This window comes from Oncorhynchus kisutch, linkage group LG19 (genome assembly GCF_002021735.2).
Source record: "Oncorhynchus kisutch isolate 150728-3 linkage group LG19, Okis_V2, whole genome shotgun sequence".
In the NCBI taxonomy this organism is placed as follows: Eukaryota; Metazoa; Chordata; class Actinopteri; order Salmoniformes; family Salmonidae; genus Oncorhynchus; species Oncorhynchus kisutch.
The window spans coordinates 49,085,202-49,229,380 of NC_034192.2; the positions used below are offsets into that span (position 1 = coordinate 49,085,202).

The window sequence follows — 144,179 nt, forward strand, 5'->3', positions numbered from 1 at the left end:
TGGGTAATAGATCTGATGGTCTTTAGTTTGGAGGTCAAGCAGGCCTGGGTAATAGATCTGATGGTCTTTAGTTTGGAGGTCAAGCAGGCCTGGGTAATAGATCTGATGGTCTTTAGTTTGGAGGTCAAGCAGGCCTGGGTAATAGATCTGATGGTCTTTAGTTTGGAGGTCAAGCAGGCCTGGGTAATAGATCTGATGGTCTTTAGTTTGGAGGTCAAGCAGGCCTGGGTAATAGATCTGATGGTCTTTAGTTTGGAGGTCAAGCAGGCCTGGGTAATAGATCTGATGGTCTTTAGTTTGGAGGTCAAGCAGGCCTGGGTAATAGATCTGATGGTCTTTAGTTTGGAGGTCAAGCAGGCCTGGGTAATAGATCTGATGGTCTTTAGTTTGGAGGTCAAGCAGGCCTGGGTAATAGATCTGATGGTCTTTAGTTTGGAGGTCAAGCAGGCCTGGGTAATAGATCTGATGGTCTTTAGTTTGGAGGTCAAGCAGGCCTGGGTAATAGATCTGATGGTCTTTAGTTTGGAGGTCAAGCAGGCCTGGGTAATAGATCTGATGGTCTTTAGTTTGGAGGTCAAGCAGGCCTGGGTAATAGATCTGATGGTCTTTAGTTTGGAGGTCAAGCAGGCCTGGGTAATAGATCTGATGGTCTTTAGTTTGGAGGTCAAGCAGGCCTGGGTAATAGATCTGATGGTCTTTAGTTTGGAGGTCAAGCAGGCCTGGGTAATAGATCTGATGGTCTTTAGTTTGGAGGTCAAGCAGGCCTGGGTAATAGATCTGATGGTCTTTAGTTTGGAGGTCAAGCAGGCCTGGGTAATAGATCTGATGGTCTTTAGTTTGGAGGTCAAGCAGGCCTGGGTAATAGATCTGATGGTCTTTAGTTTGGAGGTCAAGCAGGCCTGGGTAATAGATCTGATGGTCTTTAGTTTGGAGGTCAAGCAGGCCTGGGTAATAGATCTGATGGTCTTTAGTTTGGAGGTCAAGCAGGCCTGGGTAATAGATCTGATGGTCTTTAGTTTGGAGGTCAAGCAGGCCTGGGTAATAGATCTGATGGTCTTTAGTTTGGAGGTCAAGCAGGCCTGGGTAATAGATCTGCTGTTCTTAAACATTATATAAAATAGCAGTGTTTTTTTAGCTTATTTATATCAGGGTTATTTTGGCACATAACTTAATAAAGAACCTAAATAACTTGCTGTAAATGTTTGAATCACACCTTCTCAAATTTGCAGGCTCAGGTTGGAGGGTATGTCTTGTCAATGCACATGTGTCTGGCTGTTCTTTTAAGTGCGACCTCAACTGCAGGTCAGTCATCCTGTGTGGGTCTCACTCTCTCACTCGGTCGAGTGGAAAATTACAGGGTGATTATCGTCACACACAAAGCTGGTCACTAACAGCAGCCCATTACCTCTACAAATTAACATTGTGCAAAGCTGCCATCATGGCAAAGGGTGGCCACTTTGAAGAATCTCAAATATAAAATATATTTTGATTTATTTAACACCTTTTTGGTAACTACGTGATTCCATATGTGTTATTTCATAGTTTTGATGTCTTCACTATTATTCTACAATGTATAAAATAGTAAAAATAAAGAAAATCCTTGGAATGAGTAGGTGTATTCAAATTTTTGACTGGTACTGTATATACAGGACATACAGTAACACCTAGTCAATGTATACACAGGACATATGGTACCACCTAGTTAATGTATACACAGGACATATGGTACCACCTAGTTAATGTATACACAGGACATATGGTACCACCTAGTTAATGTATACACAGGACATATGGTACCACCTAGTTAATGTATACACAGGACATATGGTACCACCTAGTTAATGTATACACAGGACATATGGTACCACCTAGTTAATGTATACACAGGACATATGGTACCACCTAGTTAATGTATACACAGGACATATGGTACCACCTAGTTAATGTATACACAGGACATATGGTACCACCTAGTTAATGTATACACAGGACATATGGTACCACCTAGTTAATGTATACACAGGACATATGGTACCACCTAGTTATATACAGGGCATACTACCACAGGAGGTTGGTGGCAACTTCATTGTGGAGGACGGGCTCGTGGTAATGGCTGGAGTAGAATGAGTTGAATGGTATCAAATACATCAAATACATGGTTCCAGGTTTCCATGTGTTTGATGCCATTCCACTCACTCCGTTCCAGCCATTATTATTAGCCATCCTCCCCTCAGCAGCCTCCTGTGGAAACACTGCATGTGATGTTGTCTTTGTGGCCTCAGATACAAACTCTTTATTTAAACAACTTATTCACATTTGAATCAATATTGTAAGCTACCTGTGTGTATTACCAGATAAGTACTAGGCATATCTTGAACTACAGCAGAAGAGTTTAACAATAGCTAGTAACAAAAACCCACTCCATCATGTTGGGACTAATACTACTTGTTCTACTGACTACTGTAACGGCGTTCTTCGTTTGTCGAAAGAGAGTCGGACCGAAATGCAGCGTGGTGGTTAATCATGACTTTAATGAAAAAAAATGACGATACATGAAATAACTTTAGAAGACAAAACAACAAACGGAACGTGAAACCTAATTACAGCCTATCTGGTGAAACTACACAGAGACAGGAACAATCACCCACGAAATATAAAGTGAAACTCAGGCTACCTAAATACGGTTCCCAATCAGAGACAACGAGAATCACCTGACTCCGATCGAGAACCGCCTCAGGCAGCCAAGCCTACACTAGACACACTCCTAATCAACCACAATCCCAATGCCTACAAAAAAACCCAATACGACAACACAATAACCCATGTCACACCCTGGCCTGAACAAATAATTAAAGAAAACACAAAATACTAAGACCAAGGCGTGACAACTACAATGAACATTTTATGTTTTAGCTGTTAAATGTTTTATTGCCCATACAAATTAAGTATTCATATTCAGATAAAACCTGAGAACAATCTCTCTGTACGGCAGATGACTGACTGACCAGTCTATTTTTTGCTACACTAGTTTGGAGCATTACTGGTACCTCCTCCCCTTGATGGGCGGAGCTAAAGGCTATGACATTAATAACACTTTGCTATCTTCATTTAGGGGTGGGTCAGGACTCTCTCACTCCGTTTGTAACTGACTATCAGTATGGATTCTTTCTTGTATACTGTAACCCTTTTCCATTCCCCTACTCTGAGGGGAGGTGATTGAGTTGAGGCTAGTTCGAGGTTGAGGCTCTGTGAAACAAAGGCAGGGCTTTAGTGTTTTGACCTAGTTGGTTATTTATTTTTTAAATTCACAAAAAAATATATAATTATTATATGTTTTGATAAATATACCAATATATTCCCTTCTTTTAACCTCTTTTATACATATTGGTTTAATACCAGTTGTGTTTCATATTGGGTTAATATACCAGTTGTGTTTCATATTGGGTTAATATACCAGTTGTATTTCATATTGGGTTAATATACCAGTTGTGTTTCACATTGGGTTAATACCAGTTGTGTTTCACGTTGGGTTAATACCAGTTGTGTTTCATGTTGGGTTAATACCAGTTGTGTTTCATATTGGGTTAATATACCAGTTGTGTTTCACATTGGGTTAATACCAGTTGTGTTTCACGTTGGGTTAATACCAGTTGTGTTTCACGTTGGGTTAACACAAGATGTGTTTCATTGTGGAACAAAGGGCATCAGTCTAATCTATGTATCTGGGAAGGCTCTTTTGATGTTGTCAACAGGATGCATCAATAATGAAAGGGCTGTGCTATTACACTGGTTCCTTCTCCTCCACATCTGTTTCACTAAAACAGCCACCCACATAACTCTACAGCACCGGCCCTTAGCTGTACAACCATTTACTTTCTAATCCAAACAGCAAGAATGAAAAAAGAGCTTCAGCAGAACACAATATGTTTGTCTTGTACCACGTGGTCTGGATCCCAGGGTCTCTAGTCTTAAATCATGAGTTTGACAAAAGTAGAGCACTTTAGGTACAAAGCTAAACGTGTGATGATGATGGTGTTGACGATGATGATGAGGATGATGATGATGATGATGATTCATCTCGTGATTCAAAACAAATCACCATCAAACTTTTAGATGTTTACTGAAACTGCTCTATTTTGTTAACTGCTGACATCCACAATTGTTTGGGACTGTATCCAGCGGACTAACAAAACATTTAACATTTTTGGGGAGAAACATATCCCTTTAAGAAAAACTATAGCTTTTCTTCCATTGAGTGAATTAATGTTCTGCTTGATCATGATTTTTATACATGTTTTATTAAATGTGTGATATTCTCATATTTTCAAATTCTCTGTGTAGAAGTGGCACTGACTTACAAATGTAAGTCTTATTAATGTTACATTTTAGAATGATGATGCTAAGTTCACTGGCTAAGTTCCTCTGCACATAGATGACGTTCACTCCCAGTCTGAGTACCTGACATCCGAGTACACACTCTCCTGTGGTGTCTCTCTTCTTTCTTCCTCTTTTAGTTTTCAATGCAGCATAATTGACATATCTCCATCTTGATCCTAAGGAGGAACATGTTTTAGAAAACACATACATACTTTTCAGTTTAATGTTTTTCATATTACATTTTTAAACCATTAAAGGTTATGCTCACAGAAATACTAAAAGTTTCTATGAGACAGCAGGCCACATATTGGTTGGAAAATACTTAATACGAATTACTGTCACATTATTAATCACATAGACTCATTTTCAAGGGTTATCATGAGCTATGTAGCAGAGTCATTGACGAATTTCACCCTCAAATTGGAATTGATCCATTTCACAATGTAAATATACCTGTTCTCCCCTTAATCCACCATGGCTTCCTCCCCGACAGGCATCTACTGCTTCAATAGAAAACAAACAATAAATCAACGCTGTTGAAACTCCAAAAGCTGAAAGCTGGACGAGAGAGCTTGGTTTAATGTTTTTGTAAAGCTGTGTGGCTTTATATACTTTTTCTACTTTTTTCAAGTAGCAAACCTACACAAGCTACTGGGGAATCCATGCCTGCTAACTTTTTATTTTCCTTCCACTCCAGTAGCCGGACACCGCTCTGGTCTGGTGGAAGTGTTGCTGCCTTGTCGGCTCTCCATTGCCGACTGGCCAGTGCTCAGCAGTGTTCCATCCGTATTATTTATTTACCCGTTATTTTACCAGGTAAGTTGACTGAGAACACGTTCTCATTTGCAGCAACGGCCTGGGGAATAGTTACAGGGGAGAGGAGGGGGATGAATGAGCCAATTGTAAACTGGGGATTATTAGATGACCGTGATGGTTTGAGGGCCAGATTGGGAATTTTGCCAGGACACCGGGGTTAACACCCCTACTCTTACGATAAGTGCCATGGGATCTTTAATGACCTCAGAGAGTCAGGACACATGTTTAACGTCCCGTTTAAGGGGTCTCCCCCTTCTCTGGAGATCGGAGCTGTTCTCGACCCAACCAACCAGCCATGGAGATACGTCACTCGCCGCGGAAGTCGAAAAAAGCGTTCTCTGGCAACGGGAGTCTCCTTGGAGATGTTGAGGCTGGACCTGACACAGACCAGAAACGGCTTTGCTACCCTGGATCCAGAGGTTCCGGCGCCTTCTTCCTTGGGGGCTTCCGATTCAAGATCGGATCCGGAGGTACCTGTGTCTTCGTCCTCTGTTCTGTCTGCCTCTCCAGTGGCTTGTACCTCAGGTTCAGATCAATCAATCAATAAATCAATCAAATGTATTTGTAAAGCCCTTCTTAAATCAGCTGATGTCACAAAGTGCTGTACAGAAACCCAGCCTAAAACCCCAAACAGCAAGCAATACAGTGTAGAAGCACGGTGGCTAGGAAAAACTCCCTAGAAAGGCCAGAACCTAGGAAGAAACCTAGAGAGGAACCAGGCTATGTGGGGTGGCCCTTCCTCTTCTGGCTGTGTCGGGTGGAGATTATAACAGAACATGGCCAAGATGTTAAAAATGTTAATAGATGACCAGCACGGTCAAATAATAATAATCAAAGTTGTTGTTGAGGGTGCAACAGGTCAGCACCTCAGGAGTAAATGCCGATCATAGCCGATCTTTCAGAGTATCTCTAAAGCTCCTGCTGTCTCTAGAGAGTTGAAAACAGCAGGTCTGGGACAGGTGCACGTCCGGTGAACAGGTCAGGGTTCCGTAGCCGCAGGCAGAACAGTTGAAACTGGAGCAGCAGCACGGCCAGGTGGACTGGGGACAGCAAGGAGTCATCAGGCCAGGTAGTCCTGAGGCATGGTCCTCCTCCTCCGAGAGAAAGAAAGATCCTCAGAGCTTTTACCTTCATCAGACCATGAGGCTGCCTGAGAGACCGGCCCATTCAACATCACCAGCTGACATCATAGGCAATTCTATGGTGAGAAACATCTCCGTTCCCAAGGCAAAAACCCTGTGCTACCCAGGAGCACGAGTATAGGACGTCACAAGGCTGCTTCCAACTGTGCTACGACAATTGACGGGAGCTGACACTGTCGTAGTCCATGTGGTGTCATACGATATCAGGAAGGCTAGCTCAGAACATCTGAAAATGGAATATAAAAAACTGATTTTATCATTAAAAGACAATAATTTCAGGTACCATCATTGGGCCACGGGTGTGAAAGATTCAGCAGGCTACTGGCATTACACATCTGGCTACAAGATTACTGTACCTCTTCTGGAGTCACTTTTATAGATAACTTTGACACCTTCTGGAAACAGAAGATACTCTACAGGACTGACAAATCATCTTGGCTCCTGGACTCTGTTCACGCATTTCAGGGCTGCGTTGAAACAATGACTTATCAATGACCCAAGACCAGCTCAGTTAATCCCTACCATTGTGACAATTAGTCATCATAATGTTGCATCAAATGTATATTATCCTAGGGGCGTTGGCAGACACAATGTAAGTAGCTTAATTTATGCCCTCCATATTGCCCTTAATTCCTTTGATCCTTCAGCTATTGTATGCAGTAATCATGAGTAATCATGAGCCTATGAACCAGAGTTACACTGTTAACACCGAGATGGTGTGTAGGAAGACCACTTTGTGCAGCTCACCCTGTACTATCAGCTCCAATACAAATAACATGAGCAAGTCTACTTCTGATAAGCTTCCCAGTAAAGCATTAAAAACAATCAAGCAACCCAAAAAGTGCTAAAAAACAGCCATATTAACATATGCAGCCTGAGAGATAAAGTCCACGAAGTCAATAACTAGCATGTAACAGATGACATTCATATTCTGACTATCTCTGAAACTCACTTAGATAATACCTTTGATACAGTGGTAGCAATACATGGTTTTAACGTCTACCGAAAAGACAGAAACGCCAACGGGGTGGTGTTGTGGTCTATATTCAGAACCACATTCCTGTAAAGCTTAGAGTCAATCTAATGTTAAATACTGTTGAAGTAATGTGGCTACAGGTTCATCTGCCTCACCTAAAGCCCATTTTTGTGGGAAGCTACTACATACCACCAAGTGTTGACAGTCAGTATCTGGATAATATGTGTGAAATGCTTGATAATGTATGTGATATCAACATAGAAGTATATTTTCTGGATATATTTTCTCATCAAGCTGCCCACTCAAGAAAAAACTTCAAATTGTAACCAGTGCCTGCAACCTGGTTCAGGTTGTCAGTTAACCTACCAGGGTATTTACAAACAGCACAGGAATGAAATCATCGACATGTATTGATCACATCTTTACTAATGCTGCAGAAATTTGCTTTAAAGCAGTATCCAAATCCATAGGATGTAGTGATCACAATATAATTGCCATATCTAGAAAAACAAAAGTTTCAAAGGTTGGGCCTAATATACTGTAAAAAAGGTCATACAATACGTTTTGTAGTGAATATTTTGATTCATATGTTGATGATGTAGAGAATATTTGCTGGTCTGTGGTGAGTAATGAGGAGCAACCAGATGCAGCACTTTACACATTTATGACATTGCTTATTCCAGTTATTAATAAGCAGAAACCCATTAAGAAAATGACTGTGAAAACTGTTAAATCTCATTGTACTGATAAGGATTTTAAAAATTGCATGGTTGAGAGGGATGGGGCAAAAGGTATGGCAAATATGTCTGGCAGCCCAACTGATTGGCAAACGTAGAGCAAATGAAGAAATCATGTGACTAAACTAAATAAAAACAAAGAGAAACTACGAAACAAAGATAAAGGACATAAAGAATGATAGTAAGACGCTTTGGAGCATCATAAATGACATTTTCGGCTCCATCATTCATTGAATCAGATGGCTCATTCATCACAAAACCAACAGGGTGCATTACCCAACTACTTTGATGACTTTTTCATTGGCAAGATAAGCAAACTTAGGGATGTCATGCCAGCAACAAACGCTGACACCACATCCAAGTATATCTGACCAAATTATGAAAGACAAGAATTGTGCTTATGAATTCCGTAAAGTTAGTGTGGAAGAGGTGAAAAAAAAATATTGTTGTCTATCAACAATGACAAGCCACCGGGGTCTGACAATCTGGATGGAAAATTACTGAAGATTCAGTTTAAGCCTACTAGAAAGTGTGTGCCCTCAGGCCTGGAGGGAAGCTAAAGTAATTTAGCTACCCAAGAATATTAAAGTCCCATTTACTGGCTCAAATAGCCGACCAATCAGCCTGTTACCAACCCTTAGTAAACTTCTGGGGAAAAATGGTGTTTGACCAGATACAATGCTATTTCACAGTTAACAAATTGACAACAGACTTTCAGCACGCTTATAGGGAAGGACACTCAACATGCACAGTACGTACACAAATGACTGATGATTGGCTGAGAGAAATTAATGATAAAATGATTGTGGGGGCTATTCTTGTTAGACTTCAGTGCAGCTTTTGACATTATCATTCAGTCTGCTACTGGAAAAACGTATGTGTTATCGCGTGACACCCCCTGCTACAATGTGGATAAATAGTTACAGAACACAGAGGGTGTTCTTTAATGGAAGCCTCCGAAAAAACATTCCAGGTAGAATCAGGAATTCCCCAGGGTAGCTATTTAGGCCACTTACTTTTTTCAATCTTTACTAACAAAATTCCACTGGCTATGAGTAAAGCCACTGTGCCTATGTATGTGGATGACTCAACACTATACATGTCAGCTACTACAGCGAATGAAATGACTGCAACACTTAACAAAGAGCTGCAGTTAGTTTCAGAATGGGTAGCAAGGAATAAGCTAGTCTTCAATATTTCCAAAAATAAAAGCATTGTATTTGGGACAAATCGTTCACTAAACCCTAAACCTCAACTATGTCTCGTAATGAATAATGTGGAAATTGAGCAAGTTGAGGTGTCCCACAGTCTCCCCCCGAGAAAAAAATACAATTAATTCCATTCCTCAAGAACCCTCCACATGCACCAACAACCAAGAGAATGAACTAAAGAGAAATAAGAAAAAGACAGAAGAAAACAGCAAACAACAATTCAAAAAAGAAAAATGAACAAAGGACATCAAGGACAACTACAATCATAGCAGCAATGCCAACTGTATATGTTACATCATTACTTGTTTTTCTAAGTGATGTTGACAAGCGGAATGTACCAAGCTGTCTGTTTAAAATACTACCACACAGCTCGGACACTCATGCATACCCCACAAGACATGCCACCAGAGGTCTCTTCACAGTCCCCAAGTCCAGAACAGACTATGGGAGGCCCACAGTACTACATAGATCCATGACTACATGGAACTCTATTCCACATCAGGTAACTGATGCAAGCAGTAGAATCAGAATTTAAAAAAACAGGTAAAAATACACCTTATGGAACAATGTCGACTGTGAAGAGACACACACAAAGGTACAGACACATGCATACTCACACATTGTGATAATGTTGTATGGTGGAATTTAACATGTTGGCTGTGGATATGTGGTGGTGTAGGGATGTTATATGATGTACTGTTTAATCTTTAGCTCACTTAGTACAAACATAGTTCACTGTTTCATATTTTGTTTTATATGTAATATGGGTGCTTTGGTGTGTTAGACCCCAGGAAGTGTAGCTGCTGCCTTGGTAGCAGCGTATGGGGATCCCTAATAAATAGAAATGGAAATACAAACATAAGAGACAACATCTCTTACATAGCAGGAAACTGAAAAGATTTGGCATGGGCCCTCAGATCCTCAAAAAGTTCTACAACTGCACCATTGAGAACATCTTGACTGGCTGCATCACTGCTTGGTATGGCAGCTGCTTAGCATCCGACTGCAAGGCTACCCCAACCCCGGTCAACAGCTCCGCACCCCTTGCAGCTACTTGCCCAAGCCTCCCCGACTATTCCTTCACCCAATTTCAGATAGCAGATGTTCTGAAAGAGTTGCAAAACCTGGACCCATACAAATCAGCTGGGCTAGACAATCTGGACCCTCTCTTTCTAAAATGATCCCCCGTAATTGTTGCAACCCCTATTACCAGTCTGTTCAACCTCTCTTTCGTATCTTCCGAGATCCCTCTTCGAAGGGGGTGACACTCTAGACCCAAACTGTTATAGACCTATATCCATCCTGCCCTGCCTTTCTAAAGTCTTCTAAAGCCAAGTTAATAAACAGATCACTGACCATTTCGAATCCCAACGTACCATTTCGAAACCCAATCTGTTTTCCGAGCTGGTCGCGGGTGAACCTCAGCCACACTCAAGGTACTAAACGATATAATAACTGCCATCGATAAAAAAAAGTACTGTGCAGCCGTCTTCATCGACCTGGCCAAGTCTTTCAACTTTGTCAATCACTGTATTCTTATCGGCAGACTCAACAGCCCTAGTTTCTCAAATAACTGCCTCGCCTGGTTCACCAACTACTTCTCAGACATAGTTCAGTCTGTCAAATCGGAGGGCCTGTTGTCTGGACCTTGCCAGAGTCTTTAGGGTGTCTTTAGCTAGGTTTCCATCCAATTAGTGACAGATGTTCATGTGAATATTTTACAATCTTCATAAAAACAATATGCCTTAAGAGAAATTTAATGGACATCCATATGCAATCAGATCCAACCTGGCACAGCCAGCGTCATCAATAAATGAGGGATGTTGGCCATATGAGCCACATTTACGTGTCCTTAAAAACAGCCTATAACAAATTACAAAACACTATTCCTTGTGTCCACCTCATTGTTCAGTTGTCAGAGATTTGAGCACTAAATGTATCAGGGCATTGTGTACAAAGGCTTAGGTGTCCACCATGATATTCATATTTTAAATATATACAGTTCAAGTCGGAAGTTTACATTCACTTAGGTTGGAGTCATTAAAACTCGTTTTTCATCCACTCCATAAATTTCTTGTTAACAAACTCTAGATTTGGCAAGTTGATTAAGACATTTACATTGTGCATTACACAAGTAATTTTTCCAACAATTGTTTACAGACAGATTATTTCACTTTTTTTATTTCATAATTCACTGTATCATAATTCCAGTAGGTCAGAAGTTAACATATACTAAGTTGACTGTGCCTTTAAACAGTACACCTCCAATTGACTCAAAGGATGTCAATTATCCTATCAGAAGCTTCAAAAAGCATGACATAATTTTCAGGAATTTTCCAAGCTGTTTAAAGGCACAGTCAACTTAGTGTAGTTTGTCTGTAAACAATTGTTGGAAAAATTACTTGTGTCATGCAAAATGTAGATATCCTAACCGACTTGCCAAAACTATAGTTTGTTAACAAGACATTTGTGGAGTGGTTGAACCTAAATGTATGTAAACTTCTGACTTCAATTGTACGAAAAAACTAAAAACAGACTATTTTCACGGGATAAGACAAACACACATCCGACTGCTACGCCATCTTGTATTGTGTGTTGAAAGCATGGGGTGCTTCCACACTGGAAGTTCCAGACACTTGTAGAATCCATGCCAAGGCGCATTGAAGCTGTTCTGGTGACTCGTGGTAGCCCAATGCCCTATTAAGACACTTGGTTGGTGTTTCCTTTATTTTGGCAGCTACTTGTGGCATCTGGTTACATGAACACTGGAACAGCTGGTTAGGGGAAATATCTCGAGTCACACAAAAGGGAATATAACATTGTGGATAAAGTTCGTAATTACACAATCTCATGTGTACAACATCTTAGGACCTGCATCCCTACACTGAGAGCTTTGACGTTTCTAAAATGACATATTTGGGTGTTTTTGGAGCCTTTGTTTGTGTTTTTTCAGGGCCTCTGTACCACACAATAATGAGGAAGTGATTTGCTATTTGGGGTAAGTTTCTAAAAATTTGAAATGACAAAAAGGTGTCTGGACCCTTCTATAACATGCCATTTACATCAAAAATAGACATTTGGTTGTAAAAAATAAATATCAAATCAAATCAAATTGTATAGGTCACAAACACATATTTAACAAATGTTGTTGTGGGTGTAGCGCAATGCTTGTAAATACTTGTATCCTTTAAGACGTTGGGTTCCTGAGTGGTCCACTGGTTACTGCCTGTTTAGCCTGACACTTGAGAGCTTTCAGGTAATCAACCCAGTCTACCTTAAATGATCCCAAACCACTTCGATATAGGACTTCACAGTGTTGTAGTCAAAACACCTACAAGGGAAACAAGTGCATTTTCAGTCAGATGTTTTCATGATAAAAACAATTCAATGAAACAGGACAAGTTAAAAGGCTGGAAATATATAGCAAATGTATTGTGCAGACAGACAGAAAAAATAAGAAATTAATTGATATAGTTAGTTAGACAAATGTATATAAGTTTTAAACCACAATGATAGAATTATACAAAATGCTGATATTTTTAAACCACATTGAGACCACATTTGAGACACTAAAAACAATCACGGTCAGAAATGGTACAGGCATCACCAAAATACAGGACATAATCTATACACATGTATCCATACAACAACAAAAAGTAATGTGGATAGGACAATTAGGCACTTAAAAATAAACTATATATGAGACACCATAGTATACAGTAACATGTAAGCTACGGTGGGGACCTTATGACATAACAGGCTTGTCAGGTTCACAGAAGAAATGGGTCACGGGTTGGACAACTTTACAGGAAGTATTGAACACTATGTTCCAGCCAATGAGGTATGTTTTCAAGATTGAATATTTGATCTTTGGTTGTCATTTAAGCACCGACCAAACAAACACCACCTCCCCAGAGGTTACATACCACGATGGTCAGATTAGGGGTTGCTGTGATTATTCTCAGTGCAGTGTGTAAGTACAATTTCATCACTGGTAGAATATTAAAAATAGTTTTGTTGTGGTGCCGTGCAATTCAATATAGTTCAAGCTTCTTGAAGGGTAGGATAAATGGACATTTAGAACGTTCAACCACACACATACCATCTAAAAATAAATTATAACTTGAGTCAGTGCTAAGAAACAAAGAAAGAAAAATAAATGTATTTCATCTGGAATGATTTTCACAGACTACTGTTTTCTCTTGTTTAACATTTGTCCTTGTCTGTGTGATAACTACAGTATGCTTATGTTTCTGTTTCCATTTGATTTAGATGTAGACCATGTTAACCTGCTAAGTCCAGTGATCACTGTTCAACTTGGTGATCCTGTAACCCTGCTATGTGTTTTCCCAGAAGAGGAATTCAACGATGAGCAAATGCACTGGTACAAGCAAACTATGGGAGGTATTCCACAACTTGTCGCATGAATGCAGAAATATTTAACAGAGCCTGTGTTTCACTCTGGATTTAATAATTCACACTTCAATGTAAAATTGGATCAGATCATGTTTTGCCTTACTATCATGAAGATGATCCCAGAAGATGAAACCATGTACTATTGTGCAATTGGAAGACAGATGACTGTGGAATTTAGAGATGGCACATATCTGTCTTTGAAAGGTAACATCATTTTAATATAAATGTATAAGTTATGTTAATTGGACAATAATTTGTTCAGTAATTAAACAAAATATTTGCTCAGTACATTTGTAATTTCTCAGCCTATGGAAAGATTGCAGTCAAATATGTTTATCTTATACTATTTTAAAGTCTGATAATTACTCATTATGTTCTGATTAATTTAGGAAATGGTTAGAAGTCTGACTACAAGACAGTGGACCAGCAGCCAGAGTCTGACCCAGTCCATCCAGGAGACTCTTATTTCAATGTTTATCACAACAGTTTTGTTTGTTAAGTTATCCATAGTTATAGATGCTGAGAGTGCTACATACATATGATTCTAGAGAGCCAAACTGCAATAATTTTGTATTCACGTGACACTGACATTTCTTTCATAAAAACAACCCCAATTAGGTGTCAGTTAGAAAAGGTCACACTACCAGATTGTAGAGCAACAGCCAGTGTCTGACCCAGTCCAACCAGAAGTTTCTGTGACTCTGCAGTGTACTGTACTCTCTGAGACCTGTACAGGAGAACACAGTGTGTACTGGTTCAGAGCCAGATCAGGAGAATCCCATCCAGGATTCATTTACACCCCTGGGAACAGGAGGGATGCGTGTAAGAAGAACCCTGAGACTCCATCTCCAACACAAAGCTGTGTCTACAGCCTCTCCAAGAACAACCTCAGTCTCTCTGATGCTGGGACTTACTACTGTGCTGTGGTCACATGCGGGGAGATCCTGTTTGGCAATGGAACAAAACTTAACATCATTAAAGGTACAACTTTTTATTAAATTGATAAAGCAAACATTCAAGCATATTTTATAGATACCATTATTTAGTTTAAATGGGTCAAAGTGAAATAAATTGTGTTATCAACTATGCAAGCTTAACATAAAACATAAAAAAAACATGTTAAATGTATTTTCATCCCAGGAAGCACAGTGGATCCCATTGTCCTCAGCTTGGGAGCAGCAGTGGCTGTGTGTGTGATTGTAATCTTTAGTCTTGCTTGTACCAAAAACAAGAGACAAACATGTTATCATTGTAAAGGTAAGTCATTTTAGAGATACATATTTATTTGTTAATTTCAAATGTGTTAGCTATGATCATTTAAATGTAAAGTCTCACCTCATTTTCTGATTCAGCGTTGAATGTTATACTGTACATTCCGTCTCCATTTTCATGCTTGGGTTTCTATCTGTTGATACAGCAAGTGTCTCTCAGCATATTCACCATGATGATAACCTCTCATCAGAGCAGTCAAGTGGTCAGGTATGTAACATCTGTATTATCCAGTGTGTGAAAACAAGAGGTACATTACCTGTTACACATGAGTGTGCATATGTAACCGATGTGAAATGGCTAGCTAGTTAGCGGTGGTGCGCGCTAATAGCGTTTCAATCGGTGACGTCACTCAATTTGAGACCTTGAAATAGTGGTTCCCCTTGCTCTGCAAGGGCTGTGGCTTTTGTGGAGCGATGGGTAAAGATGCTTCGAGGGTGACTGTTGATGTGTGCAGAGGATCCCTGGTTCGAGCCCAGGTTGGGGGCGAGGAGAGGGACGGAAGTTATACCGTTACACATATTAGTGTATATGTGTATATTTGTGAATAAATGACAAAGTACAGCAGTAACCAATGAGATGTTGCAGCAGTGTTGTGGGGCTTTAAGACGTTAAATTACCCTCATATTCAATAGCTTATTCATTGTCCAGAAATCTGTAGTGTAACTTCAAATATTTTCTTGAACAATGTCAACATGCTGAAAACATCAGTTTAGTTTTTGGGTTTACAAAGTAAAGGCTTTAGAAACGTTTTTTGTTTGATTAAAACATTGGTTTTGCATAGCCATAGCTTGTCATTAACTAGTAGGAAAAAATATGTCACTAAGACCGGGGTTCAATCTGATACACATTCGATCTGTGTTATAGCACAGCTGACAAAAACGCTGCATTGTCGGTGTTCCAGCGCCCTGTGCTAATAATTGAATCCTAGACTCAGAATGCACATTTCCCTTGACCATGTTATTGTTATTGTTAATGTTATTATTTAACTTTTCTGTTGTTGTGCACAAGGGAGTTATTATTTACTGTACTCTATTCCTTAATTGCCAAAGACATCTCTGTTAAATTACCCTGCATTGCATTTCTCTGAGAAGAAGACTAAAAGAGGAAGAAAGAAGAGAGAGACACCACAGGAGAGTGTGTACTCTGATGTCAGGTACTCGAACTGGGAATGAACTTTGTTTCAGATACAGCATGGACAAAATTATGTCAGTCAAGCATCAATAAAAAAGCAGTTAAAGCATTTCTGTATGGTTCTCGCTTTGGTCATGGGGGCATTGTCATGCTGAAACAGGAAAGGGACTTCCCCAAACAAAGTTGAAGGACAGAATCATCTGGAATGTCATTGTATTCAGTAATGTTAAGATTTCCCTTCACTGGAACTAAGAGTGCTAGTCCGAACCATGAAAAACAGCCCCATACCATTATTTCTCCTCCACCAAACTTTACAGTTTGCACTATGCATTGGGGCAGGTAGCGTTCTCCTGGCATCCGCCAAACCCAGATTCGTCTGTTGGATGGCCAGATGTTGAAGCGTGATTCATCACTCCAGAGAATGTGTTTCCACTGCTCTAGAGTCCAATGGTGGAGAGCTTTACACCACTCCAGCCGATGCATGGCATTGTGCTTGGTGATCTTAGGCTTGTTTGTGGCTGCTCTGCCATGGAAACCCATTTCATTAAGCTCCCGTTGAACAGTTCTTGTGCTGACTTTGCTTCCAGAGGCAGTTTGGAACTCAGAGGTGAGTGTTGCAACCAAGGACAGACGATTTTTACGCGCTATGCTTTTCAGTATTCGGCAGTCCCGTTCTATGACCTTGTGTAGCCTATCACTTTGCAGGCTGAGCCGTTGTTGCTCCTAGATGTTTCCACTTCACAATAACAGCGCTTACACTTGCCCGGGGCAGCTCTAGCATGGCGGAAACTTGATGAACTGACTTGTTGGAAAGGTGGCATTCTATGACAGTGCCACGTTGAATGTGACTGAGCTCTTCATTAAAGCCATTCTGCTGCCAATGTTTGTCTATGGAGATTGCATGGCAGTGTGTCAAATTATAGGTAAAACCATTTTATTCGAATCATTTTTATGCCACCAAATAAATTCATATTTAAAAAAAATAATATCTCTTTAAGGCAATAATGTCACTTAAATAAGTTAATTTAAATAAGAGATTATGCTAAGATCTTACGGAGGAGAGGCAATTAAGATAGGTGGGCTAAGAGGTTGACCTAGTAAACCATGCAAAAGGCATTATGGTCAAATAGAGATAGATGACATAGCTATGGTATCAATTAGTAAGCCTAAAGCATTCAGCCAACAGATTACAGTAAGAGAAGCATTATAGAACTATAGTCCCAGATACATATCACTGGTCTTTTGATTACACTAACTGCTTATTGGTTGGGAATGGAACAGGAAATGTTGAACTTTATTTTTTTTCAACCAATCAGGTAATTCTTAGAATTGAAACCAGCCTATATTTCGCTTTACATTAGTCATTTCACTTGGGGACTGTAGACCAACTGTTGTTACAACACATCAAGATGATCAGAATCAACCTTGTTTGGATGTTAGTCAGTCAAATCTGTAAGTACCAGTTTTTAACCAACGGTTCCATACTGTACAGTCTTACTGGAGAGAAACATTTAAAACTGATCATATAATGATGTCTGATTGAAAAGTTATGTCTTCAGATTCAATATGATGCAATTACGATGGCAATATATTTGTGGGCAATTCAAGTGCAAAGATTAGATCACAATATTTATAATGTATATATATATATATATATATATATATATATATATGATATATATATATTTTAAACTAATTGTCTGAATGAATGGATAACATAGCTAAAAAAATGATTTCTTTCAATTTTTGTGTAGTCCTGATTCACTCTGAAGAAGTTCCTCTGCAAATTCCACTGACCACAGCTCAGCTCGGAGAGTCTGTATCTCTTCCATGTTTCTTCTCAGAGACAATTGATTATTTCCAATGGCTGTACTGGTACAAGCAAACTGCTGGTCAAATGCCCCAAGTTGTGGCAACTGTAGAAAAGAGAAAATCAGCTGATTTTGTTCTTAATGGAGAGTTTAATGACATACGTTTCACAATGGAGAAAGTAAAAGTTGGATATCTTCTCATCATCAGCAATATCAGCAGATCAGATGAGGCAGTATACTTCTGTGGAATAGGATCAATGTATGAGATGAAGTTTAGAAATGGAACATTTTTGGCTGTAAAAGGTAACTTGATTTCAGTAATATGATTTATCTCAATGTTTATCACCACAGTTTTGTTAAGTTATCCATAGTTACAGATGCTGAGGTTGCTGCATACATATGATTCTAGAAAGCCAAACTGCAATAATTGTGTATTCACGTGACACTGACATTTCTTTCATGAAAACAACATCAATTAGGTGTCAGTCAGAAAAGGTCACACTACCAGACTGTAGAGCAACAGCCAGTGTCTGACCCAGTCCATCCAGAAGACTCTGTGACTCTACAGTGTACAGTACTCTCTGAGACCTGTACAGGAGAACACAGTGTGTACTGGTTCAGAGCCGGATCAGGAGAATCCAATCCAGGAGTAATTTACACCCCTGGGAAAAGGAGTGATGAGTGTAAGAAGAGCCCTGAGACTCCCTCTCCTACACAGAGCTGTGTCTACAGCCTCTCCAAGAACAACCCCAGTCTCTCTGATGCTGGGACTTACTACTGTGCTGTGGTCACATGCGGGGAGATCCTGTTTGGCAATGGAACTAACCTAAATATTGGTGGGTAATGAATATTATGAGTTGTAGTGTAGAAAGTAGGACTATTTAAGTGGTGCATATAGCACAGGGGTTGAAGTACATTTTGCTATGACAATATTCTCATCATTGACCAGAAAATAATGTTATATAAAAATATATTTAAAAAATGCTAAAAACAAAATACAATCTATTGATATCTAAACTTAACTTTAAACACAAGCTATGTAATCAAATATCTCCTTCAATATGTGGCTTCAGTCAATCAATGTATTTAATATGCTAATAATAATAAGTTATTTAGCTTGCAATCAAACAAACATTAAACACAACACATTTAAATTGAGATGATGGGGATGGAGATTGAATGTCTATAGTTAGCTGGGGAGGATGGAATGGGAGTTGAGTCAATTTGGGTTGGAAAGGCAGTATAGTTTGAGCAGAGGGGGCATCGATGGTACAGAAAGAGAGAGACATAGACAGTCTGACAAACAGGCCAGTAGCTCTTCATCGGAGCACCACACCTGCTTCTCCTGCATTCAGTTCCTCCATAGAAGCCGCTCCTTTCTGTCGGTACTGGTTCTCCATTACAAAAAAATGTAGCAACCAAATCAAATCAAATCAAATTTATTTGTCACATACACATGGTTAGCAGATGTTAATGCGAGTGTAGCGAAATGCTTCTAGTTCCGACAATGCAGTAATAACGAACAAGTAATCTAACTAACAATTCCAAAAAAAACTACTGTCTTATACACAGTGTAAGGGGATAAAGAATATGTACATAAGGATATATGAATGAGTGATGGTACAGAGCAGCATAGGCAAGATACAGTAGATGATATCGAGTACAGTATATACATATGAGATGAGTATGTAAACCAAGTGGCATAGTTAAAGTGGCTAGTGATACATGTATTACATAAGGATGCAGTCGATGATATAGAGTACAGTATCTACGTATGCATATGAGATGAATAATGTAGGGTAAGTAACATTATATAAGGTAGCATTGTTTAAAGTGGCTAGTGATATATTTACATCATTTCCCATCAATTCCCATGATTAAAGTGGCTGGAGTAGAGTCAGTGGCATTGACAGTGTGTTGGCAGTAGCCACTCAATGTTAGTGGTGGCTGTTTAACAGTCTGATGGCCTTGAGATAGAAGCTGTTTTTCAGTCTCTCGGTCCCAGCTTTGATGCACCTGTACTGACCTCGCCTTCTGGATGACAGCGGGGTGAACAGGCAGTTGCTCGGGTGGTTGATGTCCTTGATGATCTTTATGGCCTTCCTGTAGCATCGGGTGGTGTAGGTGTCCTGGAGGGCAGGTAGTTTGCCCCCGGTGATGCGTTGTGCAGACCTCACTACCCTCTGGAGAGCCTTACGGTTGAGGGCGGTGCAGTTGCCATACCAGGCGGTGATACAGCCCGCCAGGATGCTCTCGATTGTGCATCTGTAGAAGTTTCTGAGTGCTTTTGGTGACAAGCCGATCACCTGGGTGATGCCATGGCTGCTGAAAAGTGCTGGAAATGCCACCACACATCAACAGTGGTTAGGAACAGTCCCTGATCCTCTTCTGCCATCTCCAGACACGGATTTCAGTCTTTGTTCTCTTTTGGTAGGCCGTCATTGTAAATAAGAATTTGTTCTTAACTGACTTACTAAATAAAAGGTTAAAAAAATAAAAAAATAATAACAGAACATTCAAAACCAAAACATTAATTTAAAAAAATACAACAAGAAAACACTTTAAAATAAAGAAAATATGTACAATATTTACAGAGCTCTATGCCTAGACGACCTCATGACGCCATAGTCGATATGGAGGAGACTAATTTTGAGTATGCTATATATATCGTACTAACTATTTTACTTTAATATATGGGTGCTATATGTCTCTTACTCTGTATGTTAATATAAGGTTGGTATATATATATCTTACTATTTTATTTTGTATACAAGGTTGGTATATATATCTTACTATTTTTTTTAAATATAAAGGGTGGTATATATCTCTCTTACTATTTTATTTTAATATAAAGGGTGGTATATATCTATCTTACTATTTTATTTTAATAGAAGGGTGGTATGTATCTCTCTTACTATTTTAGTCTAATATAAATCTCCTAATGTTTTACTTTAACATAAGGGTATATATTTGTATCTATTTATTACATTTTTTCTTCCTTTTAGGAAGATCTCTGGATCATGTTGTCATTGGACTGGGAGTGACATCAGTTTTCTGTGTGATTGTAATCATTATCCTCATCTTCACCAGAAATACAAAGACATTTTGTGAACATTATCAAGGTGAATTCTTTGTTATTACAAACTGTAGATGAACACCTAAAACATTTAAAGATTAATACCTAATACTTGTCACCAACTATTGTGCCTCTGTCTTCTATCAATCTTGACTTTTGTCATGTTGATGCTGTTTTTATTCACGTTAACAGTGAGTGTTGCACAGCATATTGGACATGACAACACAACCACCGAATGTGATCAGGTATATAAATGCAATTGTTATAATTTTGGCCTGTTTGTAGAAGATGTTTAATATGATACTAGACACTCCAGTTACCTGACAAGTATTATTATTATGACTACATTTATGAATAAAAAACATTATGATGATTCACAGGATCAAGATGGAGTTACGTTGAATTATGCTGCATTGCATTTCTCTGAGAGGAAAACTAAAAGGGGAAGAAAGAAGAGAGAGACACCACAGGAGAGTGTGTACTCTGATGGCAGGTGTTCAGACTGGGACTGAACATTGTTTATGTGCAGAGGAATGGATGTAGTTTGGTCAAGAAACTCTTGTTAATATGTTTATAATGTATTCAGACAGTCATGACATTTGATACACTATAATGTATCATAGAATAAGCTTGTTCTTCTAGGAGTGTTCTCTATCAGAGCACCACTGTTATGGAATGGCTTGTCCTGTGAGGTAAAGGGCCAGAAAATCTACCTTTTTTGCTTTGCCTTTAATCTTAGTCTTTGATTGTATTGTTATTTTAGACTTCCTTGGTGATTCTATATTCTTCTCTTGTATCATATCTCTTGTATGTCAGCCTTTTGTTTAGACATACTGTTTAACCATGAGCCAACTCAGTGGCCTTGTGTTTATTGTCTACCGTGAGATTAGAAGGTTGAGGGTTTGATCCCTGGTCAAGTCACACCAATTACTCTAAAAATGGGAATGAATGCCTCTCTGCTTGGCACTCAGTATAAAGGAGATGGATTGGGTTAAGTATCCTGTCCAGGAGGTATACTTGTACATCAAGCTGCATTCCATTATTGAATATTGAACCTATGAGCAGTTCTGGCTCGGATGACGATTTCTTACTTAATTACTTTTCTACAGCAAAGTTTGTTGCAATTGAACTGTATTTCAAATACAATTAGAGTTGATCAGCCCCCATTTTAAGTAATTTTTCTCTATTTGAAATCATGTATAAATGTATTATGGTTCTATTTGGATTGTTTTAATCCTTTTTCCAAAATGTATAATTGTTGTGATATTTACTGTAACCCATGAAACAAACAATAAGATAGCATACCTTCTTAAACATTGTATATAATGTAGGTTAATTACATTTTACTGTATTTCTTGAGTTCCAACAGCATGTTTATGTCACGTTGGAATGAAGAGATTCGGGAGACAGGCGCAGGAATACATAATAGTTTTTTAAAATCAGAGGTGTGGACTCGAGTCACATGACTTGGACCCGAGTCAGACTCGAGTCACAAATATGATGATTTGCAACTCGACTTTGACTTTAACACCAATGATTCGTGACTTAACTTGGACTTGAGCCCTTTGACTTGGACTGACTTGATACCCTCCACAAGCCCAACTATAAAAAATTATGCTAATAAAAAAAGTGTGCAGCCCATCAACTCTTCATTTAACGGATAACAGTTTGAATCGGACAGCAGCCAATCAAATTGTGCAAGCTGAGAAAAAGTTGCGCGTGGCAATGCAAAGGAATGTCAGTGGGTGAATTCAGTCGGAAATTATTATTTTCGGATATGAAGACTATACTATAGTCAACAAAAAACAAATTGCAACTAGCAAAACATGTGGGAAGAAAATTAGACGGAGACACAACATCTTCCAACTTGGTTCGACATTTGAAGCTGCACAAAGAACGGTAAGTCGTGGCTAATATAGCCGACAGCTATATATAACTTTGCTTGTATAGCATGTAGGCTAAGTAACATTAAGTCAATGAGCCTCCACACAGTCAGTCAGCCCGGGAACGTGATCATTACACCCAAGATTGAGCTACCACTGGCTAGGCAGTTTGTAGCCTAAATCCTGCCTGATGTTACTGCTGATGCTACTGCGAAAGTCAATCGCTATGGTGCAGTCTTTCTCATGGCTACCCATGTATTTCCATGGAAATATGTTTATTTGTAAAGTAATAAATATATTTTTTAAGCATTCATGATTTGCGTAAATGTAGTATACTACTATACTATTAAAAATATTAAATGGTATTACATTGTGTTTGAGTGCATTATGACTTGCTTAGGACTCGAAACTCAATGTTTCGAGTCTTGCCTGTCTTGACTTGGGACTTGAGTGCTAAGACTTGATACTTACTTGTGACTTGTAAAACAATGACTTGGTCCCACCTCTGGTTTTTATTGTACCCAAATTACGGCATACCGTGTAAAGGCATGGGGACGAAGACTAAACAAACAATAAAGAAAACAAAGGGTAGAAACCCAAACAAAAAAGCGAGGAGTACCTCGAGTAAATAACCCAAGCGCACAACGATTAACACACAGGACGAGACCCGTAATCATCTGCGCAATCCACCGTGGCACGAAAGCCAAAACACACATAGAACAGGTACTCACAAGAAACAACGGACATTTGAACAATAATTGACCTCCCAATGGAAACCAAAGACACACTTATGCAAGCACTAATCAGTGGGAATAGGGGACAGGTGTGCGTAATGAAGGTTCCGGAGAGATCCGTGACAGTTTATAGCTATAATGTACCAGAATTTAGGTACCTGTAGGTCTATATCGAATCATCTAACCAACTTTATCGTCTGATTCATCATCTAACCACCGTCTGATTCATCACATTATTTAGAATGGAGCTTTTAATAATGGTACAAAGGTTGATTTACACAACTGTCATCAAAGATCTTCTCTTTGAAATGGATTACTAATTAAACATACTTGCATTTACACTTAATTTCTGAAATAATCAAAGAAACAAAATAGCACAACTCTGTGAATTACACTCCTTTAAACTATAGAAAACAAACTGTGATCGATGTCTGTAAAAAAATATTTGCTTGTTTCTGTGATGTTGCAACTTCCAATAGTGGAACAACAGGATACTCCCCAATTCTTTCATTTATTTCTCCTGGTTCCAGTTGTCTTGGTGGTAAAGGTCACTCCAGTGTATTGTAGCCGGTCACCACTGAATCCCTGGGCAGAAACATGGAGAAAAAAACAATTCCTAAGATAAGTGAATAATGTCCAAAAGACTTGATGTTGATCATTAAGTAAGATAGTTGTCACATACTTTTTTGTAAGCTAGTATTTGTACCTGTTGACCCAACTGGTCAGCACTGAGAATGGCATCACAGATTTGTTGAGATGTGCCATCTGTTTCCATTGCAGAGTTAATTGATTTTTATTTTTTTTTTATCATAAAATTAACAACATAGTGTGATTTATCCAGACACAGCTGGATTAGTAAAAGTGCACATGAGAGAAAAAAGTACCAAGAATGGAGTCTGCATAACAGTATGGTACCTGCATAACGGTATGGTGCCTGCATACCACTATGGTGCCTGCATACCACCAATTTGAACCCCCTGAACTTGAATATGCCGCTGAACATTGTTGCATTTTGACACACCTGAAAATGCAAAACAGATAGAAAAGTGTAGGTCAATCAGAAGAACTAGGACAATGACTAACGAAAGCTCAACAGTATCAGAAACCCCATAAAAACTATTTCCCCCTCTAATTCTTACATTGTCAACTAAACAGAATCACATTACGGTTAGACAAATCAAGGAGGAATTGCAAAACTTACATATTGTACTGAATATTACCACAACAACCCCGAATCTGATCATCATGGTGTGTAGCTCCAACTTCAGGTTAGTCCTCTGACCGGATAAACACTTGAAATAAGTATGTACCAATATGCAGGTCTGAAGTCAAAGACCAACCTGATAGGTTGGTGTAAAAAACACAACACTTCCTGTTACATTTCCGAACTAGCAACAGTATTTTTGATTACACAAACACCTACAGTGTTTCATTTGGGCCGTTATTCTGGTATTTGCTAAAGTATCTGCACTTTTCAATGTATCTACATATAGAGGCCTGCAACTCTTTCCTGAATTGCTTTACAAGAGGGTAATGTCAAATAGGCTTCATTGCTATTTGTACAGCTGTTAGATAATGTTATGCCAAAAGTAGTCAATGCTTGTCACGGTTTTCTTCCTGTGAAGGAGAGGCGGACCAAAACGCAGCATGGTAAGTGTTCATGGTTTTAATAGGAAAATGCAAACATGAACACAACTACAAAACAAGAAACGTGAAAACCCAAAACAGTCCCATGTGGCACAAACACTGACATAGGAAACAATCACCCACAAAAACCCCAAAGAATATGGCTGCCTAAATATGGTTCCCAATCAGAGACAACAATAAACACCTGGCTCTGATTGAGTACCAATCTAGGCAACCATAGACTTACCTAGACACCTAAACTGAACACAACCCCATAAATCTACAAAAAACCCTAGACAAGTCAAAACACATAAATCACCCATATCACACCCTGGCCTAACCAAAATAATAAAGAAAACAAAGATAACTACGGCCAGGGCGTGACAGTGCTGATAGTTTTGTGAAGGGGAATAGCCAACAAAAAGTTCTCAAAGTTCTGAGCTCATTGTACCTTTATTGTACAGGTAATATAATAATCATGATGGCACAACATCAACTCTAATATTATCTTTTGTCATAAATTACACCTAGTTAAAGGTAATTGTCTTCCAACGATACCTATGTATTAACCTGGTGGTTACATAGACAGGTAGAGTGTAAGTACAGCAATGGTACACGTGTTACAGAGATCCTACCCGACAAACTGGATAGCATAGGACAGTGCTCCAGGCCTTTATGGTCAAGGAATAGCTGCTTTAGCTGCTTTAGGACGAGGTCAAGGAAAGATCAAGGCCACAATTAAATTAACATATAAAAGGGCCTCACTCAGAATATTTATCAATAACTTCCAATGGTGCAGTATATACTGAGGATATGGTGGCCCAACAATATAACATACCAAGACCTGAGAATGAAGAAGAAATAGGTCATCATCAGTATGAGGAGAAGAAAATGGAGATCACTCAGGATCACTCAGGAAAGACACAATATACATAACAAGACAAGCGCTGGGCTACAACCCACAAGGAGAAGGCCAAAAAACAACTAGAGATGCTCCACTCTACAGGAACTGAGTAAAGCATGGATGACCTGGAAAGAGGCAAAAGCCTTCGCACAGAAAAGAGGGAGGGAGCCATCTTCCCTCCCAACCCTGTACTGGGTTCACATGGAAACAAAAATGTATAGGTGAAATGTGTTTTAATATGCAAGGGTACATTTTGTAATGTAATGAAGCAAAATGTACTGCACATTAACAGATTAATAAATGCCAATTTGAACTCAAGAAATGCTGTAGTATGCAATGATACTATCTATAGTAAATAAGAATTACATTTATTTCACAAGTTTCTCAGCTCGTTACCTGTATAAAAGACATCTTTCTGATTGAGAGGGGGTCAAATACTTATTTCTCTCATTAAAATGCAAATCAATTTATAACATTTTTGACATGCGTTTTTCTGGATTTTTGTTTTGTTATTCTGTCTCTCACTGTTCAAATAAACCTACCATTAAAATTATAGACTGATCATTTCATTGTTAGTGGGCAAACATACAAAATCAGCAGTGGATCAAATACTTTTTTCCCTCACTGTATGTAGTATAGTCATTGAGGTATTTCACCCTAAAATTGCAATTGAACCATTTCTCAATGTAAAAATACCTGTTCTCCCCTTAATCCATCATGTCTGCCTCCCCAACAGGCACCTACTGCTTCAATTTAAAAAATAATACTAATCTAACAAAGCATCGCTGTCTGATGAAAATCACTTATCTCCAAAGCAGAAACTTGTCAGGAAATTGGAAACATGGGCATGTTTCAATAAATGTAAAAACAATTTAGTTGTAAGGTTTTCATCATGTAATTTGAAGGTAGCAAAAATTATCTAGCATATTTTCACAATTGTATTGCTTACCATGCCAATTTTTACAGACTTGCTCTTTACTTCTGGTGCAGGCAAGGAAGATGATCCCAAAATCACACAACACCAACGTGACTACCAAACCAACAACAACCACTACAAGAGCCTTTTCTGAAACAAACATAAAAATGAATGTCATGAAGTATCTATCACAATTTTTACCCAAGAAAATGTAAAAATAGGTTGGCAGATTTAGGTTCATTATATTGGTACAAGACAACAATGATGTGCTATAAATCATTAGGCCTACAGATGTAAGATCTTAATTTGATCACTATTATGTTGTTGAAAAATGTCCAGCACAGCAGGAAATGCAAACTTCTATTGCATTTGACGTTATTAAAAGCTTCTAAAATTTGTAATTTCCACTTTGAAATGTCAGACTTAATTTGCCCTAACAAAAAATGTATCAACCCCTACAAAAAAGTCCATTAATTAAAATCCACATAATAAGTCACAATTCCTGTTGCTGTAGGAAAATGTTCCTGCTATAGCAAATTGGCTCCAAATAAGATCCTACATCTGCACACTTCAAGCATCAGAGAGAGGGGCTGAGGTTGTTCTTGGAGAGGCTGTAGACACAGCTCATTGTAGGAGAGGGAGTCTCAGGGCTCTTCTCACACTCATCACTCCTGTTCCCAGGGGTGTAAATGACTCCTGGATAGGATTCTCTTGATCCAGTACGTACTGTGTTCTCATGTACAGGTCCCAGAGAGCACTGTACACTGCAGAGTCACATTTTCTCCTGGGTGGAATGGGCCAGACATTGGCAGCTGTACCACGGTCTTGTAATCAGACCTCTGGGGATTCTTACCTAAATGGTACATTTATGGTTTCATATAAATCAATCTGAAACAACACTTTCTTAAATGCACATAAATGTATAAAACCAGACAGACACATAAAAAACATATGAAGATGTAAGATCCCTGAACTAAAGGCCATTAATTAACTCATTACCTTCTAATACATACAACTCTCCTTCCGTGGCCTCCAACTGCTCTTAAACGCAAGTAAAACTAAATGCATGCTATTCAATCGATCACTGCCCGCACCTGCTCGCCCGTCCAGCATCACTACTATGGATAGCTCTGACTTAAAATTCGTGGACAACTACAAATACCTGGGTGTCTGGTTAGACTCCTGTGTCTAGGGCTCCTGTGCTACCACCGAAGCATGGTAGCAATATCGGCCTGCTAGCTACCTAGAGCTACTTGGAACCCTACTAATTACACGACTGGTCTATCGATGTCACTGCACGAAGAGGCAAAAACAGACTTACCCCCATCGCGACGTCCCCCCAAAGGCTAACTTTCTAGCCCCCGCTATCTGCTTGCTTGCTAACCCGGTCTGCTAACTGCTACACTGCCGGGCCCTGGTCTGCTAACTGCTAGCTTGCCTGCCCGGTCTGCTAACTGCTAGCCCTTGCTAACTGCTTGCTTGCTAACCCGGTCTGCTAACTGCTAGCCCATGCTAACTGCTTGCTTGCTAACCTGGCCTGCTAACTGCTAGCTTGCCCTGGTTAACTAGCTGCTAGCTTGTTTAGCTCCGGCCTACTAACTGTTAGGTTGTTAGCCTGCTAACTGTCTGAATCGCCGTGTCCCCAGCCAGCCTAACCACTCATTGAACCCATATGTTCACTTGGCTACGCATGCCTCTCTCTAATATCAATATGCCTTGTCCATTACTGTTCTGGTTAGTGATTTTATAAAAAAATGTCACCCCTTTTCCTCCCCAATTTCGTGGTATCCAATTGTTTTAGTAGCTACTATCTTGTCTCATTGCCACAACTCCCGTACGGGCTAGGGAGAGACAAAGGTTGAAAGTCATGCGTCTCACCCTTACAACTATAAGCCATTACCCAGGGGTCGTAAATCCCTAGTTAACCTCCTATTTCATGTTGCCTCATAGGACTTTTAAAGTACACCGATATCTTGTCTCACTTCGCTATATTAGGCTTCCCTCCCTCCTGGAACCTCTTGTCTATAGATTTGGCTTTTATCCCATTCCTCTAGATTTTGGTTTCCCTCTCCTCCTCATTTGGACTGCATGTCCTGTCTTAATAACACCTCTGGCCTACAAGGCACCCGGATCTATCAAGCTAGTTTATTTATGGTGTGCACGGTACCCCAGGTTATCTTGAACCTGCCAGGGTTATAAAAAACCCAGTGTATATTGGTCATACACAACTCATTGGATCTGTTTGGAACAGAAAGCTCCTATTCTTGATAAATTCGAAACCTTTTAGAACATCAAATCAAAGATAACTTAAATCATTCCCCCCAGAATCGAAAATATAGGCTACTGACCTTGTCGCCGACTGGGAAAATCAATGTTCGTTGGATCTAGTCACCGTCCCTGTCGGTCTGGGGTGTACACCGGTCTGGTCTTTAACCTCAACTCAGAGGCCAGGTCTTAAATAACGGGACCAGACCCGCATGTGCACGTGCACGATTTTCGGCGTACGACCTTCAGATGACAGAGACGGGTATTTTAGATCCCGGTTTCGAAGGACCAATTGTTACTGGAATTAAATTCCTACATGTTTTAATACCCAATTAAATGCAACACTCTGTCCACTCCTAAGAACTTGTAAGACTCTTATTTGCATAAAATGGACAGAGACCAGTCTCAAAATCAATCAGCAGCGTTTATTCTCGAGAGTACTGAACATGAAACATTTTACCATAGGTTATAAACTGAAAATGACGTCATTCGTTTTCGAACTGTCCCGTCTCATGTCCACTCCAGTACAATGGCTGTATAGTTCTCAAGCCTTCCAACATCGTCTCTCCTAATTTTGATAATTTATGACCGAGCCAAGGGCTGCCTGTGTAGATAAGCATTCTAGCCAGTCTGACGATAAGTTCATTCATTTCTACCAAGGAAAAGACAGTCATTGTTCTAATTCTTGATTATATTTACACACATTATATTCAGTACTAGGATTAAAAGAAAATTCATACATCTATAGAGTAACATAATAGTATTCTGATTAGTCAGTCCTGATTAAAATGTATACATAATTAGTCATTATTGATTAAAAAATCCCTTAACAGGCGTTCTGCATTAGCATCGAATAGCCTCCGTGATATGCAACTTTTCAGGGAAGTTAGGAACAAATATACACAGGCAGTTAGAAAAGCTAAGGCAAGCTTTTTCAAACATAAATTTGCATCCTGTAGTACTAACTCGAAAAAGTTCTGGGACACTGTAAAGTCAATGGAGAATAAGAGCACCTCCTCCCAGCTGCCCACTGAGGCTGGGAAACACTGTCACCACCGATAAATCCACTATAATTGAGAATTTCAATAAGGATTTCTCTACGGCTGGCCATGCTTTCCACATGGTTACCCCTACCCCGGTCAACTGCCCGGCACCATCCACAGAAACCCGCCAAAGAGCCCCACCATTTCTCCTTTACATAAAATCCAGATAGCTGATGTTCTGAAAGAGCTGCAAAATCTGGACCCCTACAAATCAGCCGGGCTGATTTCGTATCGTCTGAGATTCCCAAAGATTGGAAAGCTGCCGCGGTCATCCCCCTCTTCAAAGGGGGTGACACTCTAGACCCAAACTGCTACAGACCTATATCTATCCTACCCTGTCTTTCTAAGGTCTTCGAAAGCCAAGTCAACAAACAGATTACCGACCATTTCGAATCCCACCAAACCTTCTCCGCTATGCAGTCTGGTTTCAGAGCTGGTCATGGGTGCACCTCAGCCACGCTCAAGGTTCTAAACGACATCATAACTGCCATCGATAAGAGACATTACTGTGCAGCCGTATTCATTGACCTGGCCAAGGCTTTCGACTCTGTCAATCACAACATTCTTATAGGCAGACTCGACAGCCTTGGTTTTTCAAATGATTGCCTCACCTGGTTTACCAACTACTTCTCTGATAGAGTTCAGTGTGTCAAATCGGAGGGCCTGTTGTCCGGACCTCTGACAGTCTCTATGGGTGTGCCACAGGGTTCAATTCTCGGGCAGACTCTCTTGTCTGCATACATCAATGATGTTACTCTTGCTGCTGGTGATTCTCTGATCCACCTCTACGCAGACGACACCATTCTGTATACTTCTGGCCCCTCCTTGGACACTGTGTTAACTAACCTCCAGACGAGCTTCAATGCCATACAACTCTCCTTCCGTGGCCTCCAACTGCTCTTAAATGCAAGTAAAACTAAATGCATGTTTTTAAATCGATCACTGCCCGCACCTGCTCGCCCGTCCAGCATCACTACTCTGGACGGCTCTGAATTAGAATACGTGGACAACTACAAATACCTGGGTGTCTGGTTAGACTGTAAACTCTCCTTCCAGACTTACATTAAGCATCTCCAATACAAAATTAAATCTAGAATCGGCTTCCTATATCGCAACAAAGCATCTTCAGTTTTGCTGCCAAACATACCCTCATAAAACTGACCATCCTACTGATCCTCGACTTCGGTGATGTCATCTATAAAATAGCCTCCAACACTCTACTCAACAAACTGGATGCAGTCTATCACAGAGCCATCCGTTTTGTCACCAAAGCCCCATACACTACCCACCATTGCGACCTGTACGCTCTCGTTGGTTGGCCCTCGCTTCATACTCGTCGCCAAACCCACTGGCTACAGGTTATCTACAAGTCTCTGCTAGGTAAAGCCCCGCCTTATCTCAGCTCACTGGTCACCATAGCAGCACCCACTCGTAGCATGCACTCCAGCAGGTATATCTCACTGGTCACCCCCAATGCCAATTACTCTTTGGTCGTCTTTCCTTCCAGTTCTCTGCTGCTCATGACCGGAACGAATTGCAAAAATCTCTGAAGCTGGAGACTCACATCTCCCTCACTAGCTTTAAGCACCAGCTGTCAGAGCAGCTTACAGATCACTGCACCTGTACATAGCCCATCCATCTGTAAACAGCCCATCTATCTACCTACCTCATCACCATACTGGTATTTATTTATTTTGCTCCTTTTGCACCCCAGTATCTCTACCTGCACACTCATCTTCTGCCGATCTACCATTCCAGGGTTTAATTGCTATATTGTAATTACTTCGCCACCATGGCCTATTTATTTCCCTAACTTACCTCATTTGCACTCACTGTATATAGATGTTTTGTTTTCTTTTGTTCTACTGTATTATTGGCTGTATGTTTTGTTTATTCCATGTGTAACTCTGTGTTGTTGTATGTGTCGTTTTTCTACGCTTTATCTTGGCCAGGTCACAGTTGCAAATGAGAACCCTTTCTCAACTAGCCTACCTGGTTAAATAATAAAGGTGAATTTTTTTTTTTTTAAAGACTGTAAACTCTCCTTCCAGACTCACATTAAGCATCTCCAATCCAAAATTAAATCTAGAATCGGCTTCCTATATCGCAACAAAGCATCCTTCACTCATGCTGCCAAACATACCCTCGTAAAACTTACCATCCTACCGATCCTCGACTTTGGTGATGCACCGAGCGCAAGGCGCTACAGAAGGTAGTGCGTACGGCCCAGTATTTCAGTGGGACCGAGCTCCCTGCCATCCAGGACCTCTATACCAGGCGGTGTCAGAGGATGGCCCTAAAAATTGTCAGACTCCAGTCACCCAAGTCATAGACTGTTCTCTCTGCTACAGTATCGATGCACCAAGTCTGGAACCAACAGGACCCTGAACAGCTTCTACCTTCAAGCCGTAATACTGCTAAATAGTTAACCAAATAGCTAGCCAGACTATCTGTATTGATCCCATTTGCACTACCTCTTTTGACTCACATATGCTGATGCTACTGTTAATTATCTAGCCTGTTGTCTAGTCACTTTATCCTTACCTATATGTACATATCCACCTCAATTACCTCCTACCACTGCACATCGACTCGGTTCTGGTACCCAGTGTATGTAGCCAAGTTATTGGTACTCATTGTGTATTTGTTCCTTGTGTTATTATCTTTCTACCATTTAAAAATGTGTCATATTTGGGAAGGGCATTTTGCTGTTATTGTGCACCAGTTGTTTACAAAGCTTGAGACAAATACAATTTGAATTGAAGTTTAAAATGTCCTGCTTGCAGGAAGATTCTCATTCAACAGGGTGATCAAATTAAGATCCTACATCTTTATGCTTGCCAGGGAACCAGGGCAGTGCAGTAAAGCTCACCCATGTGTACAGGGTTTAAATGAAACTGCAGTTTGGTGATCTTACATTAATTTTAAGAGGGAGTGTTGTCAAGTCCTTGATTGGAGATGGTACCATGTGGACATACAGTATGTACATGGTTGGAAAGGGTGCCCAGATCACCACCGGGAAGCGGTATGGGCCATGGCGGTTTTTCATGATTTCATTATGACATTATCTATAGTAAATTAGAATTACATTTATTTTATGAGGTTAATTTAACACTACAAAAACAATTGGGATACTTGAATTACGTGAAAACATGAACAATAAAATATAGGATGTCTCCTGGTCCCTCTATTCACAGTAGTCTAGAAAAGAGATTAGGTTCTGGGTTGCAGAGATGAGAAAAACACTGCTGCCCTATGATACAAAAATAGTGTTGCTTGTTTGTCTTGAATATTACAGTATGTAGTAGCAATAGAAACACGTGTTATTGACCAAAATGTATTCCTCTGCACTGCAGTTCACTCCAAGTCTGAACACCTGACATCCGAGTACAGTCTCCTGTGTTGTCTCTCTCTTCTTTCTTCCTCTTTTAGTTTTCCTCTCAGAGAAATGCAATGCAGCACAATTCAACATATATGCATCTTGATGCTGTGAATAATCATATTTTCATCAAACTGTTATACAATATTAAACCCTCATGGGATACGTGCAGTAGTCGTAACATAGTAATAGAAGGTGGAGTAGTAATCAATCTAGAAAATATGTCATTATAAAAGCAGTGGTGTAAAGTACTTTCGTTAAAATACTTTAAAGTACTACTTAAGTTGTTTTTGTGGAATCTGTACTTCACTTTACTATTTATATTTTTGACAACTTTTACTTTTACTTCACTACATTCCTTAATAAAATGGTGTACTTTTAAATCCATACATTTTACCTGACACCCAAAAGTAGTCTTTACATTTTGAATGCTTAGCAGGACAGGAAAATGGTCCAATTCACACATGTATCAAGAGAACAACCCTGGTCATCCCTACTGCCTCTGATCTGGCAGACTCACTAAACACAAATGCTTGGTTTGTAAATGATGTCTGTGTGTTGGAGGGTCCCACTGGTTATCTATAAATACAAAATAAAAAGAAATGGTGCCGTCTGGTTTGCTTAATATAAGGAATTAGAAATGATTTGTACTTTTACTTGTACTTTTGATACTTAAGTATGTTTTATCAATTGTATTTACTTTCGATACTTAAGTATATTTAAAACCAAATGCTTTTAGACTTTTACTCAAGTAGTATTTTACAGGGTGACTTTCACTTGAGTCATTTTCTATTAAGGTATCTTTATTTTTAATTAAGTATGACAATTGTGTACTTTTTCGACCACTGTACAAACGTAATGCCATGTCACATTTCTGGACAATATTTATTAGACAACTTTGCTGTGTTTACCTGGTTGCTTTATTCTCTAGTTGAATTGTCATGTCTGACATGCTGAGAAGCACCCACTGTTTCCATGGATGAAAACAAAGCATAAAAATGACTAAAGACTCCCAAAGGGAAATTTGCATAACAATTGTTCACAAACTGGTTTAGTATGTCTGGTGCAGGTGAGGATAAGGATCACAATCACAAAGACAGCCGAGGTCACTCCAAGAGCAATGATTACAGGATCTGCTGCTTTTTCTAGAAATGTAAAACAAAATCATAGTTTTGGCATTAATACTTAGGTCAAATCAAGCTCTATTTAATTGTTTTAAGTGCACAAGCTCAATGCTATTCAACCTTCAAAAAATGGCTTCAGTTGTTAAGAATGTATTAGATTTTTGACATATAAATATATTCTACATACCAATATTCAGGTTTGTTTCCGTTGCCCAACTGGATCTCCCAACATGTGGCCACAGCACAGTAGTGAGTCCCAGCATCAGAGAGACGGAGATTGTTCTTGGAGAGGCTGTAGATAGACTAGGCTGCTGCCTTGTCTGATCTGCTGATATTGTTGATGATGAGAAGATTTCCAACTTTTACTTTCTCCGTTGTGAAACGTATGTCGTTAAAATATCTATTAGGAACAAAATCCAATACTTATTTTCCACCATAAATAGCAAATAAATTCATAAAAAATCCTACAATGTGATTTTCTGGATTTTTTTTCTCATTTTGTCTGTCATAGTGGAAGTGTACCTATGATGAAAATTACAGGCCTCTCTCATCTTTTTAAGTGGGAGAACTTGCACATTTGGTGGCTGACTAAATACTTTTTTGCCCCACTGTATTTATAAAAAAACATGAAGGTTCACAGGATCAAGATGGAGTTACGTGAACTATGCTGCATTGAATTTCTCTGAGAGGAAAACTAAAAGAGGAAGAAAGAAGAGAGACACCACAGGAGAGTGTGTACTCTGATGTCAGGTGTTCAGACTGGGACTGAACTTTGTTCATGTGCAGAGGAATGGGTCTATTTTGGTCAAGAAACTCTTATTAGTATACAGTATATGCATATAATGTATCCAGACAGTCATGACATTTTAGCCTTGCTGATACTATAATGTATCATAGAATAAACTTGTTCTTCTAGGAGTGTTCTCTGTCAGAGCACCACTGTTATGGAATGGCTTGTCATGTGAGGTAGAGGGCCAGAAACCATTGAGGTCTTTAAATCATGCAGGAATATCTATCTTTTTTGCTTGGCCTTTAATCTTAGTCTTTGATTGTATTGCTTTTTTAGACTTCCTTGGTGATTCTATATTCTTCTCTTGTATCATATCTCTTGTATGTCAGCCTTTTGTTTAGACATACTGTTTAACCATGAGCCAACTCAGTGGCCGTGTTTATTGTCTACCGTGAGATTAGAAGGTTGAGGGTTGGATCCCCGGTCGAGTCATGTGAATTACTCTAAAAATGGGAATGAATGACTCTCTGCTTGGCATTCAATATAAAGGAGATGGATTGGGTTAAGTGTCCTATCCAGGAGGTGTACTTGTACATCAATGTCACGACTTCAACCGAAGTCTGCTCCACTCCACTTGTTCGGGTGGCGATCGGCATCACCGGCTTTCTAGCCATCGCTGCTCCATTTCTCATATGTCCATTTGTTTTGTCTTGATCCATTACACACCTGGTTTTCATTCCACAATCACACTGCATGTATTTAGTCCTCTGTTCTCCATGTCTTTGTGTGTAATTGTTTGTTATGTGGATAGTCAGGCTCCATACTTTTGCTATGTTCCGTGTTTTTGGCACGTTATTGTTTTTATGTGCTGTCATTTTTGGACCGGAATTGAAGTGCGCCTGTTTAACTTCATATGGCTGCAGGGGCAGTATTGAGTAGCTTGGATGAAAAGGTGCCCATTGTAAACGGCCAGCTCCTCAGTCTCAGTTGCTAAGATATGCATATTATTATTAGTATTGGATAGAAAACACTAAAGTTTCCAAAACTGTCAAAATATTGTCTGTGAGTATAACAGAGCTGATATTGCAGGCGAAACCCTGAGGAAATCAAAACAGGAAGTGGCTTCTATTTTGAAAACTCCATGTTCCACAGCCTCCCTTTGCTGGATTTAAAGGGATTTGAACCAGATTAATTTGGTTCATTTCATTCATGAGCCAGAACGATAACATCGCGTCAAGTGGTCACGAGTTTTGTTTGCGCAACAGAATTTGGACAGCCATTGTTTTCCCCTTTCCTTACTGTGAAAGACATTTCCGGTTGATATATTATAGATTATATATTTTAAAAACAACCTGAGGATTGATTATAAAAAACATTTGACATGTTTCTGTGGACATTATGGAAACTATTTGGAATTTATGTCTGTGTTGTCGTGACCGCTCTTTCCTGTGGATTTCTGAACATAACGCGACAAACAAACGGAGGTATTTTGGATATAAAAATAATCTTTATGGAACAAAAGGAACATTTGTTGTGTTACTGGCAGTCTCGTGAGTGAAAACATCTGAAGATCAAAGGTAAACGATTAATTTGATTGCTTTTCTGATTTTTGTGACCGAGCTACCTGATGCTAAGTGTACTTAATGTTTATCGTGCGATCGATAAATTTACACAAACGCTTGGATTGCTTTCGCTGTAAAGCATAATTTCAAATTCTGACACGACAGGTGGAATAACAAAAGGCTAAGCTGTGTTTTCCTATATTGCACTTGTGATTTCATAAATATACATATTTATAGTATGTAGCGCTACGCTATTCAGCGGTTGTTAATGACACTTATCCCGATAGGGGGATTGCAGCCATAACAAGTTAATACACTCTGCTCTCCTGCACCTGACTTCGCCTCCCGTACACACCCCTGACAATCAAGCTGCCTTCCACTATTAAATATTGAACCTATGAGCCGTTCTGGCTCGGACAAGGATTACTTAACTATTTTATCTACAGTAAAGTTTGTTGCAATTAAGGTATTTCACATTTTTGTTGATCATCCCCATTTGAAGTAATTTCTCTATTTGCTATAATGTACAATTGTATTATGGATCCATTTTTGTTTTAATAATTTTCCCTAAATGTATGATTTTGTGATATTTACTGTAACCCATGAAACAAACAATAAGATAGCATACCTTAAACATTGTATTTAAATATAGGTTAATTACAGTCAACAGTATTTCTTCAGTTCCAGCAGCATGATTATAGCTGTAACGCACCAGCATGTACCAGTAGGACTGTGTAGGATCATCAAATCACTTTATCATTAAACATTGTCTGATTCATCATGTTATTTAAAAAAAAAAATGGAGCTTTAAAAAAAATTACAGTTGATTTATACAATTGTCAAAGTTCAACTCTTTGAAATGGACTAATTAAACATACTGCACATGCATTCACACTTCATTTCAGAAATCATCAAAGAAACAAGAAAGCACAAGCAGGATTGGCTAGTAACTCTGGGATTTACACCCCTTTAAACTATAGAAAACAAACTGTAATCTATGTCTGTAAAAAAAGATTGCTTGTTTCTGTCAGGTTGCAACTGGTTGACCGATTGGATGCTCCCCCTGTTCTTTCATTTCTTTCTCCTGGTTCCAGTTGTCTTGGTCGTAAAGGTCACTGCAGTGTATTGTAGCCAGTCACCACTGAATCCCTGAGAAGGAACATGGAGACAAAAACAGCAATTCATGAGATGAGTGAATCACTCATCTTAATTATAGAATTGATGTTAATCATTAAGAGTAGTCACATACTTAAAAAACTAATTATTAACCCCATCTATCCACCCCCCCAGCATAACAGTATGGTGCCTGCATAACAGTATGGTGCCAGAATAACAGTATGGTGCCAGCATAACAACATGTTGGGAGTGTGTGAGCAACACAATGTCAGATGTTACAAATCCCTTTTGGCCCGACAGCTTAGGAGGGGTGGTAACGAGACCTGTAACATAACTCATGCAAATTATAATAGTGAAAAAGAGAGAACAAAATAACCACAGACAACTAAATTACCGTCAAACACTCATGGTTTATTGGAAAACACACGGTAATGGGGGGAGCAGGAAAAGGGGCTGAGCTGGACTCAAGGAAAGAAATAATAAGTATCCAAAACCACCCCTAAGCTAGACTACTTCACCAACAGCTAACCCAAAATACAGTGAGTGGTCCGACCAGTTCTAACTAGTGTTTTTATACAAAGTATTCCTACGGGTAATGTATGCCCATGGGTGACTTGTCTTGGTTCCCCCTTTTCCCACCATCAAACACCATAACACAAACAATACTCCCAGGTGGGTACAAAGTGATCTGGAGATGCTAAAACAAACAGAACTACCGAGAGATTGTATGACAGTGAGATTGAGACACAGAGAGATCGAGTTTAAGAGGAAACATGGGACAGGGTTTTTAAACCAAGGGAAAGGGGATGTGATAGGGTAATGGAAATAGGAGGTGTGTCTTCTGATTGATGATTGATTGGTGACTGATTGGGGAGTGATGATTGCCACCTGTGAGGAGAGAAGGAGAGAAAAGAACACAGGATACACACACACAGCATACCTGTATCCGTAACATCAGAGATACATAAAGATAAACAGGAAATTAGAGCACTTGACTTGTAACCAGCTCACTCTTTGAATAGCTGCTCTGAGCTTATTGTCTCTAGACTGGTTGCTGAGGACACTAATAAATCAAACAAACATTGATTAGACTACAGGAAAATATTCAAACAAGTCAGTCTTTTTCCTAACTAAATTGTGTACGTAGGAAGTATGTTATTTTTACGAAATGGTCCAACTTTGAATAGCCTCCCAACATGATGATTTGTATAAATATAATTAAATGATTTAATTGTTTAAAATTCAATGTTTCATGTAGTCAAGAAAATGGCAAATTTTAGCACCAGTTATTTAATTATGACAAAAGTTATTAAATTCCAGCACCAGTTTAATACTCACCGTTTGTTTCCTTTTGACTTGAGTGGATGAAGAACAGTAACACAGCATTCAACATCAAACATTTTTTCACCTTTATTTAACCAGGTAGGCTAGTTGAGAACAAGTTCTCATTTGCAACTGCGACCTGGCTAAGATAAAGCATAGCAGTGTGAGCATACAATAAAGAGTTACACATGGAGTAAACAATTAACAAGTCAATAACACAGTAGAAAACAAAGGGGGGGGGGGTCTATATACAATGTGTGCAAAAGGCATGAGGAGGTAGGCAAATAATTACAATTTTGCAGATTAACACTGGAGTGATAAATGATCAGATGGTCATGTACAGGTAGAGATATTGGTGTGCAGAAGAGCAGAAAAGTAAATAAATAAAAACAGTATGGGGATGAGGTAGGTGAAAAGGGTGGGCTATTTACCAATAGACTATGTACAGCTGCAGCGATCGGTTAGCTGCTCAGATAGCTGATGTTTGAAGTTGGTGAGGGAGATAAAAGTCTCCAACTTCAGCGATTTTTGCAATTCGTTCCAGTCACAGGCAGCAGAGTACTGGAACGAAAGGCGGCCAAATGAGGTGTTGGCTTTAGGGATGATCAGTGAGATACACCTGCTGGAGCGCGTGCTACGGATGGGTGTTGCCATCGTGACCAGTGAGCTGAGATAAGGCGGAGCTTTACCTAGCATGGACTTGTAGATGACCTGGAGCCAGTGGGTCTGGCGACGAATATGTAGCGAGGACCAGCCGACTAGAGCATACAAGTCGCAGTGGTGGGTGGTATAAGGTGCTTTAGTGACAAAACGGATGGCACTGTGATAGACTGCATCCAGTTTGCTGAGTAGAGTGTTGGAAGCCATTTTGTAGATGACATCGCCGAAGTCGAGGATCGGTAGGATAGTCAGTTTTACTAGGGTAAGCTTGGCAGCGTGAGTGAAGGAGGCTTTGTTGCGGAATAGAAAGCCGACTCTTGATTTGATTTTCGATTGGAGATGTTTGATATGAGTCTGGAAGGAGAGTTTGCAGTCTAGCCAGACACCTAGGTACTTATAGACGTCCACATATTCTAGGTCGGAATGCTAGTCGGGCATGCGGGTGCAGGCAGCGACCGGTTGAAAAGCATGCATTTGGTTTTACTAGCGTTTAAGAGCAGTTGGAGGCCACGGAAGGAGTGTTGTATGGCATTGAAGCTTGTTTGGAGGTTAGATAGCACAGTGTCCAAAGACGGGCCGAAAGTATATAGAATGGTGTCGTCTGCGTAGAGGTGGATCAGGGAATCGCCCGCAGCAAGAGCAACATCATTGATATACACAGAGAAAAGAGTCGGCCCGAGAATTGAACCCTGTGGCACCCCCATAGAGACTGCCAGAGGACCGGACAGCATGCCCTCCGATTTGACACACTGAACTCTGTCTGCAAAGTAATTGGTGAACCAGGCAAGGCAGTCATCCGAAAAACCGAGGCTACTGAGTCTGCCGATAAGAATATGGTGATTGACAGTCGAAAGCCTTGGCAAGGTCGATGACGGCTGCACAGTACTGTCTTTTATCGATGGCGGTTATGATATCGTTTAGTACCTTGAGTGTGGCTGAGGTGCACCCATGACCGGCTCGGAAACCAGATTGCACAGCGGAGAAGGTACGGTGGGATTCGAGATGGTCAGTGACCTGTTTGTTGACTTGGCTTTCGAAGACCTGAGATAGGCAGGGCAGGATGGATATAGGTCTGTAACAGTTTGGGTCCAGGGTGTCTCCCCCTTTGAAGAGGGGGATGACTGCGGCAGCTTTCCAATCCTTGGGGATCTCAGACGATATGAAAGAGAGTTTGAACAGGCTGGTAATAGGGGTTGCGACAATGGTGGCAGATAGTTTCAGAAATAGAGGGTCCAGATTGTCAATGCTCCACACAGACCAATACCAACTGGAACCAGTGCATTACAGTCCATCCCTACTACAAATACATGGAGAACATAATAACAATACAATGAAAACAGCTTTTTATGTTCTAATAACAAAATAATGAACAATAGGAGGTTCTTTGTCCATGTCACGATCTTCGTAAGCATACTCAGATCAAAGCTCAGCGTGATATGGGTTCCACATTTTTTATTATAAGTGAACCGCACAATAAAACAACAAAGAATAAGCTGAACGTGACGTTCTGGAGTGCTCACAGGTACCAATACAAAAACAAGATCCCACAAAACACAGTGGGGAAATGGCTGCCTAAATATGATCCCAAATCAGAGACAACGATAAACAACTACCTGACTGACACGGCCTGCAACGAAAACATGCAGACTCTCCTTCACTGCAGCCGAGGTGAGTAAGACATTTAAACGTGTTAACCCTCGCAAGGCTGCAGGCCCAGACGGCATCCCCAGCCGCGCCCTCAGAGCATGCGCAGACCAGCTGGCCGGTGTGTTTACGGACATATTCAATCAATCCCTTTACCAGTCTGCTGTTCCCACATGCTTCAAGAGGGCCACCATTGTTCCTGTTCCCAAGAAAGCTAAGGTAACTGAGCTAAACGACTACCACCCCGTAGCACTCACTTCCGTCATCATGAAGTGCTTTGAGAGACTAGTCAAGGACCATATCACCTCCACCCTACCTGACACCCTAGACCCACTCCAATTTGCTTACCGCCCAAATAGGTCCACAGACGATGCAATCTCAACCACACTGCACACTGCCCTAACCCATCTGGACAAGAGGAATACCTATGTGAGAATGCTGTTCATCGACTACAGCTCGGCATTCAACACCATAGTACCCTCCAAGCTCGTCATCAAGCTCGAGACACTGGGTCTCGACCCCGCCCTGTGCAACTGGGTACTGGACTTCCTGACGGGCCGCCCCCAGGTGGTGAGGGTAGGCAACAACATCTCCTCCCCGCTGATCCTCAACACTGGGGCCCCACAAGGGTGCGTTCTGAGCCCTCTCCTGTACTCCCTGTTCACCCACGACTGCGTGGCCACGCACGCCTCCAACTCAATCATCAAGTTTGCGGACGACACAACAGTGGTAGGCTTGATTACCAACAACGACGAGACGGCCTACAGGGAGGAGGTGAGGGCCCTCGGAGTGTGGTGTCAGGAAAATAACCTCACACTCAACGTCAACAAAACTAAGGAGATGATTGTGGACTTCAGGAAACAGCAGAGGGAACACCCCCCTATCCACATCGATGGAACAGTAGTGGAGAGGGTAGCAAGTTTTAAGTTCCTCGGCATACACATCACAGACAAACTGAATTGGTCCACTCACACAGACCGCATCGTGAAGAAGGCGCAACAGCGCCTCTTCAACCTCAGGAGGCTGAAGAAATTCGGCTTGTCACCAAAAGCACTCACAAACTTCTACAGATGCACAATCGAGAGCATCCTGGCGGGCTGTATCACCGCCTGGTACGGCAACTGCTCCGCCCACAACCGTAAGGCTCTCCAGAGGATAGTGAGGTCTGCACAACTCATCACCGGGGGCAAACTACCTGCACTCCAGGACACCTACACCACCCGATGTTACAGGAAGGCCATAAAGATCATCAAGGACATCAACCACCCGAGCCACTGCCTGTTCACCCCGCTATCATCCAGAAGGCGAGGTCAGTACAGGTGCATCAAAGCTGGGACCGAGAGACTGAAAAACAGCTTCTATCTCAAGGCCATCAGACTGTTAAACAGCCACCACTAACATTGAGTGGCTGCTGCCAACACACTGACACTGACACTGACTCAACTCCAGCCACTTTAATAATGGGAATTGATGGGAAATGATGTAAATATATCACTAGCCACTTTAAACAATGCTACCTTATATAATGTTACTTACCCTACATTATTCATCTCATATGCATACGTATATACTGTACTCTATATCATCGACTGCATCCTTATGTAATACATGTATCACTAGCCACTTTAACTATGCCACTTTGTTTACATACTCATCTCATATGTATATACTGTACTCGATACCATCTACTGTATCTTGCCTATGCTGCTCTGTACCATCACTCATTCATATATCCTTATGTACATATTCTTTATCCCCTTACACTGTGTATAAGACAGTAGTTTTGGAATTGTTAGTTAGATTACTTGTTGGTTATAACTGCATTGTCGGAACTAGAAGCACAAGCATTTCGCTACACTCGCATTAACATCTGCTAACCATGTGTATGTGACAAATACAATTTGATTTGATTTGAAACCATACCAGGCCAACATAGAAATAAAACAACCTTGATTACTCACCCTAGTCACACCCTGACCTAACCAAAATAGGGAATAAAAAGGCTCTCTATGGTCAGGGCGTGACAGTCCAATCTTTTTAAAGGCTGCATTGTAAGTTCCATATATCTTAGTAGGCATTTTAATTGATTGTTGACCTCAGTTTGTTATTATGGTGCAATGTTAATCAGTTCTAAGGTTACGAGGCTTCTTCCCATCTGATCCTTTACATTAATAGTGGTCATAAAAGTACATTTGGCATCCAGTTTTGTTCCGTTGCCGACCAGGATCTCACCACATGTGGCCACAGCGCAGTAGTAAGTCACAGCATCAGAGGGGCTGAGGTTGTTCTTGGAGAGGCTGAAGACACAGCTATGTGTAGGAGAGGGAGTTTCAGGGCTCTTCTTACACTCACCACTCTTGTTCCCAGAGGTGTAAATGACTCCTGGATGGGATTCTCCTGATCCGGCTCTGAACCAGCACACACTGTGTTCTCCTGTACAGGTCTCAGAGAGTACTGTACACTGCAGAGTCACAGAGTGTCCTGGATGGACTGGGTCAGACACTGGCCTCTGCACCACGGTATGGTAGTGTGACCTCTGGTGATTCTTACCTAAATGGGATAGATGTTTCGATTCTCTAATATATCACATGCTTCACAAAGATTCTAAGAGTTCAGTTTTGTCAGCTAATTGTATACATTAATGAGGGTTTTTATTTTGTAATAACACATATGTGTATGCTACTACTGGCATTCAAACAATTCACACAACACAGTGGGTACAATGCGAGCTGTGTGAATAACATGTAAATGTACTAATGTTAATAGTATTTAGGCACTATGATTACCTTTTAATAGTAAAAGAGTCCCATTGATAAAGTTGACTTCATAGGCTGTTCTCACTGCACAATAGTAAACGGCTTCATCTGTTGGGTCCGTGTTTGTAATAGCAAGTCGATACATCCCATCAGCATCAGCCTTCTCCACATTGAAACGCGAATGGTTAAAGTTCTTGTGCCATGAAAACAATGATGCATTACATACATTAACCTAATATTCATATAGGTCTGATAATGGCACTGCTTTAGCGAAGACTAAGCCACCATAATTGTTATTTTGCAATTATGTAATAAATTACTTAACACATGATATTTCCTGTATGGGGAAACAAGATGAGGGGAACACATCTCGACAATCTGGTAAAAAAAAATAAAGTAAAGGACTGAGTAGTCTATACTCGGAAAAGGAAAGTCGTTTGCTAAGTTTCAATGAACTTGTCCAGTGATTTTGTTTTGACGACATTTAGAAAAGTCGCATATAGAAAAATATTCGACAATTGCCAGCCAGCTACGGTGCATTTCCATTTAAACATCTTGTGTCGCAGTAGCTGTCTTTTATCGGTGCAATAAAAAGACAGACAATTCATTCATCAATTAAATTGCAGGTGAACATACAGGCCTATTTAGGACGAAAGTGACAAATATGGTGATTGAAAATAATTGAAATGTTAGCTAGGCGGCTATTTCAGTGGCTGATTGACTGATGTGCTATATACAGCTCTGATATCATTACAGATGAGACATTAAGGTATGATTTCAACGCTCTTGATTGATTACATTTGTAACACTTTCAGAGCCCTTATATTTGCAAAAAAATAGTGTAATATTTTAATAATAATGAGGCAATTGAAGTGTTTCCATTACCCCTTTAGGCCAATTGCGCAGTTTCATGTCTACGGTAGCCCGTAAAAGCCCGAACAGATATAATGCAAGATTTCAGTAATGTTTGCAATATTCTCATAATTATAATGTGCCAACGTATCGCCACGGTCCGTGCCATGGTGAAACGTGCACTCCTGTAGATCGGAAACAATTGGATGGTTAAACTTGCCAGACAACCACAAAAGTAAGGCGAAGCAATTCAGGCATTCTTGACAGTCTGAACAATCCTTGTCCTGCAAATACACATTATTTGTATAGTTGAATGTTTATTTTGCAAACAGTAGGCATTTAAAAATAAATGTGAAGTGAAACGTTAGTTACACCGTGGCATAAAGTGCCCAACGTAGCTACCTTCAAAATGATTCGGCAATGACCATTCTTTTCGAAAAACACCGTTTCCGTTTTCATTTGTCGCAATAAAGAAAGTTCTACAAAACAGAAAGTCACCCTGTGGAACGAATAAAAATCTTTCCGATCTTTAGGTTTCTCCTGTATCTGCCGCTTCTATTAGACCTTGTAATGATTTTTTTGTGACATTGCTTTTGTCGAATAAACTCGTGTCAATGGAAATATGTCTAATGTAGGCTACATTCACTTTAGGTTAACAAGACCAACAAATAATGAAAATTGTAGGTATCAAAAATATAAACAGATTTCTATTATACCATGTAAAATTAGGCTAATGCTTATTTTGATACTTGATTAATAAGCCGAAACCGTTACAATACCTTCTTCAATGGATAAGCAGAGTGTAAATAATCAAACTAATCTTAGGAAACGCTCCAGATCATACGTTAAATGTTACCATTTTTCATGAAGTCTCGTAGCCTAACCTACAAAACGGATATGAAATAATATTCTCCACTCTCTAAAGTCTCATTTATTCACCAGGTATTATTTTGAAAATATAGTGTACTTACAAGCGCTACTCCACAAAAATACCCTCTTGACGCACTCGTAGACGGTGCTGAATGGTCAGTCATTTATGATTATCTCCTATAATAGCTTTCGACCATCTCTCCCCACCCAAAAGAGTGTACCAACCTACAGCTATCCACCCTATGACTGTAGCTGAATTTTAAAAAAAAGGTCCAATGAGCTGTTTTAATCTCATGATCTAATAATTTATTGGAAAAATGTAATTGTTAAGTACCTTACTGTGATTCTTTTCAATTAAAATCGTCGATTAAAAAATATAAAATAGCTTCTTAGCAAAGAGCAATTTCTCAAGATAAAAGTTTGCTAGGACTGTCTGGGAGTGGTCTGAGTGGGGAAAACTAGCTGTTATTGGCAGAGAGGTTTGGAGCTCTCTTTCTAATTGCCTGGTGATGTCACCAGGCAGGCCAACACTCCATTCCACAACAACAGGCTGACATTGCAGGTGGTCCTTTCAAACAGCTCTTACACCAAATGGGTATCATCATCATTTTCACAATTTCACAGTATTATTCCAACCTCATAGTGTGGAAATAAATATAGCACACATGAAATCAAGTTTGACTGCACTGGGCCTTTAAAATAATCCAAAAAGTAATCTATTTTTCTAAAGTATCAGTCACCTGATTACAATATTTGTGCAGGTATAGTAAGTGATTACAGTTTCAGGTTGTTTGCAATCGTGTAATCAGTTACTCACCAACACTGTTGACAGGAATAAATACTCAGATACTTCTACCTGAAGCAAGAAATTAGGTCTCTGTAAATGTAGCCTATTGGGCAGGCTGTGCTGCAGCTGGTGCATGTTGGGATATGTCCTTGCCACTCCAGCATAGCTGAAATGCATTTGCACTTCAAAAAGGCTCGTTCAAACTTGCATTCTAGTAGGCAACGACCATGTCATAATGACAGATGTTAAAACACTTTATGCTGAGTTTGTTTGAATACAGGCTATATGGATCATATCTAAACATAATTACATTTCCCTGTAAAATAGCGTAAACAGAGTAGGTCCCTCTGAAGATTGCAATCTTGCACCAACTATGGGGCTTTCACAACTGCATAAATAGCACATGACTCTTTGCTATTTGTTACAGCCAAAGCTTCCTACTTCTGACAGTCAAAAGCTGTAGTTAAATCAAACTAGAGCATCATAAATAGTCAGCAAATAATCCAAAGGTGTTTACAGTCTATCCGAGAGTTTGTTCTTATTAAAATTCGTTTTCAATCCAAGAGTGGTGTTTTTCCTTATTGAGCACCAAAATACAAAGTGTACGAAATACCATCAAAACGGTCACTGTTGGCTCTTATGCTCTTTTGTATATGGGCTGAACAACCATGATTGACAATTCATATAGACCTACTGAAGTAAATAATTATAATAATGAAAACAATGATGCATTAGATATATTAACCTAATATTCATATAGGTCTGATAATGACACTGCTTTAGTGAAGACTAAGCCACCATAATTGTTATTTTGCAATAATATTAAATTACTCGAAAATATAAGATTCCATGAACTTGACCATTGATTTGTTTTGACGACATTTAGAAAAGTCGCACGTAGAAAATTTTATTCGACAATTGCCAGTCATCTACGGTGCATTTCCATTTAGCCATCTTTGTGTCGCAATAGCTGTTTTTTGTCGGTGCAATAAAAGATGTCTACGGTAGCCCGTAAAAGCCCGAACAGATATAATGCAAGAATTCAGTAATGTTTGCAATATTCTCATACTTATGTGCCAACGTATCGCCATGGTCGGTGCCATGGTGAAACGTGCACTCCTGTAGATCGGAAACAATTGGATGGTTAAACTTGCCAGACAACCACAAAAGTAAGGCGAAGCAATTCAGGCATTTGTGTCCTGCAAATAAACATCATTTGTATAGTTGAATGTTTATTTTGCAAGCAGTAGGCATTTAAGATTAAATGTGAAGTGGAACGTTACAGTTACACCGTGACATAACGTGCCCAACGTAGCTACATTCAAATGATTCGGCAATTACCCTTTTTTCGAAAAACACAATTTCCATCAACATTTATCACCCCTGTGGAACGAATAAAAATGTTTCCGATCTTTAGAAGGTTTCTCCTGTATCTGCCGCTTCTATAAGACGTAATGTTTTTTTTTGCGACATTGCTTTTGTCGAATAAACCCGTGTCAATGGAAACATGTCTAATGTAGGCTACATTCACTTTTTAGGTTAACAAGACCAACAAATAATGAAAATTGTAGGTATCAAAAATATAAACGAGGTAGGCCTACTGATTTCTATAATTCCATGTAAAATTAGGCTATGGCGTACATTGATAATTGATTCATCTGGGTGGTTAATAAAAGCCCGAAACAGTTACAATACCTTCTTCAATGGATAAGCAGAGTGTAAATAATCAAACTAATCTTAGAAAAACGCTCCAGATCATACGTTAAATGTTACCATTTTTCATTAAGTCTGGTTCCGCTCTCCAAAGTCTCATTTATTCACCAGGTATTATTATGCCTTGAAAGATTAGTAGAATCTGTGTGGGTAGCTGGACAGGTAGGATGACTGACAGTGAAGGTGAACAGGTGGTCGGTCACGTGACAGAGGAATGGAAGAGACTGAGGCAGGAATTCCTTCAACCATAAAGTGGTATATTTACTGAGTAGTCTGTGCTGCATCACAAAGGAAACAAATAACATGTATCCAATCAAATTCATAATCAAAGATCAAATCATACTCATTATTAACATAATTTAGGCCTAAGATGGCTAAATGGAAATGCACCGTAGATGACTGGCAATTGTCGAATAACATTTTCTACGTGCGACTTTTCTAAATGTCGTCAAAACAAATCAATGGTCAAGTTATTTTCGAGTAATTTAATATTATTGCAAAATAACAATTATGGTGGCTTAGTCTTCACTAAAGCAGTGTCATTATCAGACCTATATGAATATTAGGTTAATATATCTAATGCATCATTGTTTTCATTATTATAATTATTTACTTCAGTAGGTCTATATGAATTGTCAATCATGGTTGTTCAGCCCATATACAAAAGAGCATAAGAGCCAACAGTGACCGTTTTGATGGTATTTCGTACACTTTGTATTTTGGTGCTCAATAAGGAAAAACACCACTCTTGGATTGAAAACGAATTTTAATAAGAACAAACTCTCGGATAGACTGTAAACACCTTTGGATTATTTGCTGACTATTTATGATGCTCTAGTTTGATTTAACTACAGCTTTTGACTGTCAGAAGTAGGAAGCTTTGGCTGTAACAAATAGCAAAGAGTCATGTGCTATTTATGCAGTTGTGAAAGCCCCATAGTTGGTGCAAGATTGCAATCTTCAGAGGGACCTACTCTGTTTACGCTATTTTACAGGGAAATGTAATTATGTTTAGATATGATCCATATAGCCTGTATTCAAACAAACTCAGCATAAAGTGTTTTAACATCTGTCATTATGACATGGTCGTTGCCTACTAGAATGCAAGTTTGAACGAGCCTTTTTGAAGTGCAAATGCATTTCAGCTATGCTGGAGTGGCAAGGACATATCCCAACATGCACCAGCTGCAGCACAGCCTGCCCAATAGGCTACATTTACAGAGACCTAATTTCTTGCTTCAGGTAGAAGTATCTGAGTATTTATTCCTGTCAACAGTGTTGGTGAGTAACTGATTACACGATTGCAAACAACCTGAAACTGTAATCACTTACTATACCTGCACAAATATTGTAATCAGGTGACTGATACTTTAGAAAAATAGATTACTTTTTGGATTATTTTAAAGGCCCAGTGCAGTCAAACTTGATTTCATGTGTGCTATATTTATTTCCACACTATGAGGTTGGAATAATACTGTGAAATTGTGAAAATGATGATGATACCCATTTGGTGTAAGAGCTGTTTGAAAGGACCACCTGCAATGTCAGCCTGTTGTTGTGGAATGGAGTGTTGGCCTGCCTGGTGACATCACCAGGCAATTAGAAAGAGAGCTCCAAACCTCTCTGCCAATAACAGCTAGTTTTCCCCACTCAGACCACTCCCAGACAGTCCTAGCAAACTTTTATCTTGAGAAATTGCTCTTTGCTAAGAAGCTATTTTATATTTTTTAATCGACGATTTTAATTGAAAAGAATCACAGTAAGGTACTTAACAATTACATTTTTCCAATAAATTATTAGATCATGAGATTAAAACAGCTCATTGGACCTTTTTTTTTAAAATTCAGCTACAGTCATAGGGTGGATAGCTGTAGGTTGGTACACTCTTTTGGGTGGGGAGAGATGGTCGAAAGCTATTATAGGAGATAATCATAAATGACTGACCATTCAGCACCGTCTACGAGTGCGTCAAGAGAGTATTTTTGTGGAGTAGCGCTTGTAAGTACACTATATTTTCAAAATAATACCTGGTGAATAAATGAGACTTTAGAGAGTGGAGAATATTATTTCATATCCGTTTTGTAGGTTAGGCTACGAGACTTCATGAAAAATGGTAACATTTAACGTATGATCTGGAGCGTTTTCCTAAGATTAGTTTGATTATTTACACTCTGCTTATCCATTGAAGAAGGTATTGTAACGGTTTCGGCTTATTAATCAAGTATCAAAATAAGCATTAGCCTAATTTTACATGGTATAATAGAAATCAGTTTATATTTTTGATACCTACAATTTTCATTATTTGTTGGTCTTGTTAACCTAAAGTGAATGTAGCCTACATTAGACATATTTCCATTGACACGAGTTTATTCGACAAAAGCAATGTCACAAAAATCATTACAAGGTCTAATAGAAGCGGCAGATACAGGAGAAACCTAAAGATCGGAAAGATTTTTATTCGTTCCACAGGGTGACTTTCTGTTTTGTAGAACTTTCTTTATTGCGACAAATTAAAACGGAAACGGTGTTTTTCGAAAAGAATGGTCATTGCCGAATCATTTTGAAGGTAGCTACGTTGGGCACTTTATGCCACGGTGTAACTAACGTTTCACTTCACATTTATTTTTAAATGCCTATTGCTTGCAAAATAAACATTCAACTATACAAATAATGTGTATTTGCAGGACAAGGATTGTTCAGACTGTCAAGAATGCCTGAATTGCTTCGCCTTACTTTTGTGGTTGTCTGGCAAGTTTAACCATCCAATTGTTTCCGATCTACAGGAGTGCACGTTTCACCATGGCACGGGCCGTGGCGATACGTTGGCACATTATAATTATGAGAATATGGCAAACATTACTGAAATCTTGCATTATATCTGTTCGGGCTTTTACGGGCTACCGTAGACATGAAACTGCGCAATTGGCCTAAATGGGTAATGGAAACACTTCAATTGCCTCATTATTATTAAAACATTACACTATTTTTTTGCAAATATAAGGGCTCTGGAAGTGTTACAATTGTAATCAATCAAGAGCGTTGAAATCATACCTTAATGTCTCATCTGTAATGATATCAGAGCTGTATATAGCACATCAGTCAATCAGCCACTGAAATAGCCGCCTAGCTAACATTTCAATTATTTTCAATCACCATATTTGTCACTTTCGTCCTAAATAGGCCTGTATGTTCACCTGCAATTTAATTGATGAATGAATTGTCTGTCTTTTTATTGCACCGATAAAAGACAGCTACTGCGACACAAGATGTTTAAATGGAAATGCACCGTAGCTGGCTGGCAATTGTCGAATATTTTTCTATATGCGACTTTTCTAAATGTCGTCAAAACAAAATCACTGGACAAGTTCATTGAAACTTAGCAAACGACTTTCCTTTTCCGAGTATAGACTACTCAGTCCTTTACTTTATTTTTTTTTACCAGATTGTCGAGATGTGTTCCCCTCATCTTGTTTCCCCATACAGGAAATATCATGTGTTAAGTAATTTATTACATAATTGCAAAATAACAATTATGGTGGCTTAGTCTTCGCTAAAGCAGTGCCATTATCAGACCTATATGAATATTAGGTTAATGTATGTAATGCATCATTGTTTTCATTAATTTGTTATTATTATTTACTTCAGTAGGCCTATATGGATTGTCAATCATGGTTGTTCAGCCCATATACAAAAGAGCATAAGAGCCTATAATGACAATTTTGAAGCTATTTCGTACATTTTGTATTTTGGTGATCAATAAGGCAAAATATCACTCTTGGATTGAAAAATCCTTTAAATAAGAACAAACTCGCAGATGGCTTATTAACACCTTTTGATTATTTGCTGACTATTTATGATGCTCTAGTTTGATTTAACGACAGCGTTTGACTGTCAGAAGTAGGAAGCTTTGGCTGTAACACATGTCAAAGCGTCATGTATTCAAACAAACCCAGCATAAAGTGCTTGAACATCATCTTTCATTATGACATGGTCGTTGCCGACTAGAAAGCAAGTTTGAATGAGTCTTTTTGAAGTGCAAATGCGTTACAGTTATGCTGGAGTGGCAAGGACATATCCCAACATGCACCAGCTGCAGCACAGCCTGCCCAATAGGCTACATTTACAGAGACTTCATTACTTGCTTCAGGTAGAAGTGTCTGAGTATTTATTCCTGTCAACAGGTTTGGAGTAACTGGTTTAACCTGTTATGGCTGCAACCCTTTGTTCTCAATTTCCTCCTGAAGACATACCCAAATCTAACTGACTGTAGCTCAGTCCCAGAGGCAAGGATATGCATATTCTTTGTATCATTTGAATGGAAACATTCTGAAGTTTGTGGAAATGTTAATTGAATGTAGGAGAATATAACACAGATCTGGTGGAAGAAAAGAGAAAGAGAGCATATGTTTTCTGTTTTTTATTGTTGTAGTATCATCTTTCACATGTACTAGAATAGGATGCTGGAGATCATTTTGATGGATGACACAAGAGGGCAACTGTAGGTGTGCAAAGTTTGAGACTGATAACTTCAGGAATGGGTAAGTGTAACGGCGTTCTTCGTTTGTTGAAAGAGTCGGACCGAAATGCAGCGTAGTGGTTACTCATGATTTTAATGAAGAAAACAACGATACATGAAATAACTGATAAATACAAAACAACAAACGGAACGTGAAACTTAATTACAGCCTATCTGGTGAAACTACACAGAGACAGGAACAATCACCCACGAAATACAAAGTGAAACTCAGGCTACCTAAATACGGTTCCCCATCAGAGACAACAAGAATCACCTGACTCTGATCGAGAACCGCCTCAGGCAGCCAAGCCTACACTCGACACACCCCTAATCAACCACAATCCCAATGCCTACCAAAAAAAAAACAATACGACAACACAATAACCCATGCCACACCCTGGCCTGAACAAATAATTAAAGAAAACACAAAATACTAAGACCAAGGCGTGACAGTAAGCTACATGACATTTAGCATGAAGTCACCCAGGTGTCCCACACAAGTTGCCCAAATGTACCCAAGTGGCCGAATTGGTGAAATGACCTATAACTATATACAGCAGTGCAAATAACTACATACAACATATCAAAAGCAATTCTCACACACACACACACAAAAAAAAAAAAAAAATGTACACACCCCTTGGAAGTCCTCGTCATAATATTTTGCTGCCTGTGCCATGTCCCATAGCAGTCTCTTTCTGATGTAAAGCAGAGGTAAACTGAACAAGTGGTGCATTTCATGCGACACAGAACACAATGACGCCTCCATGCTGTGCCCTTTTGGCTCTGAGGCACAGTCATGCCTGCAGTAATGAACTGTGGCATATGAACACCACTGGGGGCACAGGTAGAGCGGGCAGCTTGGCACCGGGGCCTCCCAGTCGGAGTCGCTATCACTGTGAAAAAACATTAAAAAAATATTTGTATTGTATGAGCCTTTTAGCATCACATAAAATAAACAGATATGTATATAGCAGAGGGAACAGTCACTAAGGTGTTCCATTCAACTCTGGCCATTGGTGTGTGTGTGTGTGTGTGTGTGTGTGTAATATATATATATATATATATATATATATATATATATATATTACATCACACAAAAACAAACTACACATTTCATTGCAATAGAAAGAAGAGTGGGAGGCCCCGTTGCACAATTGATCAAGAGGACAAGGACATTAGTGTCTAGTTTGAGAACCAGATGCCTCACAAGTCCTCAACTGGCAGCTTCATTAAGTAGTACCCACAAAACACCAGTCTCAACATCAACAGTGAAGAGGCGACTCCGGGATGCTGGCCTTCTAGGCAGAGTTGCAAAGAAAAAGCCATATCTCAGACTGGCCAATAAAAATAAAATATTAAGATGGGCAAAAGAATACAGACACTGGACAGAGGAACTCTGCCTAGAAGGCCAGCATCCCGGAGTCGCCTCTTCACTGTTGACGTTGAGATTGGTGTTTTGTGGGTACTATTTAATGATGCTGCCAGTTGAGGACTTGTGAAGCATTTGTTTCTCAAACTTGACACACTAATGTACTTGTCCTCTTGCTCAGTTGTGCACCGGGGCTTCCCACATCTTTCTATTCTGGTTAGAGCCAGTTTAGAAAGAAGATTGGAATGCCCCGGTGGACAACAGGAACAGGCTTCCATAGATTAGACATCCATGTTCCCATGAACAAAGGTTTGGTGCAAACCGTACCTGTAAACTAGCTTTGGTTGTAGCAATAGGAGTGGCAAGGAGGAACCTTTTGATGAGTAGGCTTAACAGAAAACAGCTCCAGGGTGTCATCATTTTTACAGTACATTGATAAGATTCTCTTTCTTGGACATTTCAGTTTGACCGTTCCCCCCCCCCCCCCCCCCCCCCACTCACTTTAGTGCAATTTTCACGAGTGTGGTACATTTTCACAACTCTAAGCACAAAAGTCTAAACAGATCATCAAAATGGCACGTTTCAAAACTCTTAAGCACATTTTCAATTGACTGAGTACAACAAACAAATTCACTTGTTCACTGCACCAAATCACTCTTTCAATTTGCATACATCTGCTTTTTACAATGCAATATTCACATTACATTTGATACGGTTTTCTTGTTATTTGTTAACAGTATATTTCACATAATAAAACTGATAAATATTGAACCAAAATGGAATAGTGCCAATATACATACATAATGAACACTGCAAACAATTGTGTCGAGCCAGCTACAGTTTTATTTTTGTATTGTTTTTGTGAAGTACCATGTCAACATTTAGTCACCAATACATAGGATAATTATAGGTTCGTTATTTGGTAATAAAAAAAAAGAAAGTTATAGTACAAAAAAACAAGATACAAATGTCAATTGTGCACACAGTCTAGAATCAAACCAGGGTGTGTAGTGACAACTCAGGAGCCCTATAGAGTGATTATTTCAACTTTGTCCTATTGAAGCACACTGGCTGATGGAAAATAATGATGTAGTATTTACAGCCACATCCATATAGGATTTGGTTTTACCTTCCAACATATATTGATGTCAAATTGCTACATTTATGATGGAGAAAAAAACATCTAGAAATTAACAGTGTTTAGCAGTTATCAAACTATATGTTAAAGCTGCAATATGTAACTTTTTGGGTGACCTGACAAAATTCACATTGACAGATCTATAACTCACATTTCTTTCTCAATGAATGCAAGTCTAAGAAGCGGTAGATCTGCTCTACGTACGCTAGTTTTGTTTTTGCATCCTTTATTTTCAGTTTTCTACACCAGCTGAAAATACAATCTATTTGGTTATGGAAAATATATATTTCACAGCGGTTTAGATGATTCTCTAGACTATAATTGCTTGTTTTATCACTAACTGAAATTAGGCAAACTATTACAATTTTAGCAACTAGGAAATGGCAGAGTGATTTTGCATAGTGCACCTTTGACTATGTACGACATCATTTTGCTTCACTAGTTACCTGTTCTGAGCAGTTTGTTTAAGTGATAGTTGATTGTAGTGACAAATGACAAGAAAATAATTTCAAAAGTAAACTGAATATTGCATCATGAAAGGCAGATACTTATATTGAATATGTATCCAAATTGAAAGAGTGATTTGGTTCAGTGAACAAGTACTTTGTTCATTTGTTGTCAGTGAATTGAAAACGTGCTTAGAGTTAAGGAAGAGGCATTTTGATGATCTGTTTAGATTTTACTGCTTATGTATAGGATGTCACCCTGCTTGCTTAGCGAGTATCGCTTCCTCCTTATGTGGCTCACACCGAGGCTCATTTCAGGCTGAGGAGCAAGTTTCACACATCCCCATGTTCTACACTTAAGCCTTGTTCACACTGCGGGCCTTAATGCTCAAATCAGTTTGGTTTTTCAAATCCGTTTTGGAATACTGACTGTCTAAACAGCAAGTTACGTGACCAAGTCAGACTTGTGTGTGTTCAGATAGTCATTTGCTAACATGGCTACGCTATTTGTCATAGTAACGACTGGTGTGTGCTCGGTAGTGTAGGATGATTGGTGGTGCTTGTACTTCCTATCACTCAGAAGTTATATAGCAAGCTAAGGTGACGACAATGCCGGCCATGGACGTTTCTCAGTTGCTTTGAATGTTCAAAATCATAGTGTAAGAATTATTTAAAATACTTAGGGCTGCAATCCCGTCAACGGGATCAATATGACAACAGCCAGTGAAAGTGCAGGGCGCCAAATTCAAAATAACAAATCTCATAATTAAAATTCCTCAAACATACATGGATCTTATACCGTTTTAAAGGTAATCTTGTTGTTAATCCCACCAGTGTCAGATTTCAAATATGCTTTACAGCGAAAGCACCACAAACGATTGTTACGTCACCACCAACTCACAGAAAAATTCAGCCATTTTTACAGCCAGAGTCACAAAAAGCACAAATAGAGAGAAAATGAATCATTAACCTTTGATCTTCATCAGATGACACTCATAGGACTTAATGTTACACAATACATGTATGTTTTGTTAAAGTTCATATTTATATAAAAAAATCTCATTGGTATACATTGGCGCGTTAAGTTCACTAGTTCAAAAAATATCTGGTGATATTGCAGAGAGCCACATCATTTTACAGAAATACTCATAAATGTCGATAAATACAATTGTTGGACATGGAAATATAGATATACCTCTCCTTAATGCAACCGCTGGGTCAGATTTCAAAAAAACTTTACGGAAAAAGCAAACCATGCAATAATCTGAGACGGCGCTCAGAAAAAAATAAAATGATCCGCCATGTTGGAGTCAACAGAAATCAGAAATAACATTATAAATATTCCCTTACCTTTTGATCTTCATCAGAATGCACTTCCAGGAATCCTAATTCCACAAATGTTTGATAACGTCCATTATTTATGTCCAAGTTGCTACTTTTGTTAGCTCGTTTAGTACACAAATCCAAATGCTCGTGCAGGTCCAGCCGAAAGTCAGACGAAAACATCAAGTGTTATTACAGGTCGAAGAAACTTGTCAAACTAAGTATAGAATCAATCTTTAGGATGTTGATATCATAAATCTTCAATAATGTTCCAACCGGAGAATTCCATTGTCTGTAGAGAAGCAATGGAACACAGGTCACTATCATGTGAAATGCGCATGACCAGGACCTGGCTCTCTGCCAGACGAGTGACTCAAACAGCTCCCATCCGGCTCCACATTACAGTAGAAGCCTCATTCAAGTTTCTAAATACGGTTGACATCTAGTGGAAGACTTAGGAAGTGCAACATAATCAATATCCCATTGTGTATTCAATATGGGCTGGGTTGAAAATCGACCAACTTCATATTTCCCACTTCCTGTTTGGATTTCTTCTCAGGTTTTTGCCTGCCATATGAGTTTTTTTTTATACTCACAGACATCGTTCAAACAGTTTTAGAAACTTCAGAGTGGTTTCTAATCCATACTAATAATATGCATATATTAGCAACTGGGACTGAGGAGCAGGCCTGTTTTACCTTTCATCCAAGCTACTCAATACGGGTACTTATGCCCTAGCTCATAGCATTCAGTAGACCCCCCCCCTACCCACTGGCTTTCCTCAGAAATTCTGACTATTTATGATGCTCTAGTTTGATTTAACTACAGCTTTTGACTGTCAGAAGTAGGAAGCTTTGGCTGTAACAAATAGCAAAGAGTCATGTGCTATTTATGCAGTTGTGAAAGCCCCATAGTTGGTGCAAGATTGCAATCTTCAGAGGGACCTACTCTGTTTACGCTATTTTACAGGGAAATGTAATTATGTTTAGATATGATCCATATAGCCTGTATTCAAACAAACTCAGCATAAAGTGTTTTAACATCTGTCATTATGACATGGTCGTTGCCTACTAGAATGCAAGTTTGAACGAGCCTTTTTGAAGTGCAAATGCATTTCAGCTATGCTGGAGTGGCAAGGACATATCCCAACATGCACCAGCTGCAGCACAGCCTGCCCAATAGGCTACATTTACAGAGACCTAATTTCTTGCTTCAGGTAGAAGTATCTGAGTATTTATTCCTGTCAACAGTGTTGGTGAGTAACTGATTACACGATTGCAAACAACCTGAAACTGTAATCACTTACTATACCTGCACAAATATTGTAATCAGGTGACTGATACTTTAGAAAAATAGATTACTTTTTGGATTATTTTAAAGGCCCAGTGCAGTCAAACTTGATTTCATGTGTGCTATATTTATTTCCACACTATGAGGTTGGAATAATACTGTGAAATTGTGAAAATGATGATGATACCCATTTGGTGTAAGAGCTGTTTGAAAGGACCACCTGCAATGTCAGCCTGTTGTTGTGGAATGGAGTGTTGGCCTGCCTGGTGACATCACCAGGCAATTAGAAAGAGAGCTCCAAACCTCTCTGCCAATAACAGCTAGTTTTCCCCACTCAGACCACTCCCAGACAGTCCTAGCAAACTTTTATCTTGAGAAATTGCTCTTTGCTAAGAAGCTATTTTATATTTTTTAATCGACGATTTTAATTGAAAAGAATCACAGTAAGGTACTTAACAATTACATTTTTCCAATAAATTATTAGATCATGAGATTAAAACAGCTCATTGGACCTTTTTTTTAAAAATTCAGCTACAGTCATAGGGTGGATAGCTGTAGGTTGGTACACTCTTTTGGGTGGGGAGAGATGGTCGAAAGCTATTATAGGAGATAATCATAAATGACTGACCATTCAGCACCGTCTACGAGTGCGTCAAGAGAGTATTTTTGTGGAGTAGCGCTTGTAAGTACACTATATTTTCAAAATAATACCTGGTGAATAAATGAGACTTTAGAGAGTGGAGAATATTATTTCATATCCGTTTTGTAGGTTAGGCTACGAGACTTCATGAAAAATGGTAACATTTAACGTATGATCTGGAGCGTTTTCCTAAGATTAGTTTGATTATTTACACTCTGCTTATCCATTGAAGAAGGTATTGTAACGGTTTCGGCTTATTAATCAAGTATCAAAATAAGCATTAGCCTAATTTTACATGGTATAATAGAAATCAGTTTATATTTTTGATACCTACAATTTTCATTATTTGTTGGTCTTGTTAACCTAAAGTGAATGTAGCCTACATTAGACATATTTCCATTGACACGAGTTTATTCGACAAAAGCAATGTCACAAAAATCATTACAAGGTCTAATAGAAGCGGCAGATACAGGAGAAACCTAAAGATCGGAAAGATTTTTATTCGTTCCACAGGGTGACTTTCTGTTTTGTAGAACTTTCTTTATTGCGACAAATTAAAACGGAAACGGTGTTTTTCGAAAAGAATGGTCATTGCCGAATCATTTTGAAGGTAGCTACGTTGGGCACTTTATGCCACGGTGTAACTAACGTTTCACTTCACATTTATTTTTAAATGCCTACTGCTTGCAAAATAAACATTCAACTATACAAATAATGTGTATTTGCAGGACAAGGATTGTTCAGACTGTCAAGAATGCCTGAATTGCTTCGCCTTACTTTTGTGGTTGTCTGGCAAGTTTAACCATCCAATTGTTTCCGATCTACAGGATCAATCTATTTGGTTATGGAAAATATATATTTCACAGCGGTTTAGATGATTCTCTAGACTATAATTGCTTGTTTTATCACTAACTGAAATTAGGCAAACTATTACAATTTTAGCAACTAGGAAATGGCAGAGTGATTTTGCATAGTGCACCTTTGACTATGTACGACATCATTTTGCTTCACTAGTTACCTGTTCTGAGCAGTTTGTTTAAGTGATAGTTGATTGTAGTGACAAATGACAAGAAAATAATTTCAAAAGTAAACTGAATATTGCATCATGAAAGGCAGATACTTATATTGAATATGTATCCAAATTGAAAGAGTGATTTGGTTCAGTGAACAAGTACTTTGTTCATTTGTTGTCAGTGAATTGAAAACGTGCTTAGAGTTAAGGAAGAGGCATTTTGATGATCTGTTTAGATTTTACTGCTTATGTATAGGATGTCACCCTGCTTGCTTAGCGAGTATCGCTTCCTCCTTATTTGGCTCACACCGAGGCTCATTTCAGGCTGAGGAGCAAGTTTCACACATCCCCATGTTCTACACTTAAGCCTTGTTCACACTGCGGGCCTTAATGCTCAAATCAGTTTGGTTTTTCAAATCCGTTTTGGAATACTGACTGTCTAAACAGCAAGTTACGTGACCAAGTCAGACTTGTGTGTGTTCAGATAGTCATTTGCTAACATGGCTACGCTATTTGTCATAGTAACGACTGGTGTGTGCTCGGTAGTGTAGGATGATTGGTGGTGCTTGTACTTCCTATCACTCAGAAGTTATATAGCAAGCTAAGGTGACGACAATGCCGGCCATGGACGTTTCTCAGTTGCTTTGAATGTTCAAAATCATAGTGTAAGAATTATTTAAAATACTTAGGGCTGCAATCCCGTCAACGGGATCAATATGACAACAGCCAGTGAAAGTGCAGGGCGTCAAATTCAAAATAACAAATCTCATAATTAAAATTCCTCAAACATACATGGATCTTATACCGTTTTAAAGGTAATCTTGTTGTTAATCCCACCAGTGTCAGATTTCAAATATGCTTTACAGCGAAAGCACCACAAACGATTGTTACGTCACCACCAACTCACAGAAAAATTCAGCCATTTTTACAGCCAGAGTCACAAAAAGCACAAATAGAGAGAAAATGAATCATTAACCTTTGATCTTCATCAGATGACACTCATAGGACTTAATGTTACACAATACATGTATGTTTTGTTAAAGTTCATATTTATATAAAAAAATCTCATTGGTATACATTGGCGCGTTAAGTTCACTAGTTCAAAAAATATCTGGTGATATTGCAGAGAGCCACATCATTTTACAGAAATACTCATAAATGTCGATAAATACAATTGTTGGACATGGAAATATAGATATACCTCTCCTTAATGCAACCGCTGGGTCAGATTTCAAAAAAACTTTACGGAAAAAGCAAACCATGCAATAATCTGAGACGGCGCTCAGAAAAAAATAAAATGATCCGCCATGTTGGAGTCAACAGAAATCAGAAATAACATTATAAATATTCCCTTACCTTTTGATCTTCATCAGAATGCACTTCCAGGAATCCTAATTCCACAAATGTTTGATAACGTCCATTATTTATGTCCAAGTTGCTACTTTTGTTAGCTCGTTTAGTACACAAATCCAAATGCTCGTGCAGGTCCAGCCGAAAGTCAGACGAAAACATCAAGTGTTATTACAGGTCGAAGAAACTTGTCAAACTAAGTATAGAATCAATCTTTAGGATGTTGATATCATAAATCTTCAATAATGTTCCAACCGGAGAATTCCATTGTCTGTAGAGAAGCAATGGAACACAGGTCACTATCATGTGAAATGCGCATGACCAGGACCTGGCTCTCTGCCAGACGAGTGACTCAAACAGCTCCCATCCGGCTCCACATTACAGTAGAAGCCTCATTCAAGTTTCTAAATACGGTTGACATCTAGTGGAAGACTTAGGAAGTGCAACATAATCAATATCCCATTGTGTATTCAATATGGGCTGGGTTGAAAATCGACCAACTTCATATTTCCCACTTCCTGTTTGGATTTCTTCTCAGGTTTTTGCCTGCCATATGAGTTTTTTTTTATACTCACAGACATCGTTCAAACAGTTTTAGAAACTTCAGAGTGGTTTCTAATCCATACTAATAATATGCATATATTAGCAACTGGGACTGAGGAGCAGGCCTGTTTTACCTTTCATCCAAGCTACTCAATACGGGTACTTATGCCCTAGCTCATAGCATTCAGTAGACCCCCCCCCTACCCACTGGCTTTCCTCAGAAATTCTGACTATTTATGATGCTCTAGTTTGATTTAACTACAGCTTTTGACTGTCAGAAGTAGGAAGCTTTGGCTGTAACAAATAGCAAAGAGTCATGTGCTATTTATGCAGTTGTGAAAGCCCCATAGTTGGTGCAAGATTGCAATCTTCAGAGGGACCTACTCTGTTTACGCTATTTTACAGGGAAATGTAATTATGTTTAGATATGATCCATATAGCCTGTATTCAAACAAACTCAGCATAAAGTGTTTTAACATCTGTCATTATGACATGGTCGTTGCCTACTAGAATGCAAGTTTGAACGAGCCTTTTTGAAGTGCAAATGCATTTCAGCTATGCTGGAGTGGCAAGGACATATCCCAACATGCACCAGCTGCAGCACAGCCTGCCCAATAGGCTACATTTACAGAGACCTAATTTCTTGCTTCAGGTAGAAGTATCTGAGTATTTATTCCTGTCAACAGTGTTGGTGAGTAACTGATTACACGATTGCAAACAACCTGAAACTGTAATCACTTACTATACCTGCACAAATATTGTAATCAGGTGACTGATACTTTAGAAAAATAGATTACTTTTTGGATTATTTTAAAGGCCCAGTGCAGTCAAACTTGATTTCATGTGTGCTATATTTATTTCCACACTATGAGGTTGGAATAATACTGTGAAATTGTGAAAATGATGATGATACCCATTTGGTGTAAGAGCTGTTTGAAAGGACCACCTGCAATGTCAGCCTGTTGTTGTGGAATGGAGTGTTGGCCTGCCTGGTGACATCACCAGGCAATTAGAAAGAGAGCTCCAAACCTCTCTGCCAATAACAGCTAGTTTTCCCCACTCAGACCACTCCCAGACAGTCCTAGCAAACTTTTATCTTGAGAAATTGCTCTTTGCTAAGAAGCTATTTTATATTTTTTAATCGACGATTTTAATTGAAAAGAATCACAGTAAGGTACTTAACAATTACATTTTTCCAATAAATTATTAGATCATGAGATTAAAACAGCTCATTGGACCTTTTTTTAAAAATTCAGCTACAGTCATAGGGTGGATAGCTGTAGGTTGGTACACTCTTTTGGGTGGGGAGAGATGGTCGAAAGCTATTATAGGAGATAATCATAAATGACTGACCATTCAGCACCGTCTACGAGTGCGTCAAGAGAGTATTTTTGTGGAGTAGCGCTTGTAAGTACACTATATTTTCAAAATAATACCTGGTGAATAAATGAGACTTTAGAGAGTGGAGAATATTATTTCATATCCGTTTTGTAGGTTAGGCTACGAGACTTCATGAAAAATGGTAACATTTAACGTATGATCTGGAGCGTTTTCCTAAGATTAGTTTGATTATTTACACTCTGCTTATCCATTGAAGAAGGTATTGTAACGGTTTCGGCTTATTAATCAAGTATCAAAATAAGCATTAGCCTAATTTTACATGGTATAATAGAAATCAGTTTATATTTTTGATACCTACAATTTTCATTATTTGTTGGTCTTGTTAACCTAAAGTGAATGTAGCCTACATTAGACATATTTCCATTGACACGAGTTTATTCGACAAAAGCAATGTCACAAAAATCATTACAAGGTCTAATAGAAGCGGCAGATACAGGAGAAACCTAAAGATCGGAAAGATTTTTATTCGTTCCACAGGGTGACTTTCTGTTTTGTAGAACTTTCTTTATTGCGACAAATTAAAACGGAAACGGTGTTTTTCGAAAAGAATGGTCATTGCCGAATCATTTTGAAGGTAGCTACGTTGGGCACTTTATGCCACGGTGTAACTAACGTTTCACTTCACATTTATTTTTAAATGCCTACTGCTTGCAAAATAAACATTCAACTATACAAATAATGTGTATTTGCAGGACAAGGATTGTTCAGACTGTCAAGAATGCCTGAATTGCTTCGCCTTACTTTTGTGGTTGTCTGGCAAGTTTAACCATCCAATTGTTTCCGATCTACAGGAGTGCACGTTTCACCATGGCACGGGCCGTGGCGATACGTTGGCACATTATAATTATGAGAATATGGCAAACATTACTGAAATCTTGCATTATATCTGTTCGGGCTTTTACGGGCTACCGTAGACATGAAACTGCGCAATTGGCCTAAATGGGTAATGGAAACACTTCAATTGCCTCATTATTATTAAAACATTACACTATTTTTTTGCAAATATAAGGGCTCTGGAAGTGTTACAATTGTAATCAATCAAGAGCGTTGAAATCATACCTTAATGTCTCATCTGTAATGATATCAGAGCTGTATATAGCACATCAGTCAATCAGCCACTGAAATAGCCGCCTAGCTAACATTTCAATTATTTTCAATCACCATATTTGTCACTTTCGTCCTAAATAGGCCTGTATGTTCACCTGCAATTTAATTGATGAATGAATTGTCTGTCTTTTTATTGCACCGATAAAAGACAGCTACTGCGACACAAGATGTTTAAATGGAAATGCACCGTAGCTGGCTGGCAATTGTCGAATATTTTTCTATATGCGACTTTTCTAAATGTCGTCAAAACAAAATCACTGGACAAGTTCATTGAAACTTAGCAAACGACTTTCCTTTTCCGAGTATAGACTACTCAGTCCTTTACTTTATTTTTTTTACCAGATTGTCAAGATGTGTTCCCCTCATCTTGTTTCCCCATACAGGAAATATCATGTGTTAAGTAATTTATTACATAATTGCAAAATAACAATTATGGTGGCTTAGTCTTCGCTAAAGCAGTGCCATTATCAGACCTATATGAATATTAGGTTAATGTATGTAATGCATCATTGTTTTCATTAATTTGTTATTATTATTTACTTCAGTAGGCCTATATGGATTGTCAATCATGGTTGTTCAGCCCATATACAAAAGAGCATAAGAGCCTATAATGACAATTTTGAAGCTATTTCGTACATTTTGTATTTTGGTGATCAATAAGGCAAAATATCACTTTAAAAATCCTTTAAATAAGAACAAACTCGCAGATGGCTTATTAACACCTTTTGATTATTTGCTGACTATTTATGATGCTCTAGTTTGATTTAACGACAGCGTTTGACTGTCAGAAGTAGGAAGCTTTGGCTGTAACACATGTCAAAGCGTCATGTATTCAAACAAACCCAGCATAAAGTGCTTGAACATCATCTTTCATTATGACATGGTCGTTGCCGACTAGAAAGCAAGTTTGAATGAGTCTTTTTGAAGTGCAAATGCGTTACAGTTATGCTGGAGTGGCAAGGACATATCCAAACATGCACCAGCTGCAGCACAGCCTGCCCAATAGGCTACATTTACAGAGACTTCATTACTTGCTTCAGGTAGAAGTGTCTGAGTATTTATTCCTGTCAACAGGTTTGGAGTAACTGGTTTAACCTGTTATGGCTGCAACCCTTTGTTCTCAATTTCCTCCTGAAGACATACCCAAATCTAACTGACTGTAGCTCAGTCCCAGAGGCAAGGATATGCATATTCTTTGTATCATTTGAATGGAAACATTCTGAAGTTTGTGGAAATGTTAATTGAATGTAGGAGAATATAACACAGATCTGGTGGAAGAAAAGAGAAAGAGAGCATATGTTTTCTGTTTTTTATTGTTGTAGTATCATCTTTCACATGTACTAGAATAGGATGCTGGAGATCATTTTGATGGATGACACAAGAGGGCAACTGTAGGTGTGCAAAGTTTGAGACTGATAACTTCAGGAATGGGTAAGTGTAACGGCGTTCTTCGTTTGTTGAAAGAGTCGGACCGAAATGCAGCGTAGTGGTTACTCATGATTTTAATGAAGAAAACAACGATACATGAAATAACTGATAAATACAAAACAACAAACGGAACGTGAAACTTAATTACAGCCTATCTGGTGAAACTACACAGAGACAGGAACAATCACCCACGAAATACAAAGTGAAACTCAGGCTACCTAAATACGGTTCCCCATCAGAGACAACAAGAATCACCTGACTCTGATCGAGAACCGCCTCAGGCAGCCAAGCCTACACTCGACACACCCCTAATCAACCACAATCCCAATGCCTACCAAAAAAAAAACTATACGACAACACAATAACCCATGCCACACCCTGGCCTGAACAAATAATTAAAGAAAACACAAAATACTAAGACCAAGGCGTGACAGTAAGCTACATGACATTTAGCATGAAGTCACCCAAGTTGCCCAAATGTACCCAAGTGGCCGAATTGGTGAAATGACCTATAACTATATACAGCAGTGCAAATAACTACATACAACATATCAAAAGCAAAAGCAAAAGCAATTCTCACACACACACACACCCCTTGGAAGTCCTCGTCATAATATTTTGCTGCCTGTGCCATGTCCCATAGCAGTCTCTTTCTGATGTAAAGCAGAGGTAAACTGAACAAGTGGTGCATTTCATGCGACACAGAACACAATGACGCCTCCATGCTGTGCCCTTTTGGCTCTGAGGCACAGTCATGCCTGCAGTAATGAACTGTGGCATATGAACACCACTGGGGGCACAGGTAGAGCGGGCAGCTTGGCACCGGGGCCTCCCAGTCGGAGTCGCTATCACTGTGAAAAAACATTTAAAAAATATTTGTATTGTATGAGCCTTTTAGCATCACATAAAATAAACAGATATGTATAGAGCAGAGGGAACAGTCACTAAGGTGTTCCATTCAACTCTGGCCATTGGTGTGTGTGTGTGTGTGTGTGTGTGTGTAATATATATATATATATATATATATATATATATATATATATATATATATATATATTACATCACACAAAAACAAACTACACATTTCATTGCAATAGAAAGAAGAGTGGGAGGCCCCGTTGCACAATTGATCAAGAGGACAAGGACATTAGTGTCTAGTTTGAGAACCAGATGCCTCACAAGTCCTCAACTGGCAGCTTCATTAAGTAGTACCCACAAAACACCAGTCTCAACATCAACAGTGAAGAGGCGACTCCGGGATGCTGGCCTTCTAGGCAGAGTTGCAAAGAAAAAGCCATATCTCAGACTGGCCAATAAAAATAAAATATTAAGATGGGCAAAAGAATACAGACACTGGACAGAGGAACTCTGCCTAGAAGGCCAGCATCCCGGAGTCGCCTCTTCACTGTTGACGTTGAGATTGGTGTTTTGTGGGTACTATTTAATGATGCTGCCAGTTGAGGACTTGTGAAGCATTTGTTTCTCAAACTTGACACACTAATGTACTTGTCCTCTTGCTCAGTTGTGCACCGGGGCTTCCCACATCTTTCTATTCTGGTTAGAGCCAGTTTAGAAAGAAGATTGGAATGCCCCGGTGGACAACAGGAACAGGCTTCCATAGATTAGACATCCATGTTCCCATGAACAAAGGTTTGGTGCAAACCGTACCTGTAAACTAGCTTTGGTTATAGCAATAGGAGTGGCAAGGAGGAACCTTTTGATGAGTAGGCTTAACAGAAAACAGCTCCAGGGTGTCATCATTTTCACAGTACATTGATAAGATTCTCTTTCTTGGTCATTTCAGTTTGACCGTTTCCCCCCCCCCCCACTCACTTTAGTGCAATTTTCACGAGTGTGGTACATTTTCACAACTCTAAGCACAAAAGTCTAAACAGATCATCAAAATGGCACGTTTCAAAACTCTTAAGCACATTTTCAATTGACTGAGTACAACAAACAAATTCACTTGTTCACTGCACCAAATCACTCTTTCAATTTGCATACATCTGCTTTTTACAATGCAATATTCACATTACATTTGATACGGTTTTCTTGTTATTTGTTAACAGTATATTTCACATAATAAAACTGATAAATATTGAACCAAAATGGAATAGTGCCAATATACATACATAATGAACACTGCAAACAATTGTGTCGAGCCAGCTACAGTTTTATTTTTGTATTGTTTTTGTGAAGTACCATGTCAACATTTAGTCACCAATACATAGGATAATTATAGGTTCGTTATTTGGTAATAAAAAAAAAGAAAGTTATAGTACAAAAAAACAAGATACAAATGTCAATTGTGCACACAGTCTAGAATCAAACCAGGGTGTGTAGTGACAACTCAGGAGCCCTATAGAGTGATTATTTCAACTTTGTCCTATTGAAGCACACTGGCTGATGGAAAATAATGATGTAGTATTTACAGCCACATCCATATAGGATTTGGTTTTACCTTCCAACATATATTGATGTCAAATTGCTACATTTATGATGGAGAAAAAAACATCTAGAAATGAACAGTGTTTAGCAGTTATCAAACTATATGTTAAAGCTGCAATATGTAACTTTTTGGGTGACCTGACAAAATTCACATTGACAGATCTATAACTCACATTTCTTTCTCAATGAATGCAAGTCTAAGAAGCGGTAGATCTGCTCTACGTACGCTAGTTTTGTTTTTGCATCCTTTATTTTCAGTTTTCTACACCAGCTGAAAATACAATCTATTTGGTTATGGAAAATATATATTTCACAGCGGTTTAGATGATTCTCTAGACTATAATTGCTTGTTTTATCACTAACTGAAATTAGGCAAACTATTACAATTTTAGCAACTAGGAAATGGCAGAGTGATTTTGCATAGTGCACCTTTGACTATGTACGACATCATTTTGCTTCACTAGTTACCTGTTCTGAGCAGTTTGTTTAAGTGATAGTTGATTGTAGTGACAAATGACAAGAAAATAATTTCAAAAGTAAACTGAATATTGCATCATGAAAGGCAGATACTTATATTGAATATGTATCCAAATTGAAAGAGTGATTTGGTTCAGTGAACAAGTACTTTGTTCATTTGTTGTCAGTGAATTGAAAACGTGCTTAGAGTTAAGGAAGAGGCATTTTGATGATCTGTTTAGATTTTACTGCTTATGTATAGGATGTCACCCTGCTTGCTTAGCGAGTATCGCTTCCTCCTTATGTGGCTCACACCGAGGCTCATTTCAGGCTGAGGAGCAAGTTTCACACATCCCCATGTTCTACACTTAAGCCTTGTTCACACTGCGGGCCTTAATGCTCAAATCAGTTTGGTTTTTCAAATCCGTTTTGGAATACTGACTGTCTAAACAGCAAGTTACGTGACCAAGTCAGACTTGTGTGTGTTCAGATAGTCATTTGCTAACATGGCTACGCTATTTGTCATAGTAACGACTGGTGTGTGCTCGGTAGTGTAGGATGATTGGTGGTGCTTGTACTTCCTATCACTCAGAAGTTATATAGCAAGCTAAGGTGACGACAATGCCGGCCATGGACGTTTCTCAGTTGCTTTGAATGTTCAAAATCATAGTGTAAGAATTATTTAAAATACTTAGGGCTGCAATCCCGTCAACGGGATCAATATGACAACAGCCAGTGAAAGTGCAGGGCGCCAAATTCAAAATAACAAATCTCATAATTAAAATTCCTCAAACATACATGGATCTTATACCGTTTTAAAGGTAATCTTGTTGTTAATCCCACCAGTGTCAGATTTCAAATATGCTTTACAGCGAAAGCACCACAAACGATTGTTACGTCACCACCAACTCACAGAAAAATTCAGCCATTTTTACAGCCAGAGTCACAAAAAGCACAAATAGAGAGAAAATGAATCATTAACCTTTGATCTTCATCAGATGACACTCATAGGACTTAATGTTACACAATACATGTATGTTTTGTTAAAGTTCATATTTATATAAAAAAATCTCATTGGTATACATTGGCGCGTTAAGTTCACTAGTTCAAAAAATATCTGGTGATATTGCAGAGAGCCACATCATTTTACAGAAATACTCATAAATGTCGATAAATACAATTGTTGGACATGGAAATATAGATATACCTCTCCTTAATGCAACCGCTGGGTCAGATTTCAAAAAAACTTTACGGAAAAAGCAAACCATGCAATAATCTGAGACGGCGCTCAGAAAAAAATTAAATGATCCGCCATGTTGGAGTCAACAGAAATCAGAAATAACATTATAAATATTCCCTTACCTTTTGATCTTCATCAGAATGCACTTCCAGGAATCCTAATTCCACAAATGTTTGATAACGTCCATTATTTATGTCCAAGTTGCTACTTTTGTTAGCTCGTTTAGTACACAAATCCAAATGCTCGTGCAGGTCCAGCCGAAAGTCGGACGAAAACATCAAGTGTTATTACAGGTCGAAGAAACTTGTCAAACTAAGTATAGAATCAATCTTTAGGATGTTGATATCATAAATCTTCAATAATGTTCTAACCGGAGAATTCCATTGTCTGTAGAGAAGCAATGGAACACAGGTCACTATCATGTGAAATGCGCATGACCAGGACCTGGCTCTCTGCCAGACGAGTGACTCAAACAGCTCCCATCCGGCTCCACATTACAGTAGAAGCCTCATTCAAGTTTCTAAATACGGTTGACATCTAGTGGAAGACTTAGGAAGTGCAACATAATCAATATCCCATTGTGTATTCAATATGGGCTGGGTTGAAAATCGACCAACTTCATATTTCCCACTTCCTGTTTGGATTTCTTCTCAGGTTTTTGCCTGCCATATGAGTTTTTTTTTATACTCACAGACATCGTTCAAACAGTTTTAGAAACTTCAGAGTGGTTTCTAATCCATACTAATAATATGCATATATTAGCAACTGGGACTGAGGAGCAGGCCTGTTTTACTCTGGGCACCTTTCATCCAAGCTACTCAATACGGGTACTTATGCCCTAGCTCATAGCATTCAGTAGACCCCCCCCCCCCCCCCCCCCCCCTACCCACTGGCTTTCCTCAGAAATTTCTGGGTGCTGGGTTCCTGGGTGCCATTGAACGTCACACACACACGCTTCTCTCCCGCACCAGTCCTGCCTATAGCTATTAATGGTATATGTATCTTGTTGCACAATTGGTATGGATTTAACCCAACAGTGCGTCCTATTCCTATATTAGATTCCTCACCATGGGGGCACCAATATGTCGTGACGTTGTATTAGTTAATGCTCATCGAATGATTACAAATTTCTAATTACGTGATTAACTGAATCAAGCAATTATTTACTCATTAACCTGGGGCACCATGGGAAAACTAGTTTTTATTGAGTTTCTATTTCCCAAATTAACTAAAGAATATCAGAATATCGATTTTACAACAGCCGCTAATTAACCAGTTGCCTCTGACAGTCTCGTTCTGAACGTCGTATAGCCCGTGAATCTGCATGGACCCGGGTCCCACTAATGAATTCGTACCACACCAATCTTAACTGAATATTTATAGCTATGCTATTCTAACCCTAGCCTTGCCTCAAACTGCCACTCTTATGGGTCAGAATACAATGTAATTAAGTGGTGATCTCCGTTGTGGCTGACGGAAACCATTGTTCCAAAGTCCCTTTATTTCATGTTTAATGTTCTGAGGCTGCTTCTTCATAGTGACAGGACAAAGGAATTTGTCTGTGGCCTGAGATTTACCAGGGGCCATAAACCCCCCCCCCCACGTCTTCAGACCCCTAGATCTCTCCTCTGTTGGGGTTGAGAGATAATCTGTAGGGTTGTGGTCTCCTGTAACCTGACCTGATCAAGACCGTCATGACAACAGTTTATTGTGTGTATCAAGAATGGTCCACCACCACCCAAAGGATATCCAGAATACTGTGGGAAGCATTGGAGTCAACATGGACTAGCATCCATGTGGAACGCTTTCGACACCTTGTAGAGTTATTGCCCCAACAAATCGAAGCGGTTCTGAAGGCAAAAGGGAATGCAACTCCATATTAGGAAGGTGTTCCTAATGGTTTGTACACTTAGTGTACAGTATGTTTATAATTCTTACCGGTTCAGTGTACCCATTATTTTCTGGGCCGCCATCTCATCATCAACTGTTTTCTCCCAGAGGATGTCGATGTTGTTGCCAGAATGTTGAATGGGTTTGGTTAAAAGACATTTGAAGTCAGACGTTTATATACATCTTGGCCAAATACATTTAAAATCAGTTTTTCCACAATTCCTGACATTTAACCCTAGTAAAGATTCCCTGTCATAGGTCAGTTAATGATCATTAAGAATATGAAATGTCAGAATAATTGTAGTGATTTATTTCAACTTATTTATTTCATCACATTCCCAGTGGGTCAGAAGTTTACATACCACATACTAATTGTGTAGCAATGCCTTTCAATTGTTTAACTTGTTATGGCTGCAATCCCCCTATCGGGATAAGTGTCATCAACAACCGCTAAATAGCGTAGCGCTACGTTCAATAAATATTACTAATATTTATATTCATGAAATCACATGTGCAATATAGGAAAACACAGCTTAGCCTTTTGTTAATCCACCTGTCATGTCAGATTTAGCTTTACAGAGAAAGCAATCCAAGCGTTTAAGTTTATCGATCGCACGACATCAGGAAGCTTGGTCACGAAAATCAGAAAAGCAATCAAATGAATCGTTTACCTTTGATCTTCGGATGTTTTCACTCACGAGACTTCCAGTAACACAACAAATGTTCCTTTTATGTTCCTTTTATCCCTTTAAATCCAGCAAAGGGAGGCGTTGGAACATGGAGTTTTCAAAATAGAAGCCATTTCCTGTTTTGATTTTCCTCGGTTTCGCCTGTTATATCCGCTCTGTTCTACTCAGACAATATTTGGACAGTTTTGGAAACTTTTAGAATGTTTTCTATCCAATACCAATAATAATATGCATATATTAGCAACTGAGACTGAGGAGCTGGCCGTTTACAATGGGTACCTTTTAATCCAAGCTACTCAATACTGCCCCTGCAGCCATAAAAAGTTAACTTGGGTCAAACGTTTCGGGTACCCTTCCACAAGCTTCCCACAATAAGTTGGGTGAATTTTGGCCCATTCCTCCTGACAGAGCTGGTGTAACTGAGTCAGATTTGTAAGCCTCCTTGCTCGCACACGCTTTTTCAGTTCTGCCCACACATTTTCTATAGAATTGAGGTCAGGGCTTTGTGATGGCCACTCCAATACCTTGACTTTGTTGTCCGCTAGCGGGACGCCTATCCTTAAGAAGTTTTAATTCTGTGTTCCCGGTCCAAAATGACCGCCCCCATTACAGCAGATTATAAAACCATAATACATATTATATTACCTAATATTGTGTTAATATTTTTGTGAACATTGCACATTTTGAACTTCTATTTGCTATTTATGGCCTGCAGGCCTCATTGACCTGAGCCCATACATTATCTTTTTTTTAAAACTCAAACGAGTTGTAAGGATTATTTTGACTAACAAATACTCAGATGAAACATATTGTGGTATTTATCACAGACTACTTTCTGTCAAAGTTTAACAAGGACATTTGTTTTGAATCCATTTCACATGTTTAAATAGTGGCACAAAATAACATGTTTTCCCGGTCAAAACTGACAGGTATGATTTTATTAGTAAAGAAAGGACATGGGCCCAAAACTACACGAGAACTTTACCATTTTACAAAATGAATGTCTGAACACATTAAAGAACAACAGTAACAATAACAGTATTACTAACAATAACAACTAACAATCTGTAAATCAATGGTGGTTACATTTGAAGTATTCTCATGCACATGTTGAACAATACGTGGTGGTTGCATGTGCCTTGCAAATATATGCACTGCATTTATGGCATCTCTTGGTGCACACAGATTGCACCTCTTCCTTTTGCTTCTTCTGTCTCTTGCGGCCATAGATCTTGCTTCTGGCCCTTGTATATCTCTCACCAATCCAGCAGAGGATGGTGTTCGAGGAAGGTGTTGGCACCTTTGAATGAGGGCTGCCACCATGGTTTTCCCCAACTCTTCTAGGAATAGTCTCCCCTTGAAGAATTTCCCCTGCTTCAAGCCTGGATTCACCTCAATCCACACCACAAACACGTTGTAGACTGATACATCTAGGATATTGAAGAACACCTCCATTGTCCAACGTACCGGCATCCTCTTACAAGAGTATGTGCCAGTAACCTGCAAAAGTGCAACAATCAGTAAATAAAAAATGAGTATGTACAAGTGATACTTCATGTCTTGCATAATAATGTGAAATTGCATCAAAGCGTTTTAATTTATCACATCTAAAACATATTTACATATTCAAATGAATAGAATTGACATGTTGTTCACAACTTCAATGAGCATTTCACCAAACATGTCTTGTTTTTATGGTGCAGAAAAAGCTATCTGGTAGTAGAAAGAAAGTACATGAGAGAAAAAAAAGTTACAGACCTTATCAAGGTTAATCCAGGACGGCGTTGGACTTGTCCTCTCTGGTACTCACAGCGGCATCCCTGTGCATAGTTGTAATCAGGAGCACATTCTTATTTTCTTTGGCCAGTAGGACACGAGTGTATCTGTGAAGGCAAATGTACAGGAAAAACGATCCCTGTCATTGGCAGTGAGTAAGGCAGGAAGCAACGCAGGCTTGTTCCTTCTGACCGTCCCGAACTTGGTAATTTATTTTCGGAGCAGCTCCTGACCAAGAGCATATGAGGTGAAGAAAGTGTCACGTGATGTTGTTCCCCTGGAGACGTGCAGTCATTTCCAGGACCACCCGCTTCCCCTGGTTCCTTTCAGGAATATCGTCAGCAGATTTCCCAGTGTAAACCTGCATGCTCCAGACATAACTTGTCCTGGCATCACATGCTGCCCATATCTTTATTCCATATTTAGACGGTTTACTCATGTCCTGTTTGAATGGGCAGCGTCCCCTAAAAGTGACCAGATGCTTTTCCACTGATGTCTGGACTTGGGTTATAGATGAGTAGCAGGCTCTCCACCCACTTGTGCCAAACCTCTTTGATCACTGCCAGCTTGTCTTGTTGACGGCGGCCTCGTCTTGTATCACGATTGTCGAAGAGAATCACCTGTGACAACACGTGAAATGTCTGGAGTGACATAGTGGCACGAATAATTGCCTGACCAGACTTTGCATCCCATCCCACCAGCCAAAATCAAGAGACCAAAGTATGCTTGTCTGTCCGGTCCACCACATTATTTATTAAATACCTAAACAATCACACAGAATTACATATACACAGGATGGGTCATACATTGATTACTAATTAGGTCATGCAAAACAACGTCTCTAGCGGACGGAACAGATATGACGGCTGGTTACACAAGAAATAGGGTTGGGTGAAATGAAAGCGCGGGAAGGCTGAGGAACAAAGGGTTTGGGGCTCTATCAGACCGTGGGAAGCCATGCTATCGTAAATAACCGTCCATTTGGAAAAGGATAATGCAAGAAATGTTTACTGTGAGCTGCACTTCAGTAGGTTGGTCGTAGATGGAAGGCCGGGTTGCCCAGCAGGGATCTCTTGTCCTCTGAATGTCTGGTGGTAGAGTGGATACATTGTAGTACCGTCGCCGTGTGGTAGAACAGAAACTTTGTCCGTCCTTTCTAAGCCCATGTTTACAGCTGCTGCTGCTAACTCAACGGCTAGGAAGTATCACTTCTTTAGTGAATAAGAGTTAAAAATTCATACCAAGTTGCCATATTATATGCTCATGCTATATTCTGGCTAGTATAGTTAAAAATCATCTCTTCAACGTGTCAATCGTCACCTCCACGTTGAAATTCGCCCCTTTTAACTTCTGGACAGCAGCCTTCACGTCGTCTGGAACATGATGCTAATTTCGTTAGGTTGTTGTCTCAGTTCTGTAGTTGATATCAGCCCTTTTAAAATCTGGACAGCTGTCTTCACGTCATCGAACACAAATGTTACATTTTCGTAAAGGGCTTATGTAGTAGGGAGAGAAGGGCGTGTTTCATAGCTCACAACTGTCTGATCACATGGGCGGGGCCACTGAGTTGAGGCTAGTTCACTTATGAAAACCAATTCTCTCATTTAGAAGCTAAAATTACATTTAATCTGTTCACATAGTTTCATATTTAAACATTTAAATTGCACAATTCCATGTTAATCTGGTAACTAATGTGTAGACTTTCCAAAAGTTTGTCGTCCTATTATCAGTAAAAATGTCTCAGATGACAACTGATCTGATATCATATTGTTTAATACCAACGCATATTTTAAACTGGTTGGATTACCAAAATATGGTTCTGTTCACAACCCTTTTGATGTTACCCGACTCTCTCTATGTTAACAAAGAGAGTTTCCAAGAGTCACTCTGTAGAGTAGAGAGAGAGGAAAGGGGGAAAGGTATTTATGGAGGGTCATGAACTTCACAAACAGGCCAACATGACAGGAGTACAAGGGCAAATTGAGTTATTGCACATGTGCACTTCAGAGAGAAGGCGTTCCCTGACGGAAATATGCAAGTACATGCTGAAACATGCCAATAGGATCTCGCTAACTCTTGCTTGGCTCTGTCCACACCCTTGCTTGTTCTGCACACTACGCTTATTTTTCTCCCATTGGAAACAACGCTGATGAGATATATTGAGATATCTTACCAGTATCTTTGCTAACGTTCGTGTCACTTGCTAGCTAGCAAATTTCAGCTTCCACAGTCATGTCAAACATTGCACCTGGAATGACACATGAGCTGCATTTTTGTTTATTTGAGCTTTGTTCTATTGGTATTTACTTGGATATGTCCGTAATGATGTTGATGAGGTCTGACAGCCAGACAGCAAGGCTTATATTAACCCCCTCTGTTACAAAAAAATAGTAGCCTTCAATATAGTTGTTTTTGATCAAATAAAAATTTGTCACTTTTTGTGTACTTTTACCTGTTTTTCGTGATATCCAATTGGTAGTTTCAGTCTTGTCCCATCGTTGCAACTCCCCATACAGTCTCGGGAGAGGCAAAGGTGGAGAGCCATGCGTTCTCCGAAACACGACCCTGCCAAGCCGCACTGCTTCTTGACAAACTGCTCGCTTAACCCGGAAGCCAGGACACCAATGTGTCGAAGGAAACACCGTACACCTGGCGACTGAATTTTTCTTGCAGGTGCCCGGCCCGCCACAAGGAGTCGCTAGGATAAGGAAATCCGGCCAGACAAACCTTCCCCTAACCTGGACGAAACTGGGCATATTGTACACCACCTCATGTGTCTCCCGGTCACGGCAGGCTGTGACACAGCCTAGGATCGAACCCGGGTCAGTAGTGACACCTCAAGCATTGTGATGCAGTGACTTAGTACCGCTGCACCACTCGGGAGGCCCACTTTGACACTTTCACTGTAGTAATTACAGTTTCAGTTATTATAACATTAGCTCAAATCTAGGTTTTGCCGTTAGATATCGAGAAAATGAACAACAATAACATCATTCAGTTACCATGACCTTTATGAAGTTTGAAACCTTTCTGCTTTAAGTGATTTTTGGATTACATAAATGCATCAAGATTTACAAAAACTTACGTTAGCTGATGATCTCCAAAGCCTGTGTTTACCTCAGACCTTATTTGTGGCATTTATCTAAACAATTTCCCTATAGGCTTTGGCTAATGAGCCATGGTGGAGTTAGGGCCTACAATTACCATTGAGCCTCCATTGTGCCCATCTGCGTCTCCTCCAGTGCGAGCACGAGCTGCAGTGTATATAGCTTCATGCAGGCTAGCAACAACCGTTGAATTAGCAGCTCTCTATTTTCATCATGAACAAGAGTGGTAGGCTTTACCAAACAGAAATGAAAGTGTGACCAGACAAGCAGCAAGTTGACAAAACAATGCATGCAGTCAGCTAGATGGCTAACTTTAGCGTCCACCATCCTCATGTGTTTCTCTCTAGCAGTGAACTTCTCTCCAGAGTCCGAGTAGAAAGCAAAGCATATTGTTGATTTGCCCCATCAATCCTGCTGAGAACTTGATAAATTCAGCTTCCCCTCTGAGAATAAACCAGACCTACATTATACATCCATTCTATTAATTTACACATTTTCATTCAGATTGGTATAATTGTGACTTATTACTGTGCTCAAGTTCACTTTGATCTCTTTAATTTACCAACAGATATATGGAGGATGGGAAGACTGCTTCAGCTACTGATATTGGCATTGATTCTATTGATCTGCATTTATGTTTTATTTGTAAGTTCTGAAATGGAACCCATGCCAAATGTATAGACAGAGCTTCAGATGTTAAGACTGGCATGCCATCCACAGGATCATTTTAAACATTTATTTTGTTTTAACCATTTTGAAGCTATACATTGTTTACGACAGCATTATTGATACAAGAATATACAGTGCATTCGGAAAATATTCAGATCCTTTTCCACATTTTGTAACGTTACAGCCTTATTCTAAAATTGATTAAATAAAAATCCTCATGAATCTACACACAATTCCTCATAATATTTTAGAAAATTAATAAAATAAAACACATAAATACCTTATTTATATACGTATTCAGACCCTTTGCTATGAGACTCGAAATTGAACTCAGGACAAATCAAATCAAATTTATTTATATAGCCCTTCGTACATCAGCTGATATCTCAAAGTGCTGTACAGAAACCCAGCCTAAAACCCCAAACAGCAAGCAATGCAGGTGTAGAAGCACGGTGGCTAGGAAAAACTCCCTAGAAAGGCCAAAACCTAGGAAGAAACCTAGAGAGGAACCAGGCTATGTGGGGTGACCAGTCCTCTTCTGGCTGTGCCGGGTGGAGATTATAACAGAACATGGCCAAGATGTTCAAATGTTCATAAATTACCAGCATGGTATAATAATAATAATAATAATAATAATAATAATGCAGAACAGTTGAAACTGGAGCAGCAGCACAGTCAGGTGGAAGTTGAAACTGGAGCAGCAGCATGGCCAGGTGGACTGGGGACAGCAAGGAGTCATCATGTCAGGTAGTCCTGGGGCATGGTCCTAGGGCTCAGGTCCTCAGAGAGAGAAAGAAAGGAGAGAATTAGAGAACGCACACTTAGATTCACACAGGACACCGAATAGGACAGGAGAAGTACTCCAGATATAACAAACTGACCCCAGCCCCCCGACACATAAACTACTGCAGCATAAATACTGGAGGCTGAGACAGGAGGGGTCAGGAGACACTGTGGCCCCATCCGAGGACACCCCCGGACAGGGCCAAACAGGAAGGATATAACCCCACCCACTTTGCCAAAGCACAGCCCCCACACCACTAGAGGGATATCTTCAACCACCAACTTACCATCTGAGACAAGGCTGAGTATTGCCCACAAAGATCTCCGCCACGGCACAACCCAAGGGGGGGCGCCAACCCAGACAGGATGAACACAACAGTGAATCAACCCACTCAGGTGACGCACCCCCTCCAGGGACGGCATGAGAGAGCCCCAGCAAGCCAGTGACTCAGCCCCTATAATAGGGTTAGAGGCAGAGAATCCCAGTGGAAAGAGGGGAACCGGCCAGGCAGAGACAGCAAGGGCGGTTCGTTGCTCCAGAGCCTTTCCGTTCACCTTCCCACTCCTGGGCCAGACTACACTCAATCATATGACCCACTGAAGAGATGAGTCTTCAGTAAAGACTTAAAGGTTGAGACTGAGTTTGCGTCTCTGACATGGGTAGGCAGACCGTTCCATAAAAATGGAGCTCTATAGGAGAAAGCCCTGCCTCCAGCTGTTTGCTTAGAAATTCTAGGGACAATTAGGAGGCCTGCGTCTTGTGACCGTAGCGTACGTGTAGGTATGTACGGCAGGACCAAATCAGAGAGATAGGTAGGAGCAAGCCCATGTAATGCTTTGTAGGTTAGCAGTAAAACCTTGAAATCAGCCCTTGCTTTGACAGGAAGCCAGTGTAGAGAGGCTAGCACTGGAGTAATATGATCAAATTTTTTGGTTCTAGTCAAGATTCTAGCAGCCGTGTTTAGCACTAACTGAAGTTTATTTAGTGCTTTATCCGGGTAGCCGGAAAATAGAGCATTGCAGTAGTCTAACCTAGAAGTGACAAAAGCATGGACTAATTTTTCTGCATCATTTTTGGACAGAAAGTTTCTGATTTTTGCAATGTTACGTAGATGGAAAATGCTGTCCTCGAAATGGTCTTGATATGTTCTTCAAAAGAGAGATCAGGGTCCAGAGTAACGCCGAGTTCCTTCACAGTTTTATTTGAGACGACTGTACAACCATTAAGATTAATTGTCAGATTCAACAGAAGATCTCTTTGTTTCTTGGGACCTAGAACAAGCATCGCTGTTTTGTCCGAGTTTAATAGTAGAAAGTTTGCAGCCATCCACTTCCTTATGTCTGAAACACATGCTTCTAGCGAGGGCAATTTTGGGGCTTCACCATGTTTCATTGAAATGTACAGCGGTGTCATCCGCATAGCAGTGAAAGTTTACATTATGTTTTCGAATAACATCCCCAAGAGGTAAAATATATAGTGAAAACAATAGTGGTCCTAAAACGGAACCTTGAGGAACACCGAAATTTACAGTTGATTTGTCAGAGGACAAACCATTCAGAGACAAACTGATATCTTTCCGACAGATAAGATCTAAACCAGGCCAGAACATGTCCGTGTAGACCAATTTGGGTTTCCAATCTCTCCAAAAGAATGTGGTGATCGATGGTATCAAAAGCAGCACTAAGGTCTAGGAGCACGAGGACAGATGCAGAGCCTCGGTCCGATGCCATTAAAATGTCATTTACCACCTTCACAAGTGCCGTCTCAGTGCTATGATGGGGTCTAAAACCAGACTGAAGCATTTCGTATACATTGTTTGTCTTCAGGAAGGCAGTGAGTTGCTGCGCAACAGCCTTCTCTAAACTTTTTGAGAGGAATGGAAGATTCGATATAGGCCGATAGTTTTTTATATTTTCTGGGTCAAGGTTTGGCTTTTTCAAGAGAGGCTTTATTACTGCCACTTTTAGTGAGTTTGGTACACATCCAGGGGATAGAGAGACGTTTATTATGTTCAACATAGGAGGGCCAAGCACAGGAAGCAGCTCTTTCAGTAGTTTAGTTGGAATAGGGTCCAGTATGCAGCTTGAAGGTTTAGAGGCCATGATTATTTTCATCATTGTGTCAAGAGATATAGTACTAAAACACTTGAGCGTCTCTCTTGATCCTAGGTCCTGGCAGAGTTGTGCAGACTCAGGACAACTGAGGTTTGGAGGAATACGCAGGTTTAAAGAGGAGTCCGTAATTTCCTTTCTAATAATCATAATCTTTTCCTCAAAGAAGTTCATGAATTTATCACTGCTAAAGTGAAAGTCATCCTCTCTTGGGGAATGCTGCTTTTTAGTTAGCTTTGCGACAGTATCAAAAAGGAATTTCGGATTGTTCTTATTTTCCTCAATTAAGTTAGAAAAATAGGATGATCGAGCAGCAGTAAGGGCTCTACGGTACTGCACGGTACCGTCCTTCCAAGCTAGTCGGAAGACTTCCAGTTTGGTGTGGCGCCATTTCCGTTCCAATTTTCTGGAAGCTTGCTTCAGAGCTCGGGTATTTTCTGTGTATCAGGGAGCTAGTTTCTTATGAGAATTTGTTCTTAGTTTTTAGGGGTGCAACTGCATCTAGGGTATTGCGCAAGGTTAAATTGAGATCCTCAGTTAGGTGGTTAACTGATTTTTGTCCTCTGGCGTCCTTGGGTAGGCAGAGGGAGTCTGGAAGGGCATCAAGGAATCTTTGTGTTGTCTGTGAATTTATAGCACGACTTTTGATGTTCCTTGGTTGGGGTCTGAGCAGATTATTTGTTGCAAACGTAATAAAATAAAATAAATAATAAATAAAAATGGTGGTCCGATAGTCCAGGATTTTGAGGAAAAACATTAAGAGATTTATTCCATGGGACAAAACTAGGTCCAGCGTATGACTGTGACAGTGAGTGGGTCCAGAGACATGTTGGACAAAACCCACTGAGTCGATGATGGCTCCGAAAGCCTTTTGGACTGGGTCTGTGGACTTTTCCATGTGAATATTAAAGTCACCAAAGATTAGAATATTATCTGCTATGACTACAAGGTCCGATAGGAATTCAGGGAACTCGGTGAGAAACGCTGTATATGGCCCAGGAGGCCTGTAAACAGTAGCTATAAAAAGTGATTGAGTAGGCTGCATAGATTTCATGACTAGAAGCTCAAAAGACGAAAACATATTTTTGTCTTTTTTTTTGTAAATTGAAATTTGCTATCGTAAATGTTAGCAACACCTCCGCCTTTGCGGGATGCACGGGGGATATGGTCACTAGTGTAGCCAGGAGGTGAGGCCTCATTTAAAACAGTAAATTCATCAGGCTTAAGCCATGTTTCAGTCAGGCCAATCACATCAAGATTATGATCAGTGATTAGTTCATTGACTATAATTGCCTTTGAAGTAAGGGATCTAACATTAAGTAGCCCTATTTTGAGATGTGAGGTATCATGATCTCTTTCAATAATGACAGGAATGGAGGAGGTCTTTATCCTAGTGAGATTGCTAAGGCGAACACCGCCATGTTTAGTTTTGCCCAACCTAGGTCGAGGCACAGACACGGTCTCAATGGTGATAGCTGAGCTAACTACACTGACTGTGCTAGTGGCAGACTCCACTATGCTGGCAGGCTGGCTAACAGCCTGCTGCCTGGCCTGCACCCTATTTCATTGTGGAGCTAGAGGAGTTAGAGCCCTGTCTATGTTGGTAGATAAGATGAGAGCACCCCTCCAGCTAGGATGGAGTCCGTCACTCCTCAGCAGGTCAGGCTTGGTCCTGTTTGTGGGTGAGTCCCAGAAAGAGGGCCAATTATCTACAAATTCTAACTTTTGGGAGGGGCAGAAAACAGTTTTCAACCAGCGATTGAGTTGTGAGACTCTGCTGTAGAGCTCATCACTCCCCCTAACTGGGAGGGGGCCAGAGACAATTACTCGATGCCGACACATCTTTCTAGCTGATATGCACGCAGAAGCTATGTTGCGCTTGGTGATCTCTGACTGTTTCATCCTAACATCGTTGGTGCCGACGTGGATAACTATCTTTATACTCTCTACACTCGCCAGTTTTAGCTTTAGCCAGCACCATCTTCAGATTAGCCTTAACGTCGGTAGCCCTGCACCCGGGTAAACAGTGTGTGATCGCTGGATGATTCGCTTTAAGTCTAATACTACGGGTAATGGAGTCGCCAATGACTAGAGTTTTCAATTTGTCAGAGCTAATGGTGGGAAGCTTCGGCGTCTCAGACCCCGTAACGGGAAGAGTAGAGACCAGAGAAGAATCGGCCTCTGACTCCGACCCGCTGCTTAATGGGGAAAACCGGTTGAAAGTTTCTGTCGGCTGAATGAGCGACACCGGTTGAGCGTTCCTACAGCATTTCCTTCCAGAACCCGTGAGAAAGTTGTCCGGCTGCGGGGACTGTGCCAGGGGATTTACACTACTATCTGTACTTACTGGTGGCACAGACGCTGTTTCATCCTTTCCTACACTGAAATTACCCTTGCCTAACGATTGCGTCTGAAGCTGGGCTTGCAGCACAGCTATCCTCGCCGTAAGGCGAGTACAGCGGCTGCAATTAGAAGGCATCATGTTAATGTTACTACTTAGCTTCGGCTGTTGGAGGTCCTGACGAATCGTGTCCAGATAAAGCGTCCGGAGTGAAAGTTGAGGAAAAAATAAATAAATATATGAACGGTAATTAAAAAGTGAAAACCGTAAAGTTGTCAGGTAGCAAAACAGGTTGGCAACAAAACGCACAGCAACTCGAAAACAAGCCTGCATGTTGTGACCGGAAATGACGTCAAAACGACGTCAGTCCTCAGCAGGTGTATCCTGTTTCCGTCGATCACCCTTGATGTTTCTTCAACTTGATTGGAGTCCACCTGTGGTAAAATCTATTGATTGGACATGATTTCGAAAGGCACACACCTGTCTATATAAGGTCCCACAGTTGACAGTCTGTCAGAGCAAAAACCAAGCCATGTTGTCGAAGGAATTGTCCGTAGAGCTCCGAGACAGGATTGTATTGAGGCAAAGATCTGGGGAAGCCTACAAAAATATCTGCAGCATTGAAGGTCCCCAAGAACACAGTGGCCTTCATTCTTAAATGGAAGAAGTTTGGAACCATCAACACTCTTCCTAGAGCTGTCAGCCCGGCCAAACTGAGCAATCGGGGGAGAAGAGCCTTGGTCAGGGAGATGACCAAGAACCCGATGGTCACTCTGACAGAGCTCCAGTTCTGCTCCAGTTTTGCAGCACACCACCATTCGGGCCCTTATGATAAATTGGCCAGATGGAAGCCACTCCTCAATAAAAGGCATGACAGCCCGTTTGGAGTTGACTAAAAGGCACCTAAAGACTCTCAGACCAGGAGAAGAGTTTCTCTGGTCTGATGAAACCAAGATTGAACTCTTTGGCCTAAATGCCAAGCATCACGTCTGGAGGAAACTTGGCACCATCCCAAGGTGGCAGGTAGCCTAGTGGTTAGAGTGTTGGGCCAGTAACCGAAAGGTTTCTGGATTGAATCCCCGAGCTGACAAGGTAAAAATCTGTTCTGCCCTTGAAAAAGGCAGTTAACCCACTGTTCCCCGGTAGGCCGTCATTGCAAATAAGAAATTGTTCTTAACTGACTTGCATTGTTAAATAAAGGTTACCTTAAGGCATGGTGGTGGCAGCATCATGGTGTGGAGATGTTTTTCAGCAGCAGGGACTGGGAGACTAGTCAGGATCAAGGGAAAGATGAACGGAGGAAAGTAAAGATCCTTGATGAAAACCTGCTCTAGAGCGCTCAGGACCTCAGACTGGGGTGAAGGTTCACCTTACAACAGGACAATGACCCTAAGCACACAGCCAAGACAACGCAGGAGTGGCTTCGGGACAAGTCTGAATGTCCCTGAGTAGCCCAGCCAGAGCCTGGACTTGAACCCGATCGAACATCTCTGGAGAGACCTGAAAATAGCTGTGCAGCAATGCTCCCCATACAACCTGACAGAGCTTGAGAGGATCTGCAGAGAAGAATGGGAGAATCTCCTCAAATACAGGTGCCAAGCTTCTAGCATCATACCCAAGAAGACTCAAGGCTGTAATCCCTGCCAAAGGTGCTTCAACAAAAGTACTGAGTAAAGTGTCTGAATACTTAAGTAAATGTGATATTAGTTTTTAGTTTTAATATAGTGCCTTGCGAAAGTATTCGGCCCCCTTGAACTTTGCGACCTTTTGCCACATTTCAGGTTTCAAACATAAAGATATAAAAATGTATTTTTTTGTGAAGAATCAACAACAAGTGGGACACAATCATGAAGTGGAACGACATTTATTGGATATTTCAAACTTTTTTAACAAATCAAAAACTGAAAAATTGGGCGTGCAAAATTATTCAGCCCCTTTACTTTCAGTGCAGCAAACTCTCTCCAGAAGTTCAGTGAGGATCTCTGAATGATCCAATGTTGACCTAAATGCCTATAGATGATAAATACAATCCACCTGTGTGTAATCAAGTCTCCGTATAAATGCACCTGCACTGTGATAGTCTCAGAGGTCCGTTAAAAGCGCAGAGAGCATCATGAAGAACAAGGAACACACCAGGCAGGTCCGAGATACTGTTGTGAAGAAGTTTAAAGCTGGATTTGGATACAAAAAGATTTCCCAAGCTTTAAACATCCCAAGGAGCACTGTGCAAGCGATAATATTGAAATGGAAGGAGTATCAGACCACTGCAAATCTACCAAGACCTGGCCGTCCCTCTAAACTTTCAGCTCATACAAGGAGAAGACTGATCAGAGATGCAGCCAAGAGGCCCATGATCACTCTGGATGAACTGCAGAGATCTACAGCTGAGGTGGGAGACTCTGTCCATAGGACAACAATCAGTCGTATGTTGCACAAATCTGGCCTTTATGGAAGAGTGGCAAGAAGAAAGCCATTTCTTAAAGATATCCATAAAAAGTGTTTAAAGTTTGCCACAAGCCACCTGGGAGACACACCAAACATGTGGAAGAAGGTGATCTGGTCAGATAAATCCAAAATTGAACTTTTTGCAAAACGTTATGTTTGGTGTAAAAGCAACACAGCTCATCACCCTGAACACACCATCCCCACTGTCAAACATGGTGGTGGCAGCATCATGGTTTGGGCCTGCTTTTCTTCAGCAGGGACAGGGAAGATGGTTAAAATTGATGGAAAGATGGATGGAGCCAAATACAGGACCATTCTGGAAGAAAACCTGATGGAGTCTGCAAAAGACCTGAGACTGGGACGGAGATTTGTCTTCCAACAAGACAATGATCCAAAACATAAAGCAAAATCTACAATGGAATGGTTCAAAAATAAACATATCCATGTGTTAGAATGGCCAAGTCAAAGTCCAGACCTGAATCCAATCGAGAATCTGTGGAAAGAACTGAAAACTGCTGTTCACAAATGCTCTCCATCCAACCTCACTGAGCTCGAGCTGTTTTGCAAGGAGGAATGGGAAAAAATGTCAGTCTCTCGATGTGCAAAACTGATAGAGACATACCCCAAGCGACTTACAGCTGTAATCGCAGCAAAAGGTGGCGCTACAAAGTATTAACTTAAGGGGGCTGAATAATTTTGCACGCCCAATTTTTCCGTTTTTGATTTGTTAAAAAAGTTTGAAATATCCAATAAATGTCGTTCCGCTTCATGATTGTGTCCCACTTGTTGTTGAATCTTCACAAAAAAATACATTTTTATATCTTTATGTTTGAAACCTGAAATGTGGCAAAAGGTCGCAAAGTTCAAGGGGGCCGAATACTTTCGCAAGGCACTGTACATTTGCTAAAATTTCTAAACCTGTTTTTGCTTTGTCACTGAGGTATTGTCTGTGTAGATTGAGGGGGGAAAAAACAATTTAATCAATTTTAGAATAAGGCTGTAACTTGTCAATGTGGAAAAGGTCCAGACGTCTGAATACTTTCCGAATGCACTGTTAGTGGTTTTGATGGGGTAAGACAGCTATACCTAGCTCGAGGTATTAAGGTACACTATGTGCCTCTCGGCTTTAGTCAATATAATGATTAGGCCAATAGTTTGTTTGGTGATAATAAACAGATTCTTTCATTGTCACTTTAGGTATGTCAATTCAACCAGTGCCTGCTGAATGTGTCACCATCCAATCATTTCAAATACAACCACACTAGCTTCACAAGTTGTAGTGGAATCACCAACAGGACATTTACACCAACCAATGACTCCTTAATAAGTAAAGAGCAATGGGAATCTCTGCTCACAGAGCTACAATGGTCATTACCTCCTGTTGTCCCCTTATCCACAGATGAGGCCACAAACCCCACTAAGTGCTCATTCTCTGTTGTCAACCCCAATTCAATCCACACAGTTGGAGGGTTTATAGATGTGAGTTTGATAGCTAGAGATACTAAAAACAGGATCAAAACCTATGGAGGGGACTTTTTTCAGGCCAAGTTGTTTAACTCAGAACTTAAGGCCAGTACTTATGGAGCTGTAACAGACCACTTTAATGGCACCTACACTGCCCGTCTGGCCCTGCTTTGGCCCGGACCTGCCAAGGTGTCCATCCGCCTAGTGCACTCTAGCGAGGCCGTGCAGGTACTGTGTAGGCAGAGGGAACAGGACCCAGATAAGGTCTTCTTCCATGGCTACTTTGAGGAGGGTGGCAAGCAGGAAACGGTGATGTGCAATGCCCAGAGAAGTCCTGGGCTGGTGGGGAACGAGTCACAGTGTTGCTGTGAGTACAGAGAGCCAGTCACTGGGGAGACCTGGTTCTGTCGTCGGCCGTCTTCCCTGCATTGCCATGCTTTGACCTACCACAGCATGGGCGGTTACCAGGCAGTCCTCTCCAAGGTGGAGATGACCCTTCTAAAGAGGTAGATACAGTGCCTTCAGAAAGTATTTATACCCCTTGACATATTCCACATTGTTTTGTTACATCTTGAATTGAAAATGGATTAAATGGATTTGTTTTCTGACCCATCTACACACAATACCCCATAATGACTAAGTGCATTAGCCTATGTTAGCTCAAACGTTTCGAGTGGGACCAATCAATCCTGTAGAGGTTAATGATAATTTGTAATGTGTAATGTATTACAGTTTGATTTGCTTGGAAGGTTTCCCATTTGATGCTGAAAATGACTATGTAGAATTCTCTTTTAGTCATCTCAAGAATACAATGTTATGATGTCATTAAATTGTACGTCCCCATTTTGCTCAGCACTATACAGTCAGATAACCATGACATAAAATGGGAATGTGTAGGAAATACCTAAATACAACAATATTTTAATTTTGGGGGAAATTTCCCTTATTGGAATTAGGTCAGACCAGCCCACATTCAATCGTTAGTGATTGAAACCATTATAATATATATATTTCTGGTGTGAAACATTAAAGTTTCTTGCAGCAAAGATGAAACACATGGCACAGTAGCCAAGTAGTAAACAGTGCTAAGAACAAAATCTCAAAACACTTTTGGTTAAAATGTTTGAAATGATTGTAAACTAACAGTTCCTTCTTCTCTGCAGTTCCACGAACATTATTGTACCAGGTGACGATTCAGCTATCGATGTCCAGCAACAGGACACTGAAATCCGTAAGTTGTTCCAAACTACTTCTCCTTTGCTAAACTTATGAACCAACAGCCAAGTCTGACATAGGCCTAGCTAATTGACTGCAACTCACAAGACTTTTGCAGAGACATCCGTGTGTTTCTCACAGCTTTGACTTTCAGAAAAAAAATTATGAAGACATAACCACAATGGCTGCTTCAAGGTGATGCAAGTCCTTTGCCAGTACAATTTGTTTTGACGACATTACGCCAAAGTGAAAGCTTGTTCCACAATCATTTGAATTATTTATGTTTATAGATAATACTAAACATTTCAATTAATCACATGATTAGTTGTGGGATTATCACAATGAATGTCAAAATGAGAATATATAAAAACATTTCAAATTAATCACATGCTTTAGCCTAACACATATGATTAATTATTAACCCACTGTTATCTATTGTTCTAACATAGGCCTGAGTTTTTTTCTTTTTTTTTCTCTCTAGGATCACAAACAAAATGTCGTCCTGGTTTGCACACCTCAGTACCAGCTGGATTCTACCTCCAGGATCACTGGACATCCCTGGTGTGTGACTCAAAATCCTTTCCCTCAGCTAAACTGATATCTGGATGCCTGAAGGACAAACAGATCCTTATGATGGGTGACTCCACTCTCCGTCAGTGGTTCGACTACCTGGAGGAAACTGTGCCAAGTATGATATAGTTTGTAATCAGTTTATTATGTTAATATGTTTGTATTCAAGGCCATGAGTTCAAATGGGTTTACAAGCTTTGGCCAGGCAATTCTGCAACTGGTATTGTTGAATGCAAAGACACCCATGTAAGTCATGGTGTACGGCAAAAGTGTAAACTTTTATAACTTCTTTCTTTAATGCATATCCCAGCACATTGTTTGTCTGAATTAATATATTTGCATTAAACTTATGATCCTTCTGCAGCATTGAAACGCCTGAACCTTCACACATCAAGCAAATCGGGCCCCTTTGAGGCAGTCGACACCCAGTCCAACACCCGTATTATCTGGCGGGCCCATGGGATACCTATACGGACAAGCAAGACCCCCTGGGCTGACCTTCACTACATCGCCAGCGAGGTGGAGGGTATGGCAGGGGGTGCACACTCTGTAGTCGTCTTCACCATCTGGGCTCATTTCACCACGTACCCACTGGCTATGTACGCACACCGTCTGGTCGTCATCCGTAGGGCTGTGGTGTCGCTCCTAAGACGATCTCCCACTACCCTGGTAGTAATCAAGTCAGCCAACACGGGCTACAAGGATGTGTATGGCAGCGACTGGCTCTCCTGGCAGCTCGACATGGCACTCAGGGAAATATTCAGGGACTTGCCCGTGGTCCTCATCGACGTTTGGCAGATGACCTCCTGCCACTATTCTCCGGACAACATTCACCCGTCCTCTGTGGTGATCCAAAATGAAGTGGATCTCTTCCTGTCCTTTGTTTGTCCACAGTGAAAAATGTTGTCATGCTTGTAATAACATTGTGCCTTACTGTATACAAAATGCTCTCTCCATAAGGAATCTATAGCATATTGGAAAAGGGATTGTAATGTTAGGAAGATAATTCCTTTAAAAACTGTTTGCCTTATTCAAAATGAATGTAAAGCTTTTCTAACTGGCCTTATTTTAAAATAAAAACTACTATAACTATGAACACTCGTCAAAACTATGGCAAACCACAGAGCTCAAAGTTTTCTTTACAACCAAAATCCCCTCAACCTTTATCATTTCTGTTTCTCACACATTTCTGAGAATAGCATAACTATTCATATCCAGAGAATCGATTCAAGAGAAGCGCTGATACCCAGTGCTCCTGGTTTGATTTTAAGCACTTCATGAGATTTTCATTTAAATAGAATTTGATAGATTATTATTAATACAGCCTATGTGAATTTGCTGTTAGATACATTATGTGCAATTGAGAAGGACACATGAGATTTGCAGTTACGTTTATTCTTATATTTTTATCCACAGATTATAGAAAAGCAAGTGACAATCTTTTGTTAGATTGTTGAAGCACCTTTGGCAGCAATTGCAGCCTTGAGTTCTTGGGTTTGACGCTACAAGCTTGGCACACCTGTATTTGGGGAGTTTCCCATTCTTCTCTGCAGTCCCTCAACTTAAACATAAATATATTTTGAAATAACTTTTCTTTAAAACAAGAAAAGTTTCTTTAACTTAAAATAAATATCTTAGCTTGTCTTTCTCAATCATTTTTTCTTCTAAGGAACCATGCATGGACAACACAACATGGACTTGGTGTCTTAAAATAAAAGCAGTTCCTTAAGTTTGGCTACAACCATTTTTGATGGTTAAGTCTCAGCAGACCCCTTCCTCTGTATGCTAAAGAGAAATTGTTTGTTCAAAGACCCTATATATATATATATATATATATATATGGTACAAATACTCCAAAAAGCAGTGGTGTAAAGTACTTAAGGAGTAATGCTTTAAAGTACTACTTAAGTCATTTTGGGGATATCTGTACTTTACTATTCATATTTTTGACTACCTTTACTTCACTACATTCCTAAAGAAAATGACTTTTTACTCTATACATTTTCCCTGACACCCAAAAGTACTCGTTACATTTTGAATGCTTAGCAGGACCGGAAAATCACCTTGACAGTGATACAAATTTTGCTAGGACTTTCAAACAGCTCTTACACTAAAAGGGTATTATCATCATTTTCAGTTTCACAGTATTATTCAAACTCCAGTGTGGAAATATATTTAAAACACAGAAAAATGACTGGGCCTTTAAATAAATACCATGGTCTTAGCTTGTCTTAACATATTAGATTATAGTGATAGGGGAAATAACCTATACAGTTATGTATCAGAATATTATTTTTGACGATGTATATCGTTTTGACTATCGCACTGTTGGCTATATCTGCACCAAAACTAGAGTATTTTGCCTTCATAGTTTGTTCTCCTTCTTAAATAAGGAGCCATTTTGTTTTCAGCACTTTTATTTCCATTACTGATCAAAACCAGTTTTCTCATGGCTCTCACTTGTCCCTCTGCAGAATACATACTATATGGTGCGCAATATGTTTGAACATTGAATCTCAAAATCACTGTATCGAATCGCAAAAAAATATCCAGACATTACCTAAGTATGGTAATAATATTGTATTGGGGCGGCAGGCTAACCTAGTGGTTAGAGCGTTTGACTAGTAACCGGAAGATCAAATCCCCGAGCTGACAAGGTACAAATCTGTCGTTTTGCCCCTGAACAGGCAGTTAACCCACTATTCCTAGGCCGTCATTGAAAATAAGAATTTGTTCTTAACTGACTTGCCTGGTTAAATAAAGGTAAGATAAAAAATAAAAATTGTGAGGTCTCTGGCAATTCCCAGCCCTATTAGAGAACATGGAACATAGATTGCAAAAATGTCTATCATACATGTCAGATTTCAATACTGGCTGATGTCATATTTTGGGAGGATGTCTTCTCTCAAATGAGCCATTGATCATATTTTGGGGATATTCCTACCTTGAAAAATGTGTAATTTAACGTAGTTTCTATTTGTCTGCCTCTTTAGTCCAGGGTGCATTGCATGGTGCCGTTGCCAGAGATATTATTGAAAGGAGATAGGAATCCAATGAATGAACGAACATATAATGCCACATCCAGTAGACTGTCGACAAATATCGTTCACGTTGTCATTGTGAGTCATAAGGGAGGGGGCCAGAGACAATTACTTGATGCCAACACACCTTTCTAGCTAAGTTAGACGTTGAAGTTATGTTGTGCCTGGTGACGTCTGACTGTTTCATCCTAAAATTGTTGATGCCGACGTGATATCAATATCCCTATCTAAACTTGCAAGTTTTAGTCTCAGGCAGCATCATCTTCAGATTCACCTTTATGCTGTTAGCCCTGTCCACTGGAAAACAATGTATATTGCTGAATGATTCTTTGGTAATGTCTGACTGTTTCATCCTAACATTGTTGGTGCCGATGTGTATAACAATATCAAAAACTACACTCGCCAGTTTGTCTCAGCCAGTACCATCTTCAGATAAGCTTTTACGTCGTTAACCCTGTCCAGTGGAAAACAATGTATGATTGCTGGGTGATTCTTTAGATGTCTAATATTGTGGGTAATGAAGTCGACAATGACTAGGGTTTTCAATTTGTCAGAGCTAATGGTGGGAGGCTTCGGAGGATCAGACCCCGTAGAGGAGAGACCTGAGAAGGCTTGAGCTCTGACTCCTACTGGATGCTTAGTGGGGAAAACTGGTTAATAAAGGTTTATATCGGCTGAATTAGCGACACTGGTTGAGCATGCCGCAAGCATTTTGTCATGGAAATTACCACCGGGAACACCTGAAGTCAAATTTAAATTAATCTTTTTTTTATCAGCAAGCTGGAGAGGTTACAACAACCTTTGCACACTCAGTACAGGTTGATCAGAAGCTCTGTCGGAGCAGTCCCGTTAGTTCTCCGAGGTACTGCTGTAAGAGACAAGTTATATTTGCATGTTTTAGCTTAGTCATTATTCATAATTAATTCATCCTCAATGTTTGGTTCATGTGTGTGACAGACCAATACCTCACAAGGCTTATTCTCTCCATTATGAGACCTTGAAACTGAGACACCCCTTTCAGTTCTCAAAACAATGTTCTGGACGTACTGCCAAATTGCTAATACTGATAGTAAAGATTCCTCCCAGGCATCATCAATCAGTCACTTGCATGAACCTAGAAATTGGTTATTAGAAAAGCACAAACATCAAATTTTCCATAACAATTTCTTTCCAGAAGCCATGAGAAAATTGTCCGGCAGCGGGGACTCTGCATGGGGATTAACACTACTACCTATATTTACTGGTGGCACAGATGATGTATCATCCTTTCCTACACTTAAATTGCCCTTGCGTAACGATTGTGTCTGAAGCCGAGCTTGAAACTCGTCTATCCTCAACATAAGGAGATCATTCTCCTGTATATTAAGAGTACAACGACTGCAATGAGAAGGCATAATGTTGCTTAGGTGTCTTTTTTTTGGAGGGGGATCTATGTCCAGATAAAGCATCCGTAGTGAAAAAATTGAATTAAAAAAGTTGTGTGAGGAGAAAAACTAAGACCTTGGTAAACTTGTTAAATACACAGTTTGATTAAATAGTTATTAAGAGTGAAGTGGAAACATCTAGGAGCAACAACGGCTCAGCTGCAAAGTGGTAGGCGACACAAGCTCACAGAATTGGACTGCCAATTGCTGAAGTGCTTAGCTCGTAAAATCGTCTGTCCTCGGTTGCTACACTCACTACCGAGTTCCAAACTGCCTCTGAAAGCAACGTCAGCACAATAACTGTTTGTCGGGAGCTTCAGGAAATGGGTTCCCAGGACCGAGCAGTCGCACATAAGCCTAAGATCACCATGCGCAATGCCAAGCATCAGCTGGAGTGGTGTAAAGTGCTGTGGAAACACATTCTCTGGAGTGATGAATTCCGTTTCACCATCTGGCAGCCCGATGGACAAATCTGGGTTTGGTGGATGCCAGAAGAACAGAGAGCCCTGACCTCAACACCATCGCACACCTTTGGGATGAATTGGAAAGCTGACTGCAAGCCAGGCCTAATTGCCCAACATCAGTGCCCAACCTCACTAATGCTCTTGAGGCTAATTGGAAGCAAGTCCCCACAGCAATGTTCCAACATTCAGTGAAAATCCTTCCCAGAAGAGTGGTGCCTGTTATAGCATCAAAGGGTGGACCAACTCCATATTAATGCCCATGATTTTGGAATGTGATGATCGACGAGCAGGTGTCCACGTACACAACATGACCAAAAGTATCTTGATTACATAAGTTTTCAACCCCCTGGTTCAATAATTGTTACAATGACCTTTAGCAGCGATTACAGCTGGATAAGTCTCTAACAGCTTTCCAGACCTGGATTGTTCAACATTGGCCCATTTATTATTTTCAAAATTCTTCAAGATCTGTCAAATTGACTGTTGATCATTGCTGGACAACAATTTTCATGTCTTGCCATAGATTTTCAAGCAGATTTAAGTCTGTAATTCGACCACTCAGGAATATTTACGGTCTTCTTGGTGATTCAGTGTAGATTTGGCCCCAAAAATCTGAACTCCTGAGCGGCCACAGTTTCTCGCTTCTACTCATTTTGCCATGGGGCGGATAAGAAAATGAGATGTTTTACAGTTAATTTCCCGTAATTGTAAACATTTTGACATAGGGTGGGGGGAAATGTTTTCAATTTTCAATATTATATCTGAGCAAGCATTGCAGACGCAGAAGCATAGTAACAAGTTTAGACAGCTGGTTGCTAAACTAATTTGTTAGCTGACAACAGTAAGTTGAGACCATGACTAAGTTCCTAATATATATAGTACCAGTAAAAAGTTTGGACACACCTACCTGCTGTGACAAGGTAGGGGTGGTATACAGAAGATAGCCCTATTTGGTAAAGTACCAAGTCCATATTATTGGAAGAACAGCTCAGAAAGGACAGTCCATTACTTTAAGACATGAAGGACTTTGAAAGTTTATTCAAGTGCAGTCGCAAAAACCATCAAGCGTTGTAATAAAACTGGCTCTCATGAGGAGCGACAAAGGAAAGGAAGACCCAAAGGTACTTATTCTGCAGAGGATAAGTTCGTTAGCGTTACCAGCCTCAGAAATTGCAGCCCAAATAAATGCTTCATAGAGTTCAAGTAACAGACACATCCCAACATCAACTGTTCAGAGGAGACTGCGTGAAATAGGCCTTCATGGTCGAATTCCTGCATAGAAGAGACTTGCTTGGGCCAAGAAAGACAAGCAATAGACATTAGACCGGTGGAAATCTGTTCTTTGGACGGAAGTGTCAAAATGTTAGATTTTTGGTTCCAACCGCCGTGTCTTTGTGAGACGCAGAGTAGGTGAACAGAAGATCGCCGCATGTGTGGTTCCCACCGTGAAGCATGGAGGAGGAGGTTTGATGGTGTGGGTGTGCTTTTCTGGTGACACTGTCAGTGATTTATTTAGAATTCAAGGCACACTTAACAAGCATGGCAACCACAGGTTTCTGCAGCAATACACCATTCCATCTGGTTTGTGCATAGCAGGACAGTCATTTGTTTTTCAAAATGACAATGACCCAACACACCTCCAGGCTGAGTAAGGGTTATTTGACCAAGAAGGAGAGTGATGCAGTGCTGCATCAGTTGACCTGGCCTCCACAATCAACCAACCTCAACCTTATTGAGATGGTTTGGGATGAGTTGGACCGCAGAGTTAAGGAAAAGCAGCCAACAAGTGCTTGGCATATGTGGGAACTCCATCAAGACAGTTGGAAAAGCATTCCTCATGAAGCCTGTTGAGAGAATGCCAAGAGTTAGAAAATATGTCATCAAGGCAAAGGGTGGCTACTTTGAAGAATATCAAATCTATTTGGATGTGTTTAACACTTTTTTGGTTCCTACATGATTCCATGTGTTATTTCATAGTTTTGATGTGTTCACTATTATTCTACAATGTAGAAATAGTAAAAATAAAGAAAACCCTTGAATGAATAGGTGTGTCCAAACTTTTGACTGGAAAGATATATATATTATTCATATAATTTACACAATATTTTTTTGCCTGCAATATCAGTTCTGTTATACTCACAGACAATATTTTTTACAGTTTTGGAAACTTTAGAGTGTTTTCTATCCTAAGCTGTCAATTATATGCATATTCTAGCATCTTGTCCTGACAAAATAGCCTGTTTACTTTGGGAACGTTATTTTTCCAAAAATGAAAATAGTGCCCCCTAGATTCAATTAACTAGCCACGGCCACCATCTGCTGTTTAAAAAAAACAAACACACCCACATATTCAATAACGTTTTGATCCAATTTGAAATGTGTTTTATAGCAGTTCTATAATAAAGGGCATTCAGATGTTTAGTTAATATATAATAGATAGACATTACACTTTGTCCTTCAAGTAACACTGTGTGTCTTATCAATGTTTCTTGTTTTTTCACTGACGATAAGTACAGCTCAAACCCAGTTCATTCACCCATTGGGTTATACAGCTGCACAGACATGGTTCCACCAGTGGTAGTGTAAATCTATATATATATATATATATATATATATATATATATATTACACACACCCCAATTTGGGTGACATCCTCCTTCTCTCTAAACATTAGATCTTTATTGCTAGGCAGGAAATTAAGTGATGCGGGCCATATACTGTTCCTCCTCCTTAATGTGACCTGACCTGACCTTGACTCCCTTCCTCACTAAACCACATCTCTTCACCCTTATCAGTGCCTGTAATTGCTCTTCCTTAACTCAATACATTCCGCCTACATATAACCATTGACTTGTGGTATAGAAACTTGACTATGGTACTCAATATTCCAATAGGATACCTGATAATTAACAATATTTCAAGTTTAACTCATCACTGGGTATGTTAAATGTTTTATACGGTTTTTATTCATGTTTTATCTACTTTGTCAATGTCATTGGATCTGTGGTGAGGGATTTAAAAACATGTTTTTTTTTACTGTATGTTGAAAGTTTGTAAGAAAGGATTTATGTTTGGTTTGCCATCTGTGCTTAGCGTAGGTGCGCGGTCACACATTGTATGTTGTACCACCCTATTTTGCAGCATAGAAAAAACACATCAGTGGCTCCTATTTTTATGAGCTCCTGTGACATTTTTTGGTAAAAGATTAGTGAGCAATAGTACTCACGTCTGGTACAGTGTACTTCGTGTTTATATGCCATATAGAGTGGTCCAATAATACAATTATTGTATTTCTGCAACAGGAGATCAATTGTATTAAGTGGTAGTGTAACATGGTGAAAAGTGACAGGTTCTCGGCTGCACATCCAGCTCTTGATTATGACTAGGAAACTCAGGTATGATCTCTGGACTCCGATCTTTTTCATATTCGGGGCTTCGATGTCATGTACCACTGAGAAGGACAAGCAGGGCCTTTTTAAGCTGTCAATGTTGGCATTGTGCATTTACATTTGTCACTTGGTGGACCCTGTTATCCACAGCAACTTAGTAGTAGAGTGCAGTGCTTCTACCAAAGGGTCTATGGTGTCCAAGGGTATCGAAAGTATGGTATCGCCCATACAGTGCATTCGGAAAGCATTCAGACACCTTGACTTTTTCCACATTTTGTTACGTTACAGCCTTATTCTAAAATGGGTTACATTATATATTTGTCTCATCAATCTACACACAATACCTCATAATGACAAAGCGAGAAAAGGTTTATAGACAATTTTGCAAATATGATATGATGTATGATTAAATAAGTATTCAGACCCCTCAACTTGAAATTGAGCTCTGGTGCATGCTGTTTCTATTGATCATCCTTGAGATGTTTCTAAAACTTGATTGTAGTTCACCTGTTGTAAGTTCAATTGATTGGACATGATTTGGAAAGACACATACACTTGTTTATATAAGGTCCCACAGTTGACTGTGCATGGCAAAACAAAAACCAAGCCACAAGAAGGAGTTGTCTGTAGAGTTCCGAGACAGGATTGTGTCGAGACACAGATCTGGGGAAGGGCACCAACAACTTTCTGCAGCATCGAAGGTCCCCAAGAACACCGTGGTCTCCATCATTCTTAAATGGAAGTTTGGAACCACCAAGGTTCTTCCTCCCCCAATCGGGGGAGAAGGGCCTTGGTCAATACACATATAGAATCGCGTAGTAACAAAAAAGTGTATTTTATATTTGAAATTCTTCAAATAGCCACCCTTTTCCTTGATGACAGCTTTGCACACTCTTGGCATTCTCTCAACCAGTTTCATGAGGTAGTCACCGGGAATGCATTTCAATTAACTAGTGTGCCTTGTTAAAAGTTCATTTGTGGAAATTCTTTCCTTCTTAATGTGTTTGAGCCAGTCAGTTGTGTTGTGACAAGGGGTGGTATACAGAAGATAGCTCTATTTGGTAAAAGACCAAGTCCAAATTTCAGCAATAACAGCTCAATTAAGCAAAGAGAATCAACAGTCCATCATTACTTTAAGACATGAAAGTCAATATGGAACATTTCAAGAACTTTGAAAGTTTCTTCAAGTGCAGTCGCAAAAACCATCAAGTGCTGTGATGAAACTGGCTCTCATGAGGACTGCCACAGGAATGGAAGACCCAGAGTTACCTCTGCTGCAGAGGAAAAGTTTATTGGAGTTACCAGCCTCAGAAATTGCAGCCCAAATTTTGGCTTCACAGAGTTCAAGTAACCATCCAACCTGACAGAGTTTGAGATGATCTGCATAGAATAATTGGAGAAACTCCCCAAATACATGTGTGCCAAGCTCGTAGTGTCATACCCAATTAGACTTGAGGCTGTAATCACTACCAAAATGTGCTTCAAGAAAGTACTGAGAAAAGGGTTTGAACACTTATGTTTTGATTAATTTGCAAACATTTCTGTTTTTGGTTTGTCATTATGGGTTATTGTGTGTAGATTGAGGAAGAAAGAAAATGTCATCAATTTTAGAATAAGGCTGTAATCTAACAAATATGTAAAATGTCAAGTGGTCTGAATACCTTCCGAAGGCACTTTAGTTTTGGACAGTTGTACTTTTATGAGTTCCTGTGACATCTTGTGCAGGGCCTTAGTAATGACTAACTAACAATACTGCTGGAAAATGTTTTGATTCTCTTAAGGATTCTTGAGCTTGGTTTTGTTTGTGAATATTTCCTTTTAGTGGGATGGCTAAGCAAATGCATTGTTCAGTTTGTGTTAAAAGCATCAAATTTGGCACATTAGGTAGGTTTATCTATCCTGAAAAGATTTAGATATTGGGCCATCACAGATTTGGTACCCAGGGGGCGTTGTAGCCACCTTACAAAAGTGCCACCAGCAGTTTCCTTACATGTTGTTTGAGCTACATTCATGAAAAATATGCTGGGAAGATAACTACTGCCCTTAATGCTTCACACCAAATTTGGTGTAGATCGGTCAAGCAGTTTCTAAAAAACAGACAACATAAAAAAAGGCAACAAATCCATCAAGTATTAGTGGGGTGATTAAATCCTTCACTTTTTGATGAAAGCAACATATTTGACAAATGGGTTGATTTAGTGCAAAATAAGACAAAGTTTGAAGGATTTGAGTGAGAGGACTAACTGGTGTCTCCAGGACTCATGGGTATTTGACTAGCTTCTATGATATCAAAGTGGTATTTATTATAATTCTCAACATCGCATCTTTCCAAATACATAATTATCTTAAATTTACAGCATTTCCATCCATCAGACAACCAAATATGTGCAAAAGTTGCCCAATTAGCGGGAGGGATGGGGGCAACTTGCCGTCACGCTATCTGCTCAAGTTTAAAACGGTTGTCTGTCAAAACCGATACAGCGCTGTAAAGCGCAGAGCCAGTGCTATGACGTCATGTACAGCATGTTACTGTACAGCCACTGCGTTTCAATTTAGGCATTTATCAATGCGCAAATCTGACATTTTAAACCCATACGAGTACGCGTGTGAAGGGCTACGCTGTGCATAGTTTTTGACTGGCGGCAGACAAACTAATTAATTCCTTTTGCTTTTGAATAAATGCCTCCTCCATTTTTGTTGCAGTGCTGCGATGAGTTTGTTATAAACTCAGCAAAAAAAGAAATGTCCTCTCACTGTCAACTGCGTTTATTTTCAGCAAACTTAATGTGTAAATATTTGTATGAACATAACAAGATTCAACAACTGAGACATAAACTGAACAAGTTCCACAGACATGTGTCTTACAGAAATGGAATAATGTGTCAGTTCTTGCTGTAAGTTGTTACCCCACTCATCCGCCAAGGCACCTGCAAGTTCCCAGACATTTTGTGGGGGAATTGCCCTATCCCTATCCCAGACAATGAGTTAACTTTTGTCTTGAGCATACATCTTCATACACCTTTGTTAATTGCTTGTGTGACAACATTTTACCGGCCTTATTTACAATGTCATTCATAAACATGACACCTTGCTTATACTTCCCCCCCAAAATTGGTCTTTCCTCTATCAGTACAGGAATTTAGCCATTTTATTTTCTGTAATATTTGTTCTGTCTGGAGGACGACATTGGAATTGTAACAAACTCTGTATGGCTTAATTTAAAAAGGAGGATACTTTAAACACGGTTCCATTGTCAACCCACCAGAAATGGTTTATTTTAATCTGCATAATGGCAAAGAGACCCCTTTTGAACATTGGATGTGCCTCTTTTAGTAGTCTGCTGGAAAGCCAGTTTGGATTTACTGTAGATATAATTTAGGTATAATGGAGGCTTTAAGTGAGAGGTTAATGCCTTAATATTTGATATTTTTAACCCCAGATTAAAAAAACAAAAAGACAAATGCTCATATTACTTGGAAAAAAGAATATCCTGGAATCGGTAGAGCAGTGAATAGATATGTAAACTACTAGGAAATTAATCAGGATAATTATGCCGTAGATGGACAGGTCTTTCCCTCTCCAAGGTTTCAAGATCCTACTGTATCTATTTGACTAAAATCCTATAAAAGTTAATAGTTGCAAAATCGTTAGACTTTTCCAGGATGTACACCAAGCACAACAACTTCACCATCCACCTATTTAATTAGGAGACCACATGGCAATTTAACGTTTGTAACTTTTAGACACCCATAACGTAAAATAGTACACTTATCACAGTGGAGTTTTAGTCAACAGAAACCTCAATAAGGCCCTTCAAGGTTGAAGATTGAGGATTCAAGAGAACTTGAATCAGCGTACATTCATTATTTTGTCTCTAACCAATGCATTTTTTGCCCCTTGATGTTATCACTGGATCAGATTTTTATCGCTAACATTTCAACGGCCACAATAAACCGGTATGGTGATAACGTTGGTTCCGTTTTTCTGTGCTCCGTTTTATTTACTTTAACAAATAAGGAACACTCAAAATGTGCACTTATAATAATTCATAACAATTTTAATCAAAATACAGTTGTAGACAGAAGTCAAAGATCAAACATCACAGATACAACTGATGTCTCTCCTGACAATACTCCCAGTGTTTTCTAAAGCCTCAGCAATAAATGTCCACTCCCCCAAGTTGATTTATAGAGGTATGTCTGACTAGACTCATCTCTTTTACTCCCCTGCAGGGCTCTATGTTTATCTTTGAAGTGCTTCCTCAGAGACCCCATACAATATTTCTCAGACCATTTCTTTATAAGAGGCAGAGACTTAGAAAAGACGGTGGAACAATTTAAAAACCTTATAATGTATATATATTGTTAATCTGTAGTCTAGGACACTATAAATGTAGTGGGGAGGGGTCTTATAACACTTCCCCTTCTATTAATACAACATAAGCATAATCAATTTGTCACGACTTGACCTTAGAGATCCTTTTAATTCTCTATTTGGTTAGGTCAGGGTGTGACTAGGGTGGACAATCTATGTTTTCTATTTCTTTGTTGGCCGGGTATGTATCCCAATCAGAGGCTATCGTTGTGTCTGATTGGGGATCATACTTAGGGAGCCTTTTTCCACCTGTAGAGTGTGGGATCTTGTTTTTGGTACTGTGCTGTTTAGCCCTACTAGACGTTTTGTATTTGTTTTTTTTTTCATTGTTAATTTAATAAATTAAAATGTACCCTTACCACGCTGCACCTTGGTCCGATCCTTCCATCGACGAACATAACACAAGTATTATTATAGATCAAACATTTGGTGCAGCCCCTATCATGACCCCATCAATAGAGGGCTAAAAAGATACCTGTATCTGGCGTGACCACCATTTGCCTCATGCAGTGCGACACATCTCCTTTACATAGAGTTGATCAGGCCGTTGATTGTGGCCTGTGGAATATTGTCCCACTTCTATTCAATGGTGGTGCGAAGTTTATTTATATTGATGGAAGCTGGAAAACGCTGTCGTACACGACGACCCAGAGCATCCCAAACATGCTCAATGGGGGACATGTCTAGTGAGTACGCAGGTTTCTAAAACGACTTTGGAGGTGCCTTGTGGTAGAGAAATCAACATAAAATTCTCTGGCAACAGTTCAGCTACACATTCCTGCACTCAGCATGCCAATTGCACGCTCCCTCAAAACTTGACATCTGTAGCATTGTGTTGTGTGACAACACTGCCCATTTTAGAGTGGCCTTTTATTGTCCCCAATACAAGGTGCACCTGTATAATGATCATGCCATTTGGGGCGGCAAGGTAGCCTAGTGGTTAGAGTGTTGGACTAGTAACCGGAAGGTTGCAAGTTCAAATCCCCGAGCTGACAAGGTACAAATCTGTCGTTCTGCTCCTGAACAGGCAGTTAACCCACTAGGCCGTCATTGTAAATAAGAATTTGTTCTTAACTGACTTGCCTAGTTAAATAAAGGTAAAAAATCAGCTTTGTGATATGTACAGTATCTCTATTGGATTGAGACCAGAGGTTTTCTCTGTCTGAAATTAATCAATTTGCTAACTGTTGTCGGTCCTGCGTAATTAGGCCATCACAATATTTATTTTTTCCCCAATTTTTTTAGAAGGAAATCACAAAAGCTATCGTCAAGTGAGTTTGGAAGATCTTGACGAGAGAACATTTGTTAACTTTGTTTACTTCTTCATTCAAATTCTCTTTTGGTGAGATAAGGATTTCTCCATCTTTAACATTTTTTCTTTTTTTCTTTTTGATTGCGTTTCTAGTGTTGAAAAGTGTAATAAAAAATGTGTGATTTTTTTGCCATTCTCCATCCAATTTGCTCTGTTTTTTAGATAAATGAATCCCAATCTTTTCGCATCTAGATTATTCAGTGTTTCGAAGGCATAGTTGACAGCTTTTGGAAGAGAACGCATTAAATATGTTCCCGAAGCACAGTGTACATAAAGTATCAAGAGTACGGTGTCCATATTAGGATAGCCTAAATCTCAGCAGTACCAGGGCATGGTCATTGTGGAGGCTGAAGGTAATGAACTTACTCAGTCTGGGGTTGTAGGATGGCAGCTGTGCTGTGTAGGTAAAGCATGCCCGTGCCTTGAATGTACTATGCAAATGTAGACACAATTATGTTGGGTTTCATTACGGCAGTGTATTGATATTTGTTTATATGTTGTTTCTTGAAAGTCTTACCATTTGTGTTTGTCACAGTGCTCTGTAAGTCCTCTCTGACATTGACTACTGGCCTTGTCCTGTAAACAAATCCAAGTAAATCAAAATGACCAGTGGACATGATGACATGAAAGGTCTAAGGCAATGTATATAAATCCTGATCCTTGGAAACCCACAGGGTGTGAAGGTTATTGTCACAGCCCAGGACTAATATAGGTGATACAACTGAAACTGCTGTAATCATGGGCTTGATTTTGAGTAGTAGAATATACTTGAATCAGGTGTGATGAAACTAAAGGATATACTCTAAATACTGTGTGTTCTCTCAGGACTAAGGCATATGGAATTTCGATAATCACCAGGGAACAATAGCATTTTGAACCACAAATCAATGAGGTCACCCTGAATTCATACTCTACAAGGGTTCCAATATCGTCCTCTGATTTCATGGCACTCTCTCCCTTTACAGCTCCTCCAAAGCTGACCTGGGAGGGCCTGGCCAGTCTGAGAACAAACACATCTCATAAACCTTAATTCCTTCACCACATTAAGGTTTGCGTCCAAAATGGCACTCTATTCCCTATGTAATGCACTACTTTTGATAAGGTCCCATAGTGCTCTGGTCAAAAATAGTGCACTAAATATTGAATAGGTTGTCATTTGTGACACAAACTATATTTTCATGACATGAGCTCTTCAAATATGTTAGCTAAAAGGGTGGGTTAGGGCAACAGGAGAACAAATACCATGTTCGTACACCCACCCAAATACTTGTAGGTGCAGCTCAAAAACTACTTTGGCCTTTGCTTCACTTGCTTGTATCTTCTGCACACTTGTCCTGCAACCAAAAGACTACTCTGTTAGAATAATCTGTGTGTGACTGGTGTAGAGCATACAAAAGAGACACACTCAAATGTTACCTTTATTACCCAGAGCTAATGGGTCCTCTAACAAACATTTATGTGCACTGTTATACTTACGTTTCAAGCTGCAAGGTAATATTTACATCAGTTGTGCTCAGAGAGATGCGGGAAGTGGACAATATTACATAGAAGGTAACCTAAGGGACACAAATGTCTCTTACTTACAATAGACAACTATTCAATTGTGGTATCATAGAAAAAATACATGTCTTAGACATACACAACATGACTACTCACTTCAGCATCTCTTTTGAATGGGTTTCCCAGTTCACAGTCTGTCAGTGTACCATTGTCATTGGGGTTGCACTTCACTAGTACTTCCTGTAGGGTCAACATATCCAATCAGGGAGCCAGACTTTTGAGTCATATGATAGCAGCTGATAATTTAATGAAACTATAGGCAGTGATGTAAAAATATACACTACATGACCAAAAGTATGTGTACCCCTGCTTGTCGAACATCTCATTCCAATATAATGGGCATTAATATGGAGTTGGTCCAAACTTTGCTGCTATAACAGCCCACTCTTCTGGGAAGGCTTTCCACTAGATGTTGGAACATTGCTGCGGAGACTTGCTCCATTCAGCCACAAGAGAATTAGTGAGGTCGGGCACTGATGTTGGGCGATTAGGCCTGGCTCGCAGTCGGCATTCCAATTCATCCCAAAGGTGTTTGATGGGGTTGAGGTCAGGGATCTGTGCAGATCAGTCAAGTTCTTCCACACCGATCTCGACAAACCATTTATGTGTGCTTCGTGCATGGGGGCATTGTCATGCTGAAACAGGAAAAGGCCTTCCCCAAACTGTTGCCACAAAGTTAGAAGCACAGAATCATCTAGAATGTCATTGTATGCTGTGGTGTTAAGATTTTCCTTCACTGGAACTAAGGGGTCTAGCCCGAACCATGAAAAACAGCCGAAGACCATTAGTCTTCCACCAAACTTTACAGTTGGCAGGTAGCATTCTCTTGGCATCTGCCAAACCCAGAATCGTCCATCGGACTACCAGATGGTGAAGCGTGATTCATCTCTCCAGAGAACACGTTTCCAGTGCTCCAAATTCATGGTGATTTTAGGCTTATGCGCAGCTGTTTAGCCATTGAAACCCATTTCATGAAACACCCGACAAAGAGTTATTTCACTGATGATGCTTCCAGAGGCAGTTTTGAACTTGGTAGTGAGTGTTGCAAGAGACGACAGACGATTTTTACGCGCTGCGCCCTTCAGCACTCGCCAATCCCGTTCTGACAGCTTGTGTGGCCAATCGCTTCGCGGCCGAGCTGTTGTTGCTCCTAGACGTTCCCACTTCACAATAACAACACTTACGGTTGACAGGGGCAGTTCTAGCAGGGCAGAAATTGGACCTGTAAGCAACGGGTGTGGCTGAAATAGCCAAATCCAGTAATTTGAAGTGGTGTCCACATACTTTTGTATATATAATGTACCTATTTATTACCCTGGAACAATTACGGTATTGGTGATGTTTAACTTCAGAAATCAAGAAGATGGGTGGTCATATTTTCATTGATTTTACAGTATCCTGAATAGAATCGTGGCTAATTAACATTATTTTAACTCCTAAGGCCAGTATACTGTACAATGATTTTACCAAAAATGTATGGAAGGCCAGTGACTTACTGAAATGTGGTTTAAGTATAATGATGAGAATGAAAGAGAGTCAGGGAGTTTGATGATCAGATGACTCTGATGGGCATCATCACCCTCCCTATTGGTCACATTGACCTCCAAAGCTATGTCCTCATCTCCAGCAGAGATTACTGGAATACTTCTTTCACTAGAAAGACATGAGCCTTATCATTACCAAAGCACTACATTGACAACAGCCATATTGAGCAGAGGAGGCTGGTTGGCGGAGATAGGAGGACATGCTTATTGCAATGACTTTAATGAAAAGGTATCAAACACATGGAAACTCTTTGTTTGATATCTTTCCATATATTCTAACCCAGTCTTTACAAAGAGCGTGTCCTCCTATATCTCCACCCACCAGCCACCACTGCATTACAGGGTTCATGTAACCGAATACATAATAAGTTGAATGTAGTCAAGAGGGACTTCTGGGTAACATTCTAATCACACATTTAGTTTCTACCTGGGCAGTGGGGTGAATACATCTTGACCCAGTAGTTTTGGTCTGGAACAGAACCTGTACTGTAGCTCCAAGTTACTTTGGCAAATGTTATCACTCCCACAACCTTTATTTATGAAGATAACCTGAAAAAGTTGAATTTAGTTCTTAAGACTCACAATAACTGTTTCATAACTACTAGGCTTATACCTCTTCTCTCTCACACGTCCTCTCTCACACATCTCCACACACACACAAGTGCAGGCAGGGGACTCTTGCTTTCTGTCTTACTGTCATTCAGTAAGGACACAGAGACAGAGATGGGGATGCTGTGCAGTCTGTCCTTGATATCACCCTTGAACAGATGGAGATGTAGAACGCAATGTAAAGGTGATGATCAAATGTATAGTTGCTGCATCAATCTTACCAAACAAAATCAATGTCAATGCCAAATGGTATTTTCATGATTGAGGAAATAGTGGCTTTACAAACAGTGTGTGTTGTTGTCTTATGACCCATGGCTGTCCCTTGACCCTAGTCTATTTGGAGGAAGACACACTTTGATTTCTTCATGAACCACTGAATTAAGACTACAGTTGTGACGAGATGGAAAAATGCAGAGTCACTACCAACTCTTTGCCCTGCCCTGCTAGCTCCAGGACTCCCTGGGACTGAAACAGAAACTGCATCCTGGAGGAACGCCTCTGTTTCCTCGTCTCAGCGTCAGCCTCAAAGGCATAGTTGACAGCTATAGGAAGAGAATGCATCGCATAAGTTCCAGAAGCACAGTGTATTTAAAGCGTCGAGTACAGTGTCCATATTAGGACAGCCTCAATCTCAGCAGTACCAGGGCATGGTCATTGTGGAGGCTGAAGGTAAGGAACTTACTCAGTCTGGGGTTGTAGGATGGCAGCTGTGCTGTGTAGGTAAAGCATGCCCGTGCCTTGAATGTACTATGCAAATGTAGACAATAATATGTTGGGTTCAACATTCATCAAACTTTCTTCAGAGATTTGGGTGGTCCTCACTCAGATGCAGGCGTTCCAGTTTAATGTAAAGGCTCCCACTTGTGCTGTCTTTTTGTGGATTCCACCTGAGGAACCATAGTAAAGGTACACTCGACCTACACCATCATAGGGAGCCCCCACAGCAATATCTGTCAAGTAAAAAATAAAGTTACGGTCTGAATTTATGAGGGAGATGGGTCGCTAAGATTATCCCAAAGCAGAGAGAAAGGTTTAAGTTAAAGTAATGAAGAAACCTCAGCCAACCTTCATAACCGTCCTGATTGACGTCTCCAATGTTCTCAACTGCGAGACCGAACATGGAGTCTTTGTTCCCATCCAGACGGACAGGCTCAATCTTTTCCCACTGTCTTCCCCTGTTGTTGATGTAGATGTACACTGCCCCTCTGACCTCCCCTTCTTTTAAGAAAAACTTGATTGCCCCCACAGCAAGGTCATCCCACCTGGAATACCCAAAATACCCGACCAACAGAATTACATACAATGCATACTACCGCTGGTTCTCCCACATTAAAGGTCCAATGCAGATGTTTTCATGTCAATATCAAATCATTTTTGGGTAACTATTACAGTGCCTTCAGAGAGCATTATTACCCCTTGACTTATTCCAAATTTTGCTGTCTTACAGCCTGAATTCAACATGGATTAAATAGATGTTTTTCTCACCCATCTACACACAATTCTCCATAATTTACATAAGTATTCACACCCCTGAGTCAATACTATGTAGATGCACCTTTGGCAGGATTTACAGCTGTGAATCTTTCTGGGTAAGTGTCTAAGAGCTTTGCAAACCTGGACTGTACAATATTTAAACATCCTTTTTAAAATTCTTCAAGCTCTGTCAAGTTGGTGGATGGTCACTGCTGCATTACATCCATTTTCATGTCTTTCCATAGATTTTCATGTCGATTTAAGTCAAAACTGTAACTAGGCAGCTCAAGAATTTTCAATGTCATCTTGGTAAGCAACTTCAGTGTATATTTGGCCTTAGGTTTAGGTTATTTTCCGGCTAAACTGTGAATTTGTCTCCCAATGTATGTTAGAAAGCAGACTGAACCAGGTATTCCTCTTGGATTTTCCCTGTGCTGAGCTCTATTCTGTTTCTTTGTATCCTTAAAAACTCACTAGTCATTGCCAATGACAAGCATACCCATAACATGTAGGCTGTCATTGTAAATAAGAATTTGTTTACTAACTGACTTGCCTAGTTAAATAAAGGTAAAATAAAACATTTAAAAGCCACCACTATTAGTCGTAGATTTGGACAGCAAACACTCTGAAGTTTCTAAAACTGTTTGAATGATGTCTGTGAGTATAACAGAACTCATATGGCAGGCAAAAACCTGAGAAGAAAATCCAACCAGGAAGTGGGAAATCTGAGGTTTGTAGTTTTTCAAGTCATTGCCTCACGAATATACAGTGTCTTTGGGGTCACATTGCACTTCCTAAGGCTTCCACTACACGTCAACAGTCTTTAGAACCTTGTTTGAGGATTCTACTGTGAAGGAGGGGGGAATGAGAGCTGATTGAGTCAGGGGACTACCAGAGTGGCATGAGCTGATCACGCACGCTCACGTGAGAGCGACCTGAGTTCCATTGCAATTCTAAAGACAAAGGAATTCTTCGGTTGGAACATTATTGAAGATTTATGTTAAAAACATCCTAAAGATTGATTCTATACATTGTTTGACATGTTTCTACGAACTGTAATATAACTGTAATATATACTGTAATATAACTTTTCGTCTGAACTTTCGCCTGGACTTACGCACTAACAAAAGGAGGTATTTAGGTGGCTGTTAGCCAGCCTGCCAGCATAGTGGAGTCTGCCACTAGCACAGTCAGTGTAGTCAGCTCAGCTATCCCCATTGAGACCATGTCTGTGCCTGGACCTGGGTTGGGCAAAACTAAACATGGCGGTGTTCGCCTTAGCAATCTCACTAGGATAAAGACCTCCTCCATTCCTGTCATTATTGAAAGAGATCGTGATACCTCACATCTAAAAATAGTGCTATTTAATGTTAGATCCCTTACTTGAAAGGCAATTATAGTCAATGAACTAATCACTGATCATAATCTTGATGTGATTGGCCTGACTGAAACATGGCTTCAGCCTGATGAATTTACTGTGTTAAATGAGGCCTCACCTCCTGGCTACACTAGTGACCATATCCCCCATGCATCCCGCAAAGGCAGTGGTGTTGCTAACATTTACGATAACAAATTTCAATTTACAAAAAAAACAAAACGTTTTCGTCTTTTGAGCTTCTAGTCATGAAATCTCTGCAGCCTACTCAATCACTTTTTATAGCTACTGTTTACAGGCCTCCTGGGCCATATACAGCGTTCCTCATTGAGTTCCCCGAATTCCTATCGGACCTTGTAGTCATAGCAGATAATATTCAAATTTTTGGTGACTTTAATATTCACATGGAAAAGTCCACAGACCCACTCCAAAAGGCTTTCGGAGCCATCATCGACTCAGTGGGTTTTGTCCAACATGTCTCTGGACCTACTCACTGTCACAGTCATATTCTGGACCTAGTTTTGTCCCATGGAATAAATGTTGTGGATCTTAATGTTTTTCCTCCGAATTTTGGACTATCGGACCACCATTTTATTACGTTTGCAATTGCAACAAATAATCTGCTCAGACCCCAACCAAGGAGCATCAAAAGGTGTGTTATAAATTCACAGACAACACAAAGATTCCTTGATGCCCTTCCAGATTCCCTCTGCCTACCCAAGGACGTTAGAGGACAAAAATCAGTTAAAGAAAAACTAACAGATCTGTGAGAGCCAGAATTCTTACTGGTTGGTAGGTGATCAAATACTTATGTCATGCAATAAAATGCAAATTAATTACTTAAAAATTATACAATGATTTTCTGGATTTTTGTTTTAGATTTTAGATTCCGTCTCTCACAGTTGAAGTGTACCTATGATAAAAATTACAGACCTCTACTTTGTAAGTAGGAAAACCTGCAAAATCGGCAGTGTATCAAATACTTGTTCTCCCCACAGTGTATATATATATATATATATATATATATATATATATATATATATATATAAACAAAAAAAACAGAACTTGGGGGGCTGCGGGCCTCCAGTTGGGGTACCCTGCTGTAAAGGCTTTGTTCCTTTCACTCTGTCATTTAGGTTAGTATTGTGGACTAACTACAATGTTGTTGATTCATCCTCAGTTGTCTCCTATCACAGCCATTAAACTCTGTAACTGTTTTAAAGTCACCCTTGTCCTTATGGTGAAGTCCCTGAGCGGTTTCATTCTTCTCCGGCAACTGAGTTAGGAGGGACGCCTGTCTTTGTAGTGACTGATTGTATTGATACACCATCCAAAGTGTAATAAATAACTTTACCATGCTATTCAATGTCTGTTTGTTTTTTACCAATAGGTGCCCTTCTTTGTGAGCCATTGGAAATCCTCCCTGTCTTTGTGGTTGATTCTTTTTTTTGAAATTCACTGCTCGACTGAGGGACCATAGAGATAATTGTATGTGTGGGGTGATCTAGTTGTCATTCAATAATTATGTTAAACCCTATTATGTTACCTGTTAAGCAAATGTATAACAAAGTGGTTGAATGCTCAAGACATTTAAACTTTTTTTTTTCAACCTAGAAAAAATCCACTTTGACATTATGGGTTATTGTGTGTAGGCCAGTGACAATTGAAAAATAATCTGAAATGAATCAAATGAAATTGTATTGGTCACATACACATGGTTAGCAGATGTTATTGCGAGTGTAGCGAAATGCTTGTGCTTCTAGTTCTGACAGTGCAGCAATATCTAACAAGTAATCTAACAATTCCACAACAACTACCTGATACACACAATCTATGTAAAGGAACGGAATAAGACGGATGAGCAATGACCGAGCGGAATATGCAAGATGCAATAGATGGTATAAAATACAGTATATACATTTGAGATGAGTAATGCAAGATATGTAAACATTATTAAAGTGACTAGTGATCCATTTATTAAAGTGGCCAATGATTTCAAGTCTTTATCTAGGCAGCAGCCTCACTGTGTTAGTGATAGCTGTTTAACAGTCTGTTGGCCTTGAGATAGAAGCTATTTTCAGTCTCTTTAACAGCAAACTGGGATAGGGAGAGATTGAATATGTCCGTAGACACACCAGCCAGCTGGTCTGCGCATGCTCTGAGGACGCGGCTAGGGATGCCGCCTGGGCCTGCAGCCTTGCGAGGGTTAACACACGTTTAAATGTCTTACTCATGTTGGCCACGGAGAAGGAGAGCCCACAGTCCTTGGTAGCGGGCCGTGTCGGTGGCACTTTATTATCCTCAAAGCGGGCACAGAAGGTGTTTCGTTTGTCTGGAAGCATTTTAAATTCAGGACCTTGTACACCACACAATGTGGAAAAAGTGAATGGCTGTGAATACACTTTCTGAAGGAACTGTAAGTATCTTACTGTGATTGTTTTCAATTAAAATGGATTAAAAGAAACAAAAATAGCTTCTTAGCAAAGAGCAATTTCTCAAGCAAGAATTTGGTAAGACGGAGTGGTCTGAGTGGGGAGGGAAAGCTGAAAACTAGCCGTTATTGGCAGAGAAGTTTGGAACTATCTTTTCTTAATAATGGTCTATCAACCAATTTACCCACATGGTGATGACAGGTGATGTCACTAAGCAGGCCAAAACTACATCCTAAAAAAACAGCCTGAAATTTCAGGTTGTCTTTTCAAACGGCTCTTACACTAAAAAGGCATCATAATTTTCCCAATATTATTCCAACCTCATAGTGTGGAAAAATGTTGTATATTAAACACAGAAAAATCTCATTTTTGACTGAACTGGTTCATTAACAAGACCTATACAAAGCGTGCATCACAATAATATCTCCTCTCCTGAAATGTGCACAAACTCCCTAGTTTGAAAACTACCGTTTTTTTCGAAGCTGTGCGGTGCTCCAACCAGCAATGTAGGAAAAATACATCAGAATGTTGTAAATTGATGTAAAATTCACATGCAGCTCTACAATAAAATATTAAAACTAAAAACAACATTTTCACTGCTGGTCTGAGTTGTATCAATCAATCAATCAATGTTATTTTATAAAACCCTTTTTACATCAGCAGTTGTCACAGTGCTTTACAGTTATCCGGCCTAGACCCCAAAGAGCAAGCAAAGCAGACGTGAAAACAGAGGCCAGGAAAAACTCCCTAAAAGGAAGGAACTGAGGATGAAACCTAGAGAGGAACCAGGCTCAGAGAGGTGGCCCATTCTCTTCTGGTTGTACCGGCTAGAGATTAAGAGTAGCCATTAAGGCTAGTTCGTTTCTCAGTTCGTATTGTGTACTTATATAAGACAGATGGGTAATCAGACAGGATAGAGGACACACAAATACGTTTATATATGACTAGCAAGATCAGATAATAGTATGTATGGGACACTGTTAATAATTTCTTATAAGAGGTCAACTCACAGTTTCTTTCTAATGACATTACAATCGATACAGCATCAGGAAGGAACATTTTACATGATGGTGCTCTGGTAGTCTTTCACCAGATGCCGCTGTTTCACCAGTTTAGAACATAATTATCTTACCAGTCTCACAGTCAAAACGTAGGTCAATGTGGGGAATCTTATAATTATGAACCACATTGATGTTCTCTCTCAGTTGTAATCTATTCATACTGCTAATATGCTGTAGTCTATTGGTCATGGTTTATGAGCCCAATTGTATTTATCTTGTTAGCCTTCACTGTTGTATCTCATTAAATAATTAAATAATCAAATATTCCCTTACTAACATGAGCTAATGTTTCATTCTGTTTTTTCAAATTAATTTGATTTATTTGTCACATACACATGGTTAGCAGATGTTAATGCGAGTGTAGCGAAATGCTTGTGCCTCTATTTCCGACAATGCAGTAATATCCAACGAGTAATCTAACTTAACAATTTCACAACAATTACCTTATACACACAAGTGTAAAGGAATCAGCTGGAAAAGTAGAAAGGCTTGACCCCTCAAAATTCAAATAAATTGAAACTTGAAAAGAAAGGTACAAGTGAATCCAGTTAACCATATTCTTCATGCATATGGCACTTTGTGCATGCACTCAAATTACTATGTTTGCCTAAACTGTACTCAGTATTGAGTGGTAGAGTGGACTACTGGGGAGAATCAAACTCACTCTTCAGCCAATACCTTGTAGTCAAATATATCCTATTGTTTGAGAATAACAGCAAACGTATGGAGTTATAGTGAAGTTCTTATTCATAACGGGTAGAAGTAGCTACATCAGTGGATATAGCGGAAAGGGTGAGGGGGTCACATTCAGGGGAATAAGACCAAGAGGTTCCATTTGTGTTTGGCTAGAATAAGGAGGGAGTGCTTCCAGAACGAGAGGGCTGTGACATTTTCCACTGCGGTCTTTTAGCCATCCGCAATGAAACCAACAAACACAAAACATGTCCAGAGACAAACAATGGTGCCTGGAAACTTGAACATCAGTGTGGTTTTGGTGTTAGAGGTGTGAATTCTAGAGGCTACTCTTGCTGTAACAGACTCACTTTCACACCAGGTGCAGTGTGGGTGGAAAATATCATAGACATTCTCAAATGAGTTTGAGACCAGCTAACAAACAACAATTATGTGCCATTGTATATCATTTGCTGGATTTATATTTTGTTGAGAGCTCCACATGATGTTGACTGTACTTGTGTGTTTCTGAGGCAAAATACAAGTGCATATCATTCACATATTCTGCAGAGTAGCAGCAAGACTTTTTGAACTTATTGGGGGATTTATTGGGGCTCAACAAAGACATTCAGGTTCACCCACTGTCACGTTCTGACCTTTATTTCCTTTGTTTTGTATTTATTTAGTATGGTCAGGGCGTGAGTTGGGTGGGCAGTCTATGTTTTTTTTTCTATCATTTGGGTATTTCTATGTTTCGGCCTAGTATGGTTCTCAATCAGAGGCAGGTGTCATTAGTTGTCTCTGATTGAGAATCATACTTAGGTAGCCTGGGTTTCACTGTGTGTTTGTGGGTGATTGTTCCTGTCTCTGTCTTTGCACCAGATAGGACTGTTTAGGTTTTTCATGTTTATTGTTTTGTAGTGTTCATGTGTACATTTACATATTAAAAGAACCATGGACACTTACCACGCTGCATATTGGTCCTCTGATCCTTTTCGCCTCTCCTCTTCGGAAGAAGAGGAGGAAATCCTTGACACCCACTGGGTCAGTTCAACGAGTAGTTTGATTTACATTTGGTTGAGCTGTCAACGAACTGTGAATTCAACATGAAATCAACAACAAATGTAACCATGTCATTGGATTTAGGTTAAAAGTCGGTTGAAAAAAATATGAACCCCCCCCCTCATATTATCATAAACTATGAGTGTCTTTAACAATGTTGGCAATAATGACTTGATTTCAGAAAATTACGTTCTTTCACAGCATATTCTGTTAGTTCATCATCATTTTGATCATCATCATCAGTATCATCAGTATCATGTTCATCCTCATCAATATCATCATGATTATCTAAAAAGCCTCTGCTCTCTGTGCTTCAATCTTTTCTACATGAAGATGAACGACAAGTCAGAAATAATTTAAGACATCAAAAGTCCCATATTTTATAACACTATCCAACAATAATTGAATAGGGTGCAATTTTGGACGCACAAAGGACTGGCACTTTGAAAAGAGTTTTGTTGTACAGGGAGCCTGTCTCTACATCCGGTAAGTCATAGAAACAGCTCTGTCAACGTGGTGAGTCTCAGAGAGTTACTGATTAACCCAATCACACTCCCTCAGCAGACATGTCATCCTGGCCAAGCAGCTGAAGCTGAGGGGGGCTTTTCAGTGTTCAGTGTTTCTGTAACAGCTTCCCTGTGTAAATGTTCCATACTTAGGCCAAGCACACTGCAGATATCAGTGGAAAGCACATCTTGAGTGTAAGACATGTCATTCCAATGTCATAAACATCAACGAACATGTATGTATAGGAACCTCATGACCAGTTTTTCATATGTTGCATTGAACACTGCAACATGTTTTAGATGGACTCCTAGAGGACTTTTACTAACTGTCAGTAAAGTATGCCTTCAAGTAAAAACATTAGACTTACATTAGATCACGGCTTGTTGATGGTAAAAGTTAGAGATTTACTGAGTGAGAACAAGGCTCACTCCAAACTTTATTCAATGTCTGTGAAGCTGGCCCTACAACTCTCAAGTTAATAAGTTTGCTAAAATTAGCTTGTTTGTCAAAGTCTCTCACAGCCAAAACATAGATGTGCATCTTGTGGCTACACAGACAGGCAGTGAAGACAGGCCTGTAGTGAGTAAACAGCTCAGAGGTCTGTCCAAAGTGCAGAGATGGACCACCACAACCTACGCCTACGAGCTAAACCACTGTGAACCGGCTCACCACTTGACAAGCGTGGGCGTGCAAAACATGCCAGCAACACTGCTGCAAAACAAAAGAGCAAAAGTATATTGAAATGGCCAGCAAGGTTTGACTCATATTGACTGGTCCTCATGACTGTTGATTAACACATGCATGCAGGTATACACACATTCGAAAAATGCACACATTCTTTTATTTAGATAAATAACAAAGGAAATGTTACAAAGCCCTACAGATCATTACAGATGCATGAGTCATGTTCGTGTTCTCTTCTGTACAGGGTTGGGGAGTAACTGATTATATGTCAAAACGGGTTAATGTTATTGGTTATGTTACAACCCAAAAAATTGTAATCAGATTATAGATACTTTTAAAAACAATATGATTACTTCTTGGATTACTTTTAAATTCTAAAATGTTCAGATGTTTGCGAAAAATTACTTAAACCTTTCTGTTTTCTCAATGACATTCAATTCAGCATTGAAAAAAGTTAACATGTGTTCCAACTGAGCGAGTCTGACCACAAGTCAGAGACCAATATGATGATACACTAAGTGCGTTTGATGGATCCGTTTTGTCTTCTTCTCAAAGCCTCCTAAAGGGGAAAGTGTTGAACAGTGACAGTGACATGGTCTAAGGCATTGCTTCTCAGTGCAAGAGGCATCACTGGTTCGAATCCAGGCGTCACTGGGTCGCATCACTGGTTCAAATCCAGGCTGCATGTCTTCTGGTTGTGATTGGGAGTCCCACAGGGTGATGCACAATTGGACCAGTGTCGTCCAGGTTTGTCCGGGGTAGACCGTCATTGCGTATAAGAATTTGTTCTAAACTGACTTGCCTGGTTAAATGAAATAAAAATTGGGCTGAGTATAATTTGCCCAGCGTCGATAGGGTTTGGTCAGTGTAGACCGTCACTGTAAATAAGAATTTGTTCTTATTAAATAAAGCTAACTATAGTCACACAGGGCTAACTCTAGTCACATAGGGCTAACTCTAGTCACATAGGGCTAACTCTAGGCATAAAGGTCTTAACTATAATCGTATAGGGCTACTCTACTATAGTCTATAGTAGAGTATAACTATAGTCACATAAGGCTAACTATAGTCATGCAGGGCTAACTCTAGTCACATAGGGCTAACTAGTCATATTGGGCTAACTATAGTCATATAGGGCTAACTATAGTCATATAGGGTTGTAGTCATAGAGTAGTAGCTTACTATAGTCATACAGGGCTAACTCTAGTCACATAGGGCTAACTCTAGTCATATAGGGCTATGCTAGTCATATAGGGCTAGTCCTATAGGGCTACTCTAGTCATATTGGGCTAACTATAGTCATATAAGGCTAACTATAGTCATATAGGGTTGTAGTCATAGAGTAGTAGCTTACTCTAGTCATACAGGGCTAACTCTAGTCATATAGGACTATTCTAATCATATAGGGACTGTCTATAGTCATATAGGGACTAACTATAGTCATACAGGGCTACTCTAGTCATACAGGGCTAACTATAGTCATATAGGGCTAACTATAGTCATACAGGGATAACTATAGTCATGTAGGGCTAACTATAGTCATATATGGCTAACTGTAGTCATTTAGGGCTACTCTAGTCATATAGGGACAAACTACTAAGGGCTACCGAATAGCGAAGTGGTCTAAGGCACCGCACCTCAGTGCTTGAGGTATCACTACATACACCCTGGTTAGATTCCAGGCCGTATCACAGCCGGCCGTGATATGGGAGTCCCGTAGGACGGTGCATAATTGGCCCAGCATCGGGGTTAGGGGTTAGAGTTTGGCCGGGGTAGACCGTCATTGTAAAAAATAATTTGTTCTTAACTGACTTTCCTAGTAAAACAAAGGTTTTAAAAAAATATATTATTAGGTCTGCTGTTCTCTAGTGGGAGGTGAAACAGGCCTGGGTAATAGATCTGCTGCTCTCTAGTGAGGTCAAGCAGGCCTGGGTAATAGATCTGCTGTTCTTTAACATTATTTCAAATAGCAGTGTTTTTTACGCAAAGTTGACTTATTTATATCAGGGTTATGTTGGCTCATTACTTAATAAAGAACCTAAATAACTTTAATGAAAGGATTGCTGTAAATGTTTGAATAACTAGTTTTGACTGCTACTGTATATACAGGACATACGGTAACACCGAGTTAATGTGTATATACAGGACATATGGTACCACCTAGTTATATACAGGGCATACTACCACAGGAGTTAGATGGCAACTTCATTGTGGAGGATGGGCTCGTGGTAATGGCTGGAGTAGAATGAGTTGAATGGTATCAAAAACATCAAACACATGGTTCCAGGTTTCCACGTGTTTGATGCCATTCCACTCACTCCGTTCCAGCCATTATTATTAGCCATCCTCCCCTCAGCAGCCTCCTGTGGAAACATTGCATGTGATGTTGTCTTTGTGGCCTCCGATACAAAATCTTTAATAAACAACTTATTCACATTTCAATCAATATTGTAGGCTACCTGTGTGCATTGCCAGATAAGTACTGGGCATATCCTGAACTACAGCAGAAGAGTTTAACAATAGCTAGTAACAAAAACCCAATCCATCATGTTGGGACTAATACTACTTGTTCAACTGAGTACAACAAACCATTTTATGTTTCACCAGTTAATTTTTTTAATGCCAATGCAAATTAAGTATTCATATTCAGATAAAACCTGAGAACAATCTCTCTGTATGGCAGATTGACCAGTCTATTTTTTGCTACACTAGTTTGGAGCATTACTGGTACCTCCTCCCCTTGATGGGCGGAGCTAAAGGCTATGACATCAATAACACTTTGCTATCTTCATTTAGGGGTGGGTCAGGACTCTCTCACTCCATTTGTAACAGATCAGAATCAGTATGGATTCTTTCTTGTATACTGTAACCATTTTCCATTCCCCTACACTGAGGGGAGGTGATTGAGTTGAGGCTAATTTGAGGTTGAGGCTCTGTGAAACAAAGGCAGGGCTTTAGTGTTTTGACCTAGTTGGTTATTTATTTTTAAATTCACAAAAAATGTATCATTATTATATGTTTTGATAAATGTATCAATATATTCCCTTCAAACCTCTTTTATACATGTTGGTTTAATACCAGTTGTGTTTCACGTTGGGTTAATGCCAGCTGTGTTTCACGTTGGGTTAACACCAGTTGTGTTTCATTGTGGAACAAAGGGCTTCAGTCTAATCTATGTAACTGGGGAGGCTCTTTTGATGTTGTCAACAGGATGCATCAATAATGAAAGGGCTGTGCTATTACACTGGTTCCTTCTCCTCCACATCTGTTTCACTCAAACAGCCACCCACATAACTCTACAGCACCGGCCCTTAGCTGTACAACCATTTACTTTCTCATCCAAACAGCAAGAATGAAAAAAGAGCTTCAGCAGAACACAATATGTTTGTCTTGTACCACGTGGTCTGGATCCCAGGGTCTCTAGTCTTAAATCATGAGTTTGACAAAAGTAGAGCACTTTAGGTACAAAGCTAAACGTGTGATGATGATGGTGTTGACGATGATGATGAGGATGATGATGATGATGATGATTCATCTCGTGATTCAAAACAAATCACCATCAAACTTTTAGATGTTTACTGAAACTGCTCTATTTTGTTAACTGCTGACATGCACAATTGTTTGGGACTGTATCCAGCGGACTAACAAAACATTTAACATTTTTGGGGAGAAACATATCCCTTTAAGAAAAACTATAGCTTTTCTTCCATTGAGTGAATTAATGTTCTGCTTGATCATGATTTTTATACATGTTTTATTAAATGTGTGATATTCTCATATTTTCAAATTCTCTGTGTAGAAGTGGCACTGACTTACAAATGTAAGTCTTATTAATGTTACATTTTAGAATGATGATGCTAAGTTCCTCTGCACATAGATGACGTTCACTCCCAGTCTGAGTACCTGACATCAGAGTACACACTCTCCTGTGGTGTCTCTCTTCTTTCTTCCTCTTTTAGTTTTCAATGCAGCATAATTCAACATATCTCCATCTTGATCCTAAGGAGGAACATGTTTTAGAAACACAGTAACACCATGATTATTACAAATAAATACTTCTCAGTTACATGCTTTTCATATTACATCTTCAAACTATAAAGGTTATGTTCACAGAAATACTGAAAGTTTCTATGAGACAGTAGGCCACATATTGGTTGGAAAATACTTTATAATAATTACTGTCTCGTTATTAATCACAGACTCGTTTTCAAGGGTTATCATGAGCTATGTAGTGGAGTCATTGACGAATTTCACCCTCAAATTGGAATTGATCCATTTCACAATGTAAATATACCTGTTCTCCCCTTAATCCACCATGGCTTCCTCCCCGACAGGCATCTACTGCTTCAATAGAAAACAAACAATAAATCAAACAAAGCGTCGCTGTCTGATGAAAACCTCTTATCTCCAAAACAGAAACTTGTCAGGAAATGGGAAAAATGTGTAAAAGTTTTTTTGAAATGTACATTGGCAAATGTGGAGTTACAAGGTTGTCATCAGACAGGGACGAAAGACAAGATAAATCTCCATAGCAATTCAAAACTACTGTAACTTCAGGGTAGCAAAAGTTATCTTGCATATTTTCGTAATTGTATTGCTTACCTTGACAATTTTCACAGACTTGTTTTGACTTCTGTTGCAGGCAAGGAAGATGATCCCAATCCCACAAAACACCAACGCCACTGCCAAAACAACAACAACCACTACCATAGCCTTTTCTGGAACAATGATAAATATGAATGTCATGAAGTATCTATCATCATTTTTATCCAAGAAAAATGTATTGGCTTAGGTTAATGTATTGGCAATATAAATGAATGATTAGGCCTACAGATGTAAGATCTTCATTTTATCACTCTTATGTTAATAAGAATTTTACTGCACAGCAGGAAATGCGAACTTGTAGTGCTTTGAGTTTTCTGAAGGATTCTAAAGTTTGTTATTTCCACTTTGAAATTGCAGATTTAATTTGCCCTAACCAAAAAATGTATCAACCCCTACAAAATTGTCTATTAATTATATCCAGAGTTCATGTTGCTGAAGGATTATTTTCCTGTTTTAGAAAACTGGCTCAAATTAAGATCCTACATCTGTACACTTTAATTCAACTGATTCTACCTGACTCATTGCATTTCGTGTCAGTGGCCATGTCCAATTTTGTTCCATTGCCCAACAGGATCTCACCACATGTGGCCATAGCACAGTAGTAAGTCCCAGCATCAGAAGGGCTGAGGTTGTTCTTGGAGAGGCTGTAGACACAGCTCTGTGTCGGAGAGAGGGAGTCTCAGAGCTCTTCTCACACTCATCACTCCTGTTCCCAGGGGTGTAAATGGCACCTGGATGGGATTCTCCTGATCTCGCTCTGAACCAGTATACACTGTGTTCTCCTGTACAGGTCTCAGAGAGCCCTGTGCACTCCTGGGTGGAATGGGTCAGACACTGACCTCTGTACCACGGTCTTGTAATCAGACATCTGGTGATTCTTACCTAAACGGTACATTTATAGTTTCATATGAATCAGTCTGAAACAAAACCTTCTTAAATGCACATGAATGTTAAAACCACACAGACACATAGAAAACATATGAAGACATAAGAACCCTGAACAACAAATAAAGGGCATTAACATCTTCTCATTACCTTCTATTACTAAAAAAGTTCTGGATCAAGTTCACTTCATAGTCTGTCCTACTTGCACAATAGTAAATAGCTTCATCCATTGGTTCCATCTTTGGGATTGTAAGACGGTATATCCCGTCAGCTTCAGCCCTCTCCACATTGAGTTGTGAATTGTTAAATTCCTTGTACAGTTCAGGCCTGGGCTGAAATGTATGCATTCCTGCAACAACTTGAGGGATTTCCCCTGTTATTTGCTTAAACCAGAACATGTTTCCCTCATTGTACACTTGATTTGAGAAAACACAGTAGAGAGTCACTGGGTCACCAATTTGAACACCCTGAACTTGAATATGCCGCTGAACATTGTTGCATTTTGTCACATCTAAAATTGCAAAAGAGTTTAGGTTAATCAGAAGAACTAGACCTGATGGACTGACGAAAGCTCAACCACATTATGGTTAGACAAGTCTAGGTAGGAATGACCAAACTTACATATTGTACTAAATAATACCACAACAACCCAGATTCTGATCATCGTGGTGTGTAGCTCCAACTTCAGGTTAGTCCTCTGACCAGATAAACACTTGGAATAAGTATGTACCAATATGCAGTTCTGAAGTCAAAGACCAACCTGATAGGCTGGTGTAAAAAACACAATACTTCCTGTTACATTTCCGAACTAGCAACAGTGTTTTTGGTTACCCAAACCCCTGCAGTTTTTCATTTAGGCCACTATTCTGTTATTTGCTAAAGTTGTGTCACTTTTCAATGTTTCGATTATATAGACACCTGCAACTCTTTCCGGAAGTGCTTTACAAGAGGGTAATGTCAAATAGGCTTCATTGCTATTTGTACAGCTTTCAGATAATATCATGCCAAAGGAAGTCACTGCTGATAGTTATGTGACGAGGAATAGCCAACAAAAAGTTATCAAAGTTCTGAGCTCATTGTACAGGTAATATAATAATCAAGATAGCACAACACAACATTCATCTCCAAGGTGGCATAGCAGTTCAGACGTCTTTTGTCCTCGTCTTGTCGTGTCCTGTATATATATATATTTACAACTTTTTCACATACATTTTATTTTTATTTTCCATCAACTCATCTTCAAAACACTCTCCTGCAACCCGCCTCACCAATGTATATTTATAAAAAAGTATTATTTACCTCAGATCTGTAATCCTCCAAGAAGCTAGCCAGAAACTCCAGGAGGCTGGCCTGAAACTAGCCAGTAGCTAATCCAGAAGCTAGTTCAGAAGCTAGTTGGCTCCTTTACTGGCAAGTCGTTGGTGTTCAGCTAACCACGGTTTGTGGTCATCGGCTATCCTTTGGCTCGAAAGTCTATCGCCAGTTCTGTACGGCGCAGCGCGGCTCGGAGCGGAGCATACCGGACCAATTTTTCTCTCCATGTCCCTGGATTTCGACTGCTCTCTGGACATTCATGCCCGGATCTCACAGCTAGCTAGCTGCTATCCGTGTGACTATCGGCCTTCGTCGATTCCGGAGCAAACATCAATTGTTCCGGAGCTAGCAAGCTCCGTCAATCACTCCTGAGTTCCATCAATCGCACCTGGGCTGCAGTCGCCTATCCGGACCCGTTTTGCTGCCTTCGCGGAGCCCCACCCGGCCTTCACAACTGGACTGCCGACGTTATCTACCCGAAGGAGTTATTCGGCTGGCTCCTCCGTCGCGACGTTACCTGAACGCCCATCTGCGGCCTGCTAACCGTTAGCTGTCTTACCGGCTGCTATCTGAATAGACAATCGGACAATTTTTTTATTTTTTTATTATTATTATTATGTTTTCTTCTTGGGCCTCTATAACTATATCTATTGTTTTTATTTTTGTTGTTGTGTGATTTGGATTGATCCCCTCTACCACACGGAACCCCACTAATCTACTGACGGAGCGCAGGAGGTGGCTAACAACAGACCTCCATCCTATGCTAGCTTGCTACCGATGCCCTGGCTAGCTGTCTAAATCACCAACCAACCTCTCCACTCACCGGACCCTTTTGATCACTCGACTAAGCATGCCTCTCCTTAATGTCAATATGTCTTGTCCATTTCTGTTCTGGTTAGTGTTTATTGGCTTATTTCACTGTAGAGCCTCTAGTCCTGCTCACTATACCTTATCCAACCTATTAGTTCCACCACCCACACATGCAATGACATCTCCTGGTTTCAACGATGTTTCTAGAGACAATATCTCTCTCTTCATCACTCAATACCTAGGTTTACCTCCACTGTATTCACATCCTACCATACATTTGTCTGTACATTATACCTTGATGCTATTTTATCGCCCCCAGAAACCTCCTTTTACTCTATGTTCCAGACGTTCTAGACGACCAATTCTCATAGCTTTTAGCCGTACCCTTATTCTACTCCTCCTATGTTCCTCTGGCGATGTAGAGGTGAATCCAGGCCCTGCAGTGCCTAGCTCCACTCCTATTCCCCAGGCGCTCTCTTTTGACGACTTCTGTAACCGTAATAGCCTTGGTTTCATGCATGTTAACATTAGAAGCCTCCTCCCTAAGTTTGTTCTATTCACTGCTTTAGCACACTCTGCCAACCCGGATGTTCTAGCTGTGTCTGAATCCTGGCTTAGGAAGACCACCAAAAACTCAGACATTTTAATTCCAAACTACAACATTTTCAGACAAGATAGAACTGCCAAAGGGGGCGGTGTTGCAATCTACTGCAAAGATAGCCTGCAGAGTTCTGTCCTACTATCCAGGTCTGTACCCAAACAATTTGAACTTCTACTTTTAAAAATCCACCTCTCTAAAAACAAGTCTCTCACCGTTGCCGCCTGCTATAGACCACCCTCTGCCCCCAGCTGTGCTCTGGAAACCATATGTGAACTGATTGCCCCCCATCTATCTTCAGAGTTCGTGCTGCTAGGCGACCTAAACTGGAACATGCTTAACACCCCAGCCATCCTACAATCTAAACTTGATGCCCTCAATCTCACACAAATAATCAATGAACCTACCAGGTACCTCCCCAAAACCTTAAACACGGGCACCCTCATAGATATCATCCTAACCAACTTCCCCTCTAAATACACCTCTGCTGTCTTCAACCAAGATCTCAGCGATCACTGCCTCATTGCCTGCATCCGTAATGGGTCAGCGGTCAAACGACCTCCACTCATCACTGTAAAACGCTCCCTGAAACACTTCTGCGAGCAGGCCTTTCTAATCGACCTGGCCGGGGTATCCTGGAAGGATATTGATCTCATCCCGTCAGTAGAGGATGCCTGGATATTTTTTTTAAAATGCCTTCCTAACCATCTTAAATAAACATGCCCCATTTAAGACATTTAGAACCAGGAACAGATATAGCCCTTGGTTCTCCCCAGACCTGACTGCCCTTAACCAACACAAAAACATCCTATGGCGTTCTGCATTAGCATCGAACAGCCCCCGTGATATGCAGCTGTTCAGGGAAGCTAGAAATCATTATACACAGGCAGTTAGAAAAGCCAAGGCTAGCTTTTTCAAGCAGAAATTTGCTTCCTGCAACACTAACTCAAAAAAGTTCTGGGACACTGTAAAGTCCATGGAGAATAAGAACACCTCCTCCCAGCTGCCCACTGCACTGAAGATAGGAAACACTGTCACCACTGATAAATCCACCATAATTGAGAATTTCAATAAGCATTTTTCTACGGCTGGCCATGCTTTCCACCTGGCTACTCCTACCCCGGACAACAGCACTGCACCCCCAACAGCAACTCGCCCAAGCCTTCCCCATTTCTCCTTCTCCCAAATCCATTCAGCTGATGTTCTGAAAGAGCTGCAAAATCTGGACCCCTACAAATCAGCCGGGCTAGACAATCTGGACCCTTTCTTTCTAAAATTATCTGCCGAAATTGTTGCCACCCCTATTACTAGCCTGTTCAACCTCTCTTTCGTGTCGTCTGAGATTCCCAAAGATTGGAAAGCAGCTGCGGTCATCCCCCTCTTCAAAGGGGGGGACACTCTTGACCCAAACTGCTACAGACCTATATCTATCCTACCGTGCCTTTCTAAGGTCTTCGAAAGCCAAGTCAACAAACAGATTACCGACCATTTCGAATCTCACCATACATTCTCTGCTATGCAATCCGGTTTCAGAGCTGGTCATGGGTGCACCTCAGCCACGCTCAAGGTCCTAAACGATATCTTAACCGCCATCGATAAGAAACATTACTGTGCAGCCGTATTCATTGATCTGGCCAAGGCTTTCGACTCTGTCAATCACCATATCCTCATCGGCAGACTCGACAGCCTTGGTTTCTCAAATGATTGCCTCGCCTGGTTCACCAACTACTTCTCTGATAGAGTTCAGTGTGTCAAATCGGAGGGTCTGCTGTCCGGACCTCTGGCAGTCTCTATGGGGGTGCCACAGGGTTCAATTCTTGGACCGACTCTCTTCTCTGTATACATCAATGAGGTCGCTCTTGCTGCTGGTGAGTCCCTGATCCACCTCTACGCAGACGACACCATTCTGTATACTTCCGGCCCTTCTTTGGACACTGTGTTAACAACCCTCCAGGCAAGCTTCAATGCCATACAACTCTCCTTCCGTGGCCTCCAATTGCTCTTAAATACAAGTAAAACTAAATGCATGCTCTTCAACCGATCACTACCTGCACCTACCCGCCTGTCCAACATCACTACTCTGGACGGCTCTGACTTAGAATACGTAGACAACTACAAATACTTAGGTGTCTGGTTAGACTGTAAACTCTCCTTCCAGACCCATATCAAACATCTCCAATCCAAAGTTAAATCTAGAATTGGCTTCCTATTTCGCAACAAAGCATCCTTCACTCATGCTGCCAAACATACCCTTGTAAAACTGACCATCCTACCAATCCTCGACTTTGGCGATGTCATTTACAAAATAGCCTCCAATACCCTACTCAACAAATTGGATGCAGTCTATCACAGTGCAATCCGTTTTATCACCAAAGCCCCATATACTACCCACCATTGCGACCTGTACGCTCTCGTTGGCTGGCCCTCGCTTCATACTCGTCGCCAAACCCACTGGCTCCATGTCATCTACAAGACCCTGCTAGGTAAAGTCCCCCCTTATCTCAGCTCGCTGGTCACCATAGCATCTCCCACCTGTAGCACACGCTCCAGCAGGTATATCTCTCTAGTCACCCCCAAAACCAATTCTTTCTTTGGCCGCCTCTCCTTCCAGTTCTCTGCTGCCAATGACTGGAACGAACTACAAAAATCTCTGAAACTGGAAACACTTATCTCCCTCACTAGCTTTAAGCACCAACTGTCAGAGCAGCTCACAGATTACTGCACCTGTACATAGCCCACCTATAATTTAGCCCAAACAACTACCTCTTTCCCAACTGTATTTAATTTTAATGTATTTATTTATTTTGCTCCTTTGCACCCCATTATTTTTATTTCTACTTTGCACATTCTTCCATTGCAAAACTACCATTCCAGTATTTTACTTGCTATATTGTATTTACTTTGCCATCATGGCCTTTTTTGCCTTTACCTCCCTTCTCACCTCATTTGCTCACATTGTATATAGACTTGTTTATACTGCATTATTGACTGTATGTTTGTTTTTACTTCATGTGTAACTCTGTGTCGTTTTATCTGTCGAACTGCTTTGCTTTATCTTGGCCAGGTCGCAATTGTAAATGAGAACTTGTTCTCAACTTGCCTACCTGGTTACCTACCTACTGCCTACCTGGTTACCTGACAAGAGGCAAAAGGCCTCGCAGAGAAAAGAGGGAGGTGGAGAGCCATGGTTGACACCCTAGGACTGAACACCTCCCTTTGCAACTGGATCCTGGACTTCCTGACGGGCCAACCCCAGCTGGTGAGGGTGAACTAAAGAGAAATAAGAAAAAGACAGAAGAAAACAGCAAACAACAATTCAAAAAAGAAAAATGAGCAAAGGACATCAAGGACAACTACAATCATAGCAGCAATGCCAACTGTATATGTTACATCATTACTTGTTTTTCTAAGTGATGTTGACAAGCGGAATGTACCAAGCTGTCTGTTTAAAATACTACCACACAGCTCGGACACTCATGCATACCCCACAAGACATGCCACCAGAGGTCTCTTCACAGTCCCCAAGTCCAGAACAGACTATGGGAGGCCCACAGTACTACATAGATCCATGACTACATGGAACTCTATTCCACATCAGGTAACTGATGCAAGCAGTAGAATCAGAATAAAAAAAAACAGGTAAAAATACACCTTATGGAACAATGTCGACTGTGAAGAGACACACACAAAGGTACAGACACATCCATACTCACACATTGTGATAATGTTGTATGGTGGAATTGAACATTTTGGCTGTGGATATGTGGTGGTGTAGGGATGTTATATGATGTACTGTTTAATCTTTAGCTCACTTAGTACAAACATAGTTCACTGTTTCATCTTTTGTTTTATATGTAATGTGGGTGCTTTGGTGTGTTTGGACCCCAGGAAGTGTAGCTGCTGCCTTGGCTGCAGCTTATGGGGATCCCTAATAAATAGAAATGGAAATACAAACGTAAGAGACAACGTCTCTTACTTAGCAGGAGACTGAAAAGATTTGTCATGGGCCCTCAGATCTTCATAATGTTCTACAGCTGCACCATTGAGAACATCTTGACTGGCTGCATCACTGCTTGGTATGGCAACTGCTTAGCATCCGACTGCAAGGCTACCCCAACCCTGGTCAACAGCTCCGCACCCCTCGCAGCTACTTGCCCAAGCCTCCGAGCTTCTACTTCAAATTCAGATAGCAGATGTTTCTGAAAGAGCAGCAAAACCTGGACTCGTACAAATCAGCTGGGCTAGACAATCTGGACCCTCTCTTTCTAAAATGATCCGCTGCCATTGTTGCACCCCCTATTACCAGTCTGTTCAACCTCTCTTTCGTATCGTCCGAGATCCCTAAAGATTGGAAAGCTGCCGCGGTCATCCACCTCTTCGAAGGCGGTGATACTCTAGACCCAAACTGTTAGACCTATATCCATCCTGCCCTGCCTTTCTAAAGTCTTCGAAAGCCAAGTTAATAAACAGATAACTGACCATTTCGAATCCCAACGTACCTTCTCCGCTGTGCAATCCGTTTTCCGAGCTGGTGCACAGGTGCACCTCAGCCATGCTCAAGGTACTAAACGATATCATAACCACCATTGATAAAAGCCAGTACTGTGCAGCCATCTTCATCGACCTGGCCAAGTCTATCAACTCTACCCCCAAGCCGTAAGAGTGCAAAATAGTTTACCCAGTGTGACGACCCTCCCACTCTGTCTGCCGTACTCTCTCTTTGTTCTTGTTTCCTTATTAGGATACTGGTGGGCGGAGTGGGGAGGGTCGTCAGCTTCATGGGAAACACCTGTGTCCCAGGATAAATAGACCTCTTCCAGATTCATTGGGAAGACTCTCTCCATGTTTGCTATTTAGGTTGATATTGAAGGCCAATCTGATGGAGAGTGGTATTCTTGAAGTTACCACTGGGGCAGCCTCTGCTGAGGTCTCACCGTCTCCCCGTAACGTTACAATGGCCATGCCATCGGTTAGTCCTAGTAGTCTTTTTGAACAGCAGAAAGAACTGCTTCTGTTACAGCTAGAGCATGATCATGAGAAGCTAGAGCATGATCATGAGAAGCTAGAGCATGATCATGAGAAGCTAGAGCATGATCATGTAAAATATGAAAAGGAATTGGCATTGAAACAAGATATGGAGCGTGCTAAAATCAAGCTGCAACAAGAGTGGATAGAGTTGGTTACGGAAGGAAAGATCTCAGGGGGGGAGTTAGTTCTGGGAAGGTGACCCAGTTCATCTTTTGGTCGTGCACCAGACACATTTGATATGGTTGGGAACTTACGGTTGTTGCCTCAATTTAATGAAAAGGACCCTGATACATTATTTTCATTGTTTGAGCATGTTGCTGATGCTAGGAGTTGGCCTGATTCTGACGGCACTTTAATGTTGCAGTGTGTGCTGACTGGTAAAGCGCAGAAATCATATTCAGCTCTTAGTGTACCCGACAGTGCCAGTTATGATAAGGTTAAAACAGCTGTGTTACAGATTTACGAATTGGTTCCTGAGGCTTACCGCCAACGATTTTGAACTTTAAAAAGGGATGATAAACAGACTCAAGTTGAGTTTGTGTGAGAATTATCTTTACAGTTTAATTGCTGGTGTTATGACTTTCCAACTGTGTGATCTGATTATGTTAGAGAAATTTAATGACACAATCCCTGATTGTATTGCCACGTACATTAACAAACGAAAAGTAAAGACTGTCGCTGAAGCTGCGGTTTTGGCAGACGAATATGTTTTGACTCACAAAAGTGTCTTTGCAGATCCTCGTATTCGGAGTGAGTGGGGACGTTCGGAGAGATTTGGGCCTCGCTCACCGAGATACTTTGGTTCACGGGCAGAGTTCCATTCAATTAGGGTTGAGCCTGACTCCCGTGGTAAAGCTGACTTTGGTCAAGAGTGTCACTACTCAAGGTTCAGGTCATTGGAAAAACGAATGTCCGGTTCTCAGGGCAAAGGGTAAATTCAGTACGTGTGCTTATGTTAAATCTAAGCCTACAGTGTTAGCTGCATCTGTTCCACATCAGTTCACACATTGTCTCAGGCCCAGGGGCATGTGAAAGTCCATATTGGCCCAGACTATTTACCTTTCATTACGGAGGGTTTTGTGTCTATGTTAGGAAGTAAGGACCTAGTGCCAGTGAAGATCTTGAGAGACACAGGTGCCTCTGAATCGTTTGTGTTGGAGTCTGTGTTACCCTTTTCTGCTGAGACTGATTTGGGGAATAGTGTTCTAATTAGCGGAATAGGTTTGAACACTCTGTCAGTTCCATTGCATAAACTGATGTTGGATTGTGGACTGGTGAAAGGTGATGTTGTTGTGGAGGTGTGTCCTTCATTGCCTATTGAGGGTATCGACGTTATCCTTGGGAATAACTTGGCTGGTGAGCGTGTGTGGCCTGTCGTGTTTCCATCTCTAGTGGTTTCCACTAAGCCGTCATTTGTTGGGAATCCTGATGAGTGTACAGAGTTTCCCAGAGGTGTTCTCTGCGTGTGCAGTGATGCGTTCTATGAGCCGTGGAGAACTGGTCACTGCGCCGACTAATGAGAATAACGCAAGTATGTCACTACTTTCCCTGTTATCCCGTTATCTGTAACCCGCTCAGATCTAATCAATGTGCAACGGACTGATCCCACATTAGAAGAGTTGTGTGACCAAATTGTGCCTGTGGAACAGTTGGGAGATGTCGCCCATGGCTATTTTCTCCAAGAGGATGTTCTGATGAGAAAGTGGGTGTCTCATGGTAGTTGTTTTCTGGGGGAGGTGATTAGGTTGTTGTACCAGCTCCATATTAAACACAATTTGTCTAGCGCCTATCATGCGCAAAGTCAAGGACAACTGGAACGTTTCCATCAAACACTTAAGTCTTTGTTGAGAGCTTATTGTGGATACGGATTGGGAGGAGGGGTTGCCTTGGTTACTGTTAGCCGCTAGGGAGGTTTCACAGGAGAGTACGGGGTTCAGTCCAAATGTTCTTGTTTTTGGACATAGGGTGCGTGGGATTCTATCTGTTCTCCAAGATGACTGGAAGTCTCCCGAGCCTCCTCAGTCCCTGTTATCGTATGTGTGTGATTTCCGGCGACGCTTGTACGCCGCTGGTGAAATGGCTAAAGAGAAGCTATCATCTTCACAGGAGAGGATGAAGGGCATATTTGATCGCCGAACTGAGCCTCGTCTCTTTAGTCCGGGTGACTAGGTTCTTGCTCTGCTGCCAATTGTTTGTTCTCCTTTTCAAGCCAAGTTTCAAGGTCCATATACAGTGGTGCGGCAGTACACTGAGCAAAATTATCTAGTTGCCACTCCAGAACGGAGGAAAGCACACCAACTGTACCATGTAAATTTGTTAAAACCCTATTATGCACGTTCCTCTGAAACTGAACAGTGGGAGTCTACAGAGGACGGTAACCTGTTATTTTGACTGGTACCGTTCTTGTCATGCTAGATCTGTGCATGAGGAGGAAGATGTTCCTGGTCCCGACAATTGCATACTGCAGTGTAGATTGAAAAATTCTGAGACACTGGATATTTTAGACAGCCTTCTCACTCATCTACCTTTTGATGGGCGGAAAGAGATAGTTGGTCTGATTCTGAGATTTCCAGGTTTGTTTTCTAATACACCTACACGTACAAACTTAATAGAACATGATATTGACATTGGAGATGCTGACTCCATTCGTCAGCGGTTCTATAGAGTTTCTTCAGAGAAACTGCTTTGTCTGGATGCTGAGGTCAGGTACATGCTGGAGAGTAAGATAGCAGAGCCTTCTTTCTCCAGTTGGGCTTCTCCCTGTATCTTCGTCAGTAAACCGGATGGAACAAACATATTTTGTACGGACTACCGTAAGGTAAACAGTGTCACTAAACCAGATTAATTTCCTCTTCCTTGGATGGAGGACTGCGTTGATCAAGTCGGCGCAACTAAGTTTGTGAGCAAATTTGACCTGTTAAAAGGCTATTGGCAGGTGCCACTGACGAGTAGGGCATGTGAAATCTCTGCCTTTATTACACCCTCTGGTCTGTACTCGTATTCGGTTATGAGTTTCGGTCTGCGTAATGCACCTGCCACTTTTCAGCGACTCATGAACAGGGTTGTCGCCGGTCTGGCCGGGTGCGCTGTTTATCTGGACGATGCAGTGATATATGCAGATACTTAGGGGGAACATCTGTCCCGTATTCAAGCCTTGTTCGAACGTCTGGCTGCGGGTCGCCTCACGATCAATCTGGTTAAATGTGAGTTTGCTCAGGCGACTGTTACGTAGGTTTTTGGGCAGGGTGAAGTGCATCCTGTTCTGGCTAAAGTGGTGGCTATTGATGATTTTCCACCACCAACTACTAAAAAGGAACTGGTGCGTTTCTTGGGCATGATTGGTTATTACCATAGTTTTTGTAAAAAATCCTCTACTGTGGTCGATCCCTTGACAGATGCTGAAAGCTAAGGCTGTTTACGTATGGTCTACTCGTTGTCAACAGGCTTTTGAAGATGCAAAGAGGTTGCTTACCTCAACTCCGGTGTTGGCTGCTCCTTGCGTGGATTTGTCATTTACCTTGCAGGTGGATGCTGGTCATGTCGTGGCAGGTGCAGTTTTGCTGCAAGCAGATGTGTCTGGGGTTGAGAGGCCTGTTACTTTCTTTTCCAAAAAGTTTAACCATTATCAGTTGAACTATTCGGTCAATGAAAAAGAAGCCCTAGCACTCATTTGGGCGCTACAAAACTTTGACATGTATGTCTGGTCGGGAGTAGTACCTATTGTGGTCTACACCAACCATAACCCTCTCACCTTTTTGAGGTCCATGATGTGTCCTAATCAGAGGATAATGAGATGGTGTTTATTTTTACAATCATTCCATCTCGATGTGCGGCACTTCCGGGGGGATGATAATGTGATTGCTGATGCACTCTCTCGTGCGCCCTGTTCCTGAATGTTTACGTGACTGACCATTGTTTGGTATTGTCATGTTCTCTCTTTCTTGTCTCTTTCCTGTCTGTTCCCTCCTGGTCTTGTTTTCTTCTTTCCTCTTAAAAGTTACTTCCTGTGCACATAGGTTGCTGAGGTCTGAGGATGAGGTTGGCTGTGAACCGCTTGTGTTGTGAATTCCGTCTCATTCCATTTTCGACGACACATTCCAGGTAAATAACCCACACAGAATGTGACTTTTCCAGTCATGTTTGGATTCACTGCAATCAACTGGTTTGTTTGTAACACAATCAAACCTGATGGGCCATTTCGCGGGACGTATTGACTGAAAGAAACCGATTTGAAGACAACAAGTCATGACATCATTGTGCACCAATGATTTGCCTGCTGTTTCATTGATTGACTGTCTTTTAACCCAATGACCACTGATCGTCTTGAAATCTAGCTGGGTAGATAGCCAATGAGCTGAGCTAAACGGCAATACGCCATGTTTATGTGTTGCAAGACCAACCCATGTAATAAGCTCCGGCGTAAAGTGAGTCATTCCCTATTGAAGTTTCATACCGGAAGGAGAAGCACATATTACGCCCTGCATTGTTTGGTAAACGCGCAGATTCAGCTGTTTATATATCAATCATTATGGCGACTAAGTCAGGGAAAGCTAAATCTAAGTCTAGATATACAGATGTACACAGAATTTTAGAAAAAAATGATTGGGAAGGTGAGACAGATATTCTTGTAGGATGCTTCATTTAGCGATTGCGGAGGAATATTTTTTGAACGGGAGAGGACATCGTTTTGGACTGGTAAGTCCTTATCATGCTAATGCCCTTGTTTGAAATTAATAATATAAAATATGATTAGTGAGTTTTTTCAAATTTTAGAAGCAATATATAAACATGTAATGTCATGCAATGTGAGATGCGCGTGTCTGCCGCCCCACCCCAAACCACATGAAATAGCCTATTTGAGGCTGTTGAGGAGAGGGCAGGACCACATCAATGGCCAAAGTGAAATGGAGACAGTAGATACAGCTGGTCTGTTGTAATATAATAAAGACAGTAGATCTACCTGGTCTGTCATAATATAATAGAGACAGTAGATCTAGCTGAAATGTCATAATATAAAAGACACAGTAGATCTAGCAGGTAATAATAATATAATAATATATTCAACCTTCAACCTTCAACTCTCTATATACAGTGCCTTGCGAAAGTATTCGGCCCCTTGAACTTTGCGACCTTTTACCACATTTCAGGCTTCAAACATAAAGATATAAAACTTAATTTTTTTGTTGTGAAGAATCAACAACAAGTGGGACACAATCATGAAGTGGAACGACATTTATTGGATATTTCAAACTTTTTTAACAAATCAAAAACTGAAAAATTGGGCGTGCAAAATTATTCAGCCCCCTTAAGTTAATACTTTGTAGCGCCACCTTTTGCTGCGATTACAGCTGTAAGTCGCTTGGGGTGTGTCTCTATCAGTTTTGCACATCGAGAGACTGAAATGTTTTCCCATTCCTCCTTGCAAAACAGCTCGAGCTCAGTGAGGTTGGATGGAGAGCATTTGTGAACAGCAGTTTTCAGTTCTTTCCACAGATTCTCGATTGGATTCGGGTCTGGACTTTGACTTGGCCATTCTAACACCTGGATATGTTTATTTTTGAACCATTCCATTGTAGATTTTGCTTTATGTTTTGGATCATTGTCTTGTTGGAAGACAAATCTCCGTCCCAGTCTCAGGTCTTTTGCAGACTCCATCAGGTTTTCTTCCAGAATGGTCCTGTATTTGGCTCCATCCATCTTCCCATCAATTTTAACCATCTTCCCTGTCCCTGCTGAAGAAAAGCAGGCCCAAACCATGATGCTGCCACCACCATGTTTGACAGTGGGGATGGTGTGTTCAGGGTGATGAGCTGTGTTGCTTTTACGCCAAACATAATGTTTTGTATTGTTGCCAAAAAGTTCAATTTTGGTTTCATCTGACCAGAGCACCTTCTTCCACATGTTTGGTGTGTCTCCCAGGTGGCTTGTGGCAAACTTTAAACGACACTTTTTATGGATATCTTTAAGAAATGGCTTTCTTCTTGCCACTCTTCCATAAAGGCCAGATTTGTGCAATATACGACTGATTGTTGTCCTATGGACAGAGTCTCCCACCTCAGCTGTAGATCTCTGCAGTTCATCCAGAGTGATCATGGGCCTCTTGGCTGCATCTCTGATCAGTCTTCTCCTTGTATGAGCTGAAAGTTTAGAGGGACGGCCAGGTCTTGGTAGATTTGCAGTGGTCTGATACTCCTTCCATTTCAATATTATCGCTTGCACAGTGCTCCTTGGGATGTTTAAAGCTTGGTAAATCTTTTTGTATCCAAATCCGGCTTTAAACTTCTTCACAACAGTATCTCGGACCTGCCTGGTGTGTTCCTTGTTCTTCATGATGCTCTCTGCGCATTTAACGGACCTCTGAGACTATCACAGTGCAGGTGCATTTATACGGAGACTTGATTACACACAGGTGGATTGTATTTATCATCATTAGTCATTTAGGTCAACATTGGATCATTCAGAGATCCTCACTGAACTTCTGGAGAGAGTTTGCTGCACTGAAAGTAAAGGGGCTGAATAATTTTGCACGCCCAATTTTTCAGTTTTTGATTTGTTAAAAAACGTTTGAAATATCCAATAAATGTCGTTCCACTTCATGATTGTGTCCCACTTGTTGTTGATTCTTCACAAAAAAATACAGTTTTATATCTTTATGTTTGAAGCCTGAAATGTGGCAAAAGGTCGCAAGGCACTGTATCTGTTTATTATACCTGTTGATACAGGGCTCATATGTGAAACTATTCTAACTGAACATTTTCTTTCACAGTGACACTGACTCCGAATGGGAGTCTCATCCGGTGTCCTGTGTGAATTTAAGTATGCTCTTTCTAATTCTCTCTTTCTCTCTCTCAGAGGACCTGAGCCCTAGGACCATGCGTCAGGACTACCTGGCACGATGTCTCCTTGCTGTCCCCAGTCCACCTGGCCTTGCCGCTGTTCCATTTTCAACTGTTCTGCCTGCGGCTATGGAACCCTAAACTGTTCATTTTTACTCTTATAGTGCTGTGCTGTTGCACCCTCTACAACCACTGTCATCTCCACCCGGCACAGCCAGAAGAGGACTGGCCACCCCTCATAGCCTGGTTCTTCTCTAGGTTTCTTCCTAGGTTTTTGCCATTCTAGGGATTTTTTCCTAGCCACCGTGCTTCTACACCTGCATTGCTTGCTGTTTGGGGTTTTAGGCTGGGGCTATTTTTTTTCTCCATTTATTTGGGGGTGTGTGTTAGAATACCATTTTGGTATTTTGTATATAGTTATTTGTTTCAAAATGTATACCTTCACCAATTTGGCCACTTGGGTACATTTGGGCTACTTGTGTGGGACACCTGAGTGACTTCATGATAAATGTCATGTAGCACGCTCATTTTGGAAGTTATCATTCTGAAACTTTGCACAAGTACTGTTGCCCTCTTATATTGTTCACTGAAATTGTCCCCATCATCCTATCTGAATGTTTGTTTTATCTTGTTCATTTTAAAGATGATGATACAAAATAAAATAAAAAATGTTTTTTTTTATTGTTTTATCTATACCAGATCTATTGTGTTATAATCTCCTACATTCAATTCACATGTACACAAACTTCAGAGTCTTTCAAGTGGTACCAAGAATATGCATATCCTTGGTTCTGTGCCTGAGCTACAGGCTGTTAGATTTGGGTATGTCTTCAGGCGGAAATTGCACAAAGTAGGGGGGAGCTGTAAGAAGTTAATTGCATTTAGGTTACCTTAGTTAATGAATATATTTTGTTATTCCTTATCTCCACTCTGTCTCCCTTTTGTTACGGGCTTCGAGCTGGTTCATGACACCAGACTATCTGTATTGATCCTGTTTGCACTAAGTCTTTTGACTCACATATGCTAATGATACTGTTAATTATCTAGCTTGTTGCCTAGTCACTTTACCCTACCTAAACGTACATATCTACCTCAGTTACCTCGTACCCCCTCACAATGACTCTGTACTGGTACCCTGTGTATATAGCCAAGTTAATCTTACTAGTTGTGTATTTATTCCTCGTGTTATCTTTCTATTTAAGTAAGCATTTCACTGTTAGTCTACACCTGTTGTTTACAAAGCATGTGAAAAATACAATTTGATCATGTAACAGTGTGATCAAATTAAGATCCTACATCTTTATGCTTGCCAGACAACCAGGGCAGTGCAGTAAAGCTCAGTTTAGCAGTGTGAACAGGGTATAAGTGAAACTGCAGTGTGGGTATCTTGTAGGAATTGTAAGAGGGGGTGTTGTCAATTCCTTGAATGGAGACGGTACCATGTGGACATACAGTATGTACATGGTTGGAAAGGGTGCCCAGATCACCACCGGGAAGCGGTATGGTGGTTTGTCATGATTTCATTATGACATTGTTAATATAACTTTGAGAGACTGCACTGGGTTCACATGGAAACAATATTTTCTGGTGAAATGTGTTTTAATGTGCAATGGTACATTTTGTAATGTAATAAAGCAAAATATACTTTACATCAACAGATTCATAAATTCAAATTTGAACTCAAGAAATGCTGTGGTAAATATCACAAGGTTAATTTAAACATTACCACAACAATTGGGATCAATTCGTGAATTAAGTGAAAACATGAACAATAAAGTACAGGAAAGAGACTGTCTTGATTCTGCTACTCACATTAGTCTAGACATGAGATTTGGTTCTTGGTTGCAGAGATGAGAAAAACCCTGAAGCTCTATGATACAAAAAGAGTGTTGCTTTTTGTCTTGATAAAGTATATAATAGCAATTTAAAAAAATATTTTTGACAAATGTATTCCTCTGCACTGCCGTTCAGTCCCAGTCTGAACACCTGACATCAGAGTACACACTCTCCTGTGGTGTCTCTCTTTTCGTTCTTCCTCTTTTAGTTTTCCTCTCAGAGAAATGCAATGCAGCATAATTCAGGGTATCTGCATCTTGATCCTGTGAATAGTCATATTTTCATCAAACTATTATACAATATTAAACCCTAACAGGATATGTTGTTTTAAAATAATAAGGTGAGAAAAGTAATGCCATGTTACATTTCTGGACAATATTGTTTAGACAACTTTGCTGTGTTTACCTTGCTGCTTGATTCTCTAGTTGAGTTGTCATGTCCGATATGCTGAGAAGCACCCACTGTTTCCATTAATAAAAACAAAGCATCAAAATTACTAGACTTTCAAAGGGAAATTTGCAAAACCGTTTTAGATAATCTTAAATAACACTTTGCAAAGTTAAATAGTTGACCTTTACAATGTTCACAAACTGGTCTAGTATGTCTGGTGCAGATGAGGATAATGATCCCAATCACACAGACGGCCGAGGTCACTCCCAGAGCAATGATTACAGGATCTGTTGCTTTTTCTAGAAATGTAAAACAAAATCATAGTTCATACTTATGTGAAATACAGTTATATAGATGCTTTTTTAAGTGTAAAACCACAATAACTGATACTATTCAACCTTTAATCATGGCTTCAGTTAAGAATGTTTTAGATTTTAGATATATACATATATACTACCTACTAATATTCAGGATTGTTCCATTGCCAAACAGGATCTCCCCACATGTGGCCACAGCACAGTAGTAAGTCCCAGCATCAGAGAGACTGAGGTTGTTCTTGGAGAGGCTGTAGACACAGCTCTGTGTAGGAGAGGGAGTCTCTGGGCTCTTCTTACACTCATCACTCTTGTTCGCAGAAGTGTAAATGACTCCTGGATGGGATTGTCCTGATCTGGCTCTGAACCAGTACACACTGCGTTCTCCTGTACAGGTCTCAGAGAGTACTGTACACAGCAGAGTCACAGAGTGTCCTGGATGGACTGGGTCAGACACTGGCCTCTGCACCACGGTATGGTAGTGTGACCTTTGGTGATTCTTACCTAAATGGGATACATGTTTTGATTCTCTAATGTATCACATGCTTCACAAAGATTCGAAGAGTTCAGTTTTGTCAGCTAATTGTATACATTAATGAGGGTTTTTCTTTTGTAATAACACATATGTGTATGCTACTACTGGCATTTAAAAAAATCTACATCACAGTGGGTACGATGCGAGCTGTGTGAATAACATGTAAATGTACTAATGTTAATAGTATTTAGGCACTATGATTACCTTTTAATAGTAAAAGAGTCCCATTGATAAAGTTGACTTCATAGGCTGTTCTCACTGCACAATAGTAAACGGCTTCATCTGTTGGGTCCGTGTTTGTAATAGCAAGTCGATACATCCCATCAGCATCAGCCTTCTCCACATTGACACGTGAATGGTTAAAGTCCTTGTGCCATACAGGCATATCATATTTTGTCATTGTTACAATAGTTTGAGGCTTTTGCCCCACCATTTGTTTGTACCAGAACATATTGAGATCTTCCTTTGAAAAAATACAGTATAGTGTCACTGGGTCCCCAGGATGAACCTCCCGAACTTGAGTTTGATACTGAACATCATTGCATTGTGTCACATCTGTAAAAACACATTTTATAACCGTGCCAATTAAAATACAACTATTGCCTACGTTATAAAGTGATAATGCAATGCATTTACACCTTCAATTGTGTTTGAGGTGAAACATGTCCACCGTTTTATCCATATGCACCATGTTTCCTTTAACATTTCAGATTAGTTTAATGAACTACATATTAGAAATACATGATAAGTGACTGCTTTCCCAGACACATACTAGACAATCTCCATGTAGAATGCTTTTCACAATCTCCATTATGAATAGTTTTAGTCCAAAACTAGGGTCTTGGAATTAAGCCATTCATTATTGAAAAATAGGTTAAGGTTGGATTTTCACTTACACATCAAACTGAGAAGTACCACAATCACTCCAATTTTGATCATCTTGGTGAGTAGCTCTTACACGTCTGGTGCAGTTGTCCTCTGCCCATGAAATGCAAAAATGGCAAGTCTATACTCACAGACCTATCTGATAGGCTGGAGAAAACTAAATCATGCTACACTTCCTGTTAGATTTTCCCACCAACAACCTGGTTGGTTATCTAAGGGACAGATATACATTTATTGGGGGTTGCTGTGAACTTCCCCAAAGTAAAAAATATTTTCAAATGACCCTCCAGTTCTACTGTAAAATAGACTGAACTCTCTCCTCCCGTACAGAATTTACTCAAAATAATGTTTACACCCACAAATAACAAGAACTGTGTTTATAAATGTGGATATTGACTTTGCCACTTTAGCTTGCTTTTGTGGCACAGTCGATGCCACGCAGGGCTATGGGCCCGAAGGTTGAGGGTTCACCGACCACTGCAGATGTGCTCACTCTCCCTGCCTGTTTCATTACACTACGATCAGAGCCAGCTGCAAACATTGATCAGCTAGTGGTAATCAGATTTTCAACATTTTGATGCTGTATTTATTATTATATAAAATATATGCAATGGATTTTCCACTGACAAGTTTATGTGCCAATGCACCACACAACCAATAAACAAAGCTTACCGACTTCGGGCACTTCATTATCACGGTTTTCAGTTTCAACACCACAATAACTAGACTATGGCAACCTCGACAAACAGAAAATACATCCCTCCCTACCTTGTAGACTCACCAAGTATCGAAGGCTTTGCTTAACAATCTCTGAATGTCATTAAACTTTTTGGTGTTTTGTTTCAGATGTCTCTTTCCATTCATCAATTGGCTGTTGCACAGTTTGGATTGATTGATTGATTGACCTTATTTGTCAGTAAAACATGTTTTTTTTTGAGTATTGCACAATGAAGTCGGGGACCTATTTCCATTGTGGTCCCTATTTTGTACGTAAATACATCTACAAATACATAGAAACAGACACATTACAGAGATAGAGACAAAAAATGCTCAACCTCCAGATGAGAGGGGAGTTCAGGTACAATTCTTACACGTTTGTTTGGCTGGAAGCATAATCCTTAGATGTTCGTGGCTGCTGGTGAACCATGATGTGCAGGCATAATCAAAGTGACACTGGACTAGCCCACTTGCCAGAGTATTTAGGGTGTCTTTAGCTAGGTTTCCATCTAATTAGTGACAGATGTTCATGTGAATATTTTACAATCTTCATAAAAACAATATGCCATATGAGAAATTTAATGGACATCCATATGCATTCAGATCCAACCTGGCACAGCCAGCGTCATCAATAAATGAGGGATGTTGGCCATATGAGCCACATTTACGTGTCCTTAAAAACAGCCTATAACAAATTACAAAACACTATTCCTTGTGTCCACCTCATTGTTCAGTTGTCAGAGATTTGAGCACTAAATGTATCAGGGCATTGCGTACAAAGGCTTAGGTGTCCACCATGATATTCATATTTGTATATATATACAGTTCAATTCGGAAGTTTACAAACACTTAGGTTGGAGTCATTAAAACTCGTTTTTCAACCACTCCATCCATTTCTTGTTTACAAATTATAGTTTTGGCAAGTCGATTCGGACATCTACATTGTGCATGACACAAGTAATTTTCCAAACAATTGTTTACAGACAGATAATTTCACGTATAATTCACTGTATCACAATTCCAGTGGGTCAGAAGATTACATACACTTAGTTGACTGTGTGTATGTGGCAGCTGGTTACATGAACACTGAAACAGCTGGTTAGGGGAAATATCTCGAGTCACACAAAAGGGAATATAACATTGTGGATAAAGTTTGTAATTACTCAATCTCATGTATAACATCTTAAGACCTGCATCCCTACACTGAGAGCTTTGACGTTTCTAAAATGACATATTTGGGTGTTTTTGGAGCCTTTGTTTGTGTTTTTTCAGGGCCTCTGTACCACACAATAATGAGGAAGTGATTTGCTATTTGAGGTAAGTTTTTAAATATTTGAAATGACAAAAGGTGTCTGGACCTTTCTATAACATGCCATTTACATCAAAAATAGACATTTGGTTGTAAAAAATAAATATCAAACCAAATCAAATGTTATAGGCCACATACACATATTTAACAGATGTTGTTGTGGGTGTAGCGCAATGCTTGTAAATGCTTGTATCCTTTAAGACGTTCCTGAGTGGTCCACTGGTTACTGCCTGTTTAGCCTGACACTTGAGAGCTTTCAGGTAATCAACCCAGTCTACCTTAAATGATCCCAAACCACTTCGATATAGGACTTCACAGTGTTGTAGTTCAAACACAGACAAGGGAAACAAGTGCATTTTCAGTCAGATGTTTTCATGACAAAAACAATTCAATGAAACAGGACAAGTTAAAAGGCTGGAAATATATAGCAAATGTACTGTGCAGACAGAAAAAATAAGAAATTCATTGTTATAGTTAGTTAGACAAATGTATTTAAGTTTCAAACCACAATGATACAATTATACAAAATACAGATATTTTTAAAACCACATTGAGACCACATTTGAGACAATAAAAACAATCACGGTCAAAAATGGTACAGGCATCACCAAAATACATGACATAATCTATACACATGTATCCATACAACAACAAAAAGTAATGTGGATAGGACAATTAGGCACTTAAAAATAAACTATATATGAGACACTATAGTATACAGTAACATGTAAGCTACGGTGGGGACCTTATGACATAACAGGCTTGTCAGGTTTACCGAAGAAATGGGTCACGGGTTGGACAACTTTACAGGAAGTATTGAACACTATGTTCCAGCCAATGAGGTATGTTTTCAAGATTGAATATTTGATCTTTGGTTGTCATTTAAGCACCGACCAAACAAACACCACCTCCCCAGAGGTTACATACCACGATGGTCAGATTAGGGGTTGCTGTGATTATTCTCAGTGCAGTGTGTAAGTACAATTTCATCACTGGTAGAATATTAAAAATAGTTTTGTTGTGGTGCCGTGCAATTCAATATAGTTCAAGGTTCTTGAAGGGTAGGATAAATGGACATTTAGAACATTCAACCACACACATACCATCTAAAAATAAATTATAACTTGAGTCAGTGCTAAGAAACAAAGAAAGAAAAATAAATGTATTTCATCTGGAATGATTTTCACAGACTACTGTTTTCTCTTGTTTAACATTTGTCCTTGTCTGTGTGATAACTACAGTATCCTTGTGTTTCTGTTTCCATTTGATTTAGATGTAGACCATGTTAACCTGCTAAGTCCAGTGATCACTGTTCAACTTGGTGATCCTATAACCCTGCTATGTGTTTTCCCAGTAGAAGAATTCAGTGATGAGCAAATGCACTGGTACAAGCAAACTATGGGAGGTATTCCACAACTTGTCGCATGAATGCAGAAATATTTAACAGAGCCTGTGTTTCACTTTGGATTGAATAATACACACTTCAATGTAAAATTGGATCAGATTATGTT

General features: G+C 40.1%; 4 protein-coding genes, 1 long non-coding RNA gene and 1 gene segment (V, D, J or C); 2 read left to right on the forward strand and 4 right to left on the reverse strand.

The window, feature by feature from the left end:
- The first annotated feature begins 18,059 nt into the window (after positions 1–18,059).
- Positions 18,060–22,408, forward strand: LOC116352964 (uncharacterized). The gene is made up of 5 exons (XM_031797249.1): positions 18,060–18,192; positions 18,369–18,725; positions 20,895–21,011; positions 21,158–21,210; positions 21,346–22,408. The coding sequence occupies exons 1-5, from the start codon at positions 18,060–18,062 to the stop codon at positions 21,475–21,477; spliced, it is 792 nt and encodes a 263-aa protein (XP_031653109.1). The 3' UTR covers positions 21,478–22,408.
- Positions 22,409–37,746: 15,338 nt separating this feature from the next.
- LOC116355102 (uncharacterized) lies at positions 37,747–47,612 on the reverse strand. Its single transcript, XR_004204347.1, has 2 exons — positions 46,454–47,612; positions 37,747–38,280 (listed from the first exon to the last, which is right to left on the reverse strand). It is a non-coding gene; the product is annotated as an uncharacterized LOC116355102 (long non-coding RNA).
- Positions 43,807–46,446, reverse strand: LOC116355101 (Ig kappa chain V region K29-213-like). The segment is given in 2 exon segments: positions 43,807–44,424; positions 44,661–46,446. Coding segments are annotated over 2 exon segments (558 nt in total).
- Positions 47,613–63,525: 15,913 nt separating the features above from the next.
- Positions 63,526–90,719, forward strand: LOC109910181 (NXPE family member 3-like). Of its 3 annotated transcripts, XM_031798632.1 has the most exons (7): positions 63,842–63,889; positions 77,591–77,739; positions 78,593–78,669; positions 87,572–88,344; positions 89,002–89,069; positions 89,535–89,741; positions 89,988–90,719. In XM_031798632.1, exons 3-7 carry the CDS (start codon positions 78,604–78,606, stop codon positions 90,518–90,520), a joined length of 1,647 nt encoding a protein of 548 aa, XP_031654492.1. In that variant the 5' UTR covers positions 63,842–63,889; positions 77,591–77,739; positions 78,593–78,603; the 3' UTR covers positions 90,521–90,719. The 3 variants fall into 3 exon arrangements, with proteins under 3 accessions (XP_031654491.1, XP_031654493.1, XP_031654492.1); XM_031798631.1 differs by lacking the exon at positions 77,591–77,739 and having other exon boundaries at positions 63,526–63,889; XM_031798633.1 differs by lacking the exons at positions 77,591–77,739; positions 78,593–78,669 and having other exon boundaries at positions 63,550–63,889.
- Positions 90,720–103,989: 13,270 nt separating this feature from the next.
- On the reverse strand, positions 103,990–107,901 carry LOC109879577 (integrin alpha-6-like). Its single transcript, XM_031797250.1, has 7 exons — positions 107,768–107,901; positions 106,684–106,840; positions 105,284–105,367; positions 105,104–105,183; positions 104,887–104,961; positions 104,525–104,627; positions 103,990–104,058 (listed from the first exon to the last, which is right to left on the reverse strand). Exons 1-7 carry the CDS (start codon positions 107,899–107,901, stop codon positions 103,990–103,992), a joined length of 702 nt encoding a protein of 233 aa, XP_031653110.1.
- A 30,361-nt stretch (positions 107,902–138,262) lies between these two features.
- Positions 138,263–140,814, reverse strand: LOC109910182 (uncharacterized). Of its 4 annotated transcripts, none has more exons than XR_004204222.1 (6): positions 140,654–140,813; positions 139,962–140,312; positions 139,366–139,726; positions 139,091–139,207; positions 138,924–138,979; positions 138,263–138,781 (listed from the first exon to the last, which is right to left on the reverse strand). XR_004204222.1 is itself a non-coding variant. In XM_031797681.1 (6 exons), the coding sequence occupies exons 1-6, from the start codon at positions 140,694–140,696 to the stop codon at positions 138,650–138,652; spliced, it is 1,050 nt and encodes a 349-aa protein (XP_031653541.1). In that variant the 5' UTR covers positions 140,697–140,814; the 3' UTR covers positions 138,263–138,649. The 4 variants fall into 4 exon arrangements, 2 of the variants coding, with proteins under 2 accessions (XP_031653541.1, XP_031653540.1); XM_031797681.1 differs by having other exon boundaries at positions 139,097–139,207; positions 139,370–139,726; positions 140,654–140,814; XM_031797680.1 differs by having other exon boundaries at positions 139,370–139,726.
- Positions 140,815–144,179: the final 3,365 nt, after the last annotated feature.

Excerpts from the sequence above, each read along its gene's own strand:
- LOC116352964 (XM_031797249.1), top strand. The coding sequence starts at position 18,060 with ATGGAGAAAGTAAAAGTTGGATATCTTCTCATCATCAGCAATATCAGC. Across the intron at positions 18,193-18,368 it reads AACATTTTTGGCTGTAAAAG|GTGTCAGTCAGAAAAGGTCA; the intron begins GTAACTTGATTT and ends AACATCAATTAG. Across the intron at positions 21,012-21,157 it reads ATTTTGTGAACATTATCAAG|TGAGTGTTGCACAGCATATT; the intron begins GTGAATTCTTTG and ends TCACGTTAACAG.
- LOC109910181 (XM_031798631.1), top strand. The coding sequence starts at position 78,604 with ATGGGAAGACTGCTTCAGCTACTGATATTGGCATTGATTCTATTGATC. Across the intron at positions 78,670-87,571 it reads TCTGCATTTATGTTTTATTT|GTATGTCAATTCAACCAGTG; the intron begins GTAAGTTCTGAA and ends TTGTCACTTTAG. Across the intron at positions 89,742-89,987 it reads CCTGGAGGAAACTGTGCCAA|CATTGAAACGCCTGAACCTT; the intron begins GTATGATATAGT and ends ATCCTTCTGCAG.
- LOC109879577 (XM_031797250.1), bottom strand. The coding sequence starts at position 107,901 with ATGCATTCTCTTCCTATAGCTGTCAACTATGCCTTTGAGGCTGACGCT. Across the intron at positions 105,184-105,283 it reads CATTCAAAAGAGATGCTGAA|GTTACCTTCTATGTAATATT; the intron begins GTGAGTAGTCAT and ends TGTGTCCCTTAG. Across the intron at positions 104,962-105,103 it reads ATTACCTTGCAGCTTGAAAC|GACAAGTGTGCAGAAGATAC; the intron begins GTAAGTATAACA and ends TTTTGGTTGCAG.
- LOC109910182 (XM_031797680.1), bottom strand. The coding sequence starts at position 140,696 with ATGATCAAAATTGGAGTGATTGTGGTACTTCTCAGTTTGATGT. Across the intron at positions 140,313-140,653 it reads GGTACTTCTCAGTTTGATGT|ATGTGACACAATGCAATGAT; the intron begins GTAAGTGAAAAT and ends GTGTTTTTACAG. Across the intron at positions 138,980-139,090 it reads AGTTTGTGAACATTGTAAAG|TGGGTGCTTCTCAGCATATC; the intron begins GTCAACTATTTA and ends TAATGGAAACAG.